Consider the following 133,008-nt stretch of genomic DNA (forward strand, 5'->3'; position numbering starts at 1 on the left):
AACGAAACAGCTAAGAAACTCCCACCGGGGAATCGTGGGGAAAGAAGCATTTAAGTCTCCATGAAGTCTTGTAAAAGAGACAGCCAGCAACTTGGTCGAGGTCACAGCAAACGCTGTGGGGCCCGAGCGCATCGGCTCCCTCCGCCTGGAGCCCCTGCGGGCCCCGGAGCGCAGCCCCCGACGCCCACGCACGGCACGTGCGGCTGGCGCGTCCCCCCTGCGGCCCCTTTCCCCACGGGCGGCGGCAAGCTGGGCTCACGAGGCTCCTCCTCCGCATTAGCTGGAGAGCCACCGCCCGGACCTCCCCGAGCCCTCGGCCGGGCGCCACGCGGCGTCCACCCCAGCGGAAGGCGCTCCCGGGACTGGCGCGTTGGGTCCGCATCCTGCCGCCTCCCGTCCGCCCCCGCGGCCCTCGGAGCCGCAGACCGGCTCCCGCCGCCCCGGCCCTCTCTCTAGGTGGCCACCCCCCCTCCGCCGGGACCCGGGCGGGAGCGGGGGCGCCGCGCGCTGTCACCGCCCGCGCGGCCGCGCAACCGCAGCTGCGGCCGCGGACGGTTGGGCGCTAGGGCGAGCCGCCGGGTGCGAGCAGCCGTCGCGTCGCCGTGGGAGCCTGGCCGCCGAGATGGGCTCCACGCCCGGGCTGCCGACGCCGGGGTCCTCGTTGGTCCTGCGGGTGTCCTTCGTGGACGTGCATTCTGAGATCGTCCCCGTGCAGCTCTGGGGGCTGGTGGGCGAGCGGCGGGACGAGTACCTGCGCTTGAGCCAGGAGATCCAGAAAGCGGCAGCCACGCGCGGCCTGGGGGGGTTGGGCGGCACAGCGGCTCTGCCCGGCGAGCTGTGCCTGGTGCAGGTGGGGCTGCTGTGGCACCGCGGCCGCGTTCTCAGCCGGCAGGGCCCGGAGAGCCGCGTCTTCCTGCTGGACGAGGGCCGCACCCTCACGGCCGACGCGGGCTCGCTGGTGCCCGGCCGCAGCGAGTTCTTCCACCTGCCTTCGGAGGTGCTGGGCTGCGTGCTGGCGGGTCTGGTGCCCGCGGGTGGCGGCGGGGGCGAGTCCCAACTCTGGTCGGCCAGCGCCTTGGACTTCCTTAGCAACTTGCAGGGCCAGGAGTTGCAGGGGCGGGTCCTAGACGTGCTTCTCCCTCACCGCCTGGTCTTCCTAGAGGTGCCCTCTCTCTTCCAGAGGATGCAAGAACTTGGCCTGGCCCGGCAGGTACCCCACAGCCTCTTCCGCTCGCTACTCAAACGTTACCTCCCAGCGGCCTCCGCTGGCCTGGGCTCGGGGGACGTGGTCTTGCAGCGAGTCCTGCCCAAGCCAGAGCAGCCCGGCCTGGATTACTTCTATCCGCAGCTGCAGCTGGGCGTGACGGAGCCTGTGACGGTGACTCAGGTGTGCCATCCCCACCGCATTCACTGTCAGCTCCGGAGCTTCTCGCAGGAGATCCACCGCCTCTCTGAGAGCATGGCCCACGTATACCGGGGCTCCACGGGGACGGAGGATGAGAACTGCACCAGTGTCACTGGGGAAGGCGGGGAGGAGAGCCCAGACAAGCCGGGCTCCCCGTGTGCGTCCTGTGGTTTGGATGGGCATTGGTACAGGGCGCTCTTGCTCGAGACTTTCCGGCCCCAGCGCTGTGCCCAGGTGCTTCACGTAGACTTTGGCAGGAAGGAGCTAGTGAGTTGCAGCAGCCTGCGCTACTTGCTGCCTGAATATTTTCGAATGCCCGTGGTGACCTACCCCTGTGCTTTGTATGGGCTCTGGGACGGCGGCAGAGGCTGGTCTCGGTCACAGGTGGGCGACCTGAAGGCCCTGATACTGGGCCAAGTAGTGAGTGCGAAGATTGAATTTTACTGTTCCTTCGAGCATGTGTATTACGTCACCCTGTATGGAGAAGATGGGCTCAATCTTAACTGTGTATTCGGCGTACAGTCCTGTTGTTTAGCTGACCAGTTCCTGCAGAGCCAGGGGACAGGGGAAAAGGAGGAGGAGGGGGAGGAACCGGAAACAGCCCTTCACTGTCAGTCCCCTGCTGAAGACGTGGGTGAAGAGCCTTCGCTCCCAGCCTTAAGACGCATCAGTTTAAAAACGAATGCTTTCTACGACGCCCGGGTAGAGTTTGTTAAAAATCCCTCCGAGTTTTGGATTGGGTTGAGGAAACACAGTGGCACCTTCAGCAAGCTGACGAGGAAAATGTGCAGTTTCTACTCCTCGGCCGGTAAGCTGGACGGTGTGGCTTTGAAACCAAAGCCCGATGGCCTCTGCTGTGTCAAATGGAAAGAAAATGGTTATTACCGGGCGATGATCACCAGATTAGATGACCAGAGTGCGGATGTATTCCTAGTCGACCGCGGCAATTCAGGAAACGTAGACTGGCGTGACGTGCAGATGCTGCTTCCTCAGTTTACACGGCTCCCCGGGTTGGCTCTGGGGTGCACGCTGGCTGATATTTCGCCTTTGGCAGAAACTTGGAGCCAGGAGGCAATTTCCTTTTTTAAAAAGACTGTGCTCCACAAAGAATTAGTTATCCATGTCCTTGATAAGCGGGATAACCAATACGTTGTGGAGATTCTTGATGAATCAAGAATAGGGGAAGAAAACATTAGTAAGGTGATTGCTCAGGCTGGATATGCCAAGTATCAGGAATTCGAAACAAAGGAAAATATTCCTGGATGTGCCTACCTCCCAGGGCATGTTAGTGCTGAGGCTAACAAAGTATCTTCTGCCGGGAAGGAAGAAGTAGAACAGAAAGCCAAGAGAGATAAAACTACATCTGATTCAGAAGCCTTGACTGACACAGGAGTTGTTACAAATGTTTCAACTGGACAAGTTGTGCAGGAAAAGGAGCAGAGAGTGTCTGTTTATGCTCCTCTTATACAGACTTTCTTGGAAATTAAACCAGGCTCTTCTTGTAAAGCAGAGATAACAGTGGGAAGTACAGTAGAAGTCAGAGTGTCTTATGTTGAAACCCCTGGCCATTTCTGGTGCCAGCTGACCAGGAACATGCAAGGACTTAAAACTCTCATGTGTGATATTCAGGACTATTGCAAGAATACCCCCACTCCTTACCAGGGAACCACTCCCGCCTGTTTGGCAAAGCGAACGGTAAATGGGAAGTGGTCCAGAGCTCTGATCAGGGAAACACAGTCCTCAGAGCGTGTCCAAGTAGTATTTGTAGACTATGGAGACAAGGATACAGTGTCTGTGAAGAATATTTGTTCAATTACTGAAGAGTTTCTCGAAGTTAAGGCTCAGGCTTTTAGGTGCAGTCTTTATAATTTAATTCAACCAACCAGTCAAAATCCTTTTGCCTGGGGTAAAAAGGCAGTAAAAGTTTTCAGTGAATTTGTAGGTGCTGCGTGGGAGGACAACCTAGAGTTAAAGTGCACCATATTCGCTGTCGCTTCAACAGGCGATGAGGAGCTGTTCTATACCGTGGATTTGCTGACACCCTTTCAGAGCGCAAGCCGTATCTTGGTGGAAAAGGGACTCGCAAGACCCATAGAACTTCCGAGTCCACTGGGGTTCCCTCTTCAGCTGCGTTCTTACTACTATTCGACGCATGATGTGAAAATTGGAAGCGAAGAATCAGTGTATATAACACACGTTGATGACCCTTGGACATTTTATTGCCAGTTGGGGAGAAATGCACATATTTTAGAACAGCTGTCCAGTTCTATTATACAATTGAGTAAAACTTTGCTGAATGTAAAAAAGTCCCCCTTGGTCCCTGGAGCCTTGTGCCTTGCCAAGTATACCGATAGGAATTGGTATAGGGGGATAATGATAGAAAAGTGCCCCAATAGAGTCTTTTTTGTTGATTTTGGGAACATTTATGTGGTACCAAATGATGATCTGCTTTTAATACCTGGTGATACATGTGATGATGTCTTGTTTTTGCCCATGCAAGCTGTTAAATGTTCATTATCTGATATTCCTGATCATGCACCAGAAGAAGTTACAATGTGGTTTCAGGAGATTACTTTAGATAAGCCATTGAAGGCTGTGGTCGCAGCAAAAGATCCAGATGGAACACTGATTGTAGAACTATATGATGACAGTATTCAAATTAATGATAATGTTAATGAGAAGTTAGCGCTACTTGGTTACAAAGGTGGGAAAAGAAAACAGGATGAAAGTGAAGTACTGTCTACAACAAAAACTCGTGATGTAAGAAAGGACAATACGAAGTTGTCAGCTAGGGAGCGTTTAAGCGAATCAGTAGAAGACAAATTCTACAATACGGAGATCTTGGCAGAACCACACAAACCTAAGATCAGCTCAGCATGTAAGGAACTCAAGTTTTCACAAAGTTCAACAAAGACAAACTTAGTCACTCAACATGAGGACTCTGCAGATTATAAAAACAGCGATGTGTCTTCATTAACAACAGAAAAGAAGGAAGGAAGTTTTGCTGAGGCGCCACTTTTGGAAGTCACAAAACTAGAATCCACTCCTTCAGAGAGAAAAACAAGAGACTCATACAACAAAGATTTGCCTCTAAAACTTTCTGAGTTCCCTCAGAAGACTATAATGCCTGGCTTTGAAACAACTGTGTATGTGTCTCATGTAAATGACGTTTCCGACTTTTATGTCCAACTAACAGAAGACGAAGCAGAGCTTAACCATCTTTCGGAGAGACTAAATGATGTTAGTACAAGGCCCGAATGTTATGCAGGTCCGCCTTTGCAAAGAGGAGATATAGTGTGTGCCATTTTTCCAGAAGACAATCTATGGTATCGTGCTGTGGTTAAGGAACAACAACCCAATAACCTTCTCTCTGTACAGTTTATAGATTATGGCAATGACTCTGTGATTCATGCTAACAAGACAGGTAAACTTGACCTCATTAATGCACTGTTACCAAGATTGGGCATCCACTGCTCCCTAGGGGGACTTTGGAGTCCTGAGACTTTGAACTGCAGAGAAATGATGCGTTACTTTTCCCAAAGGACAGAGGAGGCTCAAATAAGATGTGAATTTGTTAAATTTCAAGACAGATGGGAAGTTATTCTTGCTGACGAGCATGGGATCATAGCAGAAGATATGATGAGCAGATACGCTTTCCGCGAACGACCTGAAATAGGACCTTCTCCCCAAATATTTCATGGCGCCTTTTCAAGGTCTGCCAACAAAGCACACACGGACACTTCAGTATTTCTTAACTGGTACAATCCAAAGATGAAAGTGATAAGAGCGTATGCCACTGTGGTCGACGGACCTGAATATTTTTGGTGTCAGTTTGCTGATACTGAGAAACTGCAGCATTTGGAAGCAGAAGTACAAACTGCGGGAGAACAGGTAACAGACTGGAGGAGTTGTACCCAGTGTCTTCACGTTGGAGATCCTTGCGTAGTGAGACACAGAGAAGATGGGCATTACTACAGGGCACTGATCACCGATGTGTGTGAGGATTATTGCGTATCCGTCAGGCTCGTGGACTTCGGAAACACTGTAGTGTCCGTGGACCCCAAAGCGCTCCGGACCATCCCTCCTGAACTTCTGCTGGTTCCTATGCAAGCCTTTCCGTGTTGTCTCTCAGGATTTAACGTTTCAGAGGGTGTGTGCCCTCCAGAGGGAAACGACTACTTTTATGAGATAGTAACAGAGGATGTGTTGGAGTTAACAGTATTAGAAATCAAAAAGGATGTTTGCGATATCCCGTTAGCAATTGTTGACTTAAAAAGCAAAGGAGAAAGTATTAATGAGAAAATGAAAAAATATTCTAGGACTGGCATTAGGAACAGCAATCTGCCCTATAAGAAAAATGGGCCTGGGATAAAGGGGGCTCTGGGATCCCCCAGCCCTGATGTTGGACTTAAGAAACTGATTAGTAAAGCTGGACAAGAGAAAACACTGTATGTGGAACCACAGACAGATGAGCTCTTGGAAAGAATTGGAAAGGACTTAAACATGATGGAAACCAAACCAAATAAATTCTGTGACCCTGAAACCGACAACATTTTTGAAGCGTTCGAAAGCCCACGCAAACATAAAATTGGCACTGAGGTACCGGAAGGTAAAGTAGGGTGCCATTTGGTCGACCGAGCCAAGTTTGAGAATACATACCTGATTCCAGGATTGAACACGCTACTACTGCGTGCCAGGGACACAAAGGAGACATTGGAACTGAATGCACTTGAGGTGCCGCTTTCCCCTGATGATGAATCAAAAGAATTCGTGGAGCTAGAATCCATGGAGTTACAGCATTCTCCAGTCGGGGATGAAGAAGAAGAAGAGTCAGGCCTGGTGCCTCCAGTCTCACCCCTCCCCCAGGGCTGTGACACTGAAGTCACCCTGGAGCCATTCACAGTGCAGCTGCCCCTCCTCTGTGAGGCCGAGAAAGAGCCAGAGCTAGAATTACCTGCAGCCCAGCTGGGTCTGGAATCCATAGATGCTGAGGACACGAGAATGTCAGGGTGTGTGGAATGTTTCGATGACCAGCATAGGTTGCCAGTGCATCTACCTGGAAAGACTTGTGATCCCAAAAAGCAGATCGAAATGAATACATGTAAACGATTTTCAGAATATAAAAACAGAGATGCCATTTCCTCATTGATGCCTTTGTTCTCTGAAGAAGAATCTAGAGATGGGGAGAAACCCAGTGTTTTACCAGACCATGTCTCAGGTATGTGAATATTTTTTTGTTCACTCTCATTTAAGTTTAACTTAGTGTCTTTCAAAATTACTTACTTGCCTTGAAGAAAAAATTATACTTATTTGAATTGTTAAATTAATAGGGGGTGATTAAAACCTGAAAATAGAATCTGAGTTGGAGGGTATTTTTTTTCACTTTTTAAAATATATTTTATTGATTATGCTGTTACAGTTGTCCCATTCCCCCCCCCACTTATTCCCCTCTGCCCTGCACACCCCCTCCCACCCACATTCCCCCACCCCCTTAGTTCACGTCCATGGATCATACATACAACTTCTTTGGCTTGTACATTTCCTATACTATTCTAAACCTCCCCCTGTCTATTTTCCCTATATTTATGCTACTTATTCCTTGTACCTTTTCCCTCACTCCCCCTGCCATTTCTGTGATTCTGTTCCTGTTCTAGTTGTTTGATTAGTTTGTTTTAGTTTAGTTTTGTTTTTATGTTCAGTTGTTGATAGTTGTGAGTTTGTTGTCATTTCACTGTTCATATTATTGATCCTCTTCTTTTTCTTAGATAAGACCCTTTAACACTTCATATAATAAGGCCTTGGTGATGATGACCTCCTTTAACTTGACCTTATCTGGAAAGCACTTTATCTGCCCTTCCATTCAAAATGAAAGCTTTGCTGGATAGAGTAATCTTGGATATAGGTCCTTGCCTTTCATGACTTGGAATACTTCTTGCCAGCCCCTTCTTGCCTGTAAGGTCTCTTTTGATAAATCAGCTAATAGTCTTATGGGAACTCCTTTGTAGGCAACTGTGTCCTTTTGTCTTGCTGCTTTTAAGATTCTCTCCTTATCTTTAATCTTGGCTGATGTAATTATGATGTGCCTTGGTAGGTTCCTCTTTGGGTTCAACTTCTTTGGGACTCTCTGAGCTTCCTGGACTTCCTGGAAGTCTATTTCCTTTGCCAGATTGCAGAAGTTCTCCTTTATTTTTTCAAATAAGTTTTCAATTTCTTGGTCTTCCTCTTTTCCTTCTGGCACCCTTATGTTTGGGATGTTGGAACGTTTAAAGTTGTCCCAGAGGTTCCTAAGCCTCTCCTCATTTTTCTGAATTCCTGTTTTTTGATTCTGTTCTAGTCGAATGTTTATTTCTTCCTTTTGTTCCAAATCATTGATTGGAGTCCCAGTTTCCTTCCCTTCACTGTTGGTTCCCTGTACATTTTTCTTTATTTCACTTTGCATTGCCTTTACTTATTCCTCTATTTTGAGACCATCCTCAACCATTTCTGTGAGCATCCTGATTACCAGTGTTTCGAACTCTGTATTTGATAGGTTGGCTATCTCTTTGTCACTTAGTGGTTTTTTTTTTCCTTGTGTTTTGATCTGTTCTCTGATTTGGGCCATATTTCTTTGTCTTGCTGCACCTACTACGTTGTAAGGGGAGGAGCCTTAGGTGTTCACCAGGGTGGGGCAATCCAGGGCACTGTGTTGTGGTGTTATATGTGGGGGAAGAGTCAGAGAGGGAACAGTGCAGCTTGCTTGGCTCTCACCCCACTTTCTGTCACTCCTTCCACTATCCACAAGCATATTGGGCTGTTTTGTTGCTGATTCCTTGGTGGGTGGGTTTGTGTACATTCTAGGACCCTGTGGATCTCTCCAACAAACTCTCCTGTGAGGCTGGGTGTTTCTTCCACTGCCATAATCCCCACAGGTTTTTAGAGTCAGAAGTTTTGAGGCTTACTCTTCCCATGCTGGAACCCTGGGATGTGCGGTCTGTCTCGCTCCCCAGTTGTTGCTCCCGGTTTATCCACACAGAAACGTGGGACCTCCAGCCGCCACCTTGCTGTATGTCCTCTCCACCCACTGCCCGTCTCCACCCCTCCTACAGGTCTGGATGAATGTTTCTTCTTTAACTCCTTGGCTGTCGGATTTCCATACAGTTCAATTTCCTGGCCGTTCTTGTTGTTTTTTATTTTAAAGTTTTTGTTGTCCTTCTTTTGGTTGTGCAAGGAGGCAAAGTATATCTACCTACACTTCCATCTTGGCCAGAGGTTTGAATTACTTTGTGTTTAAAAACAGAATGCATAAAATGGGTCTCCAAAAAGTAATCGTATTAAAATGTAAACAAAACATATTTCAAATAAAGAGGTTATTTTTTATGGTAAGTTTAAAAGAAAAACATAGCATTTCTTTGCCAAGCACTTCTGTAGGCATGAATTGATGATAGGGATCATTTTAGCAGAGTTTTCAAATTTAACTGTTTTGTTTCATGCATATGCCTTGCCATTCATTTAGAATTCCTTAAACAAAAATTTGACGTAGGGAGCCAAGTCAAATATTAATTAAAAAGTTAACATTCAGGAGTAAAATATTGATGAATATTTATTTTCACTAACTCTTCTGTAAATTATTATTACTGTTACTTTCTTAGCTGTTTAATAAGATTTAAAAGTTAGACAAGATGGCTAACTTTTAATTTTTTATAATCAATGTAAGACTTTTTAATAATTTTTATAGTATTAAATTTGAGCCATTGTACAAAATAGAGAAAACAATAGACTAAGGAGAATCACCATAATTGCACCACCAAGAAATAGCCATGGTTAATGCCATAGTGTACTTCTTATCTGTCGTCTTTCTCCCCTGTGTATATTGATTTACATAGAGCTAAAAAAACTAGAGATCATTCTATCTACAGTGTCCAATGCTGCATTTCGATCTCTTAATATACTTTCAAAATATTTTAATTCCATAGTATGTCATCCTGTGGATATATGATCATTTGTTCAAAAATTACACGAGATCCTTAGTCCTCACTATTACATTTTATAATCAAAAACAACAGCTTTGTGATAAGATTGTCTGTTCATTTGCGATATGCTGCTTTGCTATAGAAATGGTTATTGTAACAACCGTAGACCACACCGTGTGTGACAATAATACCCAGCACTGAGTAGTAACTTTTCATGTTAGAATCAGACTCATATCCTTTAAAACTACCACACGTTGTGGTTTGTTTTGTTTTGTTTGTTGAAAGTGGTAAGGAATTACACGGGCAGGGGCCCTGGAAGACTCTAAAATAGAATCAGGAAAGATGACAGACTTACGCCATGTCGCGGCATACACAATGCTGGTTATATAGGGACAGCAAAGGCTGGTTGGGAAGACGCTTTGCTTGTGCACGTCCAGCATTAAGGAGTTAAGGGGTGTGCATTGAGTCCTACTCTGTTCGATCCGGCAGCTCAACCGGAGAACACCTGCACCCTGAAAGGATTTACTGTGGGATCCAGATGTGTTGTGTGGTCAAGACGCACGTGGTCTGAATGTGAGGTTTTGGAAATAGCCGAAGAGGGCACAAAGGTGAGTAAAGTTGAAATACTTTATCTCAAAATGTTCTTGCAGACCATTAAGGAAGTTTTATCAAATGAGAAAATGCAGTTGAACAGAGGTTTACCTGTTCATCCCCCCTCATATTTGGATGCAGTGCGAAAATCATTTTAAAAGTTCAAAGATAAACATCCTAGCAAGAAATTAGCTTAGGCTCCTTCATCTCTCTTACCCCTGACACCTAATCAGTGTCCAAGTTCTACACTCTCCGCTTCTTATCTGTTAGTAAAAACTTTTTACGTATCCTGCCACTGCCTTGGTTAAGTCCCTCATTTCGTAGCCAGATTACTCTAATAACCTTCTACTTGGCTTACTTCTCGTCTTCCTTCAATTGATTCTTCACACTGCCAGTGTGAAGCTTGTCCAATGCCAACCTGACTACATCATCTATACTACATCAGTGTAAAAGTTCTTGGGGACTTGCAGTTGATTGTGTTTCTCCAGTGATCTGAAAACCACTTGTGTCGGAACCACGGCGTGTGTTACTCGCAGATTTCTGGGCTGGGTCCTGGCTGGCTGATTCAGGACTTCAGAGTGTAGGACCAGGACTGTGTGCATTCTTATGCCATTAAAATTTGAGAGCCACAGTCTAGAATAGAAACGCTCATCAACATGGCCTGGTCCTCCAGGGTGAAGTTGCAATGTACCTCTCCAGCCTTCGGTCTTACTGCTCTGTGTTTGGTACCTTATGCCAGGTGAACTCCCACTGCTTGATTTCTCTTAGACATACTATTCTGCGAGGCTCCTCTGTGACATTTAGTAATACAGTTCTGTCTGTCTGTATTCTGTCCCCTTCCCAAACTGGTTAATTGGCACTTGGAGGTGGACAAAGGGGCTGGAGTGGGGTAGATGAGGACATCTGTATTAGTGTTAACAATAAAAATAAAAGTAAAAAAAATAAAAGATTTACTGCAGCCATTGCCTCTCCCAGGAAGCATTCAGTTGCATTTTTTTCTAAATTGCTCCATCTCTTTCCCCCTCCCCCTACCAAAACAGCTTTAAATCCACTTCATATTTCTATACCTCCTGCTGCAGAAGTCTATACTTCCTACATTGTATTGTAATTATCTGCTTAGAGGTCTGTTTCTCCACCAAATTTTGAACTTGCTGAGATCCAAATTTTATCCATGTTTGATCTCCAGGACTGCTCAATATACGTTCTTCTGAACCGCAGTACCATTGAGTTGCAACAGAATATTGAAATTTAATAAAATCATTTTCCTTGCTTTTTAAAGCATTTCATTGTTAAAAGGATTGCTAGGGTACAAAAATCATTTACACTTTTTCTAAACTACCAATTAAAATGTTCTTTTTCCTTTGGTAGGTTTTGAACCTGTCAGACGGTGTTGAGGAGACAGTGAGCCCCAAGAACATCTGGAATAGCACACCCAAACTGGGTAGGAGCCCGTCTGAAGTTCGGAGTTATGTAAATGGTAATGAACGAGAGCGTTGTCCTTCCTTTCGAAAGATGACAGACTATTTCCAAAGACTTGTGTTTAGGAATAATGGAAAGAAAAAAATGCTAATGTTGTAATAACAGTGAAAACAGCAATGACCGAGTCAGTGTGGCCCAACCACATGCCACACGTCCCTTTGGGCCAGCTTGTCGTTAATGTTTTACTCCCTGACTTTGGGGACTGAAACAGTGAAAATTGTTTGCTGTCCATGACCTTCCTAAGATGTGTTTGAAGCAGGAAATCTGGGAAAACGGCCAAGTTAAAGAGGAGAAAGTATTAATTACCTGTAACATATCCATCCAAAGCTAAACAGATTGATCAATGTGATTTTCTTTTACAGTTTTTCTGATTCTATGGGCTATATCATTTACATATTTTGAACATAGTTGATTTCAGTCCACATACAGTTTTATATTTTGTTCTTTACTTAAGATTAGAAGCTGAGAAATTTCCCATGCCATTATAATATGGCTAGGCATTTGAGTTTATCTTGTTTGGAGTTTGATGAACTTCTTGCTTCAGAATCTCTGTCCAGTAGTTCCCACGTCTGGTCGTCTCAGGGTTTGCATCTCCTGGTTGTCTTGAGAAATGGTTAGCTTTTCCTGGATGGTTCTTTGTATGTTGAGTAATTTGGTATTATATCCTAAGTGTTTTGAATATTACGTTATGAGACTTTGGCTCCTGTTAAAATCTTTTAGAAAAGCTTGAAGTTTCTGTTTTGGCAGGTGATCAACCCAGTTAAGTTCATACCACACGCTCTGCCTCTCCTTCGGTGATTGGTGGTCCCGGTGTCCGGTTAGTTTACAAAGTCTTCGCTGAGATGTCCGGGTCTGCCCAGGACACTAGGGTTAGTCTGGGACTTGCACAGTGGTTTCTCTAGCCGTTCGGGCGTTAAAGACTTTGCTGTGCTTACTTGGTTCTGTTCTGTTCCGCGGTGACCTTGGGACTTATTTCAGTTCATGTAAAGTAGTACCAGGGGTTCAAATTTTCTAATTCCTTTCCTGCCCTAGATTTTCCTCTACACTTTCAGACTCCAGGGGTCCTCTTCTACCCAGCTCTTAGAGATCAGTCTTTTTCCTAGTCCTCTGGCTGGAAAGCATGTTCCTGGCACGGTTTTCCCTCGGAGCTGCCATGCGGCCCTGCGTGATGGAGCCTGTCTTGGAATGAAGCAGGGAGAGGAGAGGAAAAACAATCCCCTCCCCACACTCTTCAGATAACAGAGGGTCCTGTTCCCAGTTTCAGGGCCAGAGGCTCAGCTCAGTTTTAGGTGCCTGCTCTGCAGGGACGGGAGCTGCTCTCAGCACCAGGCCAGAAGAGAAAACGGAGAAAGAGTGAAGGGATTTCCCCCCCCCACTCGCCCCCCCACCGTCTTCCTCACCCCCGACAGTGACCAGGGGGGCCTCTTTTTCCAATCCGCTGGCTAGAAGTAGGGCATTTCTCTCAGAGTTTTGCTGTCCATTCAGCCAGACAGCTCTGATTTAGTCCAGCCTCAGGTCAAAAGTAAGAAAAAAAGAAAGAAAAAAGTAGGACAAGGAAGGATAAAAGGAAAGAAAAGAACTGTGAAACTGACCCATTACATGGTGTTATTCAGGTTCTGACTTCAGTCCTCACTGTACCTGTCCCTGTTCACTTTTCAGAAGCCACAGGTTGTTGCTCTTTGTGCTCATTGCAGAATTTTTTAGTCTCAATCTTGGCTGAAACTCAAAGGCCGTAACTGTATAACATGACATGACATTAATGGTCACTAATTTATTAAACCATTTCTCTTTTGTTGGACATTTAGGTCATTTGAGGTCAATGAGAACATCATTATGTTAATTCCATTTTTTTGTTTACTTGCCAAAAATAATAACCCGTTTCACTTATATTGCATTAGTATTTACTAAAACTTTCTTTTACATTCTGATCTTTTCCATTTATTGATTTTCAAGAATCCACAGACAGATACATAGATAAATAGGATTCCATTTGGATAAACTACCCCATTCCTGCCAAATAGAAGAGAATCATTTAAGAAAATTTAAAGAGTTCATAAAATAATATCAACAAAACTACCTCTGGCTTTAAGCCTATTAGCAAATATAGAAACTAGTGTGAATAAGGCTTTACTTTTTATTTGGTTCTTAATGAGATGTAAGTGACCCTTCCCTCAAATTGGAAGAAACTCTTAGATACAGATGCTTTTCTACAATTGAGCTGGTGCTTTTCCTTGTAAAGTGAATATTGTGAGGCACTAAATTATAGAGGACTGTTTTTTTTTTTGTGATAAGTCACTATGATCTGGGATTCTGTTTATGTTTTTTAGAATTTTTTTCATCTGAGCTAATTTAGTTTACTATAAGGAGATATCTCATGAATTCGTTTCTATACAGACATTATGCTTACACGTGATGCCATTAGGTGTTGAAAAGAATCTAGGGGAACTATTCCTCTTCATTGTCTTTAATAAAGCATCTCTGTGAGTCTCACCATGGATAATGTGTTTGCACGGCAGCCTTTGAACAATGCCCCGAGCACCAGAGTCTGGGAACTTGGGAGCTAAAACTTGGAGAAGGGTCCTGTACGCTCTGTGATGAGTGCTCCAGGGGAGCTGGTCCAGAGGCCTGAGTAGCTGAAGAGTAGAAAATGTCCTCGAGGTGATTCTTCACTATCAAATCCGACTGTCATACAGTTTAAAGGATCGCTTTTTGTTGTTTGCCATTTTTCTGGTTTGCCTACGATCACCTGCCTGATTTTAATTATTTTGTGCCTGCAGTGAAGACCAGGTTGTCACCCAAAGGTCCGTTTTGTTAGGCCGTAGTCCAAACAGCGGAGAAAGATCTTTCCTTCACGTTGTTGAGTGATACCACCATTAAAGGTGACTTTTGGTTGTAAAACAGATCGCCAGATCTTAAATATACCATTACCAGGAGTCCTCAGACAAAAATGGTTTATTAATTTCCATGGACATTAGTAGTAAAAAAACCAACACTTCAGCTGAAAGTGTTAAAGAAGCAGGCTAAATAACCAAGAAGAAGATTTCTTGAAATATCATAGGGAATGTGTTTGTTGATTGAATTAATATGGAAAGTTAGATTGTGAATCTGACAAATTCATATGTTAAAGGATTTTCTCAGTGTGAATTAGCTTATATGTTCAGATCATCTATGTATGTTAAACGATCTCTTGGAATTCCTTGCAGGATTTTAATTTTATATACATGATACAGTTCCGTTCTTTGGAAGTTCCTGCTTGTTGCATGATATGTTCATAAGCAGCACACTGGTTCTTAGAATTGAGCAAATGGAGAATGAAATTAGCTCTTGGTGGCTTCATGTGAAAAACACCCACTACTCAAAGAGAACAGTAGCCTAACTGCCTCTCAGCCTTGTTAACATCATTCAAGCAAAATAGAAAATACGCAGCTGTGTGATATTTAGAGAAACATTGATAATAGGTGCTGTGAGAGCCAAAATACTAAAAAAATAGAAAACATTTTTGTAGTAATAATTCTCTGTAGTAATTAGAATACTCACCTGCCCCCTTTCCTCATTTTTGGAGGACATTAAGTTTGTTTGGTAAATGATCGTGTTGGGTTTTTTTAATCTTTTTCAACCTGACGTTTCTCTCTTCATTCAGAAAAGGGGGCTGGAGGTGATGCAGACTCCGTGGCGGATCCCTGGCATCTGGACCAACAGAGTGTTGAACAAACTGAGAGCGTGGATCACAGGAAGTTCTCACTTTTTGAAGAATCTGATGTGTGTTGACGACAAAGTAGATCTCGAGCTGACCATGCAGTGTATTTATAGCCATATTGCTGAACGTATAGAGATTGGGGATCTTTATTTTGCTAGCCAATTAGTGTGCTAAGTCACATTTCCAAAAAAAATGTGTTTTGGTTTGTGTTGAATATAGTGTTTAAATTAAAATAGAAAAGCATAGGTTTATCACAAAGTTATTATAGAATGCTACTTAGGATGATGGTTTTGTAACTCCTTTCAGAAATTTTGTTTCCAAAGCTTTGTCCTTTCTGTCTAGTGAAATGTTTTGACTGATAGTCTGTTTGAGTTTGGAAGTATTCTAATATGACACAATATTTGAATAAAGTTTATCCTTAAAGGTGCAGTGGTCTCGCTTCATTAAAAGTGGAATAGAATTTTGGAATATCAGTGGTAACAGAACCACAATGCTCCAGTTGGGGAGAACATGACAATATTAAATGTTAGTTCTACATTTAGTCCCTCTGCTGATACTTTAAATGCATTTTTTAAACTTAATCCTCAATTTTAAAGTGCATATTAATATTTTCCACATTTACAGGTGAGGAAAAGTAAAACTTTTTTAGAGAAGTTCAGTAACTCGCCTAAGGTGACAGAGCTAGAGGCTTGATCAAACTGGACCCACCAAGCTTCAAAGTCCACACTTTTCAAACCACGGGTTTTTACCGGTGGTGGCGTGTAAAGCACAGATCCCAGTTTTGAGAAACATACCTTAGTTGTATATTGCTAACCATATAGTGCTCTAGGCAGGTTATGTACCTTTGATCCTTGCTACTCCTCTTCTGTGAAATGGGGATAATAAATCCCTTCTTGCGGTGTTTTTAAGATTATACCTAATTTATGTGAAGTACCTGGGAAAGAGTAGGCGTTCAGTAAATGTCCCCTTCTGTCCCCTGAAGGACACCCAGTGTACACTCTGCTAGGTGTTGGGGTTTTTAGCCGTAACTCAGTGGATCCTGTTGGCAGCCGCGTCCCCCTCTCTGCAGCAGCACGTGCCACCAGCAAAGGACTTTGACGATGTGCCACCGAATGGACAGCAGTACAGTTGGAACGGCCACCCATTTCCAAGGTGAGGTGCGCACGTGTGAGTGGGGAAGGGGTGTCTGCGTGGGAAACGGCATCAGGCTCTGAAGCCTAGTGGCAGTAGAACTGAGAACCTTGAAAGCTGGGCATAATTTCAATAAACAGAAAGGAGACAGTTTTGCACTAAATGTAACTGAGGAAGACAAGTATATGGCTTGTTCCTGAGATTATGACAAGTTACGTTTGGCTGTATGCGTAGGAGATGTAGTTGTGAATTACTGGGAGAAAAAGAGAAGACGCTTTAGAGTAAGATTATAGAAAGCTTTCAGTTTCATGCCGAGGCGATTGATCTCTTTTTTAAACTTGCTAAACTGAATGGCTAGGATAGGAGAAACCAAATTTCTCAGAGTGAGTGATTTTGTACCTTAAAACATTAAGACAGGCCTGAAGTGCCAGTCCAGAACACACAGTTGCTTACTAACTGGGCAGAAAGGACAGGGATGGAATAGTTACAGTGAGCCCAGCTCGCTTACCAGGCCCTGGTCATCCCTGCTCACAGAGGCTCAACTAAACCCAACTGTGGAGACGCCGTAGGAACAAGGCCAGGCTTAGACCACACTCTCTGCTCGTTGGAGTTACTTTTTATACCCTTGAGAAACCAGAAAACAGACTCCTGGACATAGAGGTGCATAATTTTTTAAGGTATCTTTTTTCCTTCCATGTATTGTGATACTATACTTCCAGTACTACCTATAGCATTAAAAAAATCATTAAATAAAACGAATTGGAAAATAAAGCAGTTAAAAGTAGTTTTGAACGTTTTCTTTGTTATCTTAGCTTTTGGGAGAACAACTGATGTGTTACGTAGCTGGAATCTCTGCCATGTTATGCACCTTGATTTAGAAGTAGAATCCACCACAGAGAAACCACTAAAGCAAGACAAATCACCCACTTTCTTTAATCTGCTGCCCTTGCCCCGTCTCCAGTGTTTTCACACTTGTCCACACCCCACTTAGTCACCATATTCACACCGGGGAGTCACTAAGCCAGGAGTAAAGCAAGGGCTTCTTTGTTGCTCAGTCTGGTTTCTCCAACCATGAACAACAAGCAAAGGGAAGTGCCGTCAAATTCTACCTAGAATACTATGTGGCTAAAACACAATTCTACTGCTCATAATAGAAAAATGAGGCCAAAAAAATCTGTTTTTATTATCTTTTTAAGGAGCGTTATGTCCTCACAATGTTTCATTGGCACTGTGCCTGTTTTAGTATCATTGTTCATTAAAGTAATGTAAAAACAGTTATTAACTTGATACTTGAAAAACAAGGATCATTTTAGTAAAAGGTAAAATTAAGGCTGGTGTGGTTTTTATATATTGCGGTCTCTCTTTACACTTAGAAACCCAAAACTTTCGCTGTGACCTAAGATTGAAGTTCTCCATGGATTGTAATGGACACTCAATAACGCTACATTTTCTTGTGGAGATAGGAAATTAAAACAAAAAAACCTCTAAGTATCAGTCACTGTTATGGTATAGCCTACATTTTAAAATACGAGTTTATTGAGAAAATACATTAAAATCACACAACACACATTTCAGACAGTTTTAAAATACGACTTTTTTTAAAAAGCACTTTTAATCCGCAGTGTGTGTGTCAATTCCCGTGGAGTTCTGTAGAGGGCCGTGTTGGTTGCTTGTGTCAATATTGGTCCCTGGAATAAGGTGTTCATCCTCCCCTTCAATCAAATAATCCCACTTATCAAAATCCTTCTCCAGTCCTATAAAATATAAATGTTAAAAACATTACACTTCCGAGAGTATTAACAGTTGCTTGCCATTAGATGGCATCATAGCATCACAAGTTACACAATCTGTACAATGATCTTTGAGACGGGTATCCTGTGCCCAGTTGCCCAGTGGCTTCAGCGGCTCCATCTGAAGGAGATGGGACTGAGGCACGTGATCAGTATCCTCAGCACGGAAGTCCACCCAGTGTTCCAGGAAGACTGTTAGCTTTTCAACAGGTAGACTTACTGTCTGAAATACGTGTAAGTTATGCAATGCAGCAAAATTAATTTCTCAAAGTTTGGGTTCTAAACTGACTGACTCTGTTACATTATAAACTGTTGGAAACTGTTAACGTGAACTAGTGCTGTATAAAGACAGACAGTTTGGCCCTGAGGGTCATCTGGTTTATGGCATGAAAAAAACATTAGTGTCTTACCTAAATGCTTTTGTAAGAATGCTAATGAAGCTTTATTGGTAAGGTCAAGAGCTAAATTTGAATCTATATCTCCTTTTAATGTGAATAGGTGTCCAGTTACTTTGCCAGTTGCAAAAGTGAAGTCAGCAAAATTCTGATGGACCGCACCCCTGAAAGATAACGAGACATTTACAAATCACATTGTTTGATAAAAATTTTACTCAGAATTAGGGTTCAGGAAAGATACTGGCCTGGCTGAGTTATTTATCGAAAACCAAGGAAGCAAGACTTAATGATTTGATCTCCTTAGATAAGAACTTGAGGGTCACAAACTGTTCATTTAGGGATCCTAGAATATATTTTGTCCTTCCTTCCAGATAAACAATTCAAAGATTCCAGTTTTGTGTGGCATCTTGCCTTTAGAAGAAATGACTCCAGCTTTTTAGGGGACTAGAATACCCCCAAATTTGAGGAGCTGGAATGTGTCATATGTTCAACTCAGAGCCAGAAGCCTGTTCCCTTACCACCACCACTTGAACTTCGTATCTATTTGACACTAATCAAAACACTGGATTTTTGCCTTGGATTAAGTAGATTAGAAGAACTCTTTTCCTTGTATTTTTTAAATAATAAGCTTCTTACAAATACCGCTATGCTGCACTTTAAATTCACCAACAGCATACCATCGAATAGAATGGCCTTCTTTATTGCTCATTTTCTATTACCTCCAGGACATCTGACACTTGATTTTCTTGCGTTCTTCTCTCTTTGTTTCCCTGACACTGCACCTGCCTCTCTTCCCCTACATTCTGTTCTTTACTGGCTCATCACCTAAATGCAGGCATCTCTCCAGGGTCTATGGTCAGACTGATTCTTTTCTCACCTTGAAGTCTCAACTCCTCCAGAGGTTTCATCCATTGTATAACACACAAGGTCTATACATTTCCAGTCTGTGGCCAGACATGTCTACCCAGACTTCTCAGTGTCAAGCGAAGAAATACCAAGTTTAAAATACATTTTTTGCAGCCTCATTCAGTGCAATTCTTTTTTTTTTCATTTTGCTGCTCTTTATAAACAAACTACCATCCTCTTAGTCATTTCTAACTGAAAATGGAGGCACCTGCTCATGCTTCCCCCACATTCTAACCAAAGCTTGAGAGTCAGCCTCATAAAGTAGTTAGATACAGGGCTGTGAGAGAGCTCGGAGCAGAAACCGGGATGCTACCAACAGCGAGGGACGACCCGAGGAGAAGGAGAGGGGGGTGGGGAGGGACGGAGCAGCCTAAACAGGGGGAGCAGGAAAGAGTAGGGCCGGGTAGCCAGGGGAGGAGAAGTAGGGGTCCTCAGCAATACCGAATGGACGCAGAGAGAAAGGCTGAGACTGCAAATTAGGCTATGGGGCCTATTATAGCCTCGGCGGGCTCAGTTCAGCACACTGGTGGGCATTCAGGAAGCTCCACCGCAGGAGTCAAGAGTAACTGGAAGTGAGGGCGTGAAATATCAAATGTAAGCCATTCTTCCAAGGTTTCTAGCAGAAGCAGAAGAAAGAAGCTAAGTCAGGAAGTAGGGCGGAGGAAAGGTTAGGTGTTCGTACTTTCTCTTTCAGGATTAGACTTGCACACACAAACAAGCTCACTGGAGGCCTCGCCTTACCTATACACCTTTTCTCGCCATCTGTCTAAACCCTCTCTACGCTTCAAGACCCAGTTCCACTCTGACCCCTCCCCAGCAGCCTTTTCTGCCCACCTCCGTGGGAAAAGACCTCTCCATTCTCTGATCTGAAGTCTTTGTTACCTACACCACACCTTTCTTTCCTGCCGTCTCTTCCCCGTGGCAATAAGCCCGGTTTCAGACAGGAAAGGGACGAGTGCTGTCTTCACTGTAACACCCCAAGTGAGTTCGAAACCCTGTTGGGATCCCTTGTTCACGTCCGTGACGTGAGCATATTAATGACACTCAAGGGGACCCCGTTATAGTTTGGGGGGACCCCGTTATAGTTTGGGGGATGTATAAATTCATTTTCTTTTCAAACAGGTAAACACATTGCCGGTCCCCACAGGGAATCTGACTTTCTAAAGAGTTCCTACCCTGCCTGATGATGGAGTCCTTCCCTCTGCCCTGGCCCCCAAAATGTGTCACCTGCTCTTGTAGTGTCACGAAAGCAGCATGGACCCTGGTGGAAATTTTGATTATCAGCATATAAGTGGAATGTAGTAACACTACTCAAAACGTTTGCATTTTAAAAAGAATACGCCTAAATGCACTTGGAACCCGGGAGTTAGTGACATTCTCGCTTACTGAAAGTCTAGACAACACAGTCGATAATTCTATAGTAGCTGATAGCTGTTGCTGTTCACCCAAGTTTCAAGTGTCTGTTTCAGATGCTGAAACACGTGTTTCCATTACCTGATTGTTATCATTTTTCTTTCTTTACCAGGTAAGAAGCATTTTTTCATTTTTATGATATTAGCTGGATATTGGAACCGCTCGGAGTTGATAAAAAAGAGGGGCTGAGAAAACCTGGAATACACTTTCTCATCCGTCGGCAGCATCCACGCATCCAGCGCTATTCCGCACCTGCAGGCGTTCACAGACAACGGTAAAAGGAGGCTGGTTACTCACTGGCCAACACACGGGACTTCCGAATAACGCTGGGACTGCTGGACACCACCGCGCCGGTTCATTAGGGGCTTCCTTACTCGTGCTGTGCTTCCTGTGAGGCGGGGACATGGGGAGCTTTGCAAGGGAGCAGCCGTGGAATTATGTACTCATTTTCTTTAGGAGCCATTTAGGAATTGCAACCTTTCAAATGATATATGATCTTCAACATTTTTATTCGTTTGCATATTATTTTCAAAGTAAGTTTTGGGTAAGTAGTGGTTTCTTCAAAATTGCGGGTGTCTGAAAAAATTCCACGCATGCCCTATTGTTCCTATGTTTCCAGACCCCCTGGATACTCGGTAGTGTATTTATTATACCTGTTTTTAGAGTAACAATGCGAACCGTAGCTTTATGTCTAGAGGTCCTTTACCTGGAAAAGTGTCTGGGCATCGAAGAAAAACATATCCGGCATAGTGCTTCAAAATATAACTAACTTTCTTTTTACAAGTCAGTTTAGCCTACATTTCTTGATCTTTTGGACACTGTTTTATGTCCTAACTGGGATAAAGAATCCCCTTACGCTGAAACAGATTTTAAGAAATGTGAGATGAAATTTCACGACTGATCCTCCCCTTTCTACATGGTGGGCTCTCCATGACTTTGCCAGTCTGGGATGAAGTGGTCCAAGAAGGAAAATATTTCTGCCGTTAGAAGACTGGAGTCTGAGCCTGACTCCCACCCAAATAGCTGTGTAACTTCAGACCTCACTCCAAATTAAAGATGAAAAAAATTGGGGTGGGGTGGAGGGATGGGGAGAAGAGACATATAACTGTAATTGAATAACAATAAAAAAAAATTTTAATTTATTAAAAATACCTTGCCTATTAGGGAAGTCTAGACTATGAGATGTCAATATTATATGACAATCTTTATGTCACAGATAAAATGTGTATATCAAGATGCACTTCCAAGTGAAAACATTAAGCCCTCAAACTGATAAAAATGATGAAAAATATATAGGGGAGGGGGAAAATTTTTAATAGCAGTAAAACACATGGTTTCTGCCTAGGAAAATTCACAGACACCACTTAATGGAGGCAAGAAAATGAACTTGTAAGCCTCAAACGATCCCTTCCTTGGCAAGAATTTGATAAAGTTGTACTTCACGTGGGTTATCCCTCACCCTCTCCCAATAAGCGACTGCTCTCTCTCTGCCTCATTCTCTTACCTGAATCTCTGGTCATCATGAAGAGCCTGAATAACTGCAGCTCCGCCAAAAGAATGTCCAATTATTGCTATTTTATTCCTGTCGATAGAGTCCTGTGTGGAAAAGCATGATGTTAACTCATAACTATTGCAAAGGCTGTCAGAAGAACAGACTAAATGATTTGATGGATCATGCCATTATTATTCAATTCGTGGGCATGGGTATATACCCTGATTTCTTATTTAAAAAATGCACACATATACACATACAGAGTACACTGACATAAATACGTACATAAAAACACACACACACATACATATGTTAAGCATGTGTAAGAGTTCAGAAGTGAACTTAATGGTCTTCCTAGTCTCCCGCACTTGAAACATCAATATCAATGCTGACTTCTCTGTCTCCCCATTTCCTATTTAGTAGTTCATTCACTCCATGAGTATTTACTGAGTACCTGCTCTGTGCCAGGCATTGTAGTCCATTCTTAGTGAGCTCACAGTCTATTGGGGAAGAAAGAGATACAGATGCCCGAGGCAAATACGATGGCGTGGTGCCAAAGCACGGATATGATGGACAGCTAACCTCGTCCGGGGCTGGGCAGTGAGGTGCAAGGAGGCTTCTTTCTGGAGGGGGTGTGGCCTGACTTGAGTTGAAAATCAAGCAGCACTTAGGGTGGGGGGTGAGTCAGGCCAAGGGGACGACATGTACAATGGCATGGAGACAGGAGAGAGTGGCTGGTTGCAGAACAGCAAACACCTCACTGGTTGGAGAACATCCAACACAGGACAACAGACCATCAACTTCTGCTCAAACTCAAGCACTTGTAGTTGCCTCTGCTCCCTGCACTCCACCCTCCACACCCTCTCTTGAATCTTTGTGTATGCTGTTCACTTGGTCTGATATTCTTCCCCGCTCAACATTTGGTCCAAAACTTTTGAACCAACTTCCCAGGATCGAGCTCAAACACATGCAGAAACCATCCGAGGAATTACAGTACTTCTACTGGAGGCGTTAAGATGGACCATGTGAAACCGCCATCTTTGTGGACTCACTGTTGGCAACTTCCTATATAGTTCAACCAAATTACTTTACCTGTAATTTTATTTTTCAGCCCTTTGTCATGCTGTACCTTGTATCAGAGCCGAAAAGCAAACAATAAAGAATGAGGGGACCAGGGGAAAAGGCTTTTTTAACTTACCTTCAGTTGTCGCGTATCAAAATCTAAATCTAAAACATTCTTCACTGGGATTGCAGAAAGAATCATATTGAGAGCTTCAGAACACTCCTTTGCTCTTTGTTGCACCTAATAGCATTATTAGAAGAAGGAAATGACAAAGTACGAAGTTGTAATATTTATTTTAAAGTTTGTATAGAGCTTGTCTGTGGGGAAAACACGGTCAGTTGCGTATCGTCCCGGCAGTGAGAGATCAGGAAACCGCCTGCACAGCGACAGAGGCACCAGCGGCTTTGCAGGGCTCAAACCCTGGCTCTGTCGCTGTCGCACTGTGGGTGACCTCTGATGATTTGCTTAACCTCCCTAAGCTTCCACTTATTGCGTAAGACTGCCCGCCTCGGTGAAATGTGGGTGGGGTTAAACACAGCAACATATGTGAATGATTTTCAACCTTTTTCATCTCATGAGCTAATAACTAAAAGCTAATTACTAAAGCTAATTACTAAAACCCTACGGCCCATGAAAAAAATTTCTTTTGCTGACCTGACAAAAAATAGATAGAATTTTGATTCATTCACACCGGATGGCTACTGGTGTGTTGGCTGATGTCTTTTTAAAAATTTGACAGAAAGGGAAAAGAGGCCAGTGCCCCCGACTACAGAGTCAGGTATGGCATGTTTTTAAAGATCTTGCCGCGCACCGGTTGGTTTCGCTGACATACGGGAAGCACCCACTAGAAAGCTGTCACAGGGTGGAAGCCAGTGTGCTGTATTTCACTTAACCTTCCCAACAGCCCTGTAGGGAAGACACTGTTATTTTTATTTTGTGACAGAGAAAACACGGAAGCAAAAGTAACTTGGCCAAGGAAGTAACGTGTCCAAAGTCACCTGTCTGCAGCGACGGCGCCGGGATTCAAGCGCAGAAAGTAGGATTCTAAGGCCTGGCCTCTTAATACTATTCTGTGCCCTCTCTAGAAGTAGTCTTTCCTATGGGACTATGAATTTATCTTGAGATTGTAAAGTGAGAGGTTCTAATGCAAAACAATTCTGTAAAATCACTGTCACCTCCCAGTATTTTTGCTTGTCTTTGTTCTCACTATGACCCACACTTTCATTAAGGGAATTTTATTCCTCAGAGAATCTTCTGACAGATCTTTGGGGAATGGGAAGTAGGAGTCAGGAGCACAGGTGGCGGGTGTGGGATTAAATGAGCAAATATCTCGTTGCTTGTGCGTTCTCATCACCTCGCCACCTCGCCACCTCTCCCGAGTGCCACGTACCTGTGTGCTTCTGAGAGGAGCCTGCTCCTCCCCTTGTCTTAGGGTTCTCAGATAGAGCCAAGACTTGTTCCCGATTTCTGCAGCAGACTTGTCGTTGTAATAGTAAGTCGCAGAAGCGGATCCATCTCTACAACACAAACAGAATCAATGACTTACACTTCCCCATCCTTAACCTCGCTCTGACCGTCCTGACTTCCCTTTCTTCCTCCACACTACATTTCTTAGATGAAAGAGCGCCCCCCAAGGGACTTCTAAGTAAAAGGTGTCCTTGTGAGTAAACTCCACCCCCTCTATCTTCACAATTCCCGGAGGAGGCCTCCTTGAAAACTCACTCCTGGAATCAAATCCAGCGATGTCACTTACTAGCTATGCGGCTTTGCCAGCTTCACATTCTTCCTCCTTAAAACGGTGAGAATGGTAACCATCTCATTGGGGGTTGTGAAGATTAAACGGTGGTGTGGTCAAATGTCACACAATGAACCCCCTGGAAGTGTTAGCTGCTTTTTAAATTCTTGACAATCGACCTCAGTCTCCTTTTTTTCTCATCAAGTAATCATAATGGACAACCCAACACTTTTTATAAACCTTTAGGAAAGTTAGAGCCCAGCTACGTACCAGGTGACATACCTGTGTTCTACAGTAGCAACTATAAACCCATGAGAGGCCAGGTCATTGCCAATAGCAGAGTAAATTGTCCTTCAAAACAAAAAGAAGGATGCATTCAACTACCAGCCGTGATTCCAAGGTGGATTTATTAACAAACTGGGGCAACATGGAAGCTAGAAGCTATTACCCCCCGCCCCAAAGTAGTGCGGGGTGGGGGAGGAGGCAGAGAGTTGCGGTTCTCAATGGGGGGCAATTCTGCCGCCCCTCAGGGGATATTTGACAGTGTCTTTTGTCATTTTCATTGTCATGAGTTGGGGGAGGGTGCGGCTGACATCCGTGGGTAGAGACACTGCTGTCCAATGCAAGGACTGCCTACCCTCCACAACAAGAAATTATTCGATCCTAAACGTCAATAGTACAACGAAGGCTGAGGAACCCTGGTGCAATGATTACAAATACTGCCTTTGAGAGTTCTGAGTTTCAGCCGTGGCTCTGACACCTACTAGTTCCATGACTTCAGGCAATTACATTACTGAATGTTTGTCCTCATCTGTAAGGGGGCCTTTGCTGTAGAAGAGCTGTCAGGTTTTAATAAGATAGTGCAGGCAGGAAGGCAGTACAGTGTGGTTTCTAAGGGAACGGGACCTGCAGCCTGACCACTGTGTTGGAATCCTGGTCCCGTTACCTAGGAGCTGTCTACATTGGATAAGTCACCTACCTTACCGCTGCCTGGGGTGGGGGGGTTGTTGTTTTTTTAAAAAAATCTGTGGAAGGGTGATGTTATAACAGCACAGTACCTAGTGGGATTACTGTAAGGATTAAGTAAATACATTTCAGTGCTTATGATCATGTGTAACATGGTCATTACTGAACATGTCAGTTGTTGTTTCAATGACTGGACAGGGTGTGAGATGTTTAAAAATCATTTGCAAAGCCACAGCAACACTACCCACTCCAGGTCTTCACTCTGCACAACCTTCTCACATCACGCATTTAGTAGAAAATGTTCATAAAGAACAAAAAGGAGGTTGGTAGGAACTCTGTCCTCCACCCCTGAAGATGCAGGATCTAGTCAGTAAGGGACTATAATCCGATACGGGGATCGGCAAACCTTGTCTGTAAAAGGCCAAAGTATATGCATGTCCAGTTCTGTGGGCCATACATTATGTTCCCTTTTTGGGGGCAAATAGGTTCGGTCATTGATCCCTCAAAGCTAAAATTGCTCAGCCTCTTAAACTTTACCTGAATGCTCCCAAACCATGAGAAAAAACAATTAGTGGGTATTTTTCCCCAGTCCTCATAGGGGAATTCCAGCTGGCAGGAGTTTTCATTGAACCTAGATAACAATGGAAGATTGTCATTAGGGTTTTCGACTTGCAGGTTGCTGGTTTATTTAACTTGCATTTCCTTGGTACAAAATCCTGACCCAAGGAATTTATGTTTTTATGAACTATTAAAAATTCATTAAAAATTCTCCCATGAGATACCCACCAACCACAGACCTGAACCACACGTTTTTCCCTGAGACCACAGGATTGTTAATTACCAGTTCTCCTTGCCAGCTCTAAGCTGAAGGTGAGACATTTTCCTACTTACAGGTGTGTTCAGGAAGGTTATTCCTTACTACCAATCCCAGGTTTTGGCAAAACCTCAAAGGGAATATTCTGAAAACACGCTAAACTCCAGGAACTTTATACCAAAAGCCAGAATCTTTGACTGGGAGATGCCTCTCATTCTGTCTAGGTCATGGTCAAGAGAAAGGTGGAGGGACTGCTGACTTCATTCTCAGACATGGCCTTGCACACAGCTCTGCCACTCACTGGCTATTGACCTCGGGCCAGGTAAGAGAACTCTCCAGGCTTCAGGTTCCTCTTCCATCAAAGGAAGGAAATGACATCTATCTCATAGGGCATTTGTGAGAATTATACTTAAGTAGGTAACACATGTAAAACACCTCTGTAGCCTCATAGTAAGGCATGCAAAAAATGGAAATACTGTCTTCTCTTCCTTCACTTCTCCATTGTTATTGTCATTTTCATCACTTGTGTTTCATTTTCTCATCTGTGAAATAGAGTCGGGATCATGAAGATTGAATGTGATGATTGCTATGGAAGTAACTTATAAGTTATTCAAGCACCATAAAGATGCGTAGTTTAAAAAAATAATAATATTAAAAAATAATGCCAAGGAGATGTTTAAAATAAATGCCAAAATCTATAGGTAGTTTTGAGGGGGAAGTTTGAAGATACCGTTAACACCAGCCCAACAGTAGTGTCTGGTCTAATAGATAAAGAAGGAAAAGCCTACATTCACGAAACGTAGACAAATTACGTGGTGAATGCACATTAGATCGTCTTAGGAAGAGAGGCTGGTCCCTTGCGGCTGGGCGGTGGGAATGACAGTAGAGTCTCCTCACTTGTGGTGAGTAGGAAAATTAGTTTTCAGTCCTCTGTTTTGGATTTGGAGAACTATGGTGGCTTCTACTTTCTTTCTCTTTCTGTCCGACATTGGCAAGCATTTCAGCCCAGCTGCTGCTCTCACCGTGTTATGGCCCCACCACAGCACGGAAGAAGAAAAACCAAAGACCAGCCATTGAGAGAAGTTAGAGCCATCTGCTATCTCTCAACTGTGCGAAAGTCTGACATTCTCTTCCCCTCCACCCATCCCGTCATATTCAGAATATGTTATTCTGAGTGAACACCCTTGATTCTCTGAGAGTTACCTGGCCTTTGGCCCTTTAAGACATAGGTACTGTCTTTGTCATCTTGGTAGAAGTTTAGACTGGTGGAAATCTACTCTGGTCCTTACCTGCCTGAAACTCTTGCTGTTTTCACGACTTTCTTATATTCTAGAGCATACAAAGCAGGATTTGCAGAAATCTTACCAAATAATAAGTTCAAAACTTTGCCCATAAGCCAGTGGGTTCCAAGAAATTTACTGAGACCATAAAAATATTCTTTGTTTGGGATCCAAACAGTGTCGGGGTGATCACCGGGTTGGGATGGATAATATAAACGCACGAAGGAGCTCTGCAGGGGAAAGAAATTAGTGGGCTTTTAGTCAAGTTGCTTCTCAAACAGATTCCAGCAGCTATTTCAGTGCGGATCCAAACGCCTCTGTTGTTCGTGGGGAGGTTCAGAGAGCTTTTTACGCTGCTGTCACTATTGAATACAGACAAAAGAGAAGAGAAATAGAACAGCAACAAGCTTTCTGGATGAAAAAAAAGTGAGCCTGGTTTCAGCCATTAAGGAGGGGAAAAGTAGAGCTCACAGTTAAGTTAATCAGATGACAGCATTGAATTGGGGAATGACTCAACTAGCAAGGCGATAGAAATGGCAAAATGAATCATTCTCAGATGATGTTGAGGTCAAGTTTTAAGACCTCTAGGGAGCCAAAGCAACAGTCAACATAAGGATACGTGGTATGAAAGCATCACCTTAGCAGTATATTTAGACATCAAGTCTGTACAACCGACGGAATAAGGTCCACTTCCTTTGGGGATTTTAGCTTGGCCAGATATTGCAGCAGCCACTAGAGCTTGTATTTTATTGATCCGTGCTGAAAAACAGGTAAACATTATCTCACTTGTCATCCATTACACCCCAGACTTTGTTATGTAAACAAATTCCAATCGAGTACCTGCCCATAGTGTCCGGTGCCCTTTACCTCTTTACTAACTGGTAAAATGTACAATTACTGAGCACCTGCTGTATGCAAAGTGCTGTGTGGGGAAAATGATGGAGACATAGCTCTTCCCCAAAGACACTTAGGACTACCACCTCCCACAGCTTATGGCCTTGCCCTTACCTGCTCCTCCAATCCAGAGCATATCCAAGCCCACTTCCCAAATCTGTTTCTCCTAAGCATGAACTTTATCTCCCATTTCTGATCCGTGCTTACAACTCCCCACTGCATACACCCACCTGATGTCCTTCCCGTAGGCACATCAAAGCCAATGGTCCAAAGTGAAACTATCTCCCAACTCCCCCTCCTCATCCTTCAGCCAGAAACCTGGGGATCGACCTCCTTCTTATCAACCCCCTACATCCAACCAAGTCTCAATTTTTAACACTGTTTTTAGCTCAGCGTTACCTCTCTAGTATACTCCTGACCCTCTGGCTGAACTGCTTCATTTACACCTTCACTCTCTCTTGGCAGACAGCTGTCATCTCTCCTAACTGTTGTATTCACCTTGGAACTTGGCCTTTTCAAATGCATCAGTTCACCCAGCTCCTGGAGTGATTTAGAACACCTATCTCAGCGGGGTGATTCTTTGTAAAATCCTTCAATGGCTTCCTGTAACTATGTGGTTTTTCTTGGAGGAGGAATGTTTTGGAATCTTTTTGGAAGGTAATTTGCAGCTGGTATTTAAATCTACACATACCTTCCTAAGCTACTGCCATTGCTACTTGAGGCACCAATGTGGCCTATACTTCCAGTGTTCTGGGGTTCAGTGTGTTCATAGGCACACAAGTTCAACCCCCCAATTCCTGGCCACTTTAAGAAAGACCCTCTGTGACATGGAGTTCCACTGCCTTGGACTCTTCTCCTGCTTTTCCCCTGCATCTCCCTTGCACGGGCGTCGGGACTCCTGAGCTACACGCTGAGCTATCTGGCGCCTCTACACCTGTGTGTCAGTTCCCTGTGTTTGAAATCCCTGTAGCAAAATCCTATTCAACCTTTAACATCTGGATTTGACGTAGGCCTTCTCTGAAGCCTTCCCTGATCCCCAAGACTTAATCATTTTATCCTTAGTGTTCAATCAATTTCCTGTATATATTTGCATCATTCTTCCTATCACATTATATTAAAATTATGTGTTTGTACACTCTGTCTTTCATAGTAGGCTATATCTTAAGGGCTGTATCTATGTTTTTGTACCCTCAGATCCACAGTCAGCGCTCAATAAATATTTGCAAAAATGAGCTGAAGTGAGCTTTTCACTGCCACTGGTCTGTCATTGCCCCCAAGTGCTTCATGGTGTGCATTCTCTTACCCACCCACTCCTGGAACTTTATCTCTGCTGTCAAAGCCCTTCAACACTTCTGCGTTTTCATGTCCTCTGTCTCCTTTCTAAAGGAGACCTGATTTCCTTTCCAGATGGAGAGTCCGAACATCAGCAGAGCCAGACTTCACTTTTCTGGAGCTGGCTTGCCCGCTCCGTTCCTTCTGTTGGATTGTCAGTCAATTACTCTGCTAGACAGATCCCCTCATGCTTGCCATCACATTCTGCCTCTGCCACTAAGACACCTAGACCATATTAGGAATGGCGCCTGCGTTAATATCACAGAGAATCACCCAGAAATATTTTGAATCAGCAGAAGCAGCCCACTTGTACCCTCCACATTGGTGACTAACTGAAGCACCTGCCAGAGATGAGCCTTTCAATACATAAGGTCTGGCTATGCAAAGCTGGTCCACAGACCAGTATCACTGGCATCAACTGGAAGTTTGAAAATGCAGGGCCTCAGCCCAGTTCTACTGAACCAGAAAAGGTGTGTCTATTAAAGTTTAAGAAGCACTGGGCTAAGGTACCAGGTTACCTGTCAACAAGGTCAGCAATTCACAGGCAAATGGTAGAAGGTGGTTCCAAGGAAGACAGGGGGTGAGCCTGGGGCTCGGAGCTGGTGATCTTATTTTAGATACCAACTGTATCTCTTGTAAGCAATGATGCTCTGGTCTAGGCCATTTACTCCCCTCTCTTATCCTTATTTGTAAAGTAGGGAGCAAAGCACGTGACCGGCCTGCAGGCCTGTTGTACGGATGGTGTGATACATATGTCAAGTAGCTGGCTCAGACCACAACATATAAGAGGCAAACAGCTAATATTATCTGTCCCTTACCTAGAGTGACTTAACTCTGGCTACCCCAGTTCAGTCCTTTAGATGCATTTTGGCTGATCTAAGCTAAACCCTACCATTTTCCCCTGGGGGAGATTCAAAATTCAAGGCATTTCCTCAGAGATTTTTTTAAAACACACATAACTTACTTGTAAGGCTAGCATGTTAGGGTCAGTAGAATCATAAAGGCTCATTCTCTCCCATTTGAGACTGCCTACTGAGCCGTGCTTTGTGGAGTCACAGGGAGACATCAAGTCCAGAGAACGCCAGGGTAGGGCACACCTGCCTTGTGTCTTGCTGTGTCCCGCCCATGGGAAGCCACCGTGTGATGGCACAAAGTCTTCATAGAGTTTGGTGAGAGCCCCAAGGAACCCACAGCTCCCTGCAGGTACTACCTCTGGAGTTGGGAGTTGAGTTCTTGAGTCATGGAAGGGTTCCAGGGGGCACAATGTTCCCCCTGTGAGATGTCAATTCCACCTGTGCCCTGGGAGCCTTTCCCCAAAATCTAAAACCTGCTCCACCTACAAGCATCTCCACTCAGCATTTCGGAACCACAGGTCAAGGTGAAACTGCAGGCCTGCCTATGCCAGGACACCTGACCCCTGAGGCCTTAGGAAACTTCGAACTGGCCCAGGTTCGGGTTTAGGTCTGCAGGGCCCTGTGGCTAGCCAGTGCCAGGGGGCTGAGAAAGGCTCACCAGCCTGCCCCTAATCTGGTCATAGCCCTGGATTTCCTGTTCTCTAACCATCCATCTCATCACAAAGGGAGAGACAGGGGAGAGGACTGCCAGGTTGAATGGCCCCTCTCTAGATGACCTAATTTTGTGGTTCAGAATTTATGCCACTTCCTACTTTTCTTCAACTTCATTTTCATAAAAGTATTAGGACCCTTGGTATATTATTGATCATATAACCCATTTCTAGTGGAAATCATTTGTCAGGTATTCACTCCTGGGTTTGGAGATGGACTGTACACGAGCCAGGAACACTGTACCCTCTTATAGGGCTTATGTCCTCCATGGCAAACAGGCTATCTCTAGCCCATCCTTATAAACCTTTTCCCTACATAACCATATTTCCTATGTATTTGTTTAGCAAGGAGAATATATATAATCATCTTTTAATCTTTTATTTAATGAACTATTTCTAATAATATAAAAAACATTTATGCATCCATATTTGAGCATTTAAAATGAGTGGGGCATTGGGCTCAACGCTGGAACTGCAGAGATGAATGAAGCAGTGTCCCAAGCTTCTGCCGGTCCAATGACAGCGTTCCAGTGGTTCTCAAACATGAGGGGATAGAACACACATTTTGAGATTACCACCCTCTACCAATAAAAAGCACCTGATGTTAATGCCTCCTAGGTAATAACTCACTCATCATGTAAGATGTTTCTTGTTTTCAATGCTTGGAAAAGGTAATGGGGAATTACTTTAATGAGGCTGTAAGCCCCTTGAACTTGACTACAAACCCTCTGGCTTAGTCAGTAGTATATCGCTGATGCTTCAGCTTCCTGGCAAGTGTTGCTGAGGGAATGGACCTGTGCGATCATGTGCCAATTCCTATACCAATGTAGATACAAGATGGAGTCCCTCTCCTACTGGTGCATTCATTTCCCCAACTATGAACTAGGGCGAAATTTATCTGTAAGGTGCTGGCTATGAAAGGTCTTTTGAAAATGCTCCAGCAATGAGTCACCCATCAAGCCTGAATAACTAGATACAGAGGGACCTTATCTATCCAGGTGCACAGGTCTGTGCGTACAGACATTAAGACACCATTCAGAAGCCACCTACACGCTCACCTGAGGAGATTGGATAACGAAGCTTATGCATCACAACCCTCTGGGATTAGCAGGGACTCACGAAGCTCCAGAAGCATCTCTTGCAATAAAGTTCCTTCTTAATGACGGTAGATGTATCTGTCTAGAGATGACTGTCCCACTCTAGCCACCTCTCCTGGGCTTGTCTGTGCCTCCCTCTCCACTCCTTCCCTCCCACCACAGTGTAAGAAAGAGCAAGTGGCACAGTCCATTCTCATCTGGAACTCCCTAGCACCTACTTAGCCCTACTTCTCTCTGTCATTAGGTAGAAAAGATTGCTTCCCTCTGGATCCCCACACCCTAAACTGCCATCTTCTCACACCACTGCTACCAGAACTACACCTGTTAGGCACGACACCTGCCTCTTCTTCCCCTGTGTGGAAGCAAGTGTTGAGGTTGCTTCTGAGGGGGTTCCAGGAGAGTGGGGTTACTATATGGGAGGAAGAGTGGGTTAGGGCAGTGAGGGAGGGAAGTTCCTCATGGGGATGCAAAATGAGCTTTCAGCTTGTCTGGCTCTGTCCTGTAGCCATCCATAATATTAGAAGACAGGTCTTGGAATGAGGAAGTGAGGCCCTATTCCCTGCCGCAAGAGAACAGAGGGCCTCCACGAGCATCTTCCTGATAAAACTGGCTAAAAGGCCAACTTATCTGAGGCCACTTTGAGTCTGGCACCAGGTCAACTGCGCAAGCCTTGAATAAATGTGCGTCTTACCTGATGGTTGAATATGGGCAACAGGATTTAGGTCTTGCCAGTCAAAAGGATGAACCAGGGTGAGGCAGCTGCAGAGGCAGAAGAGCGCATGCAATTTGGGAGGCGACATCTTGGAAGCTGAGCAGTGGTTTCAGCTTAACCTTCTTCAAGGCAGATTATCAAAAGAAGAAAAAACATGCAATAAAGAGGATTTGAGTAGGCTGGCAAATTAGTGTTATTAGATACTAGTAACATGATTCTATGTATTATAAGGGATGAAGACATTTGGAAAAAATGGCACAAGCATTTTCTGGGTTGTATTTTTGATAGCAATATCCTTGGTAATATGTCTGCAGAGCACAAAAATAACACGTTTAGGCTGTTATATTAGGTTTTTAGTCACTAGTTCTCTAAATTTATAGCAGTCAAGTTTGATTATAAAGAAGAGCATCAACATATAATGATTGTAATAATCATATTATAATAATCAGAATCTTAATAATATCCATAGGCATGTCTAGCACAGAGTAAACATTCAATAAGTTTTGGCCAATATTTCCATCATAGTTACAGAATGATTGTATTGCTACAGCTGTGGTTGTTTTTTGGCATTGACAAGGTTGTATTTTTGGTTATCCCTATAATCCTACTACACTGAAATCTTCCCAAAGGCAGAGGTCAGGTCTTCTTTATGTCCCTAGGGCCTAACAGAGGGACTGGTATGCCATTGGTATTGAATGTATGTTTGTAGAATCCATGAATAAATGTATGTGGTGCAACGAATAGAATATCAGACTCATGATAACAGTAAATGATATTATAATTGGGCTCATGCCAACATCTTATTCGCAAAAACTATCTCGTATTTGTACATCACCTTTCCCCTTTAACGTTTCTCCTCTCAACTTTTGCAGTGATGGAAATGGTCCAGGCCATCACCATCTCTCACTTGAACTTCAGCAAAAACCACAAATTGGTCTCCCTGCTTTTACCCTTGTCCCTGTAGTTTATTCCCAGTGTAGCAGCCAGATGGATCATGTCACTCCTCTGCTCAGAATCCCCAAATGGCTTTATATCACACAGAGCAAAAGCCACAGACCTAAAGTCACCTAGAAGGTTCTACACAGGTTGTACTCAGTAGACCCCCAGTCCTACCCCAGCCTGACTCACTGCAACCACACTGGCTTCCTTGTCATTCAGCAAATACATCAGGCACTCCATGCCCGCCTTGGGATCTTCACATGTCCCTTCTTCCAGAAAGTTCTTTTTGGCCTGATACCCAAATGGCTGGCTCCCTCACCCCTATGTTTCTACTTCCATGTTACCTTCTCAGTGAGGTTTTCCCTGATCAATTTGAAAGTATAATCCAACCCCCTTCTCTACACTAACACATGCGTCCCCACGTTCTATGTTTCTCCAATATCTACCACCAACTAATGTGCATGCTCAGACATTGTTTGTTAATTGTTTATCTTCGTCTGCTAGAAAGTCAGTCCTGTGAGTGCAGGCAATTTTGATTGGTTTTTTTCCCCTGCTGCATTCCCCAAACCTAGACTAGGGCTCGGTACACAACAGGCACTGATAAGTGCGTGCTGATGAATAAATTCTGATTCCTAGTAGTTTCTAACACATACAGTTGCTTACAGAAACTGAGCCAAGTCTAGTGACCCATGTGCGTGTTGGACCCACTGATACGAATGGAGTGCGAACTGGTTGGCACAGTTATTCTGGAGGAAGATGCAGACCGGTGGCACACACCGGCCTATTAGTGCTCCTGAGCACCTATGTGCTCCCCTACTTTTTCTGACCTTCCTTGTGGCTAGACAGAGCCATGGGGCTGATTTCTGACAAATGGGGAATTGAATGGAAGTGGCCTAGGACACTTGACAGTCAGTATGTCTTCTCCATCCCTTCCTTTCCCTGATACAGCAAACGTAGAAACCACGTGTGGTTCTCAAGATGGGGGAAGCCTGGGTCCCCGTCACTGAACAGAGAAGAGCCCCTGCCGTTTCACAAGGCCTTTCGGGAGCAGAAAACAAATCTTTGTTGCGTGAAGCCACTGAAATCTCCAGGTAAAGCTGTTATTTCAGCCCAGCATGGCTTATCCTGACTAATACCAGACCTGCAGCTATTCAGTCAATGGGCACTTACTACGCATATGCTACACACCCTCTGCTATGTCACCAACTGTGGAAATGCTGGAGCACCCAACACAATCGCTGCTCTGAAAGAGCTGACAATGGGGTTTCCGAGATGAGACCAGCACATCTCATGGAGGAAGATAGCAAACCGCAGGGACGTTTAAAAATTCTTAAATAAAATGGCACAAACTCTCAGGGCAACAGGAATTCAGAGAGAAAGGCTGCAGAGGAGACAGGGAGGTAGCAAGGTCAGCTCTACCACGTGCGTTATAAAAATCCAGATAGGTAGCTGGGAAAAGTGTCCCTGGAACGCTAAGCTTCTTGGGCTACTTGTAGAATAACTGTATTTCCTAAATATGTATATGTACATATATATATATATATATATACACACACACACATACACACTCAGAAAAAATGTGTACAGTGTAACTATTTAAAATTATAAATGTTGGTTGGTTATATTTTATCTTATGTCAGCATTATTTTTAATTTATATAGGATCATATATGATTTCAAATCATGTTAATGCCTGTTAATACATGATTTCAAAAATCCAAGCACGGCACAATAAAGTGAGTTAAAAATGGAGTGGTCTCTTCACTGATAATCAGTTGCTAATAGGTTTTTCCATATGTACTTCTATGTTTGAATACATGCATACACCCAACACACACATCCATCTATAGCTATACATAAATAGTTTTAAAATGTATTACAAAACTCCACACTGTATTTACACTTGCATTTTTAATCTGACCGTGCACTGTAGATATCTTGTCACAGGAGCGCACTTAGGAGCGGCTCCGGGAAAGTTTCTGCGCGAATTGAATACTTCTGCTGCTGCCATCTGAAGGCTTCTTATATCCCAAACGTTTTGCACAGTTTCTGGCAAGTTACCTTATTTAATCATGACCAAAATAATCTGCGAGGCAGGTTTAAGTATCCTCATCCTGTTAATGAGGACATTGAGGCAAGGAGAGTTTAATTAATTTGTCCTAACCCAGCAGCTAGCAAGCGCTGGAGGCAGGGCCTGAACCCAGAATGCCTCAGTTCCTGCTTTAACCGTGACATACAAGCTTCCTGTAGCATCAGTTCCTGCTCAGTCAAAAACTATCATATTCTAAGTTAGTAAATAGAAAAATTACTTTTAGTGATGCTAAGGTGCTCAGGAACTGCTTGGATTGAGAAGATGACTTAACAAAGAGTGAGAACTTCTTCTCCTGAGAGATGAGACTGTCTCATGGGTTTTGCCCTGATGTATATTTGGAGCAACAGGCTAGAAAGCTGCAGGGTGCTGTGTACACATCCAGGGAAATGACTGCCGAGTTTCCCAAACAAACGACAAAGAAGTTGTACCGAAGTCAGGCTGTGTCTGGCCAGCTTCCACCAGCCCCCCTCTGTTGGACTGTCACAACTTGTTTTTTCAGCAGATAACATCATCCGCAGAAAGTATTTACAGGGTCAGGGGCACAGTGCTGCAGAAAATTCCATGCCCAATGTCTACAGTCTATAACTGAATAGGGGAGTGTCATTCGCCCCGTTTGGAAAATCGCTGGAGATAAAAATTAGACAAAAATGAAGACAAAGTGCAATACATAAGGAGACCAACAGCGATTTTGAGGAACACCGCACTGACCCAGCGAAGATTAGCTTGCCCGCAGCTCCTTGGTGCTCATCACACCGTCCCTGTCAATAACCTCAGGAAGAACTGGGGGCAGCCAGGTGCTGGCAAGGCTCCCCCAAGTCCCCCAAGCAGGCCTGGGGTGCTCCGCCCACCCCATGTTTCCTCCCAGCACACAGCTATCACCTTTGGTCCTCAGAATGGAGCAGGGCACAAGGCCAGGTGAAACTGCACGCTAGAGGTCCCAACCTGACCTCGTGCATGCTACAAAATGCTCTGGGGAGACCTTTGACCATACTGACCCGGGAGCTCCACCCCAGAACTACTGACTCAGAACCTTCAGGAGGCAAGCCCAGCCACCTGCAGCTTAGCTGTCTAGGGATTTGGACACAGCCAATCCCAGAATATGGTGTTCAGAAACTGCTGCAATGGAACAACAAGTACTAACTGTTGAGAGATTTTCATCAGCCTACCATATGTGTTATCTGATTTCATCCTCTAAAATGATTTAATGATTGGCTGACTCATTCATTCGTTCATTCAATTGGTTATGTTTTCAATTACTCAATTTTAAGAGTGCCTATGAGTCAGTCACTACGTTTGGGAATAAAAAGATCTTTTTTGCACTCTTTGAGTATTTTATTTTATTTTTAAACTTTTTTTATTTTTCAATTACAGTTGGCGTACAATATTATTTTAGCTTCAGGTGTGCAGCAGAGTGGTTAGGCGTTTATGTAACTTACGAAGCGATCACCCCAATGAGTCCCGTTTCACCATGACACCGTACACAGTTACCACAGTGTTACATAGTTATTACAGTGTTACTGCCTACATTGCCCATGCCGTACTTTACATCCCTGTGACTACTTCATAACTGTCAACGTGCACTTAATCCCCTCACCTTTCTTCACCCATGCCCTCCGTCCTCCTCCCATCTGGCGACAACCAATTTGTCCTCTGCATCCTGTGACCCTTACACAACATATCTGAGTCAACACACAAAAATATCTCATGCACAGGGAAGTAAAGCCCTAAACATGCATGCACTATGGCCTATGTTGCAACCCTAAAGAGCCAGCACATACGTGTACACACGGAAACTGCACAGATGTTAAACAATAAGAGAATATCACTGATGGGATTTTATTATAATTAACATGATGATTACAAAATAATTCTTTATGACTAAGAAACTGTTTACAATGTAATTTTAATTGGAGAAAGGATATAAAATTGCCATTAAAAATTCATACTAAAAAGACTATTAATATAACATGGGTAATGGAATTATGTTTGTTTTTTCCATTATGTTTAACGTATTTTATAATACAATGTATCACTTTACTAATAAGAAATAATTTTAAGAAGATATTTAAGAAGGGTTTCTATGATCATGAAAAGTATTTATACTTAATATTTAGTAAAATGTTACACAGAGATTTGAGAAAATTATCCTTGATCCCAGATACATAAAAGAAAAGGGAGGAGGTGAGACAAGAAGAAGAAACAAAGTAAAGAAATAACAAATATTTACAAGGTTTATCTTCTTTAGAGGGTTTTGTATAGTTAGAAACTAAAGGTAATTTTTTATCCTCCCCTCTACTTTTCTCTTCTTCAATATTTTAAATCTATGAGAATGTCTACTTTTTAAAAACCAATTCTTTAAAAACTAAAGCCTGAAAATCATTTTCTTCAAATTTGGCTCCTTGACCACTACATAAAATACCATCCTGGCAGATCGAGAAGACTTCAAATGGAGCTCAGAGAGCACATTCTATTTCAATCCATTTAGAAGGAGGTATCTTTTTGTCTTTCTTCTGTGGGCTTTGTATCCACCACTGACACCACAGTTTCCTATGCACTCTTCAAATTTCAGCCAAGATCTCATATGGACTACCGTTACGTCCACTAACCCCGCTTTCCCCACTGTCTGTCACTGTCAAATCCCATCAGGCATCACCTCCCTTTTAAAATACAGATAAACCAAAACACTAGGTAAAATGTCCTTCTCAAGTTCAGAATTTCTGTCAAGAGCTAACGGATGAGTCCGAGTAAAACGCAGTCCCCGCAGCAGGTAAGTCCTCTGTTCCTGGCAAAGGGAAAGAAAGTGCTGTTTCACGGGTATCAGTGGGGTCCCCGTCAGACTCTGTTTTAGTCACTTTTGCAGTGGGAGTGTATGCCAGGCAGAAAAATGACACTACTCCCCGCTCCCCCCCACCAAAAAAGCCAACGTCCTAATCCCCAGTACCTGGGAGTGTGTTACCTGGGAGTATGGCAAAGGGGAAACTAAGGTAGCAGATGGAATTAAGGTCGCTAATTAGTTGAATTTAGGAAGATTTTCCTGGAATATCTTGATCTGGCAGGAACAGGTTTTCCCAAACCACAATGTTGATGTAGCTTAATGGGGTGTCCAACCCGCAGCCCATGGGCCGCATGTGGCCCAGGGAGGCTATGTGTGCGGCCCAACACAAAACCGTAAATTTACCTAAAACATTCTAAGATTTATTTTCGTTAGTGTTTGTGTACTTAATGCACCAGAAATGTGCATTAATGCACCAAAGAACATGCATGGTCTCCCGAATCTGGAAAAGGGAAGGAGACAGATGTCCCCCTGGCGCCCCCTGAAAGGAACGCAGCCCTGGAAGCCCCTGGATTTTAGCCCTGGGAGGCCATTTCAGATGTCTGACCTACAGAACTGCACGATTGTAAATTTGTGTTGCTTTAATTAAGCTAATAAATTTGTGATAAATTGTAATAGCAACAATAGAAAACTAATACAAAGCATAGAAAGTTTCAGAGTGAGACCAGAGAGCAAATAAGAGATCAATTTACTTTCAGCTAAAGTTAAAGAAAGCGATTTTTGAAATCTCACAATTGACCCAATACCAGCCGAATGATTAAGATAAAATCTTCTGCTTTGGATATTTTACAGTAGGATGGAGGCGGAGACTGTCAACCTTCCAGCCCTGGTTTGTAAGCAATGCGTGAGCATTTTTTTATTGCAGTACCTTTTGTTGTTGTTTTATGTTAAGTGTTACATATTTGTTGTTTAAAAATTCAAAAACTTCACAGCAGAGGAAATCGTCAACAAAATAAAAAGTCATCCCACGGAATGGGAGAACATATTCGCCGATATCTCTGATAAGGAGTTGGTATCCCAAATCTATAATGTACTTATAAAACTCAACACCATACAACTGTAATTGAATAACAATAAAAATTTAAAAAAAAAACTCAACACCAAAAAAACAAACAACCCAACCAAAAATTTGGCAAAGGACCTGAATAGACACTTCTCCAAAGAGGACATACAGGCGGCCAATAGACATATAAAAAGATGCTCAATGTCACTAATCATCTGAGAAATGCAAATAAAATCTACAGTGAGATACCATATCACACCTGTTAGAATGGCAATCGTCAATAAATCAACAAACAACAGGTACTGGTGAGGATGCAGAGAAGGGGATCACTTTCACACTGTTGGTGGGAATGAGGACTGGTGCAGCCACTGTAGAAAGCAGTATGGAGATACCTCAAAAAGTTAAAAATGGATCTATCTGACGTTCGACCCAGCAATCCCACTGCTGGGAATATATCTGAAGGAACCCAAAACACTAATTAGGAAGAATATAAGCACCTCTATGTCCATTGTTCAGTTATTTACAGTAGCCAGGATATGGAAGCACCCCAAGTATCCATCAGTGGATAAACAACTTTGGGACATTTATACAGTGGAATACTACTTAGCCATAAAAAAGAAGAAAGCTTTACCCTTTGCAACAGTATGGATGGACCTGAAGAACATTATGCTAAGTAAAATAAGCCAGTCAGAGAAAGACAAATACCATATGATTTCACTCATATGTGGAATCTAGTGAACAAACTGAACTAACAAGCAAAACAGACAGATTCATAGATGAAGAACAGATGATGTCTAGTTGGGAAGGAGAGGTTAGGGAGTGGAGGGAGTGAGGAAAAACAAAAAATGACTCATGGACAACAGTGTGGTGATTGCTTGGGGGAAGGGGGTATGAGGGGACTAAATGGTAATGAAAAAATATAAGAAAGATAAAAAATAAAATAAAAGTTCAAAATTTATGGAAAGGTGTAACTCTGAAAGCCCAGATTTCTGTAACTTTACACCCATGCCTTCCCCTGAGAAGCAGTTTTGTCTTGTGGAAACTCCTGCTCATAACTGGATATAAATGACCTCAGACATTTTTCTGTAACAATGTTTAAAAGCAACTATACATTTGCTTGATAAGGACACAGTATTTCATTCTGAAACAGGCTAAAGGCAGCTAGAACATCATCCTATGGCAGTGACTCTCAGCCACAGTGGCTTTGCTTCCCAGAAGAGACCTGGCAATGTCTGGAGACACTTTTGCTTGTCACCCCTGGGACGGAGTACTGGTGGCACCTGGTGGAACCAGACCGGGGATGCTGCTATCCATCCTACAGTGCATGGGACAGCTCCTACGCCCCAGACATATCCAGCCCCAAAGGTCAATAATGCTGAGACTAGGAAACCATATCCTTGTTTACTTCATTTTGAAACAAGCTACAGGGAGGCAGATGCCTGGTCAACACAAGCCATTTGCAATGTTTTCACAAAGTAGAGAGAGTTCTCTATGACAGGAGGGATTTAAACACCGCTAACTGGTCCTGTGCTGAAAAAAGGGACAGGTGCATGGGTATGGTTAGACTCTGAGGTTCCATCTTTATCTAAGAATATGACTCCTTTCCAAAGCATCAACACGAATTTCCTCATTTCATACTTGTTCATACTGAAAGCTGAAAAGAGAAAAACTACCCACTCTTAATACTATTTTCTCTTTCCTGTATGAACTAATGGAATCAAAATTCAGTGTAGACATTATCTCAGATGCATAACATCTAAGTGACTTCTACAAAAGTGCCTAACACCTCTTAACTTGGGAAGTAGAACACAACTCTCGTGAAATCATTTCCCAACCTAAGGAAAGTGAGAAAGATCAAGCAAGCAAAATAAGAAGCAATATGCTATTGTGGAAGTAATTTAATAAAACAACCATTTATAAATACAAGTACCTAACAGCTGCAACTAGAATGAAATTGACTGATTTTACGAGATTTTGAAAATGGGAACCCATCTGCATCCAGTTTGCAAACGTCCAGATGTCTTTAAGACCATAAGAGTTCCCTGAGCGGCTGGATGTCACAGTGGAAGTGTAGTCCAGGAAACAATAACCCAACAGTAACTGGACCAGTGAGGGAACGAGGCAGCAAGTCACAGGAGAAGGTGTTGAAGGAGCCAGGGATGTTTACTCTGGGAAGAAACCCAGACAGCACTTGACAGTTAAGAGATTTATGGAAAAGGGACGTTTTACTTGGATCCCTGTTCTAGTAGAGGGACAGTGTAAGCACAGGTCTGGGGACCACCAACCAGCAAGGATCCTGAGAAGGATCCCTGCACTGAATGAGGGAGAAAGTGGAACAGATGGGCCAGATAAGCCTAAACCTGAGTTGACAGTTCAGGCAACTCCCGTGAGTTAAACAGAGCTGTGTACCAGAATCGTCAGTGGTGGGGACCCGGACCAAAGGGGCTGTCTGAAAGGGAGTCACACCACTCTTCAGCTGATTCCTGTCATGTAGGAATGAGAACCCCTTGTTACCAGATCTTCCAGTTTATTTTTCCAGAAAAGCTGGAAAACCACAGTTGTATGTAAAATCTACTGCTTTATAAAGGATAGCAGCTAATTCAACAGTTCAAAACCTGTAACTCAAATGGAATAGATGAATGGCCTCCAGAGGGAACGTGAACCTCTTTTTTAAAGATGCCTCGACCATCCTCAACCCTAAGAGACTAGGATGGTAAACACGGCAGAAAAGAAACCGCACAGGTCCCTGAATTACTGTCGCATTTTGTCTGCAATTTGAATCACCAGAGTGGCTGCTTCAAGCTCAAATTCAGATGCACTGACCAATAAATAATGAACGGGTTCTGGCAAGTGAAGATAACTGAGACCGTTAAGCTGCTAAGAGCTGGCTCTTCCCCCTACACCATGTAAGTGAGGAAGGGCTCCTTTCTCTTGTAAACAGAGACATTTCCATCTAGTGAGTTGCACTTCGAAATGCGGCAGCAAAGAGAAGCAGGGTTGCCTTATGCCAGTTAGTGGCCCTGTTGCTGAGGTCATCTCTCCCTTAGTTGGTAAACAACACTGACACTCTTCCCTGGCCTCCTAAAATCTAGTCAGTGACCGATTAGGGAATGTTCACAAGCTTCCTTTGAGAGAGAATGCTTCAGTAAGGGAAACAATCCTATTCAACTTTGGTTCACAGTCATCTCCAGAAATTTATATGCTGCCACATACAGATTTTCAATTAGCAAAGGATCTTTGCCCACCCTGGCTGGTGTAGCTCAGTGGATTGAGCTTCCAACCAAAGGGTCGCCAGTTCCATTCCCAGTCAGGGCACATGCCTGGGTTGAAGGCCAGGTCCCCAGTAGGGGGCGTGTAAGAGTCAACCACACATTGATGTTTCTCTCCTTCTCTTTCTCCTTCCCTTCCCCTCTATCTAAAAATAAAATAAATAAAATCTTTAAAAAAAAATCTTCGCCCAACAGATATTTGTGCACAGGTGTATCCAGAACAAAGGCAAAGCTGCTAACTCCGGTATTTTTTCCAGTTGCCAACTTCACATACTCTGTTTTGAATTTGACCTGATCACTTTCAACTTCCAAGAGTAAGCCAGCTATCAGTTTAACAGTGATATCACAGCATTCTATGATGGTGTGTTTCATAGGTAGCTGTTAGTCAAGGGTTCCCAACAGTCTGAACAGAGCAGAACATTTTTATGTGTAATAAGTTATATTTATTGAGAATAAGATAAATGAAAGGACATTAACATTTTATTATAAAAATTTTGAAAATGATGCACAGGGAATTCAAAGTAACACAATATTAGCAACTAATGATAGTAACAAAATCTTATATTACCCTTAAAGGCATATTCACTAGCTTATTTGTTTTAACAAGATGTAGCAATTACATAGATGGGAAATTTGAGAAACATTAACTTCCCACTCGATCTCCAAAAATAGCTTCTGCCCACCTCCTGCTTCCACCTTGCACTAGATCACTCCCAATAAACTGGGAGCTGGTCTCCTCACCTCTCCTGTTTCCCCCTTTCACCGTCCATTCTTCACAGAGCACCCAGAGTTACCCCGAAGAAACAGAACCATGTCTTGCCACACCTCTGCTCTCGGCTTCTCACTGCACTTTAAGCCCCACCTCTCACTTCAGCCTGGAAGGCTCTGCATCACCTGGCCCCTGCCCTTCAACCTCACTGCTTGGTTCTCCTTCTCTCTCACCTTACAGGAGCCCCACTGCCTTCCAACTGTGCCTGGAACACGCTGAACTTATCCCCAGGACAGTGCACTTGGGATTCCGTCCACCGGAACTATCTGCCCATCTTCTGAGGGCTTATCTGAAGGTCATCTCTCAGACAAGCCTCTCCTCTAAGCCCAACCCAACAAGCCACCCCCCACCTCTCTCTCTTGCTCTCTCTCTCTCTCTCTCTCTCTCTCTCGCTCTCTCTCTCTCTCACACACACACACACACACACAGTGATACTCTACCACAGGGAAATGTTCCGTTTTCTTCAAGACATTAGTACTATCTGCCTTTACCTTGCTCATCCCTCAATTCTACAATGCGAACTCCATGAGATCAGAGCTCTATTAGTCTTAATCACACTGCTCTATACTCAGTGCCTGGCACATAGTAGGTGCTCAATAAATATTTATTCAAATCAGTGAAGGAAGGAACAAAGCTTGTACTAGGAATCAACTAGCCCAGTAGATTCAATAAGTATCTATTCTTACAGTAGAATTTTCTTTCTCCTCAACCCCTAGATTATTTTTTAGAAGAAACTATAAGCCTACATATATTAGATTGTTTCTATTAGTGTGTCATACCCGTCAAATGGAGCAAAGTGACAGTCAGGGTCAGGGTACTTAACAGGTGTTGGCTTCACAGTGAAAGGCAGTCAGAACCCACTGCCCGTCCCTTTCAAACCACACAGCTTCCACAGAATTCCAGAACAACATGACTTCTGAGCTCAATGTTCCCCCTTTGATTCCTCATCACCCAATACTTTCTCTTCAATGCTTCACTTCTATGGAAATTTCTCAATGTCTCCAGAGGTCAGTGGGGCCAATATCATGGGTGTTACCAAAAAAAAAAAAAAATCAGGCTTAAGATTAACCAAGGTGTACATAACCTGAGGATCACCTTTTCCAGGAAACACCCATTTTCTGGGGTGTCAGAGAAAGGAATACGGATGCCTAAACTCCAGCTGACTTTCCCAGGGGTCCCACTCCAGGGGCTCGGGTACCTAGTCAGCACTTTCCCCTAGTGCTCTGTGCTGAGAGCCTCAGGAGGATGGAAAATGGTACTCGTCCCCAAATCTAACTGGGGGAGGGAATGGGTGTTCCTCACCCCCCCGAAGTGCACAGGGCACTGACATAAAACGGAGAGGAAAGGAGGAAAGAGTTGCCCGGGCTTCTGTTTTCAGGAAACAGCTGGGGCGCTGGGCAAACCCTTTCACACCTCAGAAGGGATTTCTCAGCCGTCAAGTCAGTGGCTGAGCCAGATTCACAACCTTGCAACTCTGAGTAGCTCCACAGACCCTGGCAGACAGCCTTAGGCACAGTCTGCAGTGACAGACCGCGGTGTCAGCCTTGAGGTCACGGCCAATTTCAATGCAGAGCATCACCACGCTGTCCCCAGCGGCAACTCCGGTCAAATGCCTGGGGAAGAGAGAACGCTCCGTGCCAAGGGCAGTGAGTGGGGAGGCAGGCAGGCTGGAAGATGCCAGGTCGGTGGGCTCTCTCACCAGGACCCCCGGCACTCCCTCTAAGGAAATACATCTGGCCGGGTCCTGGCAGCTCACCAGTGCCTCGTTGCTGTGGCCAGAAGAAGCCCGTCCCCTTCTTAGGGATCAGGCCACCACTTAACGTCCTGATCCCTGAGTTCAGCGTTAGCCCCAGACGTTAGCAGTCCCGAGCCTTTGGGGATTGTCAACACTTCATAAAGGACACATTTTCCAGCTCCTACTCCTGCAGGATCCCAGCTCTGCATTCTTACTTGTGTCAAAGGCAACTTGTGCAAGACTGGTTAACAGGAGCCCCTCCCCAACCTGAGCTGACGCGTCCTCCAAAGGTGGCAAGCTCCCCTGGAGCCTCCACGCACCTCCCTCCTCCCTCCGCATCACCCCCGCAGCGACCCCGAGCACCGCCAGGCTGATTGAAAGCCTTTTCGTGTTGAGAGAGAGGAACTTCTCATCGCAGCTCCAGGGGGAAGCACATATCCTCTGCTTCCACGTTTGGTTTTGCCTTTAAAAACAGGCCCCTGCTCCTGCCCGGACGGGGTCGGGCAGGCAGCCGAGATCTAACCGGGCCGGCGGGGCGGGGGGCTGTGAGGGGCACCGACAGGAACGGGGCTGGGGCGGCCCTGCTTCCTTCTGTAATCCAGGTCGTGAAACGGTTCCTCAGCGCCGTGTGGATGCCGAAGCCACACTCCGCAAAGGGAGGGTTTGGTTTCGGTGGTTGCGTACCAGCCGAGTCCCTCGGATGGGAAAACTCCCCGCGTCCCCGATCCCGCTGGCCTGCTTCTCCCCGCCCGCACCGAACCCTTCGGGGCGCCTTTCTGGGAAAAGGTTTGGGAGAACTGGGGTCCAATTCCATCCCGCTGTCCCCACGCAGCCCAGCGCCGTCCCCGAGGGACGATTCCCGCTAAACCGCCCAGCACGCCCCAGCCCGCAGCCGCTCCAGGCCCCCGGCCTCCTGCCCGACCCCGCCGGCCCCGCCCTGCGCCCCCCGCGCGTCCCTCGCCCCCCGGCCCCCTCCTCACCCAGCGCCGTGGTGGGCTGCTCTCAACAAACGGGGGACCAAGCCTGTGCCGCGGCGCAGCGACGCGGCCTGAGCGCGTCTAGCCCGGCTGCTGCTGGCGGCCAGCAGCGGTCACCGAGGCCACGGGGCAGCCAGGTCGCAGCACACAGTCGGCAGCTCGCGGGCTTTGCCCTTGGCCCGCCCAGCAAAGCTCTTATCGCCAGACCTTCTCCTCCCCCGGCTGCAGGAGGAGGGACCGGGGAGGAGCCTTTGGCCACCAGCCGCCCACAAACAGGGGCAGCTGGGGACGCGAAGGTGCTCGGGCGCACCCCACGCACTCCCCAGGGCCCGGGGTCCGGAGGCCCGGGCCTGCGGGTTCACTTAACCCGCCCTGGAATGGACCCAGAAAGCCCCGGGGGCGGGTGCTGCTCGCCCCGCATCAAGCCAGCGTGGCTTGTTTCACTGGATTCCGTCTGCCTGCGTCTGCAACCTGGTATGCCCTGCGCATTCTGCATTTTGCTGCTATGTAGGGTGGACACCGATTCAAAAATTGTGTGGACTATGCCGTGGACTGGAAGGCCTGCTACTGTGTTGGTTTCATTTTCCGGTGGAAATACAATGCAAGGCCATCAGGAAGAGTGATTATGACTTGGGGGGAAATAGTGTAAGAAGGGCGCACCTAATATCCCAGTTATTTGGGTTTTAACTGAAATCCCCTCCTTCATTTTCCAATGCTTTCTCTTCAGTCCTCTTTCTAATAAAAACATACTCATTCAACGTTTCAGTTAGAGACTCAGGCAACATAGTTTGAAATTCGTCTGATGTTTGCATTTTTTAAATGGAGATTCGGGGAGGTTTTGTGGGTGTGTAACAGAACTGTAAATGAAATTTATTTTTTATTCTGAGGACTCAGCAGTAAGAAGACAGGGATTACACCTTCTTCCTCCCATTTATGAGTGCTTTGACCTTGGGCAAATCCTTTATCCTTTCTGCTTCTCAATTTCCTCACTGCTGACATGGAGATAGTCAAGGTACATCAGTCTGAGTCACCTTGTGAGAATGAAATGCAAATGCAGGTAAAACACTGGGATGAGCCTGGCTCATGGGAACATTCAATGTTGTTATCTAGTATTAATATCTATAAAGAAGCAGTGACTTACGTAAACCTAATGGATGAAAAAGGAAATAAAACTGTATTAGCCTTTTGGAGGGTTATCAGCTGGGAGGGGAAAGGGGGAGAATAGGGAAAAAGGTACAGGGATTAAGAAGCATAATTGGTAGATACAGAATAGGGAGGTTAAGAAGAGTATAGGAATTGGAGAAGCCAAAGAACTTATATACACGATCCGTGGACATGAACTAAAGGGGGGATGGGAGGGAGAATTGGGACAACTGTAATAGAATAATCAATACAATATACTTTAAAAATTATTAGCCTTTAAAATTATTAGCATTTTCCTGAACTACCTGACGTTACCTCCTGTGAAACAAACTGCCCCATAATATTAATATAAAAGGGTGCATATAATCTAACAGAGTACCCAAGAAATCTCTAAAACCCTCTTCCCTTTGGCCTTAAAATGAGATTAAGCAGGATGCGGCCCTGCATTGCATTACACTTTAAAAGGTTTTGAAAGCAGGCCTTGAAAGCAAGTATGAAGTATTTTATTTATTTCTCTCAGTGCCAGCTCTGTGCCTCTCCCGTCGTCAGCAGATCATAGTCTCTGAGGCTGTTGGACTGGTTGGCATTTAGCAGGTTAGTGCCTTGAGAAAATACCTAGAGCAGGGTTGCCGTATTGAGCAAATGCAATTACAGGACACCCAGTTCAATTTGAATTTCAGATAAACAACAAGAAGGCTTTAGTATATGTCCCATGCAATATTTAGAACACACTCTTACTAAAAATTACATTTCTTTTATCTGAAATTCAAATTGACCTGGGCTTTCTGTATTTTCTCTGGCAACCTTAGTCCAGTGAAATGAATAAAGAAGGGGCCTCATGTTCTAAAAGAACAGCCAGTCGACCCAGACATACAGATTATCGGGTGGGTCTGATATTGGTTTTGTTTTAGTGTGAAAAAAAGAAACAATGCACTTGTATTTATAAATTGATTCTTTGTTGAGCTATTTCTTAGCCTTTAATTCTCACTCCCATTTCCCACCAACATAGCGGTGCTTATGCGCTCTTTCATATGAACAAAAGTGATGGCTCTCTCCTTCAATAAGATATTGGATTAAATAATGTGCTCAATAGTGTTTCCAAGTAGTTTTTATTGAGGGCCAACTGTATGTCAGGTACCCTTTCAAAGATGAATACGACACAGTCCATGTCTCAAGGGTTCTACAATAACAGCATAGAATGCTCCCTCATGTAAGTACACGCAGAGGACTGTGGGAGTTCAGAGAGGGAGTTACTGATTGTCCTTAGAAGGGGTGGGAGTCGCAGCTGCCCTGGCTACACAGGATTCAAGTGTCTCCAACCCAGGTGAGCGAGCAGAGGAGGGAAGTTCCAGGATGACAGCTGTGTCCAGGCATGGAAACTAACCCATCCTGATAGGAGTGGTCCAAGTGGAGGGGGATATGGGATGCTATAAAACTGAAAGTATGATCGGGAACTTGGAAACCCTTGAGTCTGTTAGAAGGTGACAGAATGCAATAAACATACGAACAAAAGACTAAATTGCTTAAATTAAAAAAAATTAAAACTAGGAACTGCAAGAGGAAAATGTTGCAGCAAAGACATATGCAAGTGTGGTGAAACCTAAAATGGATTGATGTTTGAGCTACTTATGGGGTGGTACCTAAAAATTGGAGACTACATTTGAAAACCTGAAATCCAAGAAAATACTTCTGGGAATGGCCCGGGGAAGAAACTGCGATCAGAAAGCCCCACTTAGTTTAATCATGGAAATACTGCTTACTGGTTTTCAGGGTTTAGATTCACCTTATAAACAAGCCAAAGGAGAATTGACTATGATTATTCAAGAGAATGTGAATATGATTATTTTTCATGTAATTTTTAAACAGTAAAGCAGGTAGAAAGGGGGAGCAGGATAGAGAGAAGGTTGGGTTGCTAAGGGTCTCGTTTTAGAAAGCGGAGAATGCAGAGACACTGTCTACGTTGGTAGCACAGTTAATAAAGGTCTGGATACGTGGAAACTTTGCAGAGGAGAGAACTGTGCAGGACCTGGATGTAGAAATGTCACTCTATTAGGAGGGTCAGGGAAGAGAAAAGAATGGACCGGTGTGCACGTGAGCTGGAAATGAGATAGATAGCGTTAATATGCCAAGAAATAATAATAGAATATATTGTTTTGGAAACATGGAGGCCACCACCAGCTATTTAAAAACAGAAGTCATTAGAGTGATTCTCTTTGGTGAATTGCATTGGAATTGGGGTGGGCTGAGGTGGGAGACTCTGGCTTTTCTCTGTTGGTTCTTTAGTACTATTTAACTATTTGGAGTATGTGCATGATTACCTTGGTTAAATATTTAAACCTTTTTAAGAATAGGAATTTATGAAAGGGAAGGCTTCACTATGACAGTGGCTTTCAAGAATGAAGAGTTCACCAGGGAGGAAGCGAGGAAGAGAACCCTACAGGATGTGGAAGCGCGTGAGCAAAGGCAAAGGGGCCTACAAGTCGAACAGTGTACCTTGGGAATGTCAAGTTCTCCATGTGGCAAGAGCATCAGGTGTATAGATGGGAGGGAGCAGAAAGTAAGGATGTGAAGGTGAGCTGGGGGTACAACAACAGTCTTCTGAGTAATGCAATAGAGTTAGTACTGGGAGCTTCTTGAGGACAGAAACTACGTCATTTTTCATTAGCCTGTATCCAGTAAGGAACATAGCATGCAGTAGTCACCCAATAAATTGTTTTCTGAATGAATGAAAAATATCTTGGGGGCAGTGGGGGGGCCATCAACGTTTTAAGCAGAGCAGTTGTGTTTCTTATTTTTGGAAGATAATTTTGTACTGAAAAAAGATGAATTGAGGTTGGAGAAGCCAAGAGCAGGGGATGGATTAGGAGGCTATGGGGAGAAAGGTGTAAAACAGGACAGAGACAATGGGAATTGAGATGGGAAGATCTACTTGAGAGACATTAGCCGGGCAGAAGTGGGTGCAAGGTGGAAAAAGAGGAATGAGTTGAAAATGGCCCTGAGATTCCTAATGGGGGAAAACCAGGAAGATAATAGGCCGTTAATTGAGAAAAGAAAATAGGGAGAAGAAATAGTTTGGAGAAGTGAGTTAATAAATGCAGTTCTGTGTATATTGAATTTGAAAGACCTGAGAATGATATTTTAAAAATTGTGAGTCTAGAATTATGAATGGCTTACGAAATCTACTTGGTGCGTCTAGACAAACATTTTTTCAAATGAAATAGAACATGTTAAATTTTAAAGTGTATCACATGGTAAGGTTAAGTGTTGTTTCACAGAACTTGCATTTGCACGTAATTAAGTACGTATGTAACTGATGTAAAATGTATTTTCTGCCATATGTCAAAAAACGTTAGATCCTCGGCACTTGGATACCAGGTGGAGCGAGTGGTGTAGAGTCACCTTATACCTGCTTGACAGAGCCACCTGTGCACACTTCTTTCCCACTCTGTTCAGTAACTTCACATTGATAGCTAGAAATCAGTCTTACGGGGACTTCATGCAACAGAAATCAGCAAACACTAGAAAATGGGACATTTTCTCCTGTAGTGAGCTAGCACACCTCTGGAAAGTACCATCTTATGGATAGTTGATGCGGACATCAGCCCACAGTGTCCGCGGCACTATGGATGAGACGAGACAAATTCACATGGACTACAGAAATCCTGTGGAGGAAAACAGATGACACAGCAGCCGTTCTCTCAGTGAAAGAGAAGGCCGGCCCTGTCCTTTGCCTGGACAGGTTTTCATTGCTTTTCTGGGCACATTACATTGAGGATGGTCCTCATTTGCTATGCACAGGTTCCCTTTAGGTAGTTACCTTTTACAGAAAACAAAGGAGAAGATGTTGCTAGTTACATCAAAAAAGAAGGATATTTGCAAATGTAAAGGGAAAAGTGGTTGAACTGGTTACACTGGTCCTTGGGAGGTTTAGCATAGATTTTAGGAAGTTACTTTAAAGATATGCAGTAAATGTTTGCTGCCTCAATTCAGGCTGGGGGAGTTGTAGCAAAAGCAAGCCTCAAGGCAGCCTAGGTACGATGCAGGTCTGATTCCCCACGGGAAAACCTATCCATGGACACGGGTCCCGTGTGCTGGACCTCACTCCCCACTGGCCTTTCCGAGTGGGGGCTGGACTACCTTCCCCACTCCACGTGGAACGGTTCCCTATAGATAGTTACAAAGTTCTGAAGCTAGGTACAGAGACCTGGGCAGAAGGTATTTGGGAGTGAGAACGCCCAGAGTGCTTGAGATTGGCCATTGAGAGCTTTTAGAGAGAGCAGAGGTGGGTGATAGAATTCAAAAGAAGGTCACCTTCAGGGAAGGTGGGAGGAAAAGGAGCCAGTGAATGAAATTGTGAAAGGTTGTTCAAAGTGATGATGGAGAATGGGAGAGAGAAGCTCTCTAGAAGTCTGGGAAGAAAAGGGATTTTAAAAGGTGAGTAGTATCAGCACCATTGATTAAGTAGAGTGCGTGGAGACCAAAAAACTGTTATGGGATTTAGAATTAGGAGGGCAAACGCCAATTTTAAGTTTTAATCCCTAAAACCAATTTTAGTATAATTGAGGAATAAAAGGACGGAGTCAGGAAGGAGTAGAGGTGAGAACACAAGGACTCTAAATGTCGATGACATTTCATGGAGAGAAAAAAGAAAAAAACATGGCTGTAGCTTAAGCAGGAAAAAGCAGGAGGAGAGTGAAAATCTGGGGGATGGTCTTGAGACCTGCCGAGGAGTGTGAGGCCGTCCGCGCCCCACGGTGGCTGGGATTCACTCACAGGGCATGGAGTCAGTCTGGTCATGTTTGCCAGTCCAGGAGCGAGCACGACCAGGCAGGGGGGTTGGCTGGGCCTGGAAATGAGGAGAGCAGCTTGGCCAAAGGCAGAGAAAATAAGAGAATTGATGGTAATTTGAAAAGATAAATTTTCTTTCCAGTTAAGATGTCATACATTTGTATTGTTAGAAATCCAGACAAAACAACAACAATAATAAAAGTAAAGTAGGGATGTCCCCACAACCCCAACCTTATTAGGTAATTATTTCAGAATGAGGTACATATCTCCCTGACACTTCCCCAGACTGAAGTACAATAATTAAAACAGCTGTGTCAGACAGACCTGAGCTTGTATCTGGTTTCACTTTACTAGCTCCAGGCCTTGGGCCAGTTACCCAGCCTTTTAACCCTCAGTTTCCTAATGTGTAAAATAGAAATATGAATAGCATCTACATCACACGGTTGTAGTGAGAAGTAAAAGGATCACGCATGTACATTGCTTAGAACAATATTTGGTAAGCAGAGTGAACACCATATATATGTATGCATATGTTCATGTGTTTATATATGTATGTGTGTTTATATACACATGCATGTATATGCATATGCAAGTGTATGCGTGTGCATATGTGTATGCAAATAATGTGTATGTGTATATGTGTGTGCATGCGTTTATATATAAACACATATATACATATATAAACACAAAGACACACACACATAGATGTATACACACACACACCCCTATGGGAAAGAGAATTCATATATACATATAGAGGAATACATACACACACATACATAACATGAATAACCAGAAAGAACTGAAAAATATTGGTGATTTTGAGTGGTGGGAAGAAGCTACCCTAAGCAGAGTGACTACGTGGGCGGGTACAAAGTCATGGTCAGAGAATAGAATTGAAGTACAAGACTGCAGAGGTGAAGCCCTTCCAGAACACAGTGAGTCCCATATGGTGATGCCTCTAAGTTTCTGAAGTGGAGAGAAGATAACAAATCCTCTATTTAATATTTTAGCCAATTCCAGAATGTATTATTCAATGCCAGGCTTAGCCTTCATTCCTCCTTGGCAGTGTCATGCCTTTTGCAGACGTGGTTTACTGAGAGACTTTAGAACCGTGGGTTTCACAATCGACTTGTTTGTACGCATTCAGCTTTGGGGCTGTAAGATGTGGCTTGTCGAACCTGTCTCCAGGATGTGTTTTTTTCTTGCTCAACTCATTGATAACACCTCTGCTAACCTCAGTCAGGGTGTAGAAGGCTTTGTGCTAAGTCCGAGGTTCCCAGGTTTCTCTCAGTGGCACTATGATTCACAGTCACCTGGCTCCTTTATCCAGTCACCAGGTTACGTGATTCCACATGCACAAGCCCTCCTTCCCATTCCTACTATCACCACGCTAATCAGGTCCTCGAAAGCTCTGCCCTCGACAACTATATAATGTTTCTTTTGTTAGACAACTTATGCTCAGTGTAGAAAAATACCATTTAGCGATGAACTCAATGTACACTCGTTTAAGCTTTTCTCCACATAAACAAGCACATGCTTATATACTAAATTTTTGGTCAGTTTTATAACATTCTATTTTAATGTAGCAATATAATACTAATCTTTCACCAAGTCAATCAGTGCACACCTGTAGCATCACTTTCGACGGCCTTATATTTTCCCTTATTAGTACAAATTCAGGTTATTTATTAGAAATTTGTTTGTTTACAGTTTTTAGTTTTTGAAATAGCACTTCAGTGAATATTGTTGCTTAAATCTTTGTGCATGCTTTAAGTTATTTCTCTGTGATAAATTCCCCAGAAATGGATTTTCTGAATTAAAATATATGCATTTTTATTGCCTTCTTACCCTTTTTCCCTCCTCCATGAATGTTCCTCATCCCATAATACTTTAGACTTTCTTATAGTAAAATTACTTCTTTAAAAATGATGAACTTGTAATTGTTTTACTTCTCCATTCAGAAACTCAAAGCATTGTAGCGGGGAGAAATGAAGCCCAGATATCTTGCCGTGGCATTTGCAGCCTTCCAGGATCTGGCCTCAACCTTCCTTTCATTCAGGTTTCCCCTGTTCAACTCACTTCACACTCACCCCTTCTGACTTCCATGCTGGGCTTTCCCCTTTGACTGTAGAATTCCTACTTTATTGGTCAGATCTGGGAATCATGTGTCATCCTCAAACTGGATTATTTAATGAGTATTTGATCATTTGAAAACTGTTTAGCAAGCTGAGAGTAGAATTCAGGGGACCTCACTAAGCATAGTGCAGTGCCTCTGGGCAAACAACACCAGGGAGCCCTTACCACCCAGGGGCCTGAAGGAGCAAGAGGACAAAGAAAGCAAAGACTGGGACATGGTGAGGATAATTCCAAGGGAAGGGCCACCTGACAGGGGCTGTGGCCTCTGCAGCAAACCCCTGAACCAGGTAGGAAGTCAAAGGACTAAATGCTCCAGCCCCGCTTCCCATCCACTTTCAAATCTCCTGCTGGGAACTGGCCAGGCCCAGCTGGAAGCCAGACGGCACTGGTGCCCTTGGAGACTGTCCTCACAGGTAAGCCTCCCCGGTAAATAGTACAGAATGAACCTGATGGAATAAATGGAAGACTTCCAGCATCCTCTAAAGACTCCGACATGTTCTGTCTTCGAGTGCTTTAGTGCTCCTCTTGGGGCATTTAATACAGTCTCAATTATCTTTTATTTATGCAAGATCTAGCTCCTCAACTAGATCAATAACTATTTAAAGAGAGACATGGCCTTTTCACATGTATGATTAGAAATTCAGGGAAATTCTGTTGTAAATTTGTCCCTCAAAGGGACTTCTTTAAGGCAGTTGAGCCAGAGGGAACAGCCACAGCAGACAATAGAAAAGATGAAATGTCTTTTCTATAGAGAGACATCTGATCGGATCACTGGGGAGGAACAGAGAGGGGCCATAGAAGGAGGCAATATTAAACAGTCTAGATCAGGATTGGTTGAGAAGCTGAACACCTGCAGAGTGCATGGAATTATGGGCTAGGAGATATGAAATAAAAGAAGGGCTCTTGGGCTCTCAGACTGGCTGGCTCTGGCTCTCAGGCTCTCTGCTTCCTCCAGGAGGCCTGGATGATCATGCAGCAGCTGCCTGCATTTCCCAGCAGACAGTATATTGGATGGCAAGGAACTCTGGGTGCAACCTAGGATCAGGCTATCAAGGCAGAGGGCAGCAGGGTTATTCTTCTTTGGGTGTTCTGGAGGGTTCGACCTCTGAGGCAGAAGCCTGCCATTCTTCCAAAATTGTGTAGTTTTTGTGTCTTATGTTGTTTTCATTTGTAAACTAACCTCATAGAAATAAGATAATTAAAAACTAACAGGGGCAATGACAGAACTCAGGAGCTAAAGAGTTTGGCCTTAATTGATAGGCTGCGGTGACTAATGTCTGTGGAAAGCTGTTGTTCCAAAATTGAGAACCTTTTGAATAAAGACTCCTGTCCTTCATCACCAAACCTTTGCCTCTGGGATTTTGCCTAGAGGGTGGTGTTCAGCATCTTATGGACAGGGCTGCTATGTGGAAGGGGGATTATGTACATAGACAGTAACACAGAGCGCTTATATAAGCCCTTGTATAATCCAAAAGCCGGCATGTGAGAGAGCTACGTAGATCTTGCACTCAGGCTACGCAGCACCCAGTAGAGGCTAAAGGAACCATAGCTACGTCTCTAAAAGATACAAGATGACAAAATAACACCTTAGAGAAGATATGGCCAACCTGGAAATCCTCACTCCCCAGAACAAGATTCCACAAGCCTCATGCTGGATTGGTGTGCATCTTTAGTTTGTGCTGATCAGCAGCGATGCCGGAATCCCAGACCCAGTATATCCCCCTTCTCCAGTCTAATCCCAGGGATGGTCCAAGATGTCAACCAAAGTCCTCCTTCCTGACTAGGAGGCCCCATGGAAGCCTCTACAAGATATATGTAGGCAGAAGGGAACAAATGATTTGGAAGCCACAAATGAAACCCAACTCTCACCTTCCTAGTCTTAAATGCAGGCCTGAGTTTAATGAGCTCTCCCTTCTTCAACAGGAAGTAGATAGCCCTGGTCTGAGCACGCTCAAGCTCTCTGAGCCTGTATTTCCTTGCTCGTAGACTATCTATATCTCCGACTTAGTTAGGACTGATGAGTTAATACCCATAAACACCTAGAACAATACCTGATGCATGAAGACATTCAACAAATATTTCATTTCCTTCTTGCCGCTCCCAGTTCCCATGTCGTCATTCTGTCCACCTCACTGTATTGCCTCTTTCACAAGTGTTGGTTTGACATTAAAACCATCATTTCCTCGGGAGAAAAGAAGTAACTTCAGTAACTCTTGCATGTGATTTTGACTTCCCAACTCAGGAGGCAATGCAGCCAAGTAGAAAAGACCGTAGTTACTATAACCAAACTACCTGGGTTGTCCGATGACTAGCCACTGACTTAGGCCTTATTTGATTACCTTAGTTTGTTCTTCTGTAATGTAGGGATAATACTTGCACTGGCCCCATGTGGTTAAACTAGTTAGTGTATGTTGAAGTACTGAGATCAAAGCCTACATGGACCTGTTATTATCATCGCTAGAATTGAAGGGAGGCAGAAGAGAGTCAATTCACAGTGTCCTGAGGAAGGCTCAGTAATAAGCAGTAAATGTGCAGAGGAGTGGCAAAGCTGCCTGGCCCTCACTTGCACTTGTGGTCACTGTACATCTACTCTGCATGCTGAACTTGACTAGGGTGTGGGGGGATTGTAAGAGATGAATTAACACCCAGGAGCAGTGTGACTTTCACTAAATAAGTTCATGACACTGGGTCTCAATAGTCTCATCCATAAGGTGGATTTTTGAATCCTCATTTCTAGAGTCCCATCCTGATAGGAAAATGGATTTGATTCTATGCGGGAAAAGACTTCATGGAAGTCACCTTGGTCAGGAATTTTAGTCCCAGTGCTTGAGTCAGTGTGACCAAAGGTCAAAGGCTGGCCCACAGATATTTGCCGGTGCCTCTGTGCCTGTCACAACATGAGCAAGAAACCCTTGAGGGTAGATTTTTGACATTAATCCCAGATGAAATTACTCATCAGCCACAAGGTCACATTGAAAGGCAGTTACCACACAAATTCAGTATCCCATTAGCAGATCCTGCTACGAGTAGTGTAAAAGAATTGATATTTTTGTAAGGTAAGGTTTATCTTCATCTTATTTTTATATAGCTTTGTGTGCTGTTTGTGTCAAAATTTTAAAAATTGTTACATCAAAACATACCCTTTTTAGGCATTTCTTCGTTGCCTCACTCTTGACTTACAAGAAATCCTGGGGGCCTCTCCCTTTGGTTGCCTCACTTCCTGGCCAGCTCATGGCTTGTCAAAAGATTGGAGGTCAGAAACCTATCACAGGTTTCCCCTGCTATCCAAAACTGGAGCTTCCTATAAAACTTTTAGTAAGCTGAAATGGTGTCAAGCAAAGATACAGCGACTGCTAATTTATATAGAAAAAATTTTGAGTGTTCCCAGACCTCAAAATAACCTACCAAGTTATACCAAATATGCTTAATTACATCTGGTTTTATGCTAAGCATAACACTCTTATGAGCTCTCTCAGGCTTCTCTGATTGATATCTTACAACTCATCTCGCTAACAGATGCACAAAATAAGTGGAGATGAAGCGCAGATGCTCCCAGACACGGCTCAGAGCTCTGGCGGCTCGATGCTGGGATGCTGAGCCTGCTTCCAGGGAGGAGCTCCAGGAGGCCACTCTCACTGCTTGGGGTGCACGCTGCCTCTCTAAAGGCTGCTGCAAAACCAACCCTGAACTATTTTTGCCTTTTTTCGTAAAAGTGAAAATCCTCTTTGGATTTCTCCAGTTAGCAAAAAATAGATACTAATATAGTTTTCCATAAGAGCAAAGTGAGGTAATGTGACCTTCTGCAAAGTGAGGGACATGCGTGTTAGGGAAGGAACCATGTAGGAGCTGTGGCCCCAGATGCATGCAGTGTGCCGATGGCAACAGCTCCACTTCTTAGGAAGGATCCTTGTGAGATTGCAGGTTCCTTGAGGGTAGGGCTCTGTCCTCGCATCCTTGCATCGTTCCACACTTATTAGTTGCTTCCCAAATAAGTATTTGTTGAATAAAATCAAGCTGGATTGGAACTGTTCTGATGTTCAGAAAGTGTATTAAGACACTGAGTTCTTGAGGGTGAGCAAGGGTCTCATGTGAATCTTTCCACCCTGTCATCCCTGTCATAGGCATTCATTAAACTCTGTCCTCCTTGACGTGACCACTACTCCTTCTAGCCTACAGCTTCTATGAGGCTGTATTCTCCCGGTTTCCCTCCAACCTCTCAGACAGTGCTTCTTAATCTGCTTTGATAATTCATCCTTTGCTACCAGATCTCTAACTGATGCCAGGCCTCAGAGCTTGGGTCTCCCTCCTCCTTGTACTTGCTATATCCTTGGTTTATCTTACATAGTCCTATACTTTTGAATACCACCTATATATGCTGACATATCCCAACGGGTATCACAGAACTTTGGATTCTATTTGATGTTCGGATGCCTTATAGGCACTTCAAAACTTAACATATTCAAAACAGAGCTTTTAATTTAAACTATCCTTCTGCTACCGAAACCTGGCCCCCTCTAGTCATCCCTACCCCATCAGAAGTTACCACCTTCACACCAAAGTGGTCAAACCAGAAGCCCAAGAATCATCCTCGATCCCCATATCTGCCTCACCACACATGGAGACTCCATCGACAAGTCCTGTGAATATTCCCTCCTAAATAATTCTTGATTTCAATCTTTTCTCTACATCTCCACGGCCAAACACAACAAGCCACTACTTTCTCCTGTCTGGACTTCAGCAATAGCCTTCTCAATGATCTTCCTGCTTTTGAGCTTGTTTCCCTCCTGTCTCTACCCCATGTAGAAGTCAAAGTCACCTTTAAAATATATATATATAAATATATTTTTATATATTTAATATATAAAATTATATAGCATATTTATATAATATATATATAAATTGTCCTATCTTGTTCCTTGATTAAAACCTTTCAATGACTTCTCCTTGTCCTTGGAATAAAATTTAAAATCCTTGCTGTGTCCTAGGAGACCCTGAATGATCTAGCCGTTGCCTGTGCTAAATTCATCTTATCTTGTTCCACTTGCCCCACACCCTCTAGACCAGCTGCATCCTCCTCTTCTTATTGGTCTCACTTAGTCCAAACTGTGTCCCTCCCTCTTCCTGGAACACCTTCCCTAGCACCTCAGACGCTTAACTTCTCCTATGCCAGGTCTCAGGTCAAACGTCACCCCTTCAGGACATCCACGATCGCCCTTCTTTCCCATTACTCTCTGCCATTGTGTGTTGTTTGTTCATGAAACTTACAGAATTTTAATTTTGTATTAATTTTTGTAATTTTAATTTTTGTAATTTTACATGTGTACATTGATTTGTTTTCTTATTGACTGTCTTTTTCTCTGGACTCTAAGCTCAAAGAAGAGAGGACAATGACTGCCTTGTTCTCCACAAGGTCCAGCACAGTGTCTGGCAGATACCAGGCATTCAATAAATACACATGGGAAGAAAGGTAGAAAGAAAATAAATACTTGTAGGGAGAAAGGTAGGAAGAAAACAAATACAAAAATACATGTAGGAAGGAGGAGAAAAAAAGACAGAAAGAAAGGAAGGAGAGGGGGAAGAGGAGAAGAAGGGAGAGAAGAAAGAAAGTACAGGACAGAGGGGTGGAAGAGGGAGAGGAGGGAGGGTGAGCGAGAGGAAGGAGGAAGAAGACTCTGCATCATCATACAGATAGTAGGTGCTTAGAGTAAGGGAGCAGAGAGAGGAGGCAAGGAGAAAGCACCTAAAGTTTTCCTCCCTCCCTCCCTCTACCCTGTGCCAGGAGCTTTGTAAATTATTTCAGCTGCTCATCTTTCAGAGCCCTAGGGAAAGATGTTAAAACTTCATTTTACTGGTGAGATAATAGGTTCAGCAAAGTTAAGGGCTTTGTCCAAGTTCTCCCAGCTGGTCCTGAATGTAAGGGGGGCACCTTGTCCCCCACTACTCCACAGCGTCATGTGGACTGTCAATCACTTTTCCAATTTCCGTGTTTTTTGATTAAATGCCATTTGCAATGAACATGCCACGGACCACACTCGGACTACGGAAGCAGACTGGAATTGCTGAGCAGTTCCAGTGCAAAGCAGAGGGGCAATCCCCATCCACTAGAGAGTTAACACCAGGTAGCGAAGCTGAGGTTGATTGACGGGCTTTAATGAGGAAGAAAGGAGGGGTCAGTTTCCATGGTGTGAAACAACAAGACTGGCTGCGGAGACTTCCTGCCAGCCCTGAGCGAGTCCGTTTCAAACAAGAACGTGAGTATTTTCATATTACCCTTGTCTTCAGATGTCTGCTGCTGTTATTCTAGATTATTCATATTCATTAGAGCTTATATTTCCTGGCTACTTCTTTACATTGTGACACCTGTACCAGGAAGATAGAGATTCAGGCACACTTAAGTATAGAGGAACTCATGTGAAGAAAAATTTGCTAAATTTTAGTGGTCAGCGATAGGCTAGTGAATTGCGTATGTTTGCTACAAATAATGTTTTTGTTCTTTTAAGAAAGCACCTAATTTATAGTATCCTTTATTTTTTAAACAGCTTTGTTGAGATATCATTTACATACCATGAAATTCGCCTATTGACAGTACAGAATTCTTGGTTTTTAATATGTTCAAAGCCGTCGAAGCCCCACCGTCCATATTTAATTTTAGAACATTTCGTCACCACAAAGAGAAATCCTGTGGTCCTTAGCAGGCCCTTCCCACCTCCACCTCATTCCAGCGCTAGGCAACCAATAATCAATATTCTATCTGTATAGATTTGCCTATTCTGGACATCTCACATGAATAGAATCTTCAAATATGTGGTCTTTTGTGACTGGCTTCATTTGCTTAGCATATTTTCAAGATTCATCCATGTTATAGCATGTTAGCACCTCATTCCTTTTTCATCATCAAATAATATTCCACTGTGTGAGTATCTCACCTTTTATTTATGTATTTGTCCATTAATGGACATTTGCATTGTTTCCACTTTAGGGATATTATGAATAATGCTGCTATGAACATTTGTGAACAAGCTTTTATATGGACATGTGTTTTCACTCATTTCTTTTAGGTTATACCTGAGATTAGAATTACTGGTCATGTAATAATAACTCTCATGTTTAACCTTTCGAAAAACTATCAAACTGCTTTCCAGTAAAAAGTGGCTGTGCCATTTCATGTTTCCACCACAGTGTACGAGGGTTCCAAGTTCTCTTCATCCTTGCCAACAGTTGCTATTACTTGTCTTTTTTATTATAGTTATTCTAGTGGGTGTGAAGCGGTGTCTCATTGTGCTTTTGGTTTGCATTTCCCTAATGACTAATGATGTTCAGCACCTGCCATGCGCTATTGGCTATGTGCATATTTGTTTTGGAGAAACTTTTGTTTATATTCTTTGACCATTTTTAATTGAGTTATTTGGGGTTTTTTTTATTGTTTAGTTGTAACAGTTCTCTATATATTTTGGATACAAATTTCTTATCGTACATATGATTTGCAAATATTTTCTCCCATTCGGTAGTTGCTTTATACTTTCTCAAAGGTGTCATCTACAGAACAAAAGTTTTTAACTTTAGTGAAATGCAATTTATTTCATTTTTTCTTTTGTTGCTTGTGCTTTTGTTGTTCTGTCTATAAACCACTGCCTAACCCAACGCGATGAAGATTTACCTCCATGTTTTCTCCTAACTGTTTCGGTTATAGGACATATATTTAGGTCTGGGATACACTGCTAAGTTAAGTTTTGTATATGGCCTGGGGTAGAGGACCAACTTCATTCTTTTGTATATGGATATCCAATTGTGACAATGCCCTTTAGGGACCATTTATTCCCCATTGAATTTTCCTGGCACCTTTGTTGAAAATCAATTGACCGTAAATGTAAAGTTATTTGGGGACTCTCAATTCTATCCCACTGCTCTAAATGTCCATCTTTATGCTGCACGGCATACTTTGTTCCATACTGCCATAGTTACTGTATCTTTTTAGTCGTTTAGAAATCAGGAAGTGTGAATCCTGCTTTGTTCTTCTTTTTCACAGTTTCTTTGGCCATTCCAAGTCCCTTAACATTTCCATGAGTTTTTAGGATCAGTTCATCAATTTCTCTGCAAATAAATTCAGCTACCTACCCATTGAGAACGTCTACTTAAATTATAATTTATCCATGGGAAGGTGGGGAATTTTCTTGGTATGAACTCACATGTGGAACCAGTGGGGTTTATTTAAGTGCAGACCTGCACCAAGGTTTGTGTGAATGACAAGCCAAGAGGCTTCCATGCACTGGTGCTAAAACCGGTTTGGATTTTTGTGATACCTGCAGATTAGAAACCATCTGGCACCTTTGTCTAGCATTTTATCTTATCATTGATTGAATGCTCCAGTATAAGGGTTTTCTATGAAAACAAGCCAAAAAAGATAAAATCCTGTACCATCTTCTGTTACCTAACATAAGTACTGACACCCACTTCATGCTAAAAGGCCTGTCTTTGCCCAGCCACTCAGAGATGCCGAACAACTTTGGTCTGAGACCCAGGCATCTACTGTGTAAACCCACCAGAGATTGGGCCAGACTGCTTCTACTTTACTTCCACTCTCTCCCCAGCTTATAGCCAGAGAGCTGTTGCTACCCGGTGTGTGGTCTGTGAACTAGTAGCTGCTACAGGGACTTGTTACAAATGCAGGATCTCAGGCCCCATCCCCATCCTACTGAATCAGCATCTGCATTTTAACAAGGTCCCAGATGCTTTACATACACCAGAGGTTGGGAAAACTGTAATCTCCAGGGTGAATCTGGCTCCCTCCCTGCTTTGGTAGGCTCATGGTCGGCACCTGTGGAGGTGGGCCTCACTGGGCAAGCACTGTGGGCCTGGAGGGAGCCAGCTGAGGACACTCTCTGTGCCCCAGTCCCTCATTTCCTCCCAGCACTTACCTCCCGAGCCCACTGCTGCGTCTAGCCACTGCCCAGCGCCCTGCTGCTCACCAGCTACACTTTGGGGACTCTGCCATTGGCAACTACAGGGCACTGAGCAGTGAAACTGTAGTCTGGTGAAGTCGCCTTGCCTCCCGCCAGCTGTCAACTTGTGACAGTCGGGCTCTTGGAGAGGAGAGACAGTGTGCTGGGATCTGGGCATCTCAACTTCAATACCGGGATCAAAGAGACATTTCTAACAGCCCCTCATCAAGTGGCTCTCTTCTCATTCTTTTCTTTCTATTGTTATACCATTTTTGTTATTCCAGTAATTCTCAAACTTTTCGGTTTCAGGATTCCTTTGCATTTTTAAAAATTACTGAGAATCCCAAAGGGAGTTTTTTAAGTGTGGATTATAGCTATCAATAATTACCCCATTAGACCTTAAAACAAAAAATTTTTTAAAAACCTGTATTAATTCATTTGCAAAAATCATAATAAGCATAATAGAGGATAATATAAATATGAAAAATAACTATTTTTCTAAAATAAAAAATGTGTAGAAGAGTGGCAGTGTTTTACTTTTTTGTCAAGTCTCCTTAACATGTGGCTTAATAGAAGACAGCTGTGTCCTCATAGCTGCTTCTGCATTCAGTTTGTTGTTCTGGTTGAAGCGTATAAAGAGAATCTGGTTCCACACACATATGAAGCTGGAAAAAGGAGGAGTATTTTATACCCTTTCCAGATATTGAGAATATTTTTCTTCGATCCAACACCAAAACTTGACAAGCGGTGGTGCTTTGAATGCCAGTTGGAATCTAAAATGATCTCAGTGTGCTTTTCATGCTCTAAATCACACTTCATTGGACTAAAATGCTTTGGCCTGTTTTGAATGGGTCTCCGTGCCCATGCGCAATTTTGCAACGCCCTGCCCTTGTCATACAGAACATACAAGCTCATGGAGTTATGCAGACCTTCCAAATGTTGACATATTTTATTATTTTAAAATCCCTTTTATTAAGTCATGTAACCGAGGGTAAAAAATTTATAAAAGCTAATAATTCTTATTGCTTTAGTTTCTTTCCTGAAATTAGCTTTTGTTTTTTAATTGCACGTGTGTGTGTGTGTGTGTGTGGTGGGAAAGGTTACCATGACTGCCAGTCCCGTTTGGGGCCGCTGCCCACTGCTCCTTTCTTTGTGCTAAGGCACCAGCAGTTTTTCCACCCCTTTGCGTGTGCACCATCAGGGCAATTGTCAGCACTGTGTACAAGGCCAAAGACATTTTCATATTATAATTAAAGTCATTTTGACCTCATGAATCTCAAGAAAGACTTTCAGGGAATCCCAAGCATCTATAGATGACAGTTTGAGAATTGTTGGTTTATGTGTTAAAGCTGTAAATAATTTTAGCCATTTTATTTGTATGTTTATATTTTGTCCATCTCCTGAACTGACGTAGCAATAGTATTTAATTTCCATGGAGTATATATTTCTGAATCCAGCACAAACTTTTCACGTGGATTGTACCCTCACACCAGCCCTGGCAGATTGTACTCGTTCCACAGATGAGGAATGTAAGGCACAGCATTGCACAATGAGCTCAGAGTCACACTACCAGCCCTGGAAAGTGGTTTGAGGACAAATAACAAGTGCCAGCCCATGACTGTGGCCTGTAGTCCTGGAGGCAGAAGGGAACCACTGATAGATTTGGGTAGGTGACCGGCACGCACTAACCACAGGAGCTAGGATCCAAATACACACCCAGCAGAGCACACACATGAAGCAACCTGGATGCAAATTTATGATAAAGAATCCTCACCAGGAATAAAGAGCTGCAGAGAATTTCCTAAGTGGCATGTTTTTCCCACAGTTGTTTTTTGTCATGGAATTGACCAAAATGGCAGACATGACAAAGCTCCACCAAGCTGTGGCTGCAGGGGAGTACAATTCAGTGAAAAGGATTCTGAAGAAAGGTCTCTGTGACCCGAACTACAAGGATGTGGACTGGAATGACCGGACCCCACTTCACTGGGCTGCAATCAAAGGTGAGTGGACAGTGCCGAGGCAGAACCATCATTCGTGAAGCTACCAGTCAGTAGTCTGTGTGTGGAAGTAGAAGAACATTTCTTGGAAGCCAATTGGAACATTTCAATCCTGGCACCATCACTTACTAGGAACAGCACCTTACCAAGTTATTTAATGTCTCTAGGCCTTAGTTTAGTCATCTGCACAATGGGAGCAATAATGCTACCTTGGGGTCTTGTAGTGAGGATTCAGTGAGATAAAGGGTGTACTGTGCCCAGCACATAGTCTGCTCTCCGTTAATATTGGTCCTCTGCCCTCCTGACCTCTAACGGGAATGAAGCATTGTTTCTGTAGCAGGACAGGGACTTCGTCTTGTTTGTTGCTGTATTCCGCATGCCTAACATGGCTCGGTGATAGAACTGGAGGAGGATAGGGGCAAAAATTCAGCCAATGGGCTAGTCAAGGCTTTGGGCAATAGAACATCATTGAAGACTGTTAACTAAGAAAATGTTACGGTCCACTTTGCTTTCTAAAAATTTGCTTTGGCTCCTGTATCAAGAATGGATTGGCAGGAAGCAACACTGGCTGTAGAGAAATCCACTGGGAGGATTTTGCAAAAATTTAAGTGCAATGTCTCGGTAACTATACTTGAGCGCCTTTGAGCAAACACTCGCTATATGCTGTATGTACTTCACATCTGTGATTTTATTTGTACCTCATAAGAACTCACTAAAGTAAGTGGCGATATCCTTCATTTACAAATGAGAAAACTGAGCTGTAGACATTTATTGCTTGTCTGGGGTGACATAGTAACTGGCATTTATTGTCAGGTAAGAAGCCCCATCTATCTGACTAGAAAGCCTGTGCAATTAATCTTTGCTAGCTATAATGTAAGTGGGACTTCAAATATTCTTAATTGAGGTATGATTGACATAACATTTTATCAGTTTCAAGTATACAATATAATGATTTGATTTTTCTATGTATTGTGATATGATCACCACAAAAAGTGTAGTTAACATCCATCTCTATCCATAGTTACAATCTTTCTTTCTTGTTATAAGTTTTAAGATCTATTCTCTTTGGAGCTTTCAAATATGTAGCGCAGTATTATTAAGTATAGTTACCATGCTGTACATTTCATTCCCAGAACTTATTTATCTTATAACTGGGAATTTGTACCTTTTGACCACCTTCACCCATTTCATCCCACCCCCACTTCTAGAACCCACTAATATAGTCTTTTTTTCTGTACCTAAGAGCTTGGTTTCAGTTTTTTTAGATTGCACATGTAAGTGAGATCATACGGTACCTGTCTTTCTCTGTCTGACTCATCTCTGTCTTTCTCTGTCTGACTTCGCATAATGCCCTCAAGGCCCATCTGTGCTGTAGCAAAATATTTGTTTTTGAAATCAGCCCTGAGACTGCCAAAACAGCAAGCTCTGTCGGTGCCAGCATAGGAAGGGGTGGAGTGCCTGGGGAGAGAAAAGAAAGCATGATTTCCAGGCAGAGCTGCAGGAATGGATGGGGAGGAGAAGAGGATACTTACAGGGCCTTGGGCCCTGGGTGAGCTCAGTTCTTCGGAGGTAAGGGTGGGGTGATGGGTCCTTCCTAAGGAGAAGAAAAGGGGGGAGGGAGGGATGCTAGGAGGATGGAGGGGCCTCAAAGGCCAATCTCTTCCCCACTTTTGTGCTGTCTAAATTAGCCCTGGCCTCTGGCTGGCAGAGAGAGTTTAATCTTAACCCTCTCCTATTTCTTCTTGGTGCATCTAAGGGCATATGGAGGTGCTGCAGCTCCTCATACAATATGGAGCCAGACCGTGCCTGGTAACTGATGTGGGTTGGACCCCAGCTCATTTTGCAGCTGAGTCAGGCCATCTGAACGTGCTCAAAACTCTCCATGCATTGCACGCCGCCATCGATGCCCCCGATTTCTTTGGAGACACACCAAAGAGGATCGCACAGATCTACAGGCAGAAGGCCTGTGTGGCATTCCTAGAGAAGTAAGTCCCATTTATTTCCCACTATCAAATGGACAGAGAAACAGGAGCTTCAACCAAGGTCTTTGCTGACTCAGTGGTCCTAGGTCAATGAAAACGAAAGGAGGAAATTCAGACAACTATTGTTTGAGTTGTTTTTGTTAATTTTTTACTGAAATGACTAAACGACTAGAAACTATAGTATGTTAGGTTATATAAAATCTATTACTTTTAAATTACACAAATTATAATTTTTGTAATTATACATTACTATCATTTTAATGCCTAACATATAATTATTATAATTATTATTTTAGATTATACAAAAATGATCTCAGATAAGAGAGGTAGGACAGCAAGTTGGAAAATGGGACACAGTATAAGAGTTATCATGGTGCTAAATCAGCTCTCATCCGTGTTACCAGGCAGTCTTGTCCCCAAATCAATGGCCTCTTCTCAGTTCATAACTCACCTCCACTTACTACGATATCTGATACTCTTGAAACTCTTGTCTCTTGCTGTAGCTGATGCTACTCTCTTCTAATTCTCTGTCTACTTATCTATTTCTTCTTATAATTTTTTCCAAGTGTCTATCTTTACTCAGGGTCCTGAGTAGATTGGTGAGATTCCTCAAGGTCCTGTCCTTGGCTTTCCTTCACTGACTTTCTCTGAGTGATCTCAGCCCCTCTCAGTGACCAAAGGGTGGCTGAGCATGAAAGGCACCCCAGAATAAGTGAAGTGGGGGAGGAGTGGTTCCTCCAAAAAGCTGGGAGTGCTATTACCAGGACGATTGGTCAGAGAGTGCTGAGCAGACAAAAAACACATCATGTATAAGTCATCTCTGCTTACCGTCATCTCCCATGAAGAACTTCCCTCTGACAGTCATGGGGTTTAGAGAGAAGAAGTCCTGGTTAAGGAGAAATGAATCTGGACCTTGAAAGACGGCTAAGACCTGGCTAATGAAGGAGGGAGAAAGATTCTTGATTGGGAGGAAAGACACCAAGATGGAAATGTGCATAGGTTGTATGTATATGTGAGCAGGTGGAGGGATAGTGGGGAAATGAGCAGCCTGGCTAAGCAGAGGGTCACACCAGAGAGAAGTGGAGAATAAGGCCAGGTGGGTGAGTGGTTGGCCATAGGGAGCTGGGCAAGCATGCGAGTGTGAGCTCATTGGGGAAACGACAAGCTGAAAGAGATGTTTCAGCTAAGTTGCTCTTCCAGTAGGAGAGGCAGAGGTGTGGTTCAGATAGGACTGAAGGCACTTAGACTACAGGTAAGGAGATCATTAAGGAATTTCTTAAAAATTCATGTTGCACCTGGGTGAGCTCTTGGGTGAACATGATAAAGAGGAAGAATGTAAGAGAGTTTAAAAGAAGCCTAGACAGTATTTGACAATTTTCTGAATATCTGAGGGATCCTAGCTAATTCAACTTTTGATCCAGCTTTGCTCAGTAGTACCTGTCTCATTCAACAAATACTTTGGAGTCCTACTATGTGCATGGCATTGAACTGGATACTAAAAAGGATTGAAAGATAAATCCGATACAGTCCTAGGACATCAAGAAATTCCCTATCAGGGGTGGGAGATAACTTATTGACATAAATAACAGTAATGCAAGATAGAAGTGACAAGGGTCCTAGGAGCAGGGCAGAGGAGGGACACTGAATATTGAGGAACACAATGTATGTGATCTGATTATTGAGAGGTCACTGCCAGCTTGTTGGGTGAAGGGGGGCTGAGGGACATGCAGATTTGCTGTCCTCTGAATGAACTGTGCTTTGTATAATGCTTTGCACTGATCTCCCTTCCTGCACCATCGTCTTTCCTCTCAAATTCCACTGGTCTTCATACTGGCTCGAATTTTATTTCAGTGAAGTGGCTTTCACCAGTGTTTTTAGGCAAGTCACATACTCACCTTTGACCCATATACACACTGGTACATATGTGCACTTCTCACTGTTCATGTGTGTATGACAATCTACTCATCCATCTATCTAATGACCCACCTATCATCAATACCTGTTCTTTACATGAATCCATCTGTACATTCAGTACATACACAATTATTGTCATTTTTATTTTCTTATATGTTTCTGTACTTTTAAACTTTTTATAATGGACATACATGGCTTTCATAATTAAGGAAAATAAAAATACACATAAATTAAGGAAAACAGCCACTAGTAATATGCTGTTTGTTGTAGAAATATGAGCACTTTAAGAATTAGCAGTAATTCTTCAAGCTACATGCCGAACTGTCTGATTCTGTTAACATCTCACTCCTGCACACTGGTTTTCTCCACCTCCAACTAGTTTTTTTCGTGTCTGAGACCTCCCTAAGTGTACACTTGGAAATGCTTGAACTTGGCTTCCTTCCTTTGGACTGGACCTCTGAGTGCCCAGGCTGTGTGCAGAGGGTCGGAAGAGAGGTCCATTTCGAAGCCTGGCCATCCCTCCTGAGCGCTCTCTGAGAGCCACTGTCTCCCCCTTCCCTAGGGCCGAGCCAGAGTGCCGTGACCACCGCCGCATCGCCAGGCAGAAGGGGCTGCCACTGGACCAGCAGGACCAAGACTGGGATGCCAAGAAAAGGGAGATGGAGCTGTCGCTACCTTCTTTGAATCAAAATACTAATAAGAAAAAGCATAAGGGAAGTCGAGGCCCCATCAGGCTCAGCAATAACAAAGAGAGGAAAGTGTGAGAACCCTAGGCCAAAGGGACCAGAACCTACGTTCTTCTGGTGGGAGAGTTTCCCTGGCACCAGACTAGAGGTTGGCAGACGTGGGTGGTCTTTGCAAGATTTTACTTTTAGACCATTACCCAAATGGCTTCTACTGGTAGCTGAGACCTTGTCATTTGACCTGGAAGTCTTGCCTTGGTGCTCTGCACACCGACTATTGTCTCTTGCTAATACCTACTGTCCACAAGAATTGCCGACAGGAGACAAATGCCAGCTGCTTGCCTTTTGTCTTCAGTGATTTGCACTCATCAGCCTCTCCTGACCCCCACAAGCAATTATAGAATTTCAGAAAAACTCTTCCTAAGAAAACTAGATTGTTCAAATGCAAAAAAAAAAACCCTCAAAAATTACCAAAACACTGTTTAGTCAATCGATGAAAAAATTATTGTCATCTAGACTAAGCAAAGAGGTGAATGAGTCTATCTCCCAGTTTCTGGTTATCTTTGTCTTTCGGGATAGAGGCCCGCACCTCAGCGTGGCCATTTCACCGATGATCACTTCTGCACAGGAGGCACAGTCGGGGCGACGGGTCAGCTCAGTGGGACGTACCTGGAACTCATGACATGAACGAGTTTTATCCTGTGTAATGCATGAGAGATGGCATAAAATAATGAATGGGACATGTGATCACCACTCTCCTTATTTCACGGGAAAGTTTAGGGAGTCTAGTGCAGATCAGGTACTTCCAATGAAAACATTGTATCCAAATTGAGATGTGCTGTAAATGTGACATACATATCGGATTTTGAGGACTTAGTACAAAAATGTAATGTAGATCATTATTACTATTTAATATTGATTACATGTTGAAATGATAATATTATGGATACTGGGTTAAATAAAATATATTATTAACATGAATTTACCTCTTTCATTCAAAAAAGAAGTGGCTACTAAAATGGTTAAAATTATGTTTGTAGCTTGCTTTTCCCCCTATCAGGCAGCACTGTCATAGAAACTGAAAAATATTTAAATTAGGCAACTGGCCTGCTGCACTTTACTTGGCTGCCATACATTCCAGGTTCCCTAACTTCTCTGTCTAAAGCACTTGTCTCCGGGCACCTAAAATCTTTATAAACATCCCTCAACTAATGTTTATGTTCATGCAGGTTTGAATTTTCTGAAATAAATAAATGCTTGAACATATTATAGGGAAGTAGTATAGCTAGGAGGACACCTTTCCAGTGTTCACCCACCCCAAACATCAATCCCCTTTCTTGATGCCCTTCAGTTCCCAGGGGTGGTTTCTGTCTGCCATGCTTGCACTGGTACCCAACCAGTATGAACACTAGAAGATGCCTGACTCAAACGGGACCAGTATGATTCTCCTGGGAACTTGAAGAGGGTCTGCATAAGAAGACAGATCTGTAGCACATAACCTCAGAAGTATGGAGTGACTGATTCTATAGTAGGACTGAGTGCAGAGGAGAAGAGACAGAGAGAAAGAGAGAAAGAAGAGAGAACAAGTTTCTAGTTTCCAGTTTCGGTTTCTGACTCAGGAAATCTGTGAAATACTGCTTTCACAATTCTATTTCCTCTTTTTTATTGTTTTCCACTTGCAACCAGCCTGTTCTAGTAAGTACAGTTTTCAGATCATGGGCTTATGAATCAAGGAGACTTAGGTTTGTATCCTCTTGTATAAAATAGGCAAAATAACCCTTACCTGCTAGGGTTGCTGAGAGGGATGAGGTGAGAGCTGTGTGTGTGAAATGCTGGTGTTGGCACTCTGTATCTGGCCCATGTAATGGCTCATGTATTACTACCACAGAAGTGAGTTCACTTTTTCACTGGGAATCCCAAAGGTGTCCGGGAATAACTCCTTTTACTAGTCAAATGAGGCTCTCTGTTGTCCAGTCCATAAATTTCCTCTGTCCAGTTTTATGACATGGATAATAGCCTGTCTTTCACTGACCATCAGACTTAGATTAAACTGTGGTAAGTGTCCTTTGGGTTCTCTCCTGTGTCCATAACCCCATGGTTTCCCAGGGTCCTCACGGAGCCCTCCATTCATTCTTATCTCATTGAAGTATTCAGAGAAGGAATATATTTGTTCTCCCATGATTTTTTTATAATAAATGAGAATAACAGGAAGAGGGCTTAACATCACTTTCTTGTAGGAAGAATTTGTTGCAGTGCGGAGTGTATACTAAGCACTTTACAGGCAATCTATCCAACCTGCATGACACACCTGCGAGGCAGGTGTTGTTACCCAACAAAGTGGGATTTGGCCGCCTGTCACCAAACACAGGCATGACACAAAGATTGATGGGAAAGGAAAGAGGTCTTTATTGAAAGGTTGCTCAATTTGGGGGAGCTTGGGCTCCCGGGATCCAGGCCAATCTCTCCTGAAAACACAGAGAGAACCCAGCCACCCCCAGAGCTAGAGTCAGCATGCAGACACCTCACTCCACTCATATCTGTCCGCCCGTGTCTGTTATGTGAACGGGTCTCCAGCCTCAGGCTCTCTCTCCATGGAGTGCGCACTCGTGGAGCCCTCATCGCCATTCCCTCGCCACGACTTCTTTCCTCTCCTTGGGCCTGAGGCCACTGGTGACCACGCCACTGGTTGTGCCACAGGCTCCATCTGCGGAGTCTGGTGCCCATGGCTGCTCATGCCCCTGGGCTGGTGAGCGTTCTGGCCCTTGCATCCGTGCACTGCTATCTGAACGAGAGAATGGGCAATGTCAGGGACCCATGCAGAGCAAGCCACAGTGTCCTGTGGGCTGCTGCCAGTGGGCTGTGGTCCAGCACCAGCCAAGCCTGCACCTGACCAGGTGGGCAAGGGCAAGAGAAAAAAGGGGCAAGTGGAGCCCAGCACCTGCCCAGTCCTGTGCGCACTCCAGGCTCCCAACCAGGAGATCGAGGGGAAGAAAAAAAAAGGGCAAGTTCTCGCACCTCCTCCGTTTGAAAGTCTGGGCCCAAAATTCCATGCGCAATGAAAGCGTCCAAATTCCCAGCCATTCCAGGCTAGCGTCCATCATACTCAGGAGCCTGCACAGCATCTCTGCCCCTCCTCCTGCCATCCTGCAAACCTCCACGGTACACGTGTGTTGTGATATTTTCAGCCCATGCACACTCTGCAAGCTTCCTCCAGCTCTGTCACAAGCCACACTGGTTTGTTGATCTTTCCCGGAGGGTATGGAAATCTATCCAGCACCAGTCGCAGCTTTGCCTCTCTGGCACTTCCCTACCTCCTTCAGGGGTTTCTCCCCGCTGCCCAGCAATCTGACCAGATCCCCCCTGCAACGGTATCATTATCCCCAGTTGACATCACAAACTGAAGTTCTGAGAGGTGAGTGACTTACCTTAAGCCACCTCGCTGATGCTTGCTCAGCCTTTAAAGCCTGCCAGGATTGGATGGAGTTTACTTCTTCTGGCTGTGGGACCCTGGGTGGGGTGCTTCATTTCACTAGTTTTCTCACCTGGAGGTGGGGAGAAAACCAGTGCCTATGCCACAGCATTGTGCTGAGAACTAAACTAACTAAATGATGTAACGTGTGTCGAGCACTTAGTACAATGCCCTCCATATGGTAATGCCAATTGTTGGGGTGGTTCACGTTGTCGCAGCCTTCATAGGTAACAAAGAATGGCTTGCTAGCAAGCATTAGCATCAGGCCAAATAGGGAATCTGGGGAAAGTGTTCCCTCAAAGCCCGTCAAAGCCCTGAATAAAGATACCCTCCTATTTTCTGGCCCTTGAGGTTAAGATCTCAACCAAGTAGCCTCATGGCTGAGATTACTTCACCGTGACCACGGGCTCATCCCTCACAAGGTACACAGGTAATAACAGATGGACTTCACTGGTCCCACCCGCCCTCCGAGGTGATACCCAGTCCATTTCAGGGAGGTCTGTGGGGGGGGGTTTGTAGCACTGGGTGGGTCTGTTATTTGGGGTATTTGTCTGCTCTCCCCACCCTCATGGGTAGGGAGGGACTAGCTGTTTCTGTTATTGTGTAAGAAACAGGGCAGTACCATGGTATAAAGAAGACAGTGGAAGAAGAGAGAAGGCATTTGAGGCTTGACTTACCAGGGAACTGGCTCTGTGACTGTGGGCAGTACTTCTGGGACAGTCCCTTTCCTATAAAAAGAAAGGGTAGAACTAGATCTAAAGATTACATCTAATGTATGTAAACTAAAGTTCCACAGGGCTTTTCTGAGCAATTAAGGAGTGTTTTGTTTTGATAGGATTTGCAAATCAAAGACTTCTGTGTTGAACTGAAAACTCGGAAGAAGAAAGCAAGGATTTACCATGCAGGAGTCAAAGGGATGGGTTGCTAGGGAAACAAGAACATAAATTTGCATCATTCATTTTCTGGTTGGTGGGGGCAACTGGACTTTCAAGGGTCAGCTGAGCCTGTGGTCAGCAAGTGCGGTTGTGAGGTAAGAACAATGAGTAGTTTTAGGTGACTGATGGGCAGCAGACAGAGTCACAAGAATGGCCAACAGTTGGAGCCATAAGACATGGTCAGCAGGACAGGCAGGATCACGAGGCATAAAGCAATGCCTCGGTTCCTCCTGGAGTCTGCAAAACAAACTAATAAAACAAGTTTTGTGGTGAAACAGGGAATGCAGTTTGTCGGGTAGACAGAGCCAGAGTTAGATTGCAAAGTGACCCAGTCACTGGAACAGGGTCAGAGACCAAACTGAAGAAAGGCCTGGATGTTTGGTCACAAAGTGATGACATGAGAATCCTCATGTTGATATTATATATATGTGAGTCTAAGACCCTTAGCCCTAGGCTGCCTGAGAAACCAAAATAAAGCAGGATATTATCCCTTGTCGATATAAAGTGCAAATGTGTAAGAATTTTTATGAGTTTATTTGAGTCAAACTGATGACAATTGCTGGGAAACAAAATCTCAAGAGTTTGAGAAAATGCTCTGGAGAATTTAAATGTTCAAGCTTACTTTATACATTAGAAAAGGTGTAATGTTCACAGCAGCACAATTTATAATTGCTAAGTACTGGAGGCAATCCAAGTGCCTATCAGTAAATGAGTGGGTCAAAAAACTACGGTACATTTACACAATGGAATAGTACACAGCAGGAAGAAAGATGCAGCTCCTACCCTTTGCGACAGCATGGATGGAACTGGAGAGCATTATGCTAAGTAAGCCAGCTGGTGAAAGACAAATACCATGTGATCTCACCTATAAGTAGAAGCTTGTCAACAAAACAAACAAGCAAGCAAAATATAACCAGAGACATTGAAATAAAGAACAAGCTGACAGTAACCAAAGGGGAGAGGGGAGGGTGATAATGGGGGAGAAAAATAGGGGAAGGGTCATCAAGGAACATGTGTAAAGGACACATGGACAAAGCCAAAGCGGGTAGGCAGAGATGGGAGGGATGGGGGAAGTGGTGGGGAGGAAAATGGAGACAACTGTACTTGAAGAAGAATAAAAAAATACAATGCTTAAAAAATAGAAAAAGAAAAGGGAAGAAGTGTAAGGGGTTACATGAAATTCATTGCTTCTAGAGTAAGGGGGCAGGAGAAAACAAAGGCAAGAAATCTCTGAGATTGGATAGAAAAGGCAAAATTGAGAAACGCATACTTTGTTTACATTGCTGGGTACAGGACAGGCAATGAACATTTACAGCACATATTGATGTATTGAGGCAACAAGATAACCACAAGGGTAACTGTACATGGTGCCAGGTGGGTACTGGAATTATCGGGGGAACACTGTAAAGTATAGGATTGTCTAACCACTATGCTGTACACCTGAAACTAATACTAAATAATAGTGAATGTAAACTGTAATTGAAAAATAATTTTTAATTTAAAAAATGGATAATGATGAGGGGCTCTCTGTGGTCTCTGCTCTGGTTCTGCGGTTGTGCCCTGCGAGGTCTGGAAAAAGACGATTACTCTGACATTCCACAGGTGTGTTATATTAGACGCAAAAAGACAATAGTCAGGCTCAGGTAAGGTAAAGATCGACCTTTCTCAAGACAACTACAAGTCTAGGATGCGACTACCCTCCATGACCTACTTTCAGTGAGGAATTTTTATGTTCAGACCATCCTATGTGATGGTTACCTTCAGTCTCTGAGTTTGTAAGGACGACATGCAGGCCGTTCTGGTCCATGGTGAATTTATACCAGGCATTTGGTCTAGATATTTAAGATTTTCGTATTTCTTAGAATCAGTAATTTTGGACTATACAAAGCCTTGCATTAACTAAGGAAATGCCAAGCAATGATTTTTTTTGTCACCAGGGAAGATCTAAAGCAAGCAGAGCCTTCCTTCCCACTTCCCTCCCTCCTTTGCTTCGTATCTTTTTGCCATTCTTCAAATATTTATGGACCCTATATTTTGCACCTAACATTACACTTGCTTTTGAGAATCAAAAGATGACTAAGGCCTAAGTAGGCTGTGTGTTCCAGAGATACTTTATTCCGCTTGGGCTGCCTGTTGTCTAGAAGCATAATTATGCTTTAAAAAAAATGAAGAAAGTTTTAATTAAAATGTTGGAAGATGCTGTTGTCTTGGCTTTATAGAAGAGCCATGGAAGTTGTTACGGTTTCATTTTGTTCCCTGAAATTCACATGTTGAACTCCTATCCCCCAGCTTCTCGGAAGGTGATCTAATTTGGAAAGAGGGTCATTGCAGATATATTGGGTTGGTCAAAAGTCCATTTAGGTTTTTTTGTAAAATGAAAGACACATTTTTCATTTTCAACAACTGTACTGATTTGAATATTTTGAGTATGTCGGCTATCTCTCATATGGTATAATGTTGATTGTTCTCAATTAATGTCTTGATTTGATCATTATCAATGTCGACTGGTCTACCCAATCCCAGAGCATCGTCCAGCAAGGGATCTCCAGCACCAAACTTTGCAAACCACTTTTGACTCATTTGATCAGTCACAGCACCTTCTCCCTACACTGCACAAATGTTTTTTTGCATTTCAGTTGCATTTTTACCTTTCTTAAAATAATAATAAAGCATAAAAGTTATGCCAAAAGTGATTCTTATTTTCTTCCACCTTCAAGATTAAAATGGCTACACAAAAATTCACCAATTTTGATAATTTTTTAAAATGCATGCTGATATGACAGCTGTCACAATACAATCTAACAAAATTGTTTTGAATGAAATTAAAGACGACTAAGCACTACTAGTGCCATACAGAAAAATCTAACGACCTTTTTGGCCAACCCCATAATTAGATGAGGTCATGCTGGAGTAGTAGGGTGGGCCTCGAATGCAACGTGACCAGTGCCCCCATAAAAAGAGACACATATTGAAGGAAGACAATATGAAGAGACACAGGGAGAGAACCATCATCTACACAATAAGGAGAGCGGCCCAGAACAGATCCTTTCTTCTGTTAAGTAACAAAATTCAATGGGGTAAATTTGAAGATCTAAATGGCTTTATTAAGTGATTCACGAATTGGGCAGCCACCCATTCAGCACCTAGAGGGATGCTCCGAGGGGTTGTACAAAATGAAAGGTTTTTTATAGGAAGAAGAGTGGGGCAAGGGAACTATTAACAAAAGAAAAGAAAGGATATTTTTAGACCAGGACATTTTGGGGGGTAATGGAATGACAAGGGTTTTTATCATGCAGATTGATACTTCTTGTTATGGGAGATGGAGAGATTACCTCACTGGTATTGTAATGGGGTGGAGAGTGGGGTCCCCTGAAAATAGTAGAACATATCCCCCACAACCCTTGATTGGGGGAAGGGGAAGTGGATGATATGGTGGTTAAGATACTTTGCATAACAACCGCAAGTTAATGGCCATGCCTTTCCTGAAGGGAAGAGGGCTGCCACCTAGGGCGAAAGGTGTATGTGACTGTAAGAGTGTGTACTGACTTGTGACATAGCCAGGGGAGGCAGATGCCCACCCCGCCCAGATGACTCTGTGCCACTGGGAACCCACGCCCTGACTAAAGATGGCAGCCGAAAGAAGGTAAAAGATACAGGGAACTGTCAAAAATGGCAGATGCTAGCACACCATAAGAGGGGCTGGGCATGAGGTCATGCAGGAAGTTCTGGGGTGAGCATTTAAAATGAGGGCAGGCTGAAAGAAAAGAGAGAAGCCGTGTGGTCTGGAGTAAGAGAGGAGGAACTTCTGCTTCTCTGAAGGACATATGGAGAAGCCACTCCCTTGGGACATGGGCCTCCCTGGGCCCCACCACGACCCCGTGTAGCACGGCCCATGGTTTCCTGAGCCACTGCCTGGAGGCTGAGAGCAGCGCGCCCCAGATCCTGAAGGAGAGAGCTGCTGCGAGAGGATGGCGACTCTGAGACCCACAAGGGCACATTCCAGAGAGGACAGAGACTTGTTTGCGTGACTGGCTGGCCGACAGATAAGGACATGGGGAACTTGTGGGCGTGGTTTTGGCTTGTAGCCTTTTGGGGAGCAAGGGAAGCTCTGGGTCTCATGGGAAAGGAGGGCTCTGAGCAGGAGTGCCCTCGGTCTCCCCTGAGGGTGGAATCCTGTTAATAAAAACCTGTTTTCTTTAACAATAATTGTTGGGTCACGTATTAAGGCTCCATGTGGCCTAGCCCCAGTTTGCTCGGTTACAGTTTGATCAGAAAATTCCACACTAGTTGATTAAGATTATATTTCTGGGAGAGGTTCATACAGCAAGTAGGTCGGGTATTAAATCTAGGTTTGGTATCATGGGCTTTAGCATAAGTGGTGCAATTTTGGGCCTGTGCTTTCCTTTTTAACACTTCACAGCCCTCAGAAGGCACCCACTCTGCTGACACTTTGATTTCAGACTTTTAGCCTCTGGCTTTGTGAAACAATGCATTTTTGTCGTTAAAGCTAACCAGTTTCTGGTACTTTGTTATGGAAGCTCCTGCAAACTCTGCAAACCAATACAGAAGTCTTTTAAATGACAGCATTTGAGATCATTAATCCTCTGTGTCAGCTTGACTGGATTAGGGGATGCCCAGATACCTGACTATACATTATTTCTGGCTGTGTCTTGAGGGTGTTTCGGAATTAGATTAACATTAAAATCAGTGGACTCCAGAAAGCAGGTTGCCCTCCCCAGTCTGGGTGGGCATCATCCAGGTCTCTGAGGGCCTGAATAGAAGAAAAGGTCGAGGAAGGAGGAAGTCACACTTTCTTTTTCCTGACTACCTGCTTGAGCTGAAACATCGGTTTTCCTCCCGTATTTGGGCTGGTATTTACCCCATCTACTCTCCCGGTTCTTGGGCCTTTGGACTTGGACTAGATCACACCAGCAGCTTTCCTGGGTCTCCAGTGTGCTAATGGCAGATTGTATCCTTTGTAATAGCATGATCCAATCCTCAAAACAAATCTCATAATAAATTTCCGTATATATGCATATACAATTCTGTTTCTCTAGAGAACCCTAACATAGTATTGATCATAGAAGGAGGGTATTCTCTGATTATTCACTGCCGTGTCTCTAAACATAGTTACCTAGCCTATCAGAAGGACTTCAATGTTTCTTCAATGGCACTATTATTTTTCAGTTAGTAAGTTTTTTTATTACCATTTAGTCCCCTTATACCTCCCTCCCCATTGCAATCACCACACTGTTGTCCATGTCCATGGGTCTTTTTCCCTTTTTGTTCAATTCCTCCACCCCCTACCCTCCCCCACCCTTAGCTGTCATCTGCTCTCTATTCATGAGTCTGTCTCTATTTTGCTCATTAGTTTAGCTTGTTGATTATATTATATATAATAGTGAAATCATATGGTATTTGTCTTTCTCTGACTGGCTTATTTCACTTAGTATAATGTTCTTCAGGTCCATCCATACTGTCACAAAGGGTAAAACTTTCTTCTTTTTTACAGTGGTATTACATGAATAGTACTCCATTGTGTAAATATCCCATAATTGTTTTATCCACTCACCTACTGATGGACACTAACTATCTGAGAAATGCAAATTAAAACCCCAACGAGATATCATTTCAATGACACATTTAAGTGCCACGCTTTTTGAAGAGTACAATCAGGATTACAACCCAGAGCTTTTGACTCTTGGTTCAGAGATATTTCCAGTATATCAAAAGGATAAATACCATCATATATTTCAATGTCCTTCAGCATAGATATTAAGTTTTTGTTTTGGCCAATGACTATCTGAATTACATGAGAGCTCTTCTGGGTATGGAAATGTTTTACATCTTATTTTTAAAAATCAGTACTTTACTGAATAGATTCTATAAACTGTACCACTGAACAGAGCATTCAGAGTGTGTCTCCATGAAATAGATAATGCAATCAAGAATCTGATTGTAGGTACAGGGGGGATGAATGGTGATAGACAGAGACTCGATCTGGTAACAACACAATACAGAGCACAAATGATGTATTTTAGAATCACGCACCTGAAAGTTGTATGATTTTTGTTAACCACTGTCACCCCAATACATTCCATAAAAAGGAAAAAATAAAAATAAAATAAAATATTTGAAAATTAAAAAAAAGAATCAATGCAAGCATAATTTTCTTCTCTGAAAGTTCTACGACCTTTCCCTCCAGGGAAAAGTCTTATATCTATAAAATATGATAGTTGTTTCATGTGGCCTGATGCGAAGTATCTTTTAGCTATGAGATTCAAAGCAATTTAGGTCCCAAACTAAATTCATCATTATCCACTTCTTCCCCCTAAACTGATCCTCTTTCAGATTCCTTGCCCATGTTCTTGTTATAAGTCTCTTACCAGCCAAGTTCAAAATTTTAAAAAATTTTCATCCTTTTTTTCTTCTCTTCACCACCCCATATATAAAATAAGTTCTGTAGCTGGAGAGCTTTTTGTTAAGTGAAATAAATAATTTAGAGAAAGATGAGTGCTATATAATTTCACTCATATGTGGACTCTAATGAGCAAACTAAACAACATAGAAACTGACTCACAAAGAACAGACTGACAGCTGTAAGAGGGGAGGGGGTCGTGGGGATGGGTGAAAAAGGTGAAGGAATAAGGGAAAAAATTCATAGATGCAGACAACAGTATGGTGATTACCAGAGGGAAAGGAGGGTGGAGGGAGGGAGAAGAGGGTAAAGGGAGGACAAATGGTGATGAAACAGACTTGACTTGGGCTTGTGAACATAGAGTGCAATGTACACATGATATACTATGGAATTGTGAAACTTATATAATTTTATTAACCAATGTCACCCCAACAAATTCAACAAAAAGAAATTTATTTTTACTTTCAATGACATAGTTTTATTTATTTTTTATATCTCTATTTTTATTTTTTAATGCTTTATTATTTATTCTTCACTGTTGTCCCAATTTTCCCCCTGAAATTCCCTCCACCCTGCCCACCCCCCTCTTCCATACCATTGTCCCCATACCATTGTCCATGTCTGTGGGTCCTTCATGTGTGTTCTTTAAATTAAAAAAAAGAATTTTATTGTTTGGTATTGATGATATTAAAGATGTTGGTAGGATTTAATTGATATATATAGAAACTTTCACCCCAAAGAAGCAAAATATGCATTCTTTTCAAATGCAAATGAAACATTTTCAAAGATAGATCACATGGTAGGACACAAAACAAGCCTCAACAAATTCAAGAAAATTGAAGTCCTATCGAGCATGTGCTCAGATTGCTAGGGATTGAAACTAGAAACCAACATCAAGGAAAAAAACTCAAAAACAATCAAATACATGGCGACTGAATAACATGTTATTAAATAATGAAAGGGACAACAGTGAGATCATGGAAGAAATTAAAAAGTATCTAGAAACAAATAAAAATGGCCACACAATAACCCAAAACCTATGGGACACTGTGAAGGCAGTCCAGAGATGGAAGTTTATAGCAATGAAGGCCTACCTAAAGAAGACAGAAAAATGTCAAATAAATAACCTAACCCTATATCTACAAGAACTAGAGGAACAACACAAAACAAAGCCCAGAGTGAGTAAAAGGAACAAAGTAAGATCGAAGCAAAATTAAATGACATAGAGACTAAAAGAACAATTCAAAGGATCAATAAATCCAGTAGTTGGTTCTTTGAAAAGATAAACAAAATCGACAAACTTTTAACCATACTCATCAAGCAAATTAGAGAGAGGACCCAAAAAATTAAAATAAAAAATGAAAGAGGAGAAGATATAACCAATACTACAGAAATACAAAGAATTCCGAGAAATTACTATGAACAACTATATGACAAGAAATTGGACAACCTGAGTGAAGTGGACAAATTTCTAAACACAAACAATTTTCCAAAACTGAATCAAGAAGAGGCAGAAAGCCTGAGTAGACTGATGACAACTTGTGAAGTTGAAACAGTAATCAAAAAACTCTTGGCACACAGAAGCCCTGGACTGGAGGGCTTCACAGGTGAATTTCAACAAACCTATAAGGATGCACTCACTCTTATCCTTCTCAAATTATTCCAAAATATTCAAGAAGGAAGACTCTATAATTCTTTTTATATGGCCAGTTTCATCCTAATTCCAAAACCAGGTAATGACACAAGAAAGACAACTTTAGGATAATATCTCTGATGAACATAGATGCTAAAATCCTCAACGAAATATAGGCAAACCGCATCCAGCAATACTTTGAAAAGATTATGCACCATGATGAAGTGGGACTCATCCCAGGTATGCAAGAATGGTACAATATTCACAAATCAATAAATGTAATACACCATATAAACAAAATGAAGGACAAAAACCACACAATTATATCAATAGATGCTGAAAAAGCACTTGATAAGGTACAGCACCCATTTATGATAAAAAAAACTCAGCAAAGTGGGAATAGAGGGAGCATACCCCAACACAATAAAGGCCATATATGAGAGACCTACAGCCCATATTATACTCAACAGGCAAAAACTAAAAGCTTTCCCTTCAAGATCAGGAACAAGACAATGAATGGTGTTTGCTTTCACCACTCTTATTCAACATAGTTCTGGAGGTTCTAGCCACAGAGGTCAGACAAGAAAAAGCAATGAAAGGCATTCAAATTGGAAAGGAGGAAGTAAAAGTGTAATTATTTGCAGGTAACATGATAGTGTACATAGAAAACCCTATAGTCTCCACCAAATAACTACTTGACCTATTAAGTGAATTTTGAAAAATAGCAGGATACAAAGTCAATATTCAGAAATCAATTGCATTTTCATACACTAATAATGAAATATCAGAAACAGAAACTAGGAAAAAAATCGCATTTACTATAGCAACAAGAAAAATAAAGTACTAGGAATAAATTTAACCAAGGAGGTAAAAGACCTATACCGGGAAAACTATAGAACACTGAAGAAAGAAATTAAGGAAGATACAAATAAATGGAAACATATACCATGTTCATGGATTGGAAGAATTAACATCATTAAAATGTCCATACTCCCCAAAGCAGTCTATAGATTCAATGCAATTCCTATTAAAATACCAATGGCATATTTCATAGATCTAGAACAAATATTTCAAAAATTTATATGGAACCAAAAAAGACCCCAAATAGCCTCAGCAATCTTGAGAAAGAAGAACAAAGTTGGAGGGATCACAATACCTGATATAAAACTACACCACAAGGCCACTGTAATCAAAATAATCTGGTACTGGCATAAGAACAGTCACATAGACCAATGGAAGAGAATAGAGAGCACAGAAGTAAAACCCTGTCTCTATGGTCAATTAATATTTGACAAAGGGGGCAGGAGCATAAAATGGAGTAAAATTAGCCTCTTCAATAAATGGTGTTGGGAGAACTGGACCGGTACATCCAAAAAAAATGAAACTAGACCACCAATTTACACCATACACCAGAATAAACTCAAAATAGATAAAAGACTTAAATATAAGTCATGACATCAAAAAATTCCTAGAGGAAAACATAGGCAGGAAAATTTCAGATATCCTACATAGCAATGTATTTGCCGATTTATCTCCTACTAGGGGTGTCCAACCTTTTGGTGTCTCTGGGCCACACTGGAAGAAGAGTTGTCTTGGACAACACATTAAATGCACAAACACTAATGAAAACTGATGACCAAAAAAGAAAAGGTTGAAAAGCTTCTGCATGACTAAGGAAAACATCATCAAAATGAAAAGGGAATGGACCATATGGGAAACACATTTGCCAACGATACATCTGACAAGGGTTTGGTCTCCAAAATATACAACTCAACGCCAGGAAGACAGACAATCCAATGAAACAATAGGCAAAGGACCTGAATAGACACTTTTCCAAGGAAGAAAAACAGATGGTCCATAGACATATGAAAAGATGCTCAGCATCACTATCCATCAGAGAGATGCAAATTAAAAACACAATGAGATACCACCTTACACCAGTCAGAATGGCCATCATGAATAAATCAGCAAACAAGTGCTGGTGAGGCTGTGGAGAACAGGAACCCTAGTGCACTGTTGGTGGGAATGCAGACTGGTGCAGCCACTGTGGAAAACAGTATGGAATTTCCTCAGAAAACTAAAAATGGAATTGCCTTTTGACCCAGCAATTCCACTGCTGGGAATATACCCTAAGAATCCTGAAACACCAATTCAAAAGAACCTATGCACCCCAGTGTTCATAGCAGTGCTATGTACAATAGCAAAGTGCTGGAAACAGCACTTTCAAGGAGAAAGATGTATCTTTCATGATTTCCTTTTACCTTTTTTTCTCCTATAAATATCTAATTATAATGAACACATATCCCGAGTCCTGATTTTTTCAGCAATAAACTTTTATCTAATAATAATAGCTTACATTTATACAGGGTTTCAAATCATTCTCATATATTTTATATTTATTCCCATGCAGCCCTCTGAGGTCAATCAAGCCGAAGCAATTAAGAAGTCCAGCCATAAGGTAGGAATGCAGTGAGGTAAGAAACTGAGGATTCTCGATAGTGTTGAATAGAACCTCCAGTCTAGCTCCATACAAATTTCATACATTTCATCACTCCGATATCATGGGTAAAATCACAGTCGCCCTTTGTGAAGATACTCCTTTTTTAAAACTTGAAATAAATTTGTACTAACAATTGTCTTTTGAAACAGCTAAGTAAGTTACAGGTGCATTTTAAATTGCTTATAATCTGTGCTGGCTGGAGTTTCCCTGAGATTTAAGAGACTGACTTCCGTGACACCAAGGCCAAGTACAGATGCCCAATTTGCTGGAAAGTGGGCGCCCTCTTGTGGACCACGTAACACCAAAGACAGATTTCTGTCAGGAAGTACTGAACAGTCTGCAGTTCAGGGGTGTCCAACCTGTGGCCCGCAGGCTGTGTGCGGCCCAGGATGGCTGTGAATGCGGCCCAACACACAATCCTAAATTTACCTCAAACATTATGAGACTTTTTTGTGATTATGTGTTGCAATGTATTTAATGTGTGGCCCAAGACAACTCTTCTTCCGGTGTTGGAAGAACCTTCCAAAAGGTCGAACATGCCTGGACAGTAACCCTCACCAATATACACACTGAGTCCCCAGCTTTGAATTATGAAAGCAAATAAACGTGGGTGATAAGTTTATTCAAGACATCAGAGAACCTCAGAATCTGAGATGTTACATCATCAAGGCGTGCCATCATTTTACAGATAAGGGAGCCAACGTTCAAAGAAATTAAGTATGTCGTTCTCAAATCATAAACCATCACAGGTCTGAGCTCCTGCTAAGAATTTCAGAACTTTCAAGAAAACCGCATTAACATGCTGAGTGTCCATAAAAGACCATGTAGAGTCACGTGACAAGGGAAACACATACATGTAGTATGGCAAGTGTAAACAATGTTTAGTAATCCCGACTGTTGCTCATTCCTTGAAACTCCTTGACACTTCTTGAGGTTCCTCCCCCTTCACAGAGTGAATTGGTGGGAGGTTACTGAGGAGGCTGATGCAGTCCCAGAAGGGAGTGGTGACAGTGGCCAGGACAGGATGGCAACTGTTGTGAAGCGAACAGTTTGGAGAGCTGTTTATGAGGGTGAATCCACAGAACATATTGAGATTGATTGCTACGCGAGGGAAGAAGCTAGAATGGTTCCTGACTTTGTGGTTTGGGTGAATGGTAACTGAGGCAGGCAATACAGGTGCAAGAGCGGGCTTAAACGGACACACGACGGCTGAGAAAGCGAACAGCTGGGTTGTCTACATGGTTTTTTGTTTTTGTTTTTTTAGGGCTAGAACACAGTTGAAATCCTTGTGTGTGTGTGTGCACGTGTGTGTGTCCAGATGGGTGTTTACTTATAGCCAGGGGATTAGAGAGAGTCCATGCCTGGCTCCCAAGTGTTGGTGAGACTTAAAAATGGAAAGTTCAAAGGCATAATGGAGGCTTTGTTCTTCTCTGTCTTATTTTTGCCAGTAAACATTCATAGTGCCCCCATTTTAAGGCACAATACAATAGATTTAAGTGGCCCTAAATTATATAATAAGTACATTTGGTTCTCATTGTGATCACTTACTGATTCCTTGTTTGGTGTTTGTTTGTAACATAATTGCACTGGTGGGCAACTGATGAGGCCTGGTTGGTCTCTTTATTCATAGTCCAGGTAATTAGACTCTGAAAATTTCGGGTGGGTTATACCTTTGGGAAGGGAGCTACATGTTAGATTCCTTGACTTAAAATATCTTTCTTACTAAGGGTTTCAGAATTGTATAGGGGGTTCCAAAAAAGAGAGAAGACTTTAGAACAGTGGGCAGAGATTCTGTAATGTTGGAGTTACAGGATCCGAGACAGATGATCGAGAGCAGGTCTCGAGGCCTTGAAAGGCTGCACAGAGTATCACAGGTCACACTTGAGGGACAGCCACCGATTTTCCCTCCTGTAGAGTCAGGGGCATAACACTGATATAAAATAGTTTGTGACAGAAGACAGAGACAATTTAAAAGTTAGTTGCCTCTTACAGAGTGTCATTGTACAAATTATTAACCTTTCGCTTCTCGTCTATAACACAGATGATGGTGATGGGACCCATGTGCTATTAGTCTGCTCGAGCCGCTATAATAATAGCACAGACTGGATGGCATAGATAACACACATTTATGTCCTCACTGCTCTGGAGCCTGGGAAGTCTGAGATCAAAATGCTGGCAAATTTGGTTTATGGTGAGAGCTCTCGTCCTGGCCTGTGGGTGGCTGCCTCTTGCTACCACCTCACATGGATTTTCCTGGACTGATGCTCAAGGAGGAAGAGAGTGAGCTCCCCGATTTCTCTCCTCCTAAGGATCAAGGATCCACGCTTATGACTTCATTTCACCCTAATTATTTACCTCCACCGTCTCCAACACCAAAGCCTAATTATTTATTTAGAGGCCCAGTCCTCAAATGTAGCCACTCCTGGTTGTTAGGGCTTCAACACATGCATCTGGTGGTGGGGTGGGGGAAACACACTCAGTCCATAGTACACAACAAGGGGCTTGAGTAAAGATTAAGCAACATCCTGATGCCAAAAACAGGCTCTGTTCTGGTGGCAGCATACAGGGAACAAAAGCTGACTTCTTTTGCTCTTAAGAGACCTGTCCTGTCTACTGTGCTCATAACCATCATTCCATTGGAAAGGTCTACTGTAGGAGACTTAATTTTGCCACTCTTGCTAAATGTATTTTTGTTTGTTTGTATCACAGCATCTAACAAAGAATTGAAAGAATGGACATTGCTTTGTGCGTGTTACCAGTCCAAACATTCCCCACTTTTGTGTTGTTTTGCCTCTTGTAAATTACCCAAACCGCAGTGTTTTGTTTCCCTCTGAAAGAGTTAATTCCTGTGTGATTACTGTCTTGGCTAAAGACATTCACACTGCCTGGTTTCTGTGACAGGCTTTCAGAGGGCGGGAGAGTGAAGATCTTTGGTAATTGCATTTCTTTAAAAAAAGTAAAACAACTCAGTACATTTTGACTCAGCAATTCCACTTACTGGAATTTGTTCTAAGGCAATAACCTGAGATACGTATAATTGCAAATGCAGTATATTGTGGCATTGCCTGTGCTAAGGGAAATCAACTAAAGCAACTCTAGATCCACTCAGGCTGGGCTATTAAACTCATTATACTCACGGAATGGAATGACATGTCGTCCCTGATAAGCATGTTGTTGAGAATATCTATCAACATGGAAAAACATTTACAAGCCAGCCTATAAACCTAATGTAACTAACATTTTTATGAAGAGAAAAAAAAAAGCATGGGAAAGAAATCTAGTAGTTGTCATTTTGTAGTGGGATTAAAGTTAGCATTTTCTTGCTGTGTTTTCCAGTGTTGTTTTTTTTTTTGCATTGGATAACTATGAATTGTGAATATAGAAAAACTTAATAAACATTATTATTATTTTTTAAAGATGAGGCCTCCAAGGACCCGCCATGTTTTGGGCGGGGATTTGCATTGGGGAAAGCCTGTTGGGGGAGGGTTGAGCATGGATGAGCATATTCTCAAGAAGAATAATGTAGGAAAAATAAATGACATTTCATCTTAGTGGCTCCATGAAAGCTCTAGCAGTGGATAAAAATTTACATTACTATAAAGTATGCATATGTAAATAAAAATAGAAGAAAACTGTATGTCAAGAGTGGGATTCATGGTGATTTTTCTTTCCTTTTTTTATGTTTTAATGTTTTTAAAGATTTATTTATTTATTTATGTATTTATTCTTAGAGAGAGGGGAAGGGAGGGAGAAAGAAAGGGAGAAAAATATTGATGTGTGAGAGAAACATTGATCAGCCCTGACAGGGGATCAGCCCTGCAACCCAGGCATGTGCCCTGACTGGGAATCGAACCAGCAACCTTTCGCTTTGTGGGACAATGCCCAACCAATGGAGCCACACCAGTCAGGGCTCTTCTTCATGTTTTTAAATTCTAAAAATATATTGGATATATTTTAATGTTATAAACACTTTTTTTTAAGCCAATAGATGATGAGGCTGAACTCCAAGGAAAAGTTAAATTGTAAGACCTAGAGGACAAGTAACGTGCTGTATTCTTGGTTCCTCTCTCAGCATTCAGCAGGCGCTGAGGTGCATAGTGGTGACTGGCTAACACGCTGGCTGGATGGTTAACATGTCAAGGTGTATTATTTGTGCCACTCACATTTCTCCTTAGTGTGACTAGTCTCAAAATTGGTAACATATTGAACTGTAACATAAAATAAAGTAATAAAAAAATAAAAAATGGGTGGCTTAAGAATTGCTTTCAGAATTGAGATGAGAACATTTCTGCTTTTTGGGAAAACGGCCAGCATCACAGAAATAGATTACTGGATGAGAATCAAGGAGTTTTCTAAACATACAGCCAGCCATCAATGGTGTATTTTGTTCTGTGACCAGGCTCCATGGATCCACTCTCAGCATTTATCTCTCTTCGGATCCAACAGGGGACACGGACTTGTTAATTATGTAGGGATGTGTGGCCATTGGCAAAAGCTTCAGAGGAGGATGTTTCCATCTGGTCAAGCACTTGATGATCCAAATCCAAAGCAGATGGTCGGGTCTTCTCTAAAACATCCCACCCCAGGATTGTGCAGGCCCATCTTAGCCTCTGAGGCTTCCCTTCCTACAAGAGATCAAACCCCAAAATGTTATGAAACCTGTCAAATTAAATTCACTCTAGGGCTCTAAGAATTGAGATGGAATGGTCCTCAGTGAGGGAACAATAACAATGAAGTTACATATTTACACAGCTTTTAATACATGGTAAAGTCTTTCTCCAGCACTTTCGAAATTCTCTCGACCCAGTAATAAAAGAGGCAGAAGAGTTCTCATTAGCCCCATGTTATAAAAGAAGAAACCAAAACATACGTTCAGTGTTTTGACCAACGTCACGTGATATGGCAGGGGAAGAGGTGCGATGTGGACCCCAGGGACACTAATTTTTAAGTCAGTTTTATTGAGGTGTAATTTACGTACAATAAAATCTACCAGCTTCAGTTGTGCAATCCCTTGAGTTTTGATAAACTTGTAGTTACATAATCATCATCACGATCAAGACATAAAATATTCCATCACCCTCCCAAAGTTTCTTCTTGTTCTTTGTAGTCAGTCTCCTTCCACCCCTGAGTCTGGGCCTTGGCCCTGCTGATCTGGATTCTGTTATTATAGTTTCGCCTTCTTCTATTTTATATAAATGGAATCACGTGGAAATAGCCTTGTATCTGGCTTCCTTCCACTTAGCATAATGCTTTTGAGATTTGTCCATGCTGGGTGTATCTGTGCTTCTTTTTGATTGCTCAGCAGTGTTCCAAGGTGACAATATGTTATTGTGTGTTCTCTTCTCGTAGGAGTCTATTGTGATCTATAAATACGTCACAATGTATGCATCTATTTACCTGTAATCCTTCTTTACTCTGGAGTCTACTAAAATGCTGGTGGGCGCCTGCCTTCCCGTGATGTTCGCCTCGTCTAAGGCCCGTGAAGGCAAGGGCGGTGTCTGTCTAGCTCATGGGTGTTTCTCCTATGTCCACTACAATGCCTGGCCCAGAGGATGGACTCAATAAAAATTGTGCAGGTGAATTCATGGAAGAACAAATAAATGAATGAATATACTATGTCAGTCTAACTAATCAACCAAGAATGAAGACTGCTCTGGAAACAGAAAAAACATCATTAAGCTGTTTTCCCATTTTGATATTTTTTGGGTTCAGGGTACCATCTGGGGTGTGGCAAAAGTAGGTTTACAGTTGCTTGTATGAAAGTAATACAATAATATATACTAATACAAGAATAAAGTCTTTGTTTCATGTATTTACAACTGTAAACCTACTTTTGCCCCACCCTGAATGCAGCCTCTCTGGGCTGAGTCTTTTATAAAACGAGGGCAACAATTTTTACCTTATGGGATTGTCATGGGAATTAAATGAAATAGCTTATGTAAAACATGTTCTACAGCACCTGCCAGGTAATAAGTGCCCAATAAAGCATCTGGTTGTTATCATATAATTGCTATTATTTGAATAAGAAGAAATAGCATTCAAGACTGGGATACTTTTAGGGAGTTAGCAAACTGCTCTTCCCAGAAATTCAACTGAAAAACCAAGGTGTGGCTAGTTTTCTTCCTTCCCTATTATGTAGTAGAGTCATTTAGCCCATCTACTCACAGGCTCTCAGTGGCTGACATTCTCCTGGATGTTCGTGCAAAGCTGTCCTCATCAGTGTGTGCTATGTGGCATCATTTTGGAAAGTGGCCACCCCAGTTGTCTCCCCACTCCCACCACTGGTATTAGAAGATAAACTTAGGTTTAAAAATTTAACTCATCATGTGAGTGAATGTAAACAGACCTGCTACTAATTCAGGAAGCCTTCGTAGCTAGTCCACTTACTTTGACCAATTACCCCTAGAATTTCCAATAGTGCCCCCATATTCACTGTTCTATTACTTCGTCCTAGCACTAAACTCAGATAATGCAACTGGCCCTGGACGGAACTGCTGGCCACTTGCAGAAAAGAATCAGCTGTACCAAAAACAATTTTGAGGTTTTTCAAAGGGAAATGGGATTACAAGTCTCATTGATTTCCTAAGAGGGCTGAGCCTCTTGTTCTCTGGATCACGTTACATGTATGACTTACCATCATCTTGCTTCCATTACATGACCTCAAAACTGAACGATCTCTCCCAGGACAAAGAAAAATCCCCAAACCAAGCAACACTCATTCCGTCTCTCACACCACCTGTTTCCCTTCTGCGCTTGCCTCCCCCCACCTCCAACAGTACCTTTGGCATTGTTCTCCATGACTAACACTGCCTCCCTCCTTAAAACACTTTTAGGAGTCCAAGAATCCTTAGATGACCAGGAAGGCCTTTATAGCCAACAATTAAGTATTCTTTTTGCTATTTAAACCACTTTCCTTGTACCCTTAATTCAGGGACAGGAGTGTTGAAATACATTTCTAGGCCCAAGGTAGAGCCACTCCAGCAGGGTGCCACCTCCCCAAACCCAAATTTCATGACCCTGTAAATGCTCTGCTTGACCAGGAAGGAGGTATATCCAGTCAGCCAATTCCCAAATTCCAAGACAGCTCTCGGATCTATACGATATTTGTTTTCTTGTTTCTTCGTCTTTCTAAATAACGTTACACAATCCCAGCCAGTCATGCCCTGTGCTTCTGGCTTCTAACTCTCTACAAAACTCACTCTGACACAAAATCCCTCAGAAAGAGGTCTCCACTGCTTCTGAGGACCTTGTGTGGATTGCCTTCCCTTGCATAAAGAACATCAATCTCATTATTCAATTGAGTTAGTTTGTCATTTGATAGTAGAAAACTTGTAGGCCTCTCCCTCTGTAGAACTGCATTTCCTTTGGGAGAAAAGCCCATCCCAATTGTGTCTTCCCTTTACTCATTTTGTCGTTCCTCTCAGATGCCCTGGTCAAACTTGGAGCATTGATGACCCTTGTAACTAGCAGAGGTTAGAGGCTTTTCCTGAAATCAGAGGGTAATTTTGTAGCTCTCAGGTGAGTCAGCTTCCATTTCCAGTACTATGAGGGTGCAATTAGTCGAAAGAGAAGAGACAAAAAATGAAGTAAGCTTCTTTTCTGATTCTCCCCCACTCCGTAAAAGACTACGGGGGCGCAGTGGGGCTGATAGAGAAAACAAAACGCGGACCTTGCCCAGAGAAATGCATAATCTTCCTTTTATCTGCAAAGCCATAAACCCTTCAAATCTGGTATTTAAGGCACCAGTTTATGCCAAGGATTGCAAATAAATGGTGACTAATTAACACCTGCAATCAAGATCATGAAAAAAAAAATCACCAGGGGCAAGGCGTGCCTGCCGAAGACGTATCTATGCTCCCAGTAGCAGAGTTTGTGCTGAACAAGGAGTGTGCTGCGCAGCTCTGTGTTCCTGTTGCCCGTCTTTTGCCAGGAGGCAGTGTGTGTGTGAATAAAAAGAGCTACAGTTGACTGAGTGCTTCCTTTGTTTCTGGTACCTGTGCTGTACCTAGGTTATCTCACTGAATCCTTACGTTAGCCCCACGACAGAAGCACCCCTACTCATTTTGCTCACGGAAAGCATTTGCTCAAAATGCCACAGTTACTGAGTGGTAGAGGTGGGATTTAAATTGCTGTTACCTGACTCCAAAGCCGTCATTACGGTATATTGTTCAGATATGTTTTAGGAGGAAGGGAAAGATAAAATCACATCTGGAGGCAGGGGAAAGTGGAGAGAATTAAACAGCGCCACTACTGCCTGTTTGAAATACTAACACCTGAGCTCTAGTAAGGAGGGGTACTAGAGCAAGAGTGGGGAGGAAGAAATGCTCGTCCCCCCTCCCAGGTTCATTCGGCTGGTCTAACAGTTAAATCAGCATGGAACAGATTGACAAGGGAACCAAATTTAATTACATGCATACACATGGGAACCATGCACACATGAGTATGTCGAAGACGCTACACACACGAAAGTTTTCCAGACAGAAAGGGAAGTGAGGTATACAGACATCCTGAGCCAAGGATGAGGTAAGGCCCCTTGGGGCCTCAAAGTCACAGCAGGACGGTAAGAAGAGCAGATGTTCAGTAATCAGTAGTTTGCCCTGCCCTACAGATAGGTAAAAAAAGTGATCTCTGATCATCGCTTACTATGGGCAAGGCCCTTAGTTCCAATTCTTTAAGGGAGAGGTAAACGTTTCCCATGAGCCTGCAGGGTCTTGGTTGCCTTCAGCTCAAACTAATTCACATGCCAAAGCGGTACATCTTGGGAAGGACTCTCTTGAACTTCCGCACAAGAATATTGCCTTTTTCTTTAGAAAACAACATACTGGAGTCTTAAACCCTACTTTCTAATTTTTGTCATAATTATTTCAGAATTTAAATAGACTTAAATAATGCATTAACGAAATAAAGCTCTCCTGTATTTTATTGTGCTTTTTAGGGTCAATTATTCTCATCAAAGTTGATGTTTATCAAGTCCCTCCTCACCGATTTTTTTTTAAATCATAAAGATTGTATTTGCTAACTCAAACCTAAGCCATTTTAGCTGTCGAGCACGTTCAGATTCTTTTGGAAAACACCGGTGGCTTCCAGTGCTGAGAGAGTCCGGAGTGTGACTCTCTGCACCCTCTTCCACGGCCTCACCCACAGTGCCTGTGATAAACGGAAAAAGAGTCAGAGCCTTCCTCTGCCTGGCGCCCGCTGCCATGCCTCCTATTTTAGGTCAGCAAGCCCCACTCTCTGCCTCCAGAAATGTTTTTCTGATGGAAGTGCTCTTCTGGCAACAGAACGGGCCCATCTGTCCCAACAATGGGTCTGAGGTGCAGACATGAAAGCTCTAGACCTTCAGAAGGGCTCGTAACAAAGATTCTCCTACCTCACACATGCAAGAGCGGGAGTGTGTGTAAGTGTATGCAGTTCTGTGCTGGGGCATGTAGAGCTCCCAGTACATGTCTCTTCCCAGTACCGCATTCCGTGGCCCCGGGTCGGTACCTGGAAATTGACCGCGGTGGGAATATTTACACCCTGGAAATCCGCAAACACTAAGGGCTATTTTCTCAGAGAGCTAGTTGTGAAGGATTTATCTGCACATGACTGAATATACCCCTTAATTTTTTCCAGTATAAATGCATTTTTTTCCATTCTTTACTATGACAAAAAATAGCACAATGAATATATCATATTTTGTGTACCTATGTGTGAGTTTCGTTAGGGTATATACCTAGACGTGGAATTCCTACCTTATAAACTATGCGCATGTCAATTTATTAAATAGCTGTGAATTTCTCCCACTAGCAGTATAGGGTTTTCTCTTGTGTTACATTCTTGTCAATACTTGGTATTGTCAGCCTTCTTCATTAATGCCAAGCTAAGGTTAAGGTTGTTTCATTGTTATTTCAATTGATATGTTTCTGGTTACTTGTGAGGTTGAACATCTTTTTATGTGTTTAGTGGTCATCTGGGTTTTCTCGTTTGTGGATTTTGTATTTATATTTTTCCCATCATTCTTTTAGATAGTATCTCTCTTTCTTCTCATTGATTTGTGGGAACTCCTCTATATGACCTGGATAACTTACTCTTAGTTATATGTAGTATCAATGTCTTCTTCCACCTGTGGCTTGCCTTTTTTTTTTTAAAGGTTTTATTTATTTATTTTTACAGAGAGGGGAAAGGAAGGAGAAAGAACGAGAAAGATCACTGTGTGGTTGCTTCTTGCACGCCCCCTACTGGGGACCTGGCTCGCAACCCAGGCATGTGCCCTGACTGGGAATCGAACCGGCGACCCTTTGGTTTACAGGCCAGCACTCAATCCACTGAGCCACACCAGCCAGGGCCAGTTTTTCGTTTCTCTTACACATGAAATCTCCGTATATGCTTGCATCTGTTTTGATACTCTCCACTTCATTCCATAGACCCATTGTTCTTTTTTGACAATATCACACTCTTTACCATACCCTTAGAAAGATTCTTGCTGTACTGTTAGGGTAGTTTCTTTCTCCTTGTTTTTCCTTTTCAGAGTTTTCTTATCTGTATTTGGAGGTTTATTCTTACACGTGAGCTTTAGAAAACTTGTCAGTTTGTCAAAGTCCACAAAGAATCTGTTAAGATTTTTATTGGAATAACATCAAATTTACAGACTTATCAAAATAATGACCATCTTTATTATACTGTCGTCTTGTACGTGAGTGTTTATATACATAAATACACATGTATCTGTTGTATATAGGTAGATCAATCTTTTTTATGTCCTTTGATAATTGCTTTATAACATTTCCATAAGAATCTAATTCATTTTTTATTAAATTTCAGTACTTTGAAATCAGTTTATAGATTATTTTATTTCCCCTGTGAAATTGGTCTTTTATCTCTTATACTTTCTGAACAGTTATTGCTGGTGTATAGAAATATTATTGATTTTTATAAGCTCATCTCACTATTAGCTTTTTCAAACTTTTTCTTGGTCTCTGGAACTTGAGCCTTTTTGTTAAATTTAGTATCTGTCCTCAGAAGGGTCAGTGGCATTTTCAGTGACTGCTTTTTTTAACACTATTGTGCATATGCAGGGGTCAAAGTTTCCCATACAATGGTCAGGGCAAGGTCCAAGGGGCGTGTAATCACAGGATGCCTTTGCTAACATCTGCTCACTCGCAGCAATGGTTCGCACTAGGTCTGCTTGCATTCTCTCTTTCATCTTGTGTTTTGCTCACATAGCAGCTGTATCGGTGAGTTGAATTTGCCCTTCTGGGTCTTTAGAAATATTGATTCTAGTATATGTTATCCATTTCCTGTATATTTATTTTCTTTCAGATTAAGCATCGTTCTAAAGGAGATGGTAAGGCTCAACTGAAGTGCGTAGAGAATGTTTCTGAACTTTCTCTCTTTTGCTCAGCAAGACTAATTACACCCCCACCCCCCTTTTAACAGTGCATGATGCAGATTTTGAAGAACAGAAGGATATCTCAGAAATCAATTTAGGTGGGTTCGATTTCTGCATTATTAATGTCTTGAAATAATTTTAGATCCTGTGATAGAATTACTGGAAAGCTATTACCTTCATACTGTGTTATTGAGTAATTTGGGGGGAGAATTTTTCATTGGTGCTTCATTAGAATTTGTAGAGTTTCTGTAAAATAGAATTCTGGAGAGAGAATAATGATTAGATCAAATTTTCTAGGAGAAATAGTTTGTGCTTAATGGATGTAGAAACACATAGCAAGATTGTTTTTCATAAATATTTCATTTTGCCAGTTTCCACTTGAAAAAAGGAAAGAAAAATGGATGATCATTCTATTCATTCTTAAGAAAAAGAATGATCATTCATAAGAAAAATATAAGGAGTACGCTGATGGTAGTATTTGGTGGGGGGAGAAACCCGCCCTTCTACTGAGCCATCGTATTCACCAGCAGCTGTTTACTTGGGACTTAGAGAAGGGTGCAAAGGTGTTTCCGTTTTGACATCTTGTCCACAAATGCATTTCTGGAAGAAATCCATCAGTCTCCCTGGTTACTAAGAGGAGAGAGAAGCGTAGTAGTTATCATCTCTCTTTTTCCTTTTCTGTCGTGCTTCTAAAACTAAGGAGAAGCCTCTACATTTTGGGTGTTTTTGTTTAAGGTGGGTGGGCAACGGAGGTATTCAGGGTTATAGATACCTGTAGTTTACAAAAGCTTTCAGAGCTAATTGCACAGTTATTGTCCAACCCTGAAATGGAGGGAAGTGCTATTTTCATGTTGCAGGAAGGGAGAGCAGGCTCCTTGGAGTTGAGGTGACTTGCCCAAGATCACAGGTGGATGTGATGGGGCTCACCGCTTTGTCTTCTAACTCACAGCTCGGTGCAGTGTGAAGACTACAGCACTAAAATACCCCATACTGAGGGGTTAAATTTCTCCAACCTTGTCCCGTTCACAGGGAAGGCAGGCTAGTTGACATTTAGTTGGAAAAGCTTGAGAATGACTGCGTGGGCAGAATAGAAACAGTTGAGTAAGGTGAATGGGTGAATGGGTCCTGGGGCTGTAGAGTCAGGCAACAAAGGACTGATCTCTCATTAGACTCGGTAGTGATTGAGAGATCTACTCCACTTTAAAACAGGCTGGGATTAGAATTAGCATTTCCTACTCTCATCCTTATTTATCTAGTAAAAACCAATTCTTTTGCCTTAGAGCCATTTCTCACTCTTCACCACCTCTGAACTATGACCTCAAAGAAGAAACTTTCCCATGTGTGGCCTTTCTCTTTTTAGGTCATTCCAGCCAAGCTGTCAGGATTGATTGGGTTAGCTACCTAGCCAGAAATCACAAACTGTTTGGGAAAATCATATAGAGAAAAACGGTTGCCACCCCCAGACCTGCTCCTCTCAGTCTTTTTCATTTCAGTAAATGCATTTTCTTCCTTCCAGATCTTCAGGCTCAGAGCCTCAGAGTTTCCCTGACTCTTGTTTTTCTCTCATACCTTGTACACCATCCATCAGCAACCGTTGTGAGATCTTGTACCATCAAATTATGTCACAAGCTGTGACTTCTCAGCACTTTCCCTTCTCCTGTCCTGGCCCAAGCCATCTCATGTCTGGCCTGGTCCTCACAGTGGCCTGCTAACTGCACCTCCTTTTCTGCCCTCTCCCTACCCAGGCTGCTCTTCACCAAGTGACAGAACTCTCCTAATGTCAGCCGGGCTGCGCAGCTTCTCCCATCCAGTCTTCTGACTGGAAGATTCCAGTCTCTCAGTCTTCCAACACTGACTAATGGTGGTTGGCATCTCGTCTAGCATAAAATAAAGACTCTTGGGTCTTGATCCTCAAAGTGTGGTCCACAGGCCAATGTCACCTGTACCACCTAAGAGCTTTCTTGGAAATGCAGCCTCTTGGGCCCCACCCCAGACCTACAGAGTCAGCATCTCCATTTGACAGGCCCTATAAGACTCCTAGATGACCCGACCCTGGCCAGCTTTCTCACCCCATCTGTTACTATTCCCCGCCTGCCTCCCCACCTGACCTCTTAGCTATTCCTCCACAAAAGTGGTTCTCGGTCTGTGGTCCCCCAACCAGCAGCATCAGCATCATCAGAGAACTTTTTACAAATGAAAATTTTCAGGCCCTACCTCAGGCTTACTGACTCAGAAACCCTAGGGGTGGGGCTCAGCCACCTGAGTTTGAACAGCCCTCCACGAGACCCTGATGCTAAGGGAGGGGAAGCAGTGCTCTCAGACAGCAAGGCTTTCCTGCCCCAGGGCCTTTGCATTTGCTATTGCCTTTGCCTTCAGCACTGTTCCTTCACTCCCCATTCCCTCAGATTCCTGCCTAAACGCCACCACCACAGGGAGGCCTTCCCTGACCACTCTTTGTAAAATACCAACCTGCCCCACTTCGGCACTCTTTTCCCTCTTACTCGGCTTTATGTTCTTTTTCCCATTGCCCTTTCACCACCTGCCATACTCTCCACTTTTGTTTGTTTGTCTCCCTTCCCTTCCCAATGAAGAACACAATCTCCCCGAGAGTTTTGCTTTATTCTCTGCTGTTATATCCCCAGAGCCTAGAACAACGCCTAGGACACATTGGGTACTGCCACGAGGAGCACAGTGGGGGGCGACCAGATGGAGGCTGGCTTTCCACGGATGTGCACTTCTTCAGGAAGTGCTCCTCTCACCGCACTCTCTCACCCCTGCGCGACCCACCGACGCTGACCAGCCCCTGGGGCCCAGGTCTCAGGGGGCTTGTTCATATGACTCTGGAAGAGACCTCCCGTGCCCCCCAACCCCGATCCAGGCCAGGTGTCAGGAAATGCCAACTGTCTTTTGCTCATGACAACCCTCGGCGAGAGTGTGGCCAAGCCAGCACGTGGTGTCCTTCCCGAGAAGGCAGTTCAGACCCTGGGTCTCACTGCTGGCAGGACAGGGGAGTCAGTGCTCTCTGTTGTTAGGTTTACGAAAGTTAAGAAAGTCTAGGAAAATGTGGAATGGGGAGATGCAGGGACGGACTTAGTTGCTTGGCTTTGGAGGGTATGATTATTTTTTCATGAGAAAGAGCAAAATTGATGGTGTAATAACAGAAAGGGGCCCAGTGGGGAGTCAGGAGTTTTAAAGCTCAGGAAGTGCCGACCACTTACTACATCACTCCCTGTCTCAGGAATCCGTGTCATCCACTGAAGTGTAAGAGGTTTGTTGTCAATAATTACACTGATGTCTTCTAATTCATTCTTACTTAACTCGTTGGGAGCTTTTTAAAATTCTTGGACAAATTTTTTTGTTAGGAAAATGCAAACAGAGGATGTGAGAATAAATGATATTTATTGGCTATATATATCTGCTCCATTAGAGGGAATTTTTGCATTGTTTCCAAAAGAGTTTCACCACATGAAGATGAATAATTAAAGATCTACAACAGAAAAGATAGATTTTCTGATGAGAGATGCCTTTTAGGGATGCTCATTCAAATATTTCTGTTTTTTAAATCCGTGTCTAGCTGCTGGGTTGGATCTCTTTCAAGGGGACATCCTCCTGCGGGTGAGTACCTGCCATGCCACAATACCGCCCTCAGGACTGAGGGTCACATAGTGTCCACCTCTCTGTGAGCCCCAGGAAGGGCGCAGAGGGGACGTGAAAGAAGCTGACCTATAATCTGTACCCACAAGGACTTCCACTGTGGTTGGTGGAGACAAAAACAGATAAAAAAATTAGCAAACATCACGAAGAGTCTATAATTATTAAATTGCTTTGCCCACCCAGTTTTCCTAATAAGGGAAGAACAAGAGAGAAGAACATGCACCGATATGTTTAAACTGGCATTCGTTTTGGGGCAATTGCAGGCCTCCTTTATTTTGTTCTTAATAATTTTTCTCTGAATTTTCTAAATTGTCTGTAATGAACTATCACTTTTAGAATCAGAATACAAATGCCACTAAATTACTGACTTGCGTGGCAGATTATGTGTGGTATGAGAGTTTAGTGAAGGAGGAGCCCTGGAGGATGAGGCTTCCCAGTGATTCTTGCCTTTGTTCATTCACAGAACTCGAGGAATGGCCTGAGAGACCCCAGTGCCAGGTGGAAGTTCCCCATTCCTTATATTCTGGCGGACAATCTGGGTAATACTAATTGTTCTTCGTTTGGGAGCTTTGGGTTTAACTCTCTCCCACCCCCTCCTCCTGTTCCTCAGCTTTAGATTGGGAGTAACCAGCAATGTTTAAGAGGGTTTCCAAGCCCTGACAATTTATCTCCTGGGATGCAAGGCATGACTTTACATCAGTGTAATGTAAGTTTCAATGGTGCTTCACCCGTCTGAGACAGAGTATCAAATAATAACTTTGAAAAGGCAGAAGACATTAACATGTTACTAACACCAGAAACCCTATCGAGAATGAAAACACAACGAAATACAATTTGGCATCACAGCAATGGAAAATTTGCACTTTAAATAATTTTTTGCTTATGTGAATCTAAATATGGTATAAGGATACTATTTTCAGCATATTGATCTTTCCTTTTGTTTTAAAATCTTCACCCAAGGACATTTTTCTCACTGCTTTTTTAGAGAGAGGAAGGGGGATAGAGAGGGAGAGAGAGACATTGATTGATTGCCTTCTTGTACAGGCCGCGGCCGGAGATCAAACCCACAGCCTGGGTATGTGCTCTGGCAGGGAATCAAACCCATGACCTTTCAGTCCATGGGACAACACTCCAACTAACTGAGCCACACGAGCCGGGACATATTGATCTTCCTTTTTTGTTACAAGACAAACATGCCACATTTTCGAGAACCAGAAAAGTCTGTTTTCCACAATTCATAGTAATTGTTCCTCCATATTAATAAGTTCTATCCTTTTTTTCTCTCTTAAGATAAAGGGCTAAGCTATGTTTTACTCATTGTTGGAAATAAGCAAATATGAGAAGTCACGTGTGGACACTGGCTGACCTCAAGCCACGGTGATGCAATCAATGCCTTTGAGGTCGGGGCCAGACAGAGGGAGATCAGAGGAAAGGGGAAGCCAGGGCAAGCTTGCTCAGTCCTAATGGGCTGCTGGGCTGCTCCCACTCTCAGGGATGTTACTAGGGTTCAGACTTTTCCGTCACTGTTATCAGGGCCGCCTGCGATCCCTTCCCTGGAGAAGAGCTTGACATAAACAAAGGCTGCTGTTCTCAGTCGTTTTATGGAAAAGTGAGCTGAGTAGTTTTCCCCAGCGTTTGCCAACACACTTGCAAACTCATGGAGCACTCGTATTTATTGGAACGTGATTTACGAAACAGCAACTTTACAGGGTTTTTCTTTCCCTACGACAATTCTTCCTGTTTGTCACACCTGAGCTACCCTCCTCCAAACGAAACACAGACACACGTATTGAATTGCTGTTATGTGACAGGCACTGCTGCCTTCACCTGATATTTTATTTGCCCGTCACCATGCCTCTACGAGGTGTCAGGCTTTAAAGTTAGGGTCTCCTGAGGACCCTGTTGAAATGCAGAGCAGGCCCTGGCAGGTGTGTCTCGTCTCGGTTGGAGTGTCATCTTGTAAACCAAAAGGTCGCGGGTTCAGTTCCCAATCAAGGCACATGCTTAGGTTGCTGGTTCCATCTCCAGTTGGGGCACGTACGAGAGGCAACCAAGGATGCTTGCAGGATGCTTCTCTCCCTCGCTCTCTCCCGCCCTTCCCCTCTTTCTAAAATCAATAAGCATGTCCTCAGGAGAGAAAGAAAAAAATGCAGAGTAAGTCCAGGTGGGGCCCAAGATTCTGTACATCTAACACTCTTGTATCTGGCTTATTTTGTTCAACATATTTTTATTTATTTATTTATTTATTTATTTATTTATTGTTTATATCATAATGTATTTTAATAGCCAACTTACAGGGACAGAACAGAGGACAGGCATCATTAAAAACATGCAGGATGACTCAGAAAAGCACAGTGAATGGATGGAATTCACTGTGTGATAAACATGCTACAAACACCATTTAGTTGCCATCAGTAAGAAATTTACTTGTTTTTAAAAAAAATTCAAATGCTGGCATTGTCCAGAAAAATGTAACAGGTCTGTTTGTATGGTTATAAAGTTGAACTGCTGCAACTTGTTCACGGAAACATTTGACTTGCATTAATGCTTTATGTCCCTGCATTTATATCTAAAAAATTCATACACAAATGCAAATGGAAAACATCCAATACCTGTTTTCTGTCCCCTATTTTCCACTTGCAATCATATGCTTAGGTACCTTTTGACCCCCATGGGAAAAAATATCTAATGTTCAGAACTACCAGTAACAGGAAGAAGAGAATATATTTTTTAAAGAATGAAATAATGCCCATCGTAGTGGATTCTTAAGCATGTTCTCCACGTGTGTGGTGTGCTAGCTGGGTGCCTTTTGGCACGTTGTTAAAGGTTTGGCGTGAAGAGCACATGGGCTGGTGTCAAGAAGGCCAACCAGATAGGCTTCACCTGCCTCCTGCAAAGCACCAAGAGCTGCGCTCTGGAAGTGCAGATCTGTTTTGAAGTCCTGAGCGACTTCTCACACTAGACTCTGGAAGGAAAGTCTGCGAATCAGAAGTTCAATGGACTTCTGATAATGTCTAGTTTCACGAAGTACCACAGTACCAGGGTTTCTTCACCCCTCCAGTAGAGGGCGCACTCTTGTGAGTGGCTCTGGTAGCCAGTTGCTTCTTCAGTGCTTTGCTACTATCGATTGATTTTCTGGCAGCCTGCTTTGTACAAGCCATAGTATAGAGACCTTTTTATTTAACCCCCTTCTTCTTTGGCTGGAGCTTGGTGAGCTAGAGGAGGTGCTAGCGTTAGAGAAAGATGAGCTGCGAACACCATTCACTTCACATGTTTTTATAAGTACCGTGTGCTAACCGATTGCACCACTGGAGCTCCATGCTTAACGTGTTTTTAAAGTTTTTCCATATTGGTGTGGATCAGTAGTCAATTCTTTTTTATTACTCAGTAATATTCCTTTGTATACTTTATTGTAACTATCCATTTTCAGGGAATATGGGCCCTCCAATGGACTCTCTTGTGAGACTGGGAGTTTCTCTTGCCACCACAATCCCCACAGGTTTTTACAGCCAGAGGTTTTGAGGCTTTACTTCCCAGCACTGGGACCCTGGGTTGCATGGTCTGTCTTGCTCCTCAGTTGTTCCTTCCGGTTTATCCGCATGCAAATGCGGGACTGCCTGGTCCTCCAGCCACTGCCTCACCCTTCCAATTCGCCAGCCACCTCCTTACCTCGTGTCCTCTCGGCCCCAGCTGCTGGTGTCCACCCCTCTCACCCATCTGGATGAATGTTTCTTCTTTAACTCCTCAGTTGTCAGACATCCATACAGTTCAATTTTATGGCAGTTCTGGTTGTTTTTGTTTTTAAATTGGATTTTGTCCTTCTTTTGGTTGTGCGAGGAAGTGAGGTGTATCTGCTTATGCCTCCATCTTGGCTGGAAGTCTGGAAACTGCATCACTGTGTTTTTAATCTGCATTTTTTTTTTCCTTTTTATAAGAACAAATTTTTGACTCAATTTTCTCTTGTTCGTCTTTCTATTTTGTTGCTTTCTGCTCTTATCTTTATTATTTCTTTTGTTCTACTTACATCAGGTATAATTTGCACTTTTTTATATTTAAGGTGAAAATTTACATAATTGATTTTAAATCTTTATTTTTTAAATATAATATAATGCTATAATATGACATCTATAGCTATACATTTTATTTTAAGCACTGGTTTTACTGCTTTCCACAAATTTTGATATGTTGTATCTTTATTAAAGTTTATTTTTAGATATTTTCTAATTTCTGTTATGATTTTTACAAAATCCACGGGTTAAATCCATTTCATCTACCAAAGGAGTGACGTTTGTTTCCCCCGGGCTGTTGCAGAGTTGTATGTCCATCCTGGACATGATGCAATCATCTGAGCAGCCAAAGCCCCACAAATGAGCAGTGATGGGTGGCCTGCCTCTGAGGAGTACACAGCCTCCATGAATCCACATCAGCTGCACTGGTCCTTCCAGCTTCATCTCCAGAACAGGGGCCAACTCCACAGACACCTTAGGGACAAGAATAATTTTTGCTCCCATTTTTTTTCCTGCCTGAGAAATAGAGAGAGACAGCTCTGTTTTAAAACAAGCCCTGAATTCAAGGCTCGTCTTCATCCTATAATGGAAGCTAAATGAAACCAGTGAAAGTTGTTTTGACTACACCCAATGGAGTTGAAAACTCATTCAGGCATTCGGTGAGGAATTGAGGCACATGGGGATCCAGAGAGTGGCCAGCTTGAGGTGCAATCTCAGGTCATCTCATTTTCCCACTCTGGTAATTATTTGTTGCAGCAAATAGGATCCATTTATATGTAAGATTTCCTATCAGAATTCCAAACCGTCTAATTCCTCCATGACATCAATTCCATCTTTAGATGCAGACCTATTTGTAAATCTTTATTCCATCTATCTCTGCTGAGCAAAAAGGGGGAGACTAGCAAGTCAGAAAGCATGTATCAGTCATGGGTCAACTGATGTGAAAAAACAGAACCTCCTTTGGGCAGTTATATTTACTCCCTACCACTTCTTTCCATTCTCATAGCATCTCACAAGTACATCAGATGCTGAGTAATAATAACCACAGAGCCAGCAAAGTAATTACAAAACACTATTCCATGGGAAAGGACAACAATAATAACAAAGTATATAATGTATTAAACACTAAGTGCCAGCCATCATATTATAAGTGTATTGGATACATTTCCCTATTTATTCCTCAACATGACCCTGTGAAATGGGTAGCTTGGAAAGTGGTGGAATTCTGGTCTCTGTGACTGCAAAGTCTATTCTGTAAACCAAAATTGGAGAACATATTAGTTATAAGCTTTGTATTTGAAAAGTTGATGCTATTCTAAGATGGTAAATGAATTGGGAACATTGATTGGTCTTCTCTGTTTTATCTCCTGTATCAGCGTCAGCAAGCTATAGCCTACAGGTCAAATCTGGCCACCTGCCTGATTTTGTAAACAAAGTTTTATTGGAACACAGCCTTGCCCATTTATTTATATATTGTCTGTGGCTATTTTTATGCTATAAGAGCAATCAGTTTAGTAGTTGTAATAAAGGTCATCTGGCTCACAAAAAAAAAAAATCCACGGGTTAATTAGAAGTATGTTTTTAAATTTCCAAATATTCAAGGCTCTTCTAGATAGTCTATTATTGATTTCAAGTTTTTGTTGACATTGGAGAACAGACTCTGAAGAGTGTAGTCTTTTGAAATTTACTAGGACTTGTTTTGTGGTCTAACTTGGGGTTTGTCTTGGTGAATGTTGTGTGTGCAGTTGAAACAACTTGTTTTCTACGGTTGGGGGCTTACTATTCCATCCGTGTTACATAGGTCAAGGTGATTGTGCTGGTTATATATTAGACATTGCAAATACTGCATTTTAGAGGTTCTGCATTCTGTTATTCTCCTCTGAATAGTGTTAATTTTTTGTTAGAGCAGTTAAATTACTGACTGGTCATCTTGGATTTGTGAAGGTTTTGTTTTGATTTGGATTTGATTTAGTTCAAAGCAAAGCCCTTTGTCTTTACTTTTAAGATACCATGACCTCTCTGGGGTTTCAAAGGAATGCCCAGTGCTTTTCTCAGCCCCTCTAATCGGCATGATTCAAACTTCAGATTCTCTCTCTATGATGGTGGGAAGCCTTCTGTCTACTACTTTTCACTAAGCTCCTTGGAGACTTCCCCCATTCATGCAAACTTCATGGGTCAAAGACTGGAGAGGTGTTTATGAACAGACTTTGGAGCCACCAACCCCCTTTCCTGCCAATCAGTCATGGCTATATTCCTTCCCAGAATTTTCTCCCTTGATTTTCAGCCACTCAGGCAATCCCAAACCCTTCCCTTTGATACATATGTCAGGAAAACATAACTGCAAATTTATGCTCAAGTTCTCTCTCTCGCACTGACAGAATTGCCGTGTGCCCTCACTCACAAAACTGTATAAATGTGACTCTTAACCGATGATATTTGCTCCTTATAAGAATAAACTCTCTCTGCTACAGTTTCTACCTGCTGTAGTCATTTTACAATGCAAATAGTTTTTTTCTTAAATTTCCCCCAAAGGTTAACATTGTTATCTGTGAGATTTAAGCTCCTCCACCATTACCAGATCGAAGACTCGCTCAAAGGATTCTTCAGCTGAAAATAGTTAGCCTTCCCATGCTCTTCCTCTCGTGTCTGAAGTTAGCTCTTTTTCTCAAATTATTTGATCCAGGGTTAAGGAGGACTAGTGGTTTTCATTTTTTATTTTAAAAAGATTTTATATATTTATTTTTAGAGAGAGGGGAAGGGAGGGATAAAGAGAAAGAAAGAAACATTGATATGAGAGGAACATTGATTGGCTGCCTCTTGTACACACCCCATCTGATACTGACCCTGCAACCCAGGCATGTATGTACCTTGACAGGGAATCAAACTGGTGACCTTTCATTTTGCACGTCCAGCCAACTGAGCCACCGTGGATTTTACAACTAACATGATTATTCAAGACATAACTATGTAAAACTTACTATTTGGTGGCAATGTGAAGAACTGAGAACCAGGAAAACAATAAAGCAAAGATAAGCTCCTTCCTCTGAGGGAGCGATACCGTGCCAAGTGCCGCAGGCCACTGGCATGAAGACAGCACACAGGACATCCAGGGTGGCTTTCGGCATCCATTGTGGCTTTCAGCATCCAGGGTGGCTTTCAGCAGTGGCACACTCAGTCAGAGCTGGCTCCTTGGGGAAGAAGGAGACTTCAAGTGGGCATCCTTTCTTCTTCTTCTTCTCCTTCTTCTTCTTCTTCTTTTCGAATGATGTTGGGACAGTTTTTACAAAATTGTTGCAGACTTGTTAGTTCCCTTCTGACAACTTATTCGGGAGTGGGAGGTCAGTAATGGTATGATTTTGAAATTAACCACTCTTGGCATTCCCACTATTTGGCATGAGGATAACAAAGACAACATAACCACATAGACAGCATTAATTTAATAAAATCAAACTTTTTCCTCACTCTTTTACAAGTACCAAGCTTTGTTGGGTACGTATCTTCCTCTTATAGATGCCAGTGAGAAAGAATAGGTAAAATAAATCAGCCAGTAAGTTTAATGTATGTTCTTGTTCTTGTTATCTGTGCTGTTTCCGCAATTAATTTACTGACTATTCCAACGACTATTTCTTTACTGACTTTTATATGATCTTATGACATTTGAACTGTGGAATCTCCAGCTTGTTTATTAAATTAAATTAAGGGACAGGATAATATGAGAAAAGTACTTGGTAAACTACCAAGAAGTATAAGCTTTTTGAGAGAATGCACAAAAACACATGTGTGAGAAATGTAATTTAATTTTACATAACTTAGCTTTACTTATTTTTTATCTTTCTTTTTTACTCTTACCCAAAGATATGTTTTTATTGATGAGAGAGAGAGAGAGAGAGAGAAACATCTATTGGTTTCCTCCCATACACGCTGTGGTCATAGATCAAACCTGCAACATAGGCATGTGCCCTGGTTGGGAATTGAACCCATGACTTTTGGTGTATAGGATGACACAGCAACCAACTGAGCCACTGGTTGAGGGCACTTAGCTTTATTTTTAACTTAGAGACGTACCTTCCATCAGTTGAAGAGAGAGAAAAACCACACACACCAAGTCAAACACAGTCTCCATTCCTTTGGAGCATCTTTGTTCCCAGCCCCATCCTTATCTTGTACAACGCCAAAGTGTGAGCATGTCAAGTGAAAGGAAAGGCATCTGATCTTTGCTCATTGGTGTGCACAGGTTATTGGTAGGCTTCTGTTGTTCTGCCCCATCAGGTCCATTAGGCTTCTGCTGCTTAGGTTCCAAACTTGGGTTACAGCAATCTTTCCTAAGGCTGCCTGCAGCGCCCCTTGTCTAGCTTTGCCATCTGCCCAGGGGTCTTTCAAGGAAGCACAGTAATATACCCTAAGCACTTCTGCTCTCTGAACCCACAAACCTCCCTACACTCTGCTCTCACTCTGGAAGAGGGGATGTCTATTTAGACTGGGTAAGGAGCAACATTATCATTGCTTCTTGCCTGAGGCAACGAACCCAGAATCTCTGTTTGAATGCGGAAAGGAAAAAGAAAGTGGACAAGTTATCTTCTGATTTGGTTTAACTACATACACAAACATATGTGTATTATTATTTTGTAGTTATATTTACATCATGTATTTCAAATATGCCCTTGACGTTTATGCCCACAACTAATTTTTCAGTTTTAGTTTTTAAGGAATCTATTTACTACCAAAAAAATCTATAATGAACCTCTGTGGATTTCATGTGTTGGCATGATTTTCTCAAAACTATGTATGTACATTTTCCAAGATAATCAATAATGCTCACTGATATTTTTACTGATTTCTGCAGAACTGAATGCCAAAGGAGCCATTCTCTATGCCTTTGAAATGTTCCGCCTCAAGTCCTGTGTGGATTTCAAGCCCTATGAAGGAGAGAGCTCATATATCATTTTTCAGCAGTTTGATGGGTTAGTATGAAATTTTGCAGAGTGAAAATCATGCATCTAAAAAATGACATATCTCTTTCAAAGGCTAAAAGAAGAAATTGGAAAGAAACTAAAATCCAATTCAAATCTTTTACTGTGAATTTTTAAATTAAACAACATTTTTAATATATTAAGCAGGGAATGAGCTCTTTGGATACCTCTGGGTCCGAGGGAGATTTATCTCCACTTTTTTCTTAGGCTTAGGTCATATTTTAGGTCAGTGGCCCTGGCCATGCAGCTCAGCTGGTTAGAGAGTCATCTCGATAGGTTGCAGGTTCAATCCCTGGTCAGGGCGCGTACAAGAAGCAACCAATGAATGCATAAATAAGTGGAACAACAAATCATTCTCTCTATCTCCCCCCTCCTCCTCTCTCTTTCTAAAAATCAGTAAATTTTTAAAAAGCTATAATATAATTCTTTGGAATATACTATGGGTTTGTGGAGGTGAGGAACAATGCCCATTTTTACTTTGTTCTACCTGATGCATTATTAGGATTAATTTGACACTTTTCTAATCGACTATCATTTTTTTTAGATTTTTTATTATTATTCTATTACAGTTGTCCCAATTTTTCCACCTGTTCCCTCTTCTACCGGGTCCACCATCTACCTGCTACCACAGTAAATCCCCGCACTGTCACCCATGTCCTTGGGCCATTCATACATGTTCTTTGACTGGTCCCTTCCCCTTCTCTCCACCTTTATCCCCCCTCTCCTCCCCTCTGGCCACTGTCAGTCTGTTCCATGTTTCCATGCCTCTGGTTCTATTTTGCTCATTAGTTTATCTTGTTTATTAGATTTCTCTTACAAGTGAGATCATATGGTAATTGTCTTTCACTGACTGGCTGATTTCACTTAGCATAATATTCTCCAGTTCCATCTATGCTGTCACAAAAGGTAGGAAAGCCTTCTTTCTTTCTGCTGTGTAGTATTCCATTGTGTAAATGTACCATAGTTTTTTGATCCACTCATTTACTGATGGGTACTTAGCCTCAGAAATCTTGAGAAAGAAGAATAAAGTTGAAAGAATCACTACAAGGCCTCTGTACTGGTGCTAGCATTAGAACAGACACAGAGACCAATGGAACAGAATAGAGAGCCTAGAAATAAACCCAAGTCTCTATGGTCAATTAATATTTGATGAAAGGGGAAGGAGCATACGATAGAAGAAAATTAATCTCTTAAATAAATGGTGTTGAGAGAACTGGACTGATACATGCAAAAAAAAAAAAAAAAAGAAACTAGACCACCAACTTAGACCATACACCATAATAAACTCAGAATGGATAAAAGACTTAACCATAAGCTGTGACACCATGTAGGTCCTAGAGGAAAACATAGGGAGGAAAATTTTAGATATCCCACATAGCAATATTCTTACTGATATGTCTCCTAGGGCAAGGGAAATAAAGGAAAAGATAAACAAATGGACCATCACTTTTAAAGACTGCAAAACATCCCTCCAGGAAATATTTTGTGTTTAACCAGTCTCTTATCGAACCATCAGCATATGAGAATACTACTGATAATTTCTTTTCAAAATTAAACCTTACTTCCTTCTAATTTGTGTTCTGAAATCCTGTGAATTACAGCCACTTAAGCATTGTCTAAGAGACAATGTTTCCCTTCCCTTTGAAGGTGCTGGTCTGAGGTTGGTGACCAACACGTGGGACAGAACCTCTCCATTGGCCAGAGGTGCGACCATAAGGCCATCATTGAACATGAGATCCTTCACGCTTTGGGATTCTACCATGAGCAGTCCAGGTCTGACCGGGATGACTACGTGAAAATCTGGTGGGATGAAATTATTCCAGGTGCGTACGAACCCAGGGTGGATGATGGAATATACTGTTATCTTTGTCACTTGCTGAGGCCAAGCCTGGGATGACCAGGACAATGCTGGGTGTGGGTGCATGCTTCAGATTCTCCAGTGGGACCACAAAGTATGAAGAGAGCATGATTTATTGTCCTGTCCCGTGGACTGCGCTGATCCGATCATCTCTGATCCTAGGCAGGGGTCTCCGGGAATGGTGTGTGTTGGATAACTTTAAGTAGGCTTTATTGAAACCCAATCAGAAGCCTTTGCTTAGTTTCACTGTTTTCTTTGAAAATCTATCTAAAATGCTGTCTATTTGCCTGTCTTGCTGAGTAAAGTGAATCAGGTCTCTGAGGATGGTTGGGGCATTTTTCTGGATATGAAATTTCATATATTGTGGGAGCCTATAGGAGATTTAGTTGAATATGATGACCCTAAGACATACTCAAGAATTTTTTTTTAGTGCTTAACCAATCAATGATAGGTGTTTAAAAACAAAGCAAAACACCAGCAAAAGTAAACACTTTTTTCTGAAATTGCACCCCCAAACTTGTTAATTCTGGCAATCAGTCCGAGTTCAGGTTAATAAAATGTACCGGTTTTACCCTTCTCCTTTCCAAGGACCACTCTTCCTCTGACTTAGGCCACACTATACACAGGATAACGATGTTTTATTTCAATACTGCCATGCAGTTATTATTCTATCGGTTTCAGTATTCTTTAATTTTGTCAGACTTCTTTGGATGCTACCTTCCTCAATTGCTTGGGACAACTAAGTAGAGTGCTTTTAAGTAAACTGAAACATAATTTATTGAACACTTTCCCCATGTACTGGAAAAAAGAGTCAATGCTATGTTTCTGAAAATACAAGTTTTTAATTAGGAATTAGTTCAGGGAGCAGGAAATTATTATTTTTTGCAGCAATAGATTAATGAAACTTTAATGTATTAGAAGTATCTTAACTATACCACACATGGTTTTTATGAAGCTGATAATTGCCTCATAATTACTTATTTTTTAGATCCCAGTTTCATATATGAGTTCACACATTGAAGTGAATCTTTAATAATTTTACTTTAAGAGACTCGAAAGAACTGATCATACTTTAAAATTAAATATGAATTCCCCAAAACTTTGGCCAGAACTAGCTCATTTTGGTGCAAGGCAGACCAGTGGTTCTTCTATGAGGTCGGGAGAGGATGGCTAATGATATCAAAGTCACCTATGGGGTTTCTTACTCTGTGTGCCCCCCAGTGCCTCCTATCCTAATATTCTCATGCCTGTGGAGTGCGGCGGAAGGAGGCAAACAGGCATGGTTTGTAAACATCTAACACATTCTCAGAATTGGACTTCCTGCACTCTCACCCACCCTACCACCCAACCTTTGAGAAAGAGGCCAGGTGGTATTCTTCCTTGTCTGCCAGTCCAATCTAGAGAAGTATTAGAGAGTATTCACCCAGAAATGAAATAGCAGATACAATTTAATATGTTTGTCTCTCAGGGTGATTGCATTAAAACTGGTTCTGCGTGGAGGGGAAAGGACTGAGTCTCTGGGTGTGAGAGTCGGGCACTGTTAGACTTCATCTACGTTTGCCTGGAGGCCTCAATTTCTTCCCTTCCTGTACATATACTTTGACTCACTGAAAACTATGTGAGGAAGCAGAAAACAGTCCCATTTTTAAGTCTGGAGGAACACAGTGCTTTGCACTTTTAAGATGGCTTTGGGCCAAACGAGGTCCCGTTCATCAGAGGGAGCCGCCACGTTGGCCAGGTGACTCAGCACACGTGTGTTCATCGCCAGCTCTATTGCATGGGGTGCAATTCCGTCTTTGAAATTGCCTGCAATCACTGAAGAACTGTTCTCAAATGAGACATCAGATCCAACAGGATCGTAGGCAAGGGCAGTGTTATTGCTCGGGGTACTTGATGAGTTTTATTACATCTCATCTTCAGTAGATGACGCTTACCATCTAACCTAAGAACACACTGTACTGGTGATGGAGTTCTCACCCCCGATCCATCTCCGGTTCTTAAGTCAGAATCGTGTTTTCTGGATCCGTTTCCTTCCACTAAGGAAACAAACTTTTGAGGTCTACCAGGAATTTGCCAGCTACAGCCAGCGGGCCATACCCACTTCCCGTAAATGAAGTTTTACGGGAGTACACTCACATCCCCGTGTGTCGTCTGTGGCGGCTCGTGTGCTGCAGTGGCAGAGCCGTGACAGTGACCCTATGGCTTGCACAACCAAAAGCGTTTTCTACTGGCCCTTTACACAGAAGATTTGCCGACCGACCTCCGATCACTCCCTCTTCACAGCTGTCAGCTGCAACTTTGCTGAAGGCAGGACCACGCTTGTCCTCTTCACTGCCAGGGGCCACCACCTAGCACCGCTCCCGGGAGATAAGGGGCATGACAAGATGTGTTAAATTAAAATTTTAAATTACTCAAAACATTTATTTGGTAAAGCAGTCTAATAAGAATCCTTGCATAATAAAGAATAAAAAGATCTATTCTAACCTGAAGATTTTATTGAAAGTTAAGGAAAACATACGCAGTGTATCCAAAGTGTCACCAAGAATCACCAGGAGATCCCAGACCCAGTCCCCAGTCCTCACACCACCTGATGCTCTTTACAATTGCACCCCCTCAGCTGACATCTGGGCCCAGTGCTCTGGAAGGAGTTGCTTTCCCCCTTCCCTGTTTTGAGTCTTTTATTTCTTGTAGTCCTGTCTCCCCGTTAGAAATGTTTTGATCCTTCTCGAGGCCCCATAAAATCCCCATGAGTTAGGAGGATTAAACATCAGTATTCTCGTTTTATAGTTAAAAGGTCTTGGTCAAAGGGGTTCATGGGCTTTTCCAAGAACGTTTGGAGATCCCCTCCAGCACCTGCTGGACCACCCGCCAGGTGGTGCCACACTTCCTCAATCCCAAATGTACCTGTGTGGAGGTCTTCGAAAGACAGTTACATTTTCTTCTCTAATTGTTTAAAGCAACTGGATGGCAAGCGACAAAAGGAGAATGAAGATGGGAAGTTATGAGCATTTTCATTCCATTTTCCTATCACTCCCTAAGAAGGAAATTAAAAATCTGCAATTGAAACAATAAGTTTTTGATGGCTAGTGGGTTCAAAGGACATCTAACTGGTTTCTCATTTCAGCATCCACATTGCAGTACACATAATACTGCTTGGGCTAATCTCATAAGAAGGGTTTCCTTTCCTATTGTGAAAGAAATTCAATTTTCTTCTTCCTATTTTATGTTTCTTTCTGGAACAGAAGGATGTGAGCTTTGATGGAAAGGATGTCTCTTTCTTGACAGCTGCTTACCTTTCCCCCTGACCTTGGATTTCCTTTTCCCAGCCTATGGGAGAGCTGGCCAGGTACAGCTCTTCGGGTACTTAGCTGTTAGCAAGAGGTATCAATTCTGAATATTTTTCTGAATTCAGAAATTCTGCTTTTTGCCATTTGGAATACCTGTCTCCACTTTGATATTTTATCTTCTCTTTCTTAAACCCTTTTGCATATACATAGCCATCTATTTATTTATGAAAAGGATCTTTGATTTAAATATATACATGCATTTAAAAATTTGTAAGTGTATTTTAATTATAATACGTGTGTATTAATTATGCTTTAATATTCATCATTATAAAATTGCATACTATTAATATGGTTATCAATTAATACTAATTAATAACATTGTTAATTATATATTATGTATACATTTATAATATATAAAATATTTATATAATTTATATATTATATATTGATTATATATGTTTATATATATATATATAATTTCCCTTTTTCTCTTGGTCTCTGGTTGAGTGTCTAGTCAAGGAGGGTAGGACTGGAAAATAATAGGGCCAAACAGGACCTGTGGATTCTCTCACCGACAGGTTTCGAGCACAACTTTAACACCTATGATGACAACTTCATCACAGACCTCAACACACCCTATGATTATGAGTCTCTGATGCACTATGAGCCTTTCTCATTTAACAAGAATGCAAGTTTCCCAACCATCACGGCCAAGATCCCCGAGTTTAACTCCATCATTGGGCAGCGCATGGATTTCAGTGTCATCGATTTGGAGAGGCTGAACCGAATGTACAACTGCAGTGAGTACTTCTGGGGCTGAGACTAGGTCAACGAGCCCCAACAGAGATTCCTGGCCCTACAGGTTTCTTGTGCATTTTTCTTTACTCTTCTATTATGTTCTAGTTAAAGAAGATGGACAAACTACATAACTTTATTTCTCTATCTCTAGAGTGGAAAAAATTATAATACCTGTATCACAAGATGGTTTGGACAATCAGTTATGTGATTGTGTTTTATACAGTGAAAGTTTTGGAGCAATTTAAGGAGGTGTAGTTGTCCAACTTCTTAAGCTTCCTTTTGAAGGCTGCATCATTATCTAGAGCTCATCTCAGATAGTAGGCTTGAAAGTGTTTTGTATCCTGCAAAATTCTTTGCCCAGGGCAGTTGTTCTTAGAGTAATCTAAGACTCAGAGATGGGATCCTTTCTAAAATGACCCCACTAGTCCTCAGAGACACATTCTTTCATTCTCTTCCACATGTAGATAGAGAGGATCTACTAAATAGAAAGGCCAGTGTTGTAGGTACCTTGGTCTTGATCTCAAGGAGTTTGGGTTGGTGTTTATAGAAAAACACGATGAGGAGCCTTTTTATTATTTAACTCTGTGACTCTGTGGTGGGTAGGAGTGCATGGACGTTGGCATATTCTAAGATCTTATGGGCTACAGTAGAATTTGCATTCAAGAAAAAGTCAAGAAAATGAAAGGCTCGTGTTCTAGCTCATGAGGTCCTCATTGCCTAAGACATTAGGTGTTTGGAATGACATGCCTTTAATTTTTAACGAGGTGACAAAAATGTCATTTGCAGCCACAACTCACACCCTTTTGGATCACTGTGCTTTTGAAAAGGCAAACATCTGTGGGATGATTCAGGGTACCAGAGACGATGCTGACTGGGTTCATGAGGATGGTACTCAGCTTGGACAAGCGGACCACACCTTGGTGGGACAATGCACAGGTGAGTGCGGGCAGAGAACGAACACCTGAGGTGGTTCATCAGGTTCAGGTGGTACTGGCAACCTGCATGTTTTGCCTCAGTTGGAATGTTAGTTATCAAACCTAGAATTCTAAACATGGGTGAAGAACATTTATCTTTATCATGAACTCAATAAAAAGCACTGAGGTTTTGGACATGCAAAAGAGAAATGCATTTATGTGATAACAAAACTGATAATGGTCGATAAAACATGACCTTGTAAATAAGGCTAATGTCTCGATAAGCGGTGTCTTCCAGTAGAACTGTAATGTAAGCTACGTATATAATGTAAAATTTTCTAATAGTCACATAAAAAAGAAACAAGAGGAAGTGTCTTTAATAATATATTTTATTTAATCCAATATATCTAAGATATTAAGATTTCAATGTGCAATCAATGTAAAAATTATTGCTGACTGACTTCACAGTTTTTCATATGAGATATTTAAAATCTACTGTGTAATTTAGCCTTACAGTGTATCTCGGTTTGGACTGGCCTCAGTTCAAGTGCTACATAGATACATATATTTGTAGCCACCATACCGGACAGCATAACTTCAGATAGTTCCATGTATGGTTTGGGTGCGAAAACGCCATAAAGTCAGACAGACCTGGGTGTGAAATCTGGCTCTACCACTTGTTCACTGTGCCCACAAGAAGTCGTTTTTGTTTTTTTAAGTCTTTGTTTTTTAAGTCTTTCTTTCGGCCCATCAACATGTTGGTACTTCACAGTGTGGATGGAAGAAGATAATGCGGAATCTCCAGCGGCAGCCAGCAGCTTCACTCCCTATTTTCCCCCTGATCCTTTCCTCCCCAGGGGATGGACCTATCTATCTATCTCCTATTCTAGCATCCTTTTATTAAACGCTGGCCATTGAAATCATCGCAACCTTATTTGGAAGCAGGTGGAATTATAGACCGTAATCACTTTATAAAGACTGGAGTATATTATAAAGTCCCTTAGTGTACGCCTGTGTGAGAGTTGGTTAGATTTCCTTCAGAAAAGGGACCCAGCTTGTCACCCAGATTTCAGGCCACCGGGGAGAATGTCAGAGGTTGTAAGTCAGGACCACTCTTCCTCTGGCCTTGGCAAAGGGTGAAAGTCTGTCGCGCATCAGATTATCACACACATGATATCAGGTACCCAAAGGGTTATCTAAGCCTAAAATTCTCATTAAATTTTCATCCTGGACTCTAATCCAATCTCTCCTCTGGGCTAGCTGCTACACTAATATACAATTTCCAGATAAATGAAAAGGTGATCTTCATGTGAGAGGAACCTGCTAGAATGTTCTAACACCTGAATAGGAAAGGAAAGGATCAGAACCCAGACTTTTCCTGGTGTAATTCTAAAGTCATTACAACATTTTAAAGCTATGTGGAAAGCTTATTTAGGCATCAGTGCTCACCGCCAGTCTGAAAGGCACACACCCCACGGGGGAGGCAGGATGAAGCAGGAGCCCCATTGCCCCAGTAACTGGAACTGTTCTACATGCTCCCTTCATTTTCACTTTGTGGGATGCTTTGAGTGGAACATTTGGTAAGAGGCTGAATTCTGGAGCACAGTGGAAATGGCTTCTTAATATACAAGAATTGCTCATTGTGCTTGACTTTGAAAAGTATGTTGGTTTTTAAGTGACATATTCATTTAGCAGCCTGCTTATTTGGGGGGAGAAAGTTTTGAGATATCTAACTTGGGCAAACCCCAGTTCTGGCACAAATGTAGACACTTCCCCTGCCCTCTTTTTCAGTGCTCTTTCAAAGCCTTTTTTTTAAAATCCTTACTGGAGGGCATTTTTTCTTTGCTTTTAAGGAGAAAGGAAGTTTGGGGGAGAGAGAGAGAAACATCGATGTGAAAGAGAGAGAGACATCAATTGGTTGTCTCCCTTAAGCTCCCACTGGGGATCTCAACCCACAACCTAGGTATGTGCCCTGACCGGGAATCAAACATGCAAACTTTTGGTGCATAGGATGATGTTCTAACTAACAGAGCCACCGGGCCAGGGTTCGAAGATTTCTTTACATACAGGAGAAATCCTCAATTAGTTCCTAATATGCTTTGAATGCCCCATCTTAAGATTCTTTACCACTGCTAACATACCCAGTTATTAGTCTACACACAGGTGAAATTGAATGCTTAATACAGTGAATATAGAAAACTCTAAACCTTTGAATCCCACAGTTTCTTATACAACTAGAGACCAGCTCTTGTCTTTGGAATGAATCTCTAATTTAAACAGTGAAAGTCAATGAGGAAAATAGAATCCCTCTCATAGGCACTAAATTCCATCTAACTTTGCTTAAAGCCCCTCTTTCCTTAAGTCAGATCTACCTTTCACCACCTTGGGGTCGAAGTCAATCAGAAGAAGCAATGGAGAGCTGCGGCTCCAGCCAGTGAGTCTGTTCATGGAGACAGATGGAATATATTCTGACATACAACCTCCTTTTGGTTTTTCCCTAGAAGAGTTCTAGCTTGTGTTGCCTGGATAGTGGCTATCCTTCACTATTTCCCTTGGCAAAGGTAGAGGGCGCCCTGCGGTGTGGGCAGCCAGAGATGGGACATCCCATGCTCTCTCCATAGGTGCGGGCTACTTCATGGCCTTCGACACCAGCTCGGGGCTGGCAGAAGAGGCAGCCTTGCTGGAGTCTCGGATTCTTTACCCAAAGAGGAAGCAGCAGTGTCTGCAGTTTTTCTATAAGATGACAGGAAGCCCTTCAGACAGACTTGTCGTCTGGGTCAGGAGAGATGACAGCACGGGCAACGTTCGCAAGCTGGTCAAGGTGGAGACCTTCCAAGGTACCTGGAGGCATTCACGCAAGGACTGATTTGGCTTAAAATCTGGGATCCTGAATCTTTTTTTCTTTGCCCTTCCCTCCCCCTTCCCTCTTCACCCTTCCTCCCTTCTCTATACTTCTTTTCCTCCTTCTCTTTCTTTTCTTCCCTTTTCCTCCACATCCCTCTTTCTAAATGTCTAGCACAGTGTCTAGCATGTTTGAACCATACAATGAATGTTTTAACCACTCACAGATTAGAAGCAGCAACGAGGGGTTAGGTGAGGCTGAAATGCACTTTTGTAAGAGGCCAATTAAAATATCTAAGTCCAATTTTCACTAGAACTTTGGAGAAAGCCAGCGCAGAGGACATTGGTGATTCAGTGGTAGAGATCGGAAGGTGAAAGGGAAGTGGAAATGAGGCTGCTGGAGCGAGTGGTTAAATAGTTGACCATATGTGTTTTTGCATCTGTTTCAGAAAACTGAATGACACCATTGTTTAATATGCTGAAGTAACTTGAGCCTACTTGTGAAGTTGATGAGAAACAAGCCATTTGTGTATATTAACTTCATTATAACATTTACATATTACTAAGTGATACTCTATGTATCTTATAAGAGGGTCAGCATGAAAACCTTAAAATGCCAAAGGTTTCACATTTGCAAAGGAGGTCAGTTGGATGTGAGGGTAGTCTGGCTAGAAAGCCAATACCCAGGGTTATAAAGCAAAGTATTGACATCATTCTATTGTATTGGTCATTCACTCATAACTAGGGAAAGAAAGACACACTTTCCTAGTTTTTCATTCAATAAAGAATTTCTCAGAGTGAGTCCAAATAAAGGAAGAATTCTTTGTGTATTTCTAGAAAAAGCTGCTGCTTTTGAAGGGTGGGAGTTTCCTTGGGGCCACTCATAAGAACAGGTGTCCAAACCACCTCTACTCAGGCCACTCTGGGCTACCTTGGAATTCTACGATAATGGTTTTGAGGATTTCACTTTTCTGGCTGAAATTTATAGAGCATCTTCATCAAATGGAGGGGTAACAGCTAGGTGCCCTTTAAGGGTTGAGAATTTGCTGGTACCAAGGATTGTAAATATTCAATGAGAAAATAAATTACAGTCATACTAACATTGGTGGGATCTAGTATCCCTCACTTCTGTATGAAGCTAAAAGTATTATCCTCATAAGCATGAAATCAACCAGCCTTTTCATGCCTAATTTAGTTTCTTACCCTGCTGTGCATTGAACTCTACTGAATTCAGAGTGTGTCTGTATCAATTCCCTGAATGTGTCATCCGAATAGATTTTTAAAGTAGTCCACCTGATACTGATTTGTCAATGAAACTTTTCAGAAAGGTTAATTGAATATCATTTAGTGCTTATATGGTAAGCAACTTAAGATAGTTACAACCATTTTGAATAGCTTGAATTTGTGCAAAATGTGCTTTTTAACCAAAACACTTACCTACAAAATATATCTCTGTGTCTGTTTCTGTCTCTGTGTTTCTTTGGTTCTCTCTCTATGTATATATGTAATGTTTTTATGCAAACGTACATGCAAAATACTTAGCGTTGCTACGAAGGCTGGGGTCCCCTGATAGAGGACAGCTCTAAGTGAGAGCTGCCTGTCTCAGTCGTAGCGCTGTCTATTGCTGGCAGCTCGATGGAAGCATCCCAACAAAATGTTCTTAAAGAGTTCACAGGTGAGCCGCTGCCCATCTGCTGACGGCCCCTCGGGTCTTCCTTCTGGAATGTGGCACCATGTCCCACATTTCGATCTTACGATAACAACCCATATGAAAAAGTAAAAAGACAGTCATTAACAAGAAAGGGATTCTTATTCTTTTTTTTTTTTCCCTCAGAATTCCCATGATCCAACTTTCCTGGAAAAATGGTTCAAATATTGTATCTCTGTCCCTATTCCAGACTTCCTGGGCCTATTACATTTCACAGCCACGTGTCCTCCCCTTGACCTTCCCAGGAGATGTCAGTTACATTATTTGTTCATTTGTTACAGATGTGATTTATGTGCCCTTCCCCCCTCTCTCCTATGTATACATAAACCCTAACCACACAGGTTATATAACCAGTCCAGAAAACAGCATTGTTAGGCCTGTCCCTTGAAACTGTGCCTAGCAAGAATGAATGAGAACAAAGGTAGATATAAGGGCTCTTAGTCTGGGGGAAGTAGAGCTCTATAAGATCTCTGGTTTCAACACACAGCAAAAGAGACACTTTCGAAGCCCTCTGGCCAATTGTACTTTCGGTTAAACTTCTGTAACACTCACCTGTACAAATTCATTTTAGCCAACATGATTCGCACCCGTGATGTAGCATCTTCTCCCTTCTAAGCCCAATGCTACAGTGCAGCCTGGGCAGAGGACCAAAGCAGGGGTGGGGCTTTGGAGAATTCTGGATTGCTCTATCCTGACGGTTTCCTCTGCTTGACTCTCAAACTCTGCTCTGGCTCCTTATGCTGCCCAGCTCAGGACCCATGTTCTAGAACAGCCTCTCACATCTTATCTCAGCTCTTTTTTCAAAATTCCCATTTCCAGTTCAAGCTCAGTAAAAAGAGGTAGATCAAAATTTACTGGAAGTGGATATCTGGATAGTGGTAACTCTTTTCAGATTATTTGTTTTTTAAAAGAGGATAGACTCCTTACTTGGTAGAATTTCAGATATTATGAGGAAGAGGGGAAAATAAGGATGTTAGGGAATGAGTCAACTTTGCACAGAGGGAGGTGCAGCTTGTCCTGCAAACAATCATCTATTCTAGAGTCTTCCATACGCCCCTGCTCTGGCATCAAGTCAGGGGTTGGACCCTATGAGATTGCCATTGTGGGAATTCTGGATTAAAAAATGACTCTTATAGGGTTCGGCCTAATACTTTGGTATTCAGTGCTAAAATGAAGAGTTGAGGGTATATTTATACCATCAAACCCAGGGGGAATCCAGGACCTGTGAAATTGAATGATAATGAATTTTATGGGAAAGAATTTTATGATTACGACTTGTATGAGTGTTAGTGTGTCTTTTTACAGCTACTTTCCGTTACTAGACACGTGCCTTCCTTAACCAGTTCATAACGGTCCTTATCTCGTAGGGTTGTTGTGAAGCTTCCATTAGATAATTCATGTAAAGTAACTGGCACAGTCCCAGGGTCATAGTCGGTGCTCAATAAATGTTGGCCACTGTTGTCACCAACCTCACTCTCTGTCCTCAGGAGATATTAACCAAGATTGGAAAATTGCGCATGTTACACTCAGAGAGGAGAAGAAGTTTCGCTACCTTTTCCAGGGCACAAAAGGTGACCCCCAGAACTCAAATGGGGGGATCTACCTGGATGACATCACCCTGACAGAAATGCCATGCCCCACAGGGGTTTGGACGGTGCAGAACTTCTCCCAGGTCCTTCAGAACACAGTTAACGGGGACAAGCTCCAGAGCCCTCGATTCTACAACTCAGAAGGATATGGTTTTGGGTTGACCCTATACCCTCATGGTAGAATAAACTCCAACAGCGTTGACTACTTAGGACTCGCTTTTCACCTGTGCAGTGGGGAGAATGATGCCATCCTGGAGTGGCCAGTGGAAAACAGACAGGTGATAATGACAATACTCGACCAGCAACCTGATGTCAGGAACAGAATGTCCCCGAGCATGGTGTTCACTACCTCTAGGTCCCAGACATCTTCAGGTAAGCAGCTCTAGGAACTCCCCTCAACCTGGAAGGGCTAACATGTGATTCTCATCTGTGTGGGATTAACACTCCTCTCACATTTCCTCCCTGGGCATATTGATAACATAGTGATATTGAACTATGCAGTTAACATTTTTCATGTCATCTTACCCTCCTTCTCTTTCCTGAATTCCCTCATCAAGTGGCTATGAAGGGCTTGCGATGCACCCAACTCTGCCAGGTCCTTAGGACACAAGCAAATCAGGCAGTTCCTGCTTCGTGGAGCTCCTTTACCAGATGCTCAGAATTTGTTAGGCTCTGTGCAGAACTAATGCACTGCCTCCTAAAAGATTTCTGATCATCAGTATATTCGTGAAACAAACTTGCATCAATACATAAATGGGCAAACTATCTTTTTAAACCAAGAGCCTTAAGCCTTAAAAGAAGAAGGTATATCTGCTCCTCCATCTTCATTGAGGAATTCACTCAATAGTGGAAAATTGACCATTCAGAGCTGTCGCTCTCTGCCCTTCCCCCCTTCCAATTCTGAGTTTTAATTCTCCTGGGAAGAGTATATAACCTGAACTTTTCAACCTTTTAATTTTCTGATCAACAAAGCTCTGTATACCCATTCAAGACAAACTGGAAAGTGAAGTGTAAGGGGGTAATGTGATTGTGTGTTACCTATGACCTTGCAGCAGTGAATGGCTCCGTCATCTGGGACAGGCCATCCGTCGTGGGGTCTTATGACCAGGACTGTGAATGTTACAGAAGCACTGACTGGGGCTGGGGTGCTGTCATCTCCCACCAAATGCTGAGAAGGAGGAGTTTCCTTAAGAATGATGACCTTATCATTTTTGTGGACTTTGAAGGTACTTTTACTGAGCTTCCTGAATAAATAATCCTATCCTCTGGGTGTTCTACTGGTTACATACTGATTGTTAAGCATCTCATGGAGGGTGGGGATTTTTTTTTTTTTTTTTGAGAACTAGGCTGGAAAAAAAAAGATGTGTTCTGAAAGAACCACATTTTACTATTGCAAAAGTACTCCCACCTTCAGTTTAACTGTCTTTGGGAAAAACTAAGATTTCAGTGTCATCTTTTTTGGTAACATCAAATAGGACAGTTCACTGACTTCAGTTTAGTTTCAACCAGTCTATCTGTGCTAACTTTATATTCTTTTTTCAAGTTAAATAAAAATGTGATTGGACTACTTTGAAATAAAAATGACTAACATTATGACAGTCATCCGGGTTCAAAGCCATTTTCATGTCACTAAAGATGATGTCCATGAGGGACAGAGGCCACCCAGGGGACTTTCTCCAGGAGTGGAAGTCAACCGCAGGCAGATATTAATCATAGATCTTCCTCCTTAGATATCACCTACCTTAACCAGACTGAAGTCCCCACTAAAGACACAAGGCTGTCCCCGCAAGGCCTCGTTCTCCAAGACCAGGAGCAGCAGGCTTCAGAAGAAGGTTCTGCACAGGCCTTGTTAGAGAAAGCCTTCCCCGGCAGCCAGGGTCAAGGTCAGCCCAGCCGACAGAAGCGGTCAGCAGAGGGCACAGGCCCCATGGAAGACCACAACTGGCCACCATACTTCAGAGACCCATGTGACCCGAATCCTTGTCAAAATGAAGGCATCTGTGTGAATGTGAAGGGGATGGCGAGCTGCAGGTAGGCTTTGTGGCTGGGGAGGCAGGTGGAGGGTCAGCAGAGGTGAGCCGAGTGCTTACCCTGGTAAAAGACACTGTTCTCAGGTTAAGGCCACAGCTCCATGGTCCACTGGACGTGGCTGTCCTTGACTTCACAAAGCTATGCCCTGAATCGGTGGGTTTATGCTGCCAGAGCAGAGGACTCCCAAACCTCCCATCACTCGACTTTTTTCACTTTTCCGCCTCTGGGGCATTGTCAACAACATGAATGCTGATTGGATTTGGAAACTGCACCACAGTCTCACAAACAACTGCGAGCTTAGCCCAGGGGCTTTCTGCCCCGTGACCTGCCACATGGGACTCAAGACCAAGCCCCATCTTCCCTGCTGCCACTGTTCTTAGTTATGACATATTATTCCGGTTGTCTATTAGTTCTGTTGTCCTATTATTACAGTTATGTTTTCTAGTAATAGCAGTAAGAGAACTTGATATTTTGGACTGCTTGCTCTGTGACACGTGCTGCCCCGAGCCCTGTGCACGCATCACCTAAAGTGTTCCTCACAGTCACCCTGTGACAGGCTGGCCCTTGTTATCTCCACTTAGTGCATAAGGAAGTTGACAGTGGACAGGGTAAGGAATCTGTTTAAAATTACCCAGATGGTAAACACTGGAGCTGGGACTTTGTCCAGGTCTGTCTGTTGGCATGGTCTGCTATATTTAAAAGTTCTGTTTCTAATGCTTTTTATTTGCATTAAAATATTTCATAAAAGGATTTATGTGATGACAGAAGTGTCAGTTTTATTTGACTGGATAGTAGCAGATGTAGGAACCATTCTGCTTGGCTCAAGATATCTACAATTCTCCTGAGTCCTCTTCGATTTCCAATTGTTTCTTCTATTTTTCACTTATTTTGAAATTATTTTAGACCTACATATACATTGCAAAAATACTACATAGTTCCCCATACCCTAATGTTAATATCTTATCTTACTTAACCAGAAAACAATTAGCAAAGCCAAGAATTAATTAAATGAATATTAATGAAAGTACAATAAATACTATTAGCAATAGTATTAACTCAACTCTAGGTCTTATTCAGATTTTTCAGTTTTTCCACCAATGTCCTTTCTCTTTTCCAGGATCCAATTTAGGATCCCACATTACATTTAGTTTTTATGTCTCCTTAGTCTCCTTTAATCTGGGGCAACACATCTGTCTTTGTCACTCACGACCTTGATACTTTTGGGGAGTACTGGTCAGTTATTTTGTGAATTGTTCCTCAGTCTGGGTTTATCCGCTGCTTTCTCACGATGACATTGAGGTCGTACATTCTGGACAAGAAGAGTGGAGACGACAGGAGCCCTTCTCAGCGTGCTGTGTGAGGGGAACCTGATGTGAATTCGTGTCACTGCCGCTGATGCTAACCTTGACCCCCAGCTGAGCGGGTGTCCACCAGGCTTCTCTGCTGAAAACTTAACCATTCCTCACCCTGTAATTTCAATGTGTATCTCGGGAGAGACACCCTGAGACCCCGCGGACCTCCTGCTTTTCCTCAAATGCTCACCCACCAATTTCAGCATCCGCTGGTGGATCATGCCAGAATAATCACCACTCTTATATGTTAATGGTGATTTTTCTATTTTTTCCACTCTCTCATTTATCTATACAATTATTCATTACAATCCTTGAGGATTCATAAATACTTATTGTATTCTCTGGGCTATGTTTCAATATGCCAGTGTTTATTTTGTTGCTCATATTGTTCCAGCTTTGGCTTTTGCGAGCTCTTCCAGACTGGCTCCTGTGCCCTTTCAACACAGACTCATTCTTTCGTGAAAACGATATTACTTTCTGACATCACAGGATGTTCCAGGCTCATCTTTTATATGCGCTGCCCCAGCTCTGGAATCGATCACTTTCCGAAGAGCTTTTTTCCCCAAAATCCCTGTTATTGTAGAGTGCCCTCCTTGTGTCTTGAGGGCTCTGCAGCCCTGGGCCTACACCTCTTTGTGGGTAGGTCCTGGTACCAGATTTCAATATGTGCATGACGGGCTTCATCCGTCTCAGCGTAAAGAAGGTCAAGGGTTTCCACTTGTGTGTCAGCCTCTCATCAACCAAATTATTCCTCCCACAAGCCTGCAGCTTGGAGTTTTTGTAAATAAGCTCCTCTAAGGTAATACTAGGGAATACAAGGTCTGTCCAGGAAGATGTCCAATCATTGTTAATATAATAAGAACAGTTTGTACAACATTGATGTAACCTGGCAGCCAAAGACAGTGGACTGGAATGCACATACATGAACAACGATGATTTCACGGTACTAGTCAGTAGGTGTGGTAGATGCCATTGAGTGAGCATGTGTACTGTGTGGCTATAGCATTCAAATGACTAAGTAGAGTGACTAATCTGCATCAAATTTTGTATTAAGTTGAACATTCCTCCTTGAAAACTATTCAGATGATTCAGAAGGCTACAGGTATGGGCAACTGGTGATTGGCAGCTTCATCTTGACAATACGCCCACTCATGCATCATGTCTTGTGCAGAGTTTTTTGGTGAAACATCAAATCACTCCTACAGCCCAGATTTGGTGCCCTACAGCCCAGATTTGGTGCCCTGTGACTTCTGGCTTTTCCCAAAACTAAAATCACCTTTGAAAGGGAAGAGATTTCAGACTGTCATTGAGATTCAGGAAAATACGATGGAGCAGCTCATGGTGATCAGGAGAACTGTGTGAGGTCCCAGAGTGCCTACTTTGAAGGGGACTGAGGTGTCATTGTCCTATGTACAATATTGCTTGTATCTTGTATCTTCTTCAATGAATGTCTCTATTTTTCATAGTACATGGCTGGATACCTTCTGGACAGACCTCATATAATTGAACTGTATTTGAAGGGGACTGGGCCAAAGAAAAATTGTACAAACTTGCTATTATTCACTGATTTTTAAGAAGCCAATTCCTAGGCTAAAGATGAGACCTTTAAAGGCGAAAGAGTTCCAGGAGTAACAAAGGTCTTCACTTGTGATCATTTCATCCTACTCTGGGGTTGGACTTTGTGATAGGAATGTTGTTTGACACAGACTACAATTGTTTGAATGGAAGAGATGAAACCCCACCCTTAACACTTTAGTTCTAAGATTTGTTGATTTTTATAGCAACATTTTTTTTAAAAAAGAGCCAAGGAAAGCGTAGCCATTGTATGTCCACTGTGTGCCAAACACCTCACCTTACAGTAATGCTTCTATTGATATTGTTTAGGAGTTTTCAAGGTCCAACAAATGCTCTGAGATTCTATCTGGAGAATTTCCCCTGTCGCTCATAGTCTGAGCCAGTGCCAGGCAAGATGTTCTTTAACTACCCCAAATCTTCCTCCTGAGCTGTGTGTGTGGGGCCAAGGGTACTGGGTCTGGAGACAGACCTCTAGGATTAGGCTCCATGTGTAAAACACTGACCTTGTGACCTTGAGCAAGTTATTTTAACCTCTCTGCAAAGTGGGGCTGGTAAGAACGGCCTGGTAATGACTGCCACCTGGAAGGGTTGTTACAGGCTTCGATGCACTGACTCATATAAAGCACTTCGAATGGGGCCAGGCACTGGGAACCACTCTATAAGCGTTCACTGCCATTGCTGACATGTTGGTGCCTGTGGCTGGGAAGTGCTGGAGGCTCCGGTGGCTCCCACATGAACCCATGTGTCCTCTTCCCCAGGTGTGTCTCCGATCACGCCTTCTTCTACACGGGAGAGCGCTGTCAGGCCATGCAGGTGCACAGCAGCATCCTGGGCCTGATCATCGGAGGCACAGCTGGTGTGATCTTCTTGACCTTCACCATCATCTCCAACCTTTCCAAAAAGCTGAGGCAGTGACCCGCCTGCTGACATCAGCCAGACCAAAGAGACTCCTCCTCTACTCACACCTGTTCCTGTGCTGGGCACAGCTTGGGGTTTTGAATAGGACTCCGAGGACCGAGGCCTCCAGCCTCCCGTGTGACCCATGGCTTTGTTACCCTGTGTGCTCTGAGTGAATCTAGTGTGTCCTGTGACAGCACGCACTCCACTTCCTTGTAAATCACTTGTGTAATCGACTCTCTTTCCCCTGGACTGTGGGCTCCACACGGGCAGACCTGCATTTATCACACCAGCTCCAATGCCTGGAAGCAGGTCGGGCTGGCCCACTGTGGGCTTTCAATGAAAGTGAATGAATGAACCAATAATTGAATAAATAACTAAGACATAAACTCTCTCATTTCTTCTGTAGATGAGACATATACAATAAAACTCTTATGTCGTTTGTATTAGAATCAAATACTCACAAGAGTGTTAATACTCTTTTAAGGTCTCCTGTGTTAAAGAACTTCAAATAAAGATTCCTTCTGGAAGCAGGCTTCTCAGAATCTGCTTTCCTCCTCTAATTCTAAAGAAAGGTTTTAACAAATTCAATAAATATTTAGTCACTATCTTTTATGTGTTCAGCATTGTATGTCTGGAGGAGGGGTAGGGAGAGTTGACCAAAGCTCTTTCCCAGCTCCTTTTAAATTTTAAAGTATATTTTATATGATATTCATGTATAAAATTGTTACATTAATAAACTGAAAGTATCAGGTAAAGAAAGTATTAAAGAACTATTTTCAGATACACTTCTTTTCCGCAGTTAGTGAGGAGCGAAAAGCCTAGCAAGGGCAAGAATGTTCCAAGGTTATTCCAGTCGAAGGAGGCTGTGGCTCCCATCCCCACTCGGCCCAAAGGAGCTGGTTCTGGAAGTTTAGGAAAGAAAATGTTTTAAGGAGCCTGAGCAGTCCAGGCATTAGGGTACCAGGTTTCCGAAGTGTATATTTTATGGGCATTCTGGAAACAAACAGGAGGGGTTGAGAAGAGTCCCTTTAATGCAAAGGTGTGGGAAGACTTCGTAGCAGGTGCGAACAGCTCCCATCAGGCACTGACTCCCCAGCCTGGATGAATCCGAGTCCTGTGGAAGCCTGGTGAGAACACTCATAGAGGGGCCCGCCCCCTGGGTTTCTGACTCAGTGGGTCTGGGGTGGGGCCCACGAATTTGTGCTGCTAACAAGTTCCCAGGTGATGCTGATGCTGCTGGTCTGGGGGCCACACTCAGAACCGCTGCTTCGGTGGATGGAAAGTGGGTGGAAGTCAGGCACCCCGGCTGCAGGCTGGGATTGACCAGCTAATAGCTGTGCTGTTTGAGTGAAATCACTTAAGCTCCTGGCCTCAGTTTACTAATCTGTCAAGTGGAGTAGTTGAATACTCTCTCCCATCCCACCTTAACACCTACAGGATTTCAGAATGATGAAATGGGACAATAGGTAAGAACATATTTTAGAGTTACAAATGTATGTGAATAGGGCAGGTAAGTTTTCACACTAGATGAGAAGCTGTCCAGCCACTGCCCAGTCTTCTGTCTCCAAAGACTGAATCAGAAAACACTCCGGCTACGCTTCTCCATGTACTTCACAGCCTGCAGAACCACAGCCGATGTCAGCGGGGCCTGGAGAGGGCTGTTCCCTCCACACTCTGTCCACGTCCTCCCCCAAAGGGGCTCCAGACATTGTTGGCATTGCTGCTACTTTCCTTTTACTTTATTAGAAGGACACGTGCTCTGGACCACACTTGGTCTGGACCTGCCTGGTCTGGTTCAGAGGGAGAGGCCCCATCCCAAACAAGGACAATGTTTCTTTATACATGAGTTCTGTCTGGAAGAAGCAGAAGCTTGGATTTCAAGGACAACCTAGTATTTTGATCTAGAACTATAAATTAAAACTGCTAAGTCAAAATAATGCTGAGGAGATACCAGACCAGGGGTCAAACACTTTGATATTTCTCTGCAGGCCCTCAGCTCCAGCACTACAATCTAGTCCCTCGGTGTCTCTCTGAGATGAAGGTGGTCATCTCTGCGGATGAATTAAGAATCTGGCTCATTGCCCTGGCCAGTGTGGCTCAGCTGGCTGGAATGTCGTTCCCTAAACCAAAAGGTCATGGGTTTGATTCAAGGTCAGGGCACATGCCTAGGCTGTGGGTATAGTCCGCAGTCAGGGCACGTGTGGGAGGCAACTGACCTATGTTTATTTCGCATCGATGTTTCTCTCTCTCTCTCTCTCTCTCTCACCTCCCCACCCCCTTCCTCTCTCTCTAGAATCAATGAGTGTCGGGGGAGGGGGGGGGGCCTCTGCCCTCAGAGCCCTCCGTCCACCACGAATGAAAATAAATCTACCAAGACAGGATCTGCTTGGGGAGGAAAGGTGGAAGATCTCTCAAAGGAGAAGGGCCAAGAGCCTTTTCCTCAATGGGCTTTTATTGGGTTCAATTTGCACAGTAATACAGGTAAAGCTCATCAATCATTGTCAGGCAGTAAGGATCAAATAATAGATAATGAACAAAGAACTCTGAGGGCTTATTCTGAGTCAGGGTCAGTTAGCTAAAGGGCTATAAGCTTTGGGAAACAAACTCATTTCAGGCTTGGACCCTTATCAGAAAACTGAGGGCATTCTTAGCAAAGCAGGTTTCACAGGATTTTATGTATTCTTTCTTAGGCCTAATCACCCCAGGGAATCTGCCCTTTCCAGCACAGGACTGCAACGCCCTCTGTCATTGTTTCAGGCTTAAGTCAGGCACGGGAAGTACGGCAGCCAAGAGATTAGGAGACTTCATGCAGACAGAATGAGGACTCACGCTACGTCAAAGCCGAGGGGCGAGGGTCCATCACCCCCTTTTTCTATAGCCCCCTGAATCCTTCCCTGAGGGCCTCTTCAGGACCATGCCTGTCTTAGATGGCCCCTCCCTTGAGGAATCTTACCCGTCATTGGCTAACTGGTCAGGCTCAGGGCCAAGCAGGGTGAAGTAAAGTGGGCAGGGGCAGCGCCCCTGCCAGGGAGATAACCTTTGTCTCCTTAGTGGCTTATGGTCCCAAGGTCTCTGACTTGGCCTTAACCATGGGGGGGTTTACAGCTTCTGAAACCAGGCAGGGCGGTTCCCAACAAATAAATATGTTCTCAGGGGAGGATTTTTAAAAATTTTAAGAAAAGAATCTGGCTCACCAAAAATTAGATATTGTATTAAGCTTTTCTTTGATCCTGAAGCCCTGGATCATTCCAGGAGGCTTAGCAGATATTTTATTTTATTTTATTTTATTTTATTTTATTTTATTTTATTTTATTTTATTTTATTTTATTTTGTTTTGTTTTATTTTTTGAGGGGGTGGTGCTAGAGGAGTGGGCGTGCATGATGAGGAGGGATTAAAAGAAAGAGGCGTTTCATTGTCTCTAAGTAGTGTGTGATTTGGGATTTAGAGGCGTGAAGTGAAAAAGTGGAAAATTCTCTCTGCATCTGGTGCTTGGTCTCCTTGGTCTTACACAGACAGAAGAAGTCAGAATAGTTTGAAAGTCAGCAAATGCCTTAGGCCTCCTCTGCCCTATTTCTTGTCTTTTCTCCTCTGGTCCATTTCCTTCCGAGAACTGACCTAAGCCAGCCTGGCCATTCACAAATGTCAGGTGCTTTAAGTCATATCTGGAGCCTCTGATTAGAAGTGGGTGGGAACTACAACCCCTCACCCACAATGTTAAAATAAATCAAGATTCCAAATCCTGCCTCACACTCACATATTTATCAGCTCTCCAGCCCCCCAAGTCATTCAACCTGTTTTACAAATGCACTAAGCCTCTGTTCTGTGATATTAGGCTCCCCAGCAAGTCTTAGGTTAAAGGCTCCTTCTAGGAGTGCACAACCAAATAATCCGAAGGCCTGGATCAGCCAAGTGTCTACCCCAGGGTCTGTCAGCCTTGCCGCTGGATATTTTGACCCCGATACTCTTTGCCGTAGGGGCTGTTCTGTGCACGGTAGAAGGTCAGCAGCACTATGACCTCAGCTCACGAGACGCCAGTGGCACCACCTCCCCAGCTGTGACAACCGAAAACATCTCTGGATATTGCCAACGTCCCTGGGGGGCAAAGTCATCCCTGCTTGAGAACCACTGGTCCAATGAAATAGCCAATGGAATAATCCATTAAGTGAGGGAGGTCAGGACCAACTCGAATTCTAGTTGAAGATTCTACTCCTAAACTTAGCCCACTGGGCCTGCCCCAGCTTTGTAACTGCAGCTGTTTGAGCATTCCATTTTCCTAATGCAAAGAGGATTT

The 133,008-nt window shown here is 42.8% G+C and overlaps 4 protein-coding genes across 4 annotated transcripts; 3 read left to right on the forward strand and 1 right to left on the reverse strand.

Annotated features, from left to right (window-relative positions):
- Window positions 1-622: 622 nt before the first annotated feature.
- On the forward strand, window positions 623-16,277 carry TDRD6 (tudor domain containing 6). The gene is made up of 5 exons (XM_024558064.2): window positions 623-6,623; window positions 9,844-9,962; window positions 11,314-11,403; window positions 15,065-15,248; window positions 16,144-16,277. The coding sequence occupies exons 1-5, from the start codon at window positions 623-625 to the stop codon at window positions 16,275-16,277; spliced, it is 6,528 nt and encodes a 2,175-aa protein (XP_024413832.2).
- Window positions 16,278-17,753: 1,476 nt separating this feature from the next.
- On the reverse strand, window positions 17,754-47,539 carry PLA2G7 (phospholipase A2 group VII). The gene is made up of 12 exons (XM_053914291.2): window positions 47,325-47,539; window positions 33,685-33,827; window positions 28,744-28,865; window positions 28,192-28,336; window positions 26,550-26,643; window positions 25,329-25,397; window positions 24,702-24,828; window positions 23,447-23,551; window positions 22,261-22,352; window positions 20,838-21,008; window positions 18,453-18,601; window positions 17,754-18,006 (listed from the first exon to the last, which is right to left on the reverse strand). Exons 2-12 carry the CDS (start codon window positions 33,791-33,793, stop codon window positions 17,864-17,866), a joined length of 1,326 nt encoding a protein of 441 aa, XP_053770266.1. The 5' UTR covers window positions 33,794-33,827; window positions 47,325-47,539; the 3' UTR covers window positions 17,754-17,863.
- Window positions 47,540-61,540: 14,001 nt separating this feature from the next.
- Window positions 61,541-71,895, forward strand: ANKRD66 (ankyrin repeat domain 66). Its single transcript, XM_024557651.4, has 4 exons — window positions 61,541-61,642; window positions 66,156-66,330; window positions 68,084-68,312; window positions 70,786-71,895. The coding sequence occupies exons 2-4, from the start codon at window positions 66,168-66,170 to the stop codon at window positions 70,985-70,987; spliced, it is 594 nt and encodes a 197-aa protein (XP_024413419.2). The 5' UTR covers window positions 61,541-61,642; window positions 66,156-66,167; the 3' UTR covers window positions 70,988-71,895.
- A 25,055-nt stretch (window positions 71,896-96,950) lies between these two features.
- Window positions 96,951-129,358, forward strand: MEP1A (meprin A subunit alpha). The gene is made up of 14 exons (XM_045192979.3): window positions 96,951-97,077; window positions 97,163-97,187; window positions 97,280-97,330; window positions 100,807-100,847; window positions 101,350-101,425; window positions 109,737-109,854; window positions 111,511-111,686; window positions 115,587-115,808; window positions 116,593-116,742; window positions 119,342-119,557; window positions 122,757-123,230; window positions 123,911-124,084; window positions 124,589-124,889; window positions 128,575-129,358. The coding sequence occupies exons 1-14, from the start codon at window positions 97,009-97,011 to the stop codon at window positions 128,729-128,731; spliced, it is 2,250 nt and encodes a 749-aa protein (XP_045048914.2). The 5' UTR covers window positions 96,951-97,008; the 3' UTR covers window positions 128,732-129,358.
- Window positions 129,359-133,008: the final 3,650 nt, after the last annotated feature.

The sequence above is a fragment of the Desmodus rotundus genome, chromosome 11, assembly GCF_022682495.2.
Source record: "Desmodus rotundus isolate HL8 chromosome 11, HLdesRot8A.1, whole genome shotgun sequence".
Classification (NCBI taxonomy): Eukaryota; Metazoa; Chordata; class Mammalia; order Chiroptera; family Phyllostomidae; genus Desmodus; species Desmodus rotundus.

Bases quoted from the DNA above. Each gene is read 5' to 3' on its own strand.
- TDRD6 (XM_024558064.2), top strand. From the start codon at position 623: ATGGGCTCCACGCCCGGGCTGCCGACGCCGGGGTCCTCGTTGGTCCTG. The intron at 6,624-9,843 runs GTATGTGAATAT...TCGATCCGGCAG, and splicing joins TTTACCAGACCATGTCTCAG to CTCAACCGGAGAACACCTGC. The intron at 11,404-15,064 runs GTTCGGAGTTAT...CTCTTCATTCAG, and splicing joins TGGGTAGGAGCCCGTCTGAA to AAAAGGGGGCTGGAGGTGAT.
- PLA2G7 (XM_053914291.2), bottom strand. From the start codon at position 33,793: ATGTCGCCTCCCAAATTGCATGCGCTCTTCTGCCTCTGCAGCTGCCTC. The intron at 28,866-33,684 runs GTAAGACGCACA...CCTGTTTTTCAG, and splicing joins TGCCCATATTCAACCATCAG to CACGGATCAATAAAATACAA. The intron at 18,602-20,837 runs GTAATGGAAACA...GTTATCTTTCAG, and splicing joins AGAAAAATGATAACAATCAG to GGGTGCGGTCCATCAGAATT.
- ANKRD66 (XM_024557651.4), top strand. From the start codon at position 66,168: ATGGAATTGACCAAAATGGCAGACATGACAAAGCTCCACCAAGCTGTG. The intron at 66,331-68,083 runs GTGAGTGGACAG...GGTGCATCTAAG, and splicing joins TCACTGGGCTGCAATCAAAG to GGCATATGGAGGTGCTGCAG. The intron at 68,313-70,785 runs GTAAGTCCCATT...CCCCTTCCCTAG, and splicing joins TGTGTGGCATTCCTAGAGAA to GGCCGAGCCAGAGTGCCGTG.
- MEP1A (XM_045192979.3), top strand. From the start codon at position 97,009: ATGGTTCGCACTAGGTCTGCTTGCATTCTCTCTTTCATCTTGTGTTTT. The intron at 97,078-97,162 runs GTGAGTTGAATT...ATTTTCTTTCAG, and splicing joins CTCACATAGCAGCTGTATCG to ATTAAGCATCGTTCTAAAGG. The intron at 109,855-111,510 runs GTTAGTATGAAA...TTCCCTTTGAAG, and splicing joins ATTTTTCAGCAGTTTGATGG to GTGCTGGTCTGAGGTTGGTG.